This window comes from Bufo bufo, chromosome 1 (assembly GCF_905171765.1).
Source record: "Bufo bufo chromosome 1, aBufBuf1.1, whole genome shotgun sequence".
Taxonomy (NCBI): domain Eukaryota; kingdom Metazoa; phylum Chordata; class Amphibia; order Anura; family Bufonidae; genus Bufo; species Bufo bufo.
This window is the reverse complement of record NC_053389.1, coordinates 200,405,794-200,549,972: the sequence shown is the minus strand read 5'-3', so window position 1 is coordinate 200,549,972 and position 144,179 is coordinate 200,405,794. Positions and strand designations below refer to the sequence as shown.

Genomic DNA, 144,179 nt, shown 5'->3' with positions numbered 1-144,179 from the left:
AGACCTGCGAGAGGATGGATGATGGTGCAGATAGGCAGTGGCCAACTCACTATATAGGATGTCTCTATAGTAGTTCAGTTTGTCCTCCCTCCCAGCGGGTGTAAAAAAGGCCCCTATTTTGGGAGGGTCCAACAAGGTAGAGAGCCAGAAGTCATTCCTCTGCCAAATTGTGACAATTTGGCTGTCACTACGCAAGCAAGTGTGCATGCATCAGTCCATTTGTGCAAGTGACTCGGAGGGACTCCCTGCCTCCATCTCCACTGGATACTGCCACAGGGTGTCTGGGTCCTCTGCCCTTATCTTCCTCATCGCCCTGTAGCTCCTCTGGCTGCTCCTGCTCCTCCTCTCCTGTCACCTGTGTGTAAAAGCCACCCATTTTGCTACACATTGCTTGTGCTCCAATGTCCTCCTCCTCCAGTTCAGCCCCCACAGGGCTCATGTGGCCGTGATATCTAGGCGCCACGTCTCCAGTCCCCTGACCAGCCAGATTTACCAGCATCTTTTCCAGGCCATGAAGCAGTGGAATGACATTATTCATTCCGTAGTCCTGGCGACTGACAAATAACGTGGCCTCCTCAAAGGGCCTGAGCAAACGGCATGCATGAGCTCCCACTGGCTGACATCGAAGTTACACAGAGGAGTACTCTTGTCCACTTGGATCATCAATAAATCGTTTATGGCCTTTCTCTGTTTGTATAGTCGGTCCAACATATGGAGGGTGGAATTCCAACGGGTAGAAACGTTGCATATCAGCCTATGTTGGGGGATGCCGTTCTGCCGCTGCAGCTCAAGGAGAGTGTACAAGAGTGTACGAGTGGCTGAAGTGCATGCAAAGTTTCCTGGCCATTTTTAGGATGTCTTGCAGAAGGGTGGAAGACTTCAGAAACTGCTTGACAACCAGATTGAAGACGTGTGCCATGCAAGGGTCATGGCTCAGCCCTCCTTGACGCAGTGCCGACACCATGTTCTTCCTTTTGTCGGTCACCATGGTTCAGATTTTCGTGGAGAAAGCCAGGATTCGATTTCTTGATGAACACGGAGCAGTTTCTCCCTGTGTGACTCCGTTCGCCCAGGCAAACGAGGTGCAGAACAGCGTGACACCGCCGTGCCCTGCACATGTGGTATGTTGGAGGGGCACTTTGGTTTGTCCCTGCAGTGGAGGCTGAGGATGAGGAGGCACAGGCGGACATTTTCGCAGGACCAATGGCGTGACAACGTGGAGGCGGAAGCAGCGTCACCTGGCCAAGTTGCTGGTGTGGCTGTGCAGGAACCACATTCACCCAGTGGGCCGTAAAGGATATGTATTGTCCCTGACCGTAGTTACAGCTTCACACGTCGGTGCTGCTGTGCACTTTGGCAGACACCAACAGGCTCAAGGACTGGCCCACCTTCTGTTCTACTTGTGTGTGCAGGGCTGATACTGCCTTTTTGGCAAAGAAATGACTGCTTGGGACTCTCCACCTCAGCTCGGCACAAGCCATCAGTTCTCTGAAAGGTGCAGAGTCCACCACTTGGAAAGGGAGGGAATGCAGCACCAGCAACTTGGACAGAAGCACATTCAACTCCCTTCGGCTGAGGTGGTGGAGCCTTGACTGCCTGAAACCGGGTACGTGCCACTGGGTGATGCAGCAGTTGCTGTGACAGGCTGAACCACCACATTAGAGCCACGGTTCTCCCAGGCCACTTTATGGTGACGCTGCATATGTTGACGGAGGGCCGTGGTGCCAACATTGGCACCCTGGCCACGCTTCACCTTCTGCCCACAGATTCTAGATATGGCCATGTTTATCTCCTCTGGTGGCTTAACAAAAAACTGCCACACCGCCAAGTAGGTTATTTTACCCCCAACACTACGCACTGACTGACTGCTACCGCTGCTGCTTCCGTGAACCCCTGCACCACTACTTTCCAGGCAGGTAGGCTCCTGCGAAGTGGGTGGTCTACCCCGGGCATGTTTGGCTACCGACCTCCCACTGCTGCCACCCTGCTGACTCTCAGCCACGCTAGTGACTTGCTGGCTCCCCTGCTGCCTCACGGGCAAGCTGCCACCCTCTTCTCCTAATGATGATGAAGCCCCTAATTCACCCGGGTCCCAAGTGCGATCAGCTATATCATTATCATATAACTGCACCGCTGAATGGAAAATAGGCCCTTATTTTTTCCATTTATACACAAAAGGCTTTAGAACTTATAACTGCACCGCTGAATGCCAAATATATTTTTCTTTTTTCCACTTATACACTCCACAAAGGGGCTTTAGAACATATAACTGCACCGCTGAACGGAAAATATATTTTTCTTTTTTCCCCTTATACACTGCACAAAAGGGCTTTAGAACATATAACTGCACCGCTGAACGGCAAATAGGCCCTTATTTTTTTCCACTTATACACGACACAAAAGGCTTTAGAACATATAACTGCACCGCTGAACGGCAAATATATATTTCTTTTTTTCACTTATAAACACCACAAAAGGCTTTAGAACATATAACTGCACCGCTGAACGGCAAATATGTTTTTCTTTTGCCTCTATAATACACAACAAAAAGGGCTTTAGAACATATAACTTCACCGCTGAACGCCAAATAATTTTTTTTTTGTGCCACTACTACATGCCAAAAAGGGCTGTAATTTTCACACTTCACCACACAACAGCTAATAAGCCCTTTTTTCCCACTAATACAAGCCAAAAAATGCTTTAGAACATACCGCACAAGAGCAAATAAGACATAGAAATATTTTCTTGTAATAAACCCTGTTAATGGCTGTATTAAACAGCACTTGCACCCCAATAACAAGAACGGTTTGCTGGAATTACATTGCTGTATAATGGCAATTTGGATCCCTAGTCAGTGCAGTAATTGTTCCTATTACCCAGGCTGCAACTTCCCCTACTGAACCCTGTTCTACATAAATGCTGTAGAATGATTTATCCCTATCCTTTCCCTACACCTTGAATAATCTTTCCCTGAACTTGTAAATCTTTTTTTAGCACAATGAAGTCCTTCCTAATACTGTCCCTAGCGCCTTCTAATGTCTCTCCCTGCACTAAGTACACTAGAAAATGGCAGAATCCAAGATGGCTGAGGCTATTTAGAGGGCTGTGACATCACAGGGCTGGCTGGCTGCTGATTGGCTGCATGCATGGCATTATGGGTGATCCCGCGTTCCCAGAGTTCCTTGCTCCATGTCCTCACACGTGCAGCAGCCATTTCAGTAAAAAATTCAATTCGTGAAGCGTGAGGAAATTCAGATTCGGTGCAAATCGAATTTTTACTGAAATTCGGATCGAATTCCACTTCGTCAACTTCGATTCGCTCATCTCTCTCTATAAGGTCTGGGTGAAGGCCCCTTTACACTGCTCAATAGTCAGTCATTTTAAAGATGCCATCAATTACCCGATGAACAAGTGAAATGCTTGATCGTTGATTGTTGGTGCGGTCACCTAAATTATTGTTTGCAGGCAGCAGATCATACTATCTAAACAGCCTCTGCTGCCCACAAACAATAGTTCTGTATGGGGAGAGCGATGGCTAATGTCTATGGCCAACTTAAGGATAACATAAATAATTATGTCCACTAAAGCTTATTTGCCTCAAATCAAATTAATTGCTATTACCAAAGTGGACTTTAGAAGCCTATGAACTTTAGAAGCCTATCATATGGTTGGGGCAGCATTCTTAAGGCTATGGGCGCCATTACTCAACACCACATAGTTGATCTTTGAACACCTTTGGCCTGGACCCTTTGGCCAATATTCTTGACACACACTTCCTTCCTGTGGGGGGGAAGGGGGGGGGGTGCTTCATTGCAGCAGATTACAATCTCCAGGAAGTGATGGAGTACAGTCTCTTCTCAAACAGACCCGGGAGTGACATGCATACAGAGCTTTATACATCTTTATCCAGTGTATATAGTGTTTAGTATGACCACCCTGTCTTATTAGGCTTCCAGCATTACAATAGAGTTGTCATTAAAGGGTTGGCTACTACTGTATCTATTACTGGCTACAAATGCGCTGGGAATAGCACATACATGCAACTAGTAAAAAACATGACTAGGGTACTTTCGATTCGCCCCTTTTAGGTTTCCAAACAATTCCGGCACAATACCATCATTATCCGAACCACGATTGGGAAACGACAGATGATAAATCAGACGGAATATACCTGGTTACTTCTTAGGAACCAGCCCCAAAAGGGACACCCTCAATCTGGCATCAGCCATCACCCGCAACCACAGCGCTATATCCTTATGATCCCAGCAAATGCCTGCCCCCCGTTTAACCAGTACGCCTCCCCAATCGCGTCAAGATAGCAAACCACATTCTCTGGTGCTTTTCCGCGTTGATGCTGGCAAGGATCACAAAGGCCTGCCACCAATTAGAAAACGTCAGAGGGATCAACCGGTACCACTGCTTTTCCTTATCCTCCTTCTTCTTATCCTTCTTATCCTAATTAAAACACTCCAAGCAGAGTAAGGAAAAATATCCACATACCCCCCCTTCCAAATTTCATCCTTCACCTCCTGCTTCAAATGAGCCCCCAACGGCCCTTCAAAGCAAATGTAAACCTCACCTTTCATTGCGTCATCCAAACACAGCATTCCTGTTTCCTTTTCCTTCTCCTTCCCCCCGTCCTTATCACCCCCTGGCACCTGCGACACTGTAGCAGTCCCACTGCTACACAAAGCACTTGCACCCATTCACAGAGCTCTCCGTCCTCTCTTCTCAGTTTCCGCCCAGAGCTGTGCCAGCATCATTTCCACATCACAAATCTTCAAGTAAGGGCCAACAAAGGCCCTGTATAGGAAACTGTAAGCCAACAGGGCAGCAGCGCTGACAGGGCTGCTGCTGCTAGTGCATCCTAACAAAATGGCCTCCTTTTCCGCCTTCCAGCCCCCTTTTGAACCCCCTTCTTCCCTCCAACTGGCTAAACTGCCCCCCCTCCCCCCCCGGCTGAGATTAACCCCTTGTCTTACTTGCTGGTGCACTTTCCTGCTTCCTGGTGCTGTGCTCATAAAATAGCCCCCCAGTCATCAGCAGCGATCTCCATTCACTTATACTAGGGTAAGCCAGAGGAACTTGTGCTTGCGCAGACCATTGCCATCCAGTGTAAGTGAATGGAGGCCACTGATGGACAGGATCCTCCATCAGTGGACATTTCTGGAGCAAGGTTCTGGAAAGCAGGTGAGCGCACCTGCAACTAAAAGCAACTAATTAGGCATAATAAACCACTGAGCATCAGCGCTGATGGTTTAATAATGCCTATTGCTATCTGCATGTATACTCTGTTCCCAGCACATGTGCAGCTAGAAACAGATAGTGGCAAACCCCTTTAAATCTCACTCATAATAATAATGAGATGCCTCTATTCCATTTGGCTGACTCACCCTCAAATGAGATGACTCGGCTGACTCTGTCCCAATCTATACACCAAAGCTGACAAGTTAGAAACAGAAAACAAGAATCATCTTGTGGGGGGTATAGTTGCCAGCATGATAACAGTACTATTACATTATTTATATGGATAGTCACATAAACGTAAAAAACAACTATTTTGTAGAAAATATTTTTACAATAAAACTTGACTTAAAACTAGATGTAGTATAATGTAGTATATCAGAGTTGAGGATTTCATTTTTTGATACTTTATTCATTGGCAGGTGCGAAATACCCTTCAGATTTGTCCACATTTGTACATTGAACGGCATCAGGCAGGAGCTGGACAGTCTTGCAAACAAGGTAACCCTCATTTCCATAAAATGATGTATGTTGGGGGAACCTCTGACCCATTTACATATTCATAAGGAGATTAAAGTAACCACAGGGGACACAAATGTAATCACTTTTTGTGCCTCACTTGAGACATCTGACTCCATAATCGCCTATTATACAATCTCAACAAGATAGAATTTCCCAAGGTGCAAGGAATCAATAATGCGTGGACGTGTCCATTAAAAGAGATGTCCACTTAAAACCATTCCAAATCAGCAATTATCTAAACATAATAAACAATTTCAACGCACACAATGTAGATTTAGTGACAGTCCTGCTGCTATTACTGAATCTTTATAACGACTCACATACATTTGCCCTTTAAAGGGCATTGCCCCCAAAATCAAAAATTCACCAATACATTCAGCCAATTCTGTTTCATAGTTTCTTAATAATGTCTATGTTCGGAAAGCTTGCTAACAAGTAACATAGTTGTCATTCCAAGTCCTGAATGGGATTGTCACCTATCTCTCCTCAACCCCTGAAGACTAGAGCAAATATGATCACTAATGCAGTCATATGGGAGAAGAGGGATGCACCATTGAGTAACTAGATAAAAAACTATGTGTGATCCCAGGAAAGATGAGTAACATGCACAATGCCTTGTAGGGCTAGCTCAGCTGAATGTAATGATACTTTTCACTTAGCGATCCATTCAGGGTCGGACCTGGGTTTCTAGGGCCCACCAGAGAAAATTATTTTCAGGGCCCAACCCCCATACCATCAAAAAAGTCTAATAGGTTTTGATTTAAAGAAATAGACCCTAGTGGCCCAGAGGCAGCTCGAAATGTTTTTTTTTCTCTGTACCTTTGGGGCCCACTATGGTATCAGAGCCTGGGCCCACTGGAGGATCCTCTGGTACTCTGGTGGGCCAGTTCAATACTGGATCCATTGTTCATTCTGGGGAAAAAGTACTTTTAATCCACATGCAAATGAGCAGATGAGTGCCCAGAGGGCAGGCCCTTGCCACTCTATGCACCCTTGCTCCTCTTGCTTCTTTTGAAAGCCCCTCCCTCTTCTTCTAGGTTGACAGGGCCAGGTTCCTTCATAGTCATCTCGCCTCACCTCTCAATCAACAAGGAGCGGGAAGGGCTGGCAGAGGAAGCAGAAGGAGCAAGGGTGCCCAGAGCGGATTGGGCCCACCCTCGGTGCACTTAGCTGTTTATTTGTATATTGATTAAAAGTACTTTTTCTCAAGAGTGAAGCAAGGGATTGTTAAATGAAATGAAAGGTATCAACACAGAACCCTGGGACCTTGCTTACCATCAGAATAAAGGAGAACTGCACTCCGGCAAGCCATATAGCCCCTTGTCTTATATGGGGCTAAGCTGCAGTACTAGACACAGTCGCAAGTATGTATGAGTCACTATTTTTGAGTTTCAGGGCCACTGCCCCTTTCTTTCTGATAATTGGCGGGTCCCAGGGGTTGGACCACCACTGATCAAACATTCCTGGAAAATCCCTTTCATGTCGTAAAGTAAATTTGGGAAACATAGGTATTCATATTGTAAGGTGTAAATAATGGAGCATCTGGCTGAACATCACCATAGGGTCCTTTTACAATGATGTGACTTTACATGATCTGCATTTTTAGGACCTTTATGGTAACCATCATCTAATGAAGTTGTGACAGGGCATCATTATTATTGTATAATGACAGCAATATTTCTGATGCATTCATTGAGCATCGGCCCACCTCCACCCCCCACAGCCCCCACAGGACCACAAGCATTTGCATGGTTTACCCTGTCATCACCCCATGCTCTGCACTGAGTGAAATGTATAAAATGTATATCTCCCGGTCCTTCTTGCTACAGATTACACTAAGCTGTCTGTAATGTATGCAAAATAAGATTCCATTTGCTGGAGGAAATATTTAAATGATCTGTAACATGGGAGTAACTGGGTAAGGAAAGCGTTCTGGTGTGGAGATTATTCACTGTGAAGGGATAAAGATATGGAGTTCCTCGTGCTCTTACCTGAAGTGTATATAATACGAGAAATCTAATAATAGGACTTATATGGAAAATGTGCCCAGAGCATTAGTAATCATGGAGACCCATAGCTAAACATATTAACATCCCAAATCTCTCTCCTGCTCTGATGGTTTGCTACAATGTTTCAGAGCAGATACAATGGGGGTAATCAAAACTGGTTGGTCTGGTTGTAAGGGGCAACTAATCTGGTTTTCCTTTACACCCGTTTTAATAAGTCTCGCCCAATCTATCAAGTTGGAGTCAATGCTAAACATTTAGGAAAGGAAAACAAGCTGACCCAGATGCCTCCATTTGAGAGAGAAAAGATAGGCTATGTTGAAATCCAACAAGCTCAATCCTCGTTTTCCCCTCAGCTTTGGTGGGACTGAGCTGCAGTAAGATTAATGTGACTGAGAATACCACTAGTGGAGTTATAGAGGTAGACTGTGCAACTGCTATGGGGGCCTTGGAGAGAAGGGGAATAGCTCTGGTTAGTTCCAAATCCTTTGCTTTTGGGTATTGAGAACCATGTTCCTTCATAGTCATCTCACCTGACCATGTCAATCAAGAAGACTAAAGGGCTGGCAGAGGAAGCAGGAGGAGCATGGGTTCACATAGTGTCTTGGGCTAACCCAAGGTGCACTTAAAGGGGTATTTAAATCTGTTAATGATTTGACAGTGATCATTTTTGTAAATATATTTGAATATATTTAAAATATAAAATTCATCCCCACTTGCCTCATTGTTGTCCTTCGGTCTCCCCTGGTTTTGGCCACCGATCTTCTCCGGAATCCCAGTGGCTGCGCTTGCGCAGAAGACTCCTTCTTTTCTCCTGGCCCGGCCGCTCGCTGTCCTGAACGCGCACACCTCCTCTCCGCGCATGCGCGATCGTGACTTCTTCCTGGCCAGAATAGTACAGAACGCACACACCGGCTCTGTACTATACTGGCAAGGAAAAAGTCACCAAGGCGCATGCGCGGCGGCGTGCGCAGTCAGTCCACCGCGCGGCGCGGCCCGGGAGAAGACTTCAATCAAGATGAAGCCTGCCCCCAGCCAGAATCCAGGAAGTGAACGGCGCGCTGGCAGCAGGTAAGTATGAAAATGCTAAGTGGGATAACCCCTTTAACTGTTAATTTGCATATGGATTAAATGTAATTTTTCTACAGAATGAAGCAAAGGATCTCTAAGTAAAATGTATCCTTACAGTTAGCTGAGCTGGCCTTACAAAGCATGATGCCTGATTTAACAGTGAATTTCCTGCTGACAGAATTCCAATAACATTGATGGACAGTCCTGGAGACAGGCCAATGATATATGATCAGTAAGATTAGTGGGGGTTGGCACCCTGGGACCTTGCTTTTCATCAGAATGAATAGGCAACTGCAGTCCAGCAATCTATACAGCACCTTGGCTTTGATGGGGCTAAGCTGCAGTACCAGGCAGAGTCTTAAGTAGGCATGAGTCACCATGTTTGAGTTTGAGAGGCACTGCCTCTTTTTTCTGATTATTGGCAGTACAGAATGCTCCTCTGGGGAGGGACCATGTTGGTGGCTGTGGCGAAAATAATCTCGCCACTGGGTTTTGGAGGGGCCTGGTTGCCAGCCTCTTGGCCCAGGATTATGGGCCCTCTCATCAGCCTATGCTAAATTTAAACCCCATGGCGATTTGACTGTGTTTGTGGCATCTGAGCGCTCAGATCCAAGCCATATGGGGATATGTGGGGTTTTGAGGTGTGTGACAGAACCATCTGTCTGTGGAATTGTATTGTATGTTATGTGAGGGTACCCAGATAGCTCATTTTATTGTATTCATGTAGTCTGAGTGCCATTCACCTAATAATATGCACTCAGACTTGAGCTATCAGACATGTTAAATGTCTGTGTTTACTGTAAGGGTTGTGACATTGTATGTTTAAATGGTGATTTCTGTCCTGTTGTCCCCACATGTGTATTGGCGATTTCCCTTTGTCCTGAGAGATAATTGAATTACTTCTCGGGTGTCTCCAGGGCAGAGAGGAGGAAACCATGATGCATTGTGGGGATGTATTGTGTCTGTGTATCCTGAATTGCTGCATATCTGTCCTGTGTCACAGTCTTCCATCTGGTCCCCTAGGGGAGTGTCCACCAGATGGGGACCTGCATAAATACGGGCGGGTAGCCCTCAATAAAGAGTTCCTGTTTTACATTCAACATAGAGCCTCGTCTCATGTGTGTGGGGATTGCTATACTTGTATACTCCCCTGGCTATTACTCCTAGCTCTTGTAAGAGCTGTTCCTATTCCTGGTTCCTGTGGTGGTATCGGTGTCGAGTGGAGTGCTTGGAGTCCTCGGGAGGCACTGGGAGCATTTATCAACAGAGGTACCCGGTCGGGGTGCCAGGAGATCCGTTACAGTGGCAAACAAGGCAAGGGAGTATTGGCCCAAGATCCTTGGGAATCAGAAAACAAATATCAAGCCCCTCTGTCCTGGTTGTCAAAACTCAACATCGGTATGGTGGGCCCAGTTTAATCTTCACTATAAGACCCCCTGATTTTTCTAACCAGTACTTGATTGAGCCATTGTATTCCTGATGCTTCTCTGCTTCTTACAATTGGGCCTCTAGTCATCTTGCTTGGCCTCATCATCACACGTGCCATCATTCTGGGCACTGCAGAGACTTCTAGGTAGTTAATATATACTGATGCCCACTACTGGACTAAGGGTATATCCACTCATAAAGTGGCAGATCCTGGTGTGAATCCAGGAGCAGCTGGACTTGATCAGTGTAGGAGTTTATTGATGACACTTGGCTGCCATCAGAGTTTTTCTGTATCCACCCACGGAATTCTATCTGAGGTTAAGTTAAAATATCTAAGGCCAGCAGATTGAAGAAGAAATTTTAAGGCATCTGAACATTTACTTTTAATGATTTCTATTTCAGAGGTTATATAGACAATGCTGTGATCATGTGGTCTGGAGAGCAGCCATTGCATCAGTGCTACTGTGTCATCAGTGCAAGTAATTCAAGGGATATTCTTTATATAATGAAGAATGATACAAGTTTACAGTATAATTTCTGTACCAATTTCTCACAGATATCTCGATCTCTGCTTGTTGCCATTCAATACAAATTTCAGAGTATGTCCACGTGTGGATTTCCCGTGCAGATTGTGGTGCATATCCTGCATTTATTCCGTCTCCTGTTTATTCTCAATAGGAATCCGTGGAGTTATTTATGCAGAACATATTCCTCTGAAGCCAGCAGTTGGCTGAAGAGTATTAGGTGACCGTGCCCATGCCAGGGAGGAAGAAAACAAACCCCAGACCAGAAGATGGAGACACGTGAGCCAGCACAGATGACTAAACGGCGAGGAGCAGGTAAGCATGACTTTTACAGTAGGGGAGGCTGGTGCCCTGTTAGAAATGATGTGTTCCCAGACAACCCCTTTAACACCACCAATTGGTTCATTTACTTTGCAACAGAATTTTGTGTCAAAATTTTGTGCAAAATGCAGCATCTTAGACCAGACCCCTTTCCAGGCGAGCCACACACCCTTTCAGTCTAGCCACAGCCCTTGGAAAACTAGATGCATTGGATTTCTCAAAAACAGAATGCACCAAATTACGCCAACTTCTGTTGTATTGTACAAGGTCTAGGCAAAGTCTCTTTGGCCAAAGTATATTAGAAAGTTTTTTAGAACTTTTTTATTGATCTTTACTTACTTAAAACTGGAAAACCCCTTCAACCTGGGGATAGAACTCACCCTTCAACTTTGATACACCCCACAAGTTGAACACCCATTGGGTTGCACATTTCGTTAAAGGACTGCCCGTAATTTACACATCACTTAATACCAGTGTCGCGTCATGAACATTTACTACACAGTAAATGAGGGAGACAATAAAGCGTCTTTAGAAACCCTTAATGCGAAAGTCTCCAAGACAGGAGCCATTTCTTAGGAGAGCTAATAATAGGATGTTATATTTGCGGTTTGGCTGAGAAGGTTAATGGCATGGGAAATGTTATGGAACAGCACCAATAAAGATGGAAAGTGAACCTTGAAGTTCTGAGCTGCCTGAGAAGCTTACACCCTGCTAGTCTACGGACTGTGGGACTGAAGGTCGGCGCCTGAGGTTGCTTACAGTTACAGGGAACATAAGATTCACTGATAGTACCAATGTCAGGAGAATCCATGGACAATAAAAACAATAAGAGAGATGTATCAATTCATCCACCAATTTGCACTATTTTTGGCTTTATTCTGCCGTGATGACACGATGAGTTTATTTCCTCTGTTTCACTGTTTATTCTGCCTTACTTTGAAAACAATAAACAGAATTTGATATTCACTCTTTAACCTCTATACAGGAATCTGGTTTTTGCTACAGGCCGCTACCTCTTGGTATAGTCCCGGTTTAGGCTACTTTCACACTCGCGTTTTGTGCGGATCCGTCATGGACCTGCACAGACAGATCCGTTCAGATAATACAACCGTCTGCATCCGTTCAGAACGGATCCGTTTGTATTATCTTTAACATAGCCAAGACTTGAACACCATTGAAAGTCAATAAAGGACGGATCCGTTTTCTATTGCGCCAGATTGTGTGAGAGAAAACAGATCCGTCCCCATTGACTTACATTGTGTGTCAGAACGGGTCAGTTTGGCTTAGCTTCGTCAGGCGGACAGCAAAACGCTGCAGGCAGCATTTTCGTGTCCCCCTGATGAAGCGGAATGGTGACTGATCGGAGGCAAACTGAGCGGATCCTTTTCCATTCAGAATGCATCAGAATGCAAACTGATCCGTTTTGGACCGCTTGTGAGAGCCCTGAAACGGATCTCACAAACGGAAAGCCAAAACGCGAGTGTGAAGGTAGCCTTAGTTGGCAGTTGACCCACGAGGATCAGAGAAAATGGTGCAAAGGTAGTCAGGTAACAGGCTGAGGTCAGGGCAGGCGGAGTTTGTGCATAACCAAGAGACTAGTCTAAGGTCAGGGCAGGCGGCAATGGATCAATACGGGAAACAGGCTAAGGTCAAGACCGGAAGGAGAGTATCAGAGTCAGTAACACAGGCAGGAGTATGGTACATGGACAGATGGTCAGCATAGCACACCTTCACTGATAACTAGCGAGCTAGGAAATGTAAAGCTCATGCACACTCTTCTTAGGAAAGGTGCCTTAAATACCTATAGACAGCCAATCATAGGATGAGGAAGAATTAAGACATGCACTTTAAGAGGTGGAGAGCAAGCGCACACACACCATATGGAAGGGACCAGAAGTCCTTTGAACTGGAGCGCAGGTTGCAGTCTGCAGGAGACACTTTGGATGCTGGAGGTGGGGACCACTGCTGCTGGAGGAGGAAGATAAGTGGGACCAGACCATCGGGACAGCGAGGAGGCCGGCTGGTTGAGTAGTGCAGTGTCTGTGTCCGCAAGCGCAGTGTGCTCTCATTCACTGCTATGGGGAGAGTGCTTGGTGGTAGCCAGACCCGGGGAAACCCTGCTCTCCATTCTCAGTGTAGGTGCGGATCCCAGAGTTCGGACCCACACTTATCAGACAATGGGGGCATATCCTAGTGATATGCCCCCATTGTCCCAGATAGGAATACCTCTTTAATGTCAAGGAATTTGCTGGGAGGTATACTGTATTAACAGTTTGGAAGGGACATTTTTTACCATATCTGTTTGTGGGTTTGATCTTTTGGTCTCTAGAATGTAGAGTGACAGTCCCTATATGAAACTTGGGGCTCATCTCATCTGTCTGCATTTGATCCGCATTGTTTGCAGATCGGATGTGGACCCATTCACTTCAATGGGGCCGTGAAAGATGCGTACAGCAAACTGTGTGCTGTCCGTATCCACACATCCGGTCCGTGGCCCCTCAAAAAAGATAGAACATGTCCTATTCTTATTCGTTTGGGGACAAGGATAGGACATTTCTAGAGGAGTGTGGAAAAAAATGGCAACATGCAGTCAGCTGAGATCTGTGTTCTAGAGATCCAAGATTTGCGGACCGCAAAACAGATGGAGTCGTGTGCAGGAGGCCTTAAGAGAATCCATACTGCTCATCACACTGCTTTCCCTAAAATCAGCAGAGTAGAATTTTTAAAAACTTGACAGAAGAGGACAACTTGTGGTATTCAACTGTGTTTTTTTTTATTTTAGCAGAAAAAAAATCTAGTTTAAAAAAAATATATAAAAATCTTTTTTAACTAAGATAATTAGACCTACAAATAGTGTGGGGGGTGGGGGGTGTCTTGGAGTATGGAGGAATGCAGGGAGCCTCAGAGAAGACAGTTGCTCCCTCACAGTGGCTCCTATTATCCACTGTAAACATTTGCCTCTGGCACACATGTTCCTATATTCTGTAATGTCACTTGGCAGCGGCTGAGGACAGGACAAGCAGAAGGCTGCTCTCACCCAGGACACATGTTACATTGTTCCAGTCAACAGATGCCTGCAACAAGCTGTGTGACAGATGCCTTCACTGGGAGGGAGAGGACTCAGCCACTTGTGCCAGGGATGAAAGGGCGATCAGTCTATGAACATTCATACATTGCCAGTTCAAGCACTTACTGAAGCTACAGAAATGAGTGGGAAGACCACAGAGCGCCAAGCAAATGTTTTCATTGAAAGCAGAAGGCATTAAACATTTAACCGATAGATAGATAGATAGATAGATAGATAGATATGAGATAGATAGATATGAGATAGATAGATAGATAGATAGATAGATAGATAGATAGGAGATAGATAGAGAGATAACTGATAGTAGATAGATAGATAGATAACTGATAGTAGATAGATAGATAGATAGATAGATAACTGATAGATAGATAGATAGATAGGAGATAGATAGATAGATAGATAGGAGATAGATAGATAGATAACTGATAGTAGATAGATAGATAGATAGATAGATAACTGATAGTAGATAGATAGATAGATAGATAGATAGGAGATAGATAGAGAGATAACTGATAGTAGATAGATAGATAGATAGATAACTGATAGTAGATAGATGATTGATACATAGAGAGATACTGTAAATAGATCATAGGTAGTTATTAGATAGATAGATATGTAATACCCCAGACTAGTATTACCACCTCTGTGCGCCCTCTACTATCTCCTATGGTTGACCCAATATCATCTTATGCATTTATCTCCCGATCCTGCAAAATGTGTATTCATTTCCATGTAACTGTTATATGATATGTAATGTACCTGGTTCACCAGCAGATTTTGGCAATAATGGCAGAGCTAGTTTACCTAGGATGGAACCTTTTTGTCCATTCTAGCCCTCTCTTTAGAGGGAGGAGTTCAGCCAGTTAGAGTCAGTCTAGCCTTCCCCTTCTAGGGGAGAGCTTGTGTGGTCAGTCTGGCCTACCCCTCTACAAGAGAGGTTGTGGAGTAGGGAGCTCGTCCCTTCTAGGGGAGCCCTGCCTAGGCCAGCAGAGCACCATCAGCTCTGCTGGAACAAGAGAAAAGAGCAAAGACCCTAAGAGAAGCCAGGAGGAAAGGTTCCCTGGATAAGGATAAAGATAAAGATACAGATAAAGACAGAGTCAGACTGCAGAAAGTTAAGTACAGCAGAAAGGAAAAGTATCTATTTAATCCTGACAGCACAGCAGAGCTAATGAGTAGCAGATGTAGCAGTGCTGAGTGTGTTTGCCCACCAGAATTTATGCCAAAGCTGCTGATGACCAAGATAAAGTTGGAAGATTGCTTCTGATGCAAGTATATTCAAGTAAAGCTATTGTTTAACGTTATACCAAGTCTGGACTCATTCAACTACCCTTTTCACTGCAGTGGACCGCCATGCTTGGGGTTTCCAGTTTATCCAGGTAGGAGCACCGTGACACGTACTACACCACCAAGGGACATTAGGCCACCCTTACACCACTCTGGCATTCCTATCCTGGGTACCACCATTCCTACTAAAAGGGGGACCCTGTCCCTCGTTGCTGAAATGCAACTGGCCTCACGACAAAAACACTTTCCCTTTAAGAACCCCAAGTAGTGAACTTCCATCCCCGGCTCTCTGCAGATAGATAGATAATAGATGGATGATAGATAGATAGATAGATAGATAGATAGAATAAAAGATGGATGATAGATAGATAAATAATATAGTAGATAGAAAGATAAATAGATAGTAGATATGAGATAGCTAGATAGAGTAGTTTCCCATTGATACGTGATCAGTGTGTAGTTTATATTCCGGTGTACTCTAGGCGCTCTGCCTTCTTCCCACACACTATAAATGTACTGGATCCAGACAGGCACTTCAGCAGTCATTTTTTCGTCTAGGGTAACAAATTAGGTAGTAAGAGCCCCTCTAGATAGATTATCAGTATCTGATCAGTGGGGGTCCCACCCAGGACCCCCACAATCAAATGTTTGAGAAGACACTGGCACTCACAGTAGCACAGCGCCATAGGAGAGGTCATCAGTAAAAACATCTCAGGAAAAAACTTCTTTACCTTATCTCCTATCAATAGGATAGCAGATAAGCATTTAGGCAGTGGGGTCTCTCCGCTGGGACCTCCACCGAGAACAGGGTTCCCATGCACCCCTATGAATGGACCAGCTCCATTCATTTTCTATGTCAGACAGCTATAGTTCGCGATTTATTTCACTTAAATCTGAAACTTTTGTAATGTTCTATAACAATATTGAATAAAAATAGTTTTGACTTGATTGTTACATTGTTTGTGTTATTTTTGCAATTTCTGATTTGTTTCTTGATTCTTCTGAAACTCAGAAAGGGCCACCTGCAAACATTGCGGATTACTCACGATTTTTTCCACGTGAATTCCCGTGCAGAAAAACCGCAGCGTAGTACAGTACCAGCAAATCTCATGTACACTTTGTAGATAGTTTCTGCGTGATAATTGATCAGCCACGCAGATTTCCTTAGCATGTTTGCACTTTTAACTGCGGATTTCACCCTTTTTCAACGAATGGTGAGGCAAAACCGCGTCTAATCCACGCCAAAATTTGCAATTAGAAATTGCGAGTTTTGGTGCAGTGTGGGTGCAGAAACACACAGAAATTCATAGGGATCTTCTGAGTGTTGACCCGCATCCATGTGCAGGCACCCTTAGACCAGTTTTGGCCTGGTCGCACTATACTTTAACGGCTTTCTGCAGCCTGATGAGAATAGTTACTTGAGACCAGCGCTTGTATGTTTTATTACGGGTCTCACATTGGTTTACTTCTCAAGGCCGGGATCATCATGTTCAGGATATAAAGTGCTCACCAACCTCGAGTAGCCCCCCCAGAGAGTGAAAGGAGCATCAATGTCCATTCTCAACCTGCCCCTCCATTCATATGGGGGCTCCTAAGCTTGTAATCCTTTCATTATGAGCTCTGTTCCAGAAATGCCCGATTCATGGTTAAAGGGGTACTCCGGGATTGATGTAAAATCTTGGCCTCTCTTGTCCTGTGTAGAAAACATAGTTTGGTCACTACTTACCCATCAGTCATGTCGCCGATGCCGCTGTCTCCTCTGTGGTCACACTTGCTGTTGGCTCTTTGGTTCGGGCCTGTCCTGTTCAGCTGCAAATACTGTAGATGCAGCTGAACAGGAAGAGATGGGAACGCATCAGGTCCGGACTCGAGCAGATAACTTTGCATACCTCCCAACTTTTGAAAATTGCAAATGTGCGGCGCGCGTCGAGGCAGTTTTTTCCATAGTAGGCCACGCCTCTAACTCCGCCCAAAGCATAATTACTGACCCTGTGACAACTACGGCAGCTGGGGATCGGTGAGGTGAGTGTAAGTTCCTTTATTTTTTTACAGCATGTGGAGCCCCTGGGACAATTATTTCTTGCGCTTTAATATCCATTTAAATATTAGCACATAAATCATCAGATTATAGATATTTTAAGGTCCAAATTGCACAAAATAATGAATTTATGGTCTAATCTACAGGTAGAAACCATACAGACACTTTAATAGGGAGAAATTTTGAACATTTATTAATGCACATTTCTGCATTAATTCCCCAGGTAAAAAAAAGGGACATTTCAGGATCGAAGAGGGACAAAGGGACTTGGGTCAAAAAGAAGGACATTTAAGGATCGAAGAGGGACAAAGGGACTTGGGTCAAAAAGAGGGACATTTAAGGATCGAAGAGGGACAAAGGGACTTGGGTCAAACAGAGGGACATTTAAAAAACGAAGAGGGACAGAGGGACTTGGGTCAAAAAGAGGGACATTTAAGGATCGAAGAGGGACAAAGGGACTTGGGTCAAACAGAGGGACATTTAAAAAACGAAGAGGGACAAAGGGACTTGGGTCAAAAAGAGGGACACTGGGGAGGCATGAATTTGCAGCCCGTCTGAGCGCAGTGGAGATTGCGGCATCAGCGGGGTGACAGATGGGTAAGTACTGACCAAATTATCTTTTCTACACAGGACTGAAGATGCCAGGATTTTACGAAAAGCCTTTTGAACCACTTTAAGAAAATTAAGAAAGCAGTATTCTTATCGTGCAGTCCTGTGGAAAAGCACAGATGAGTTATGGGAAATGACAGACACAGCTCTGCTATATCTCTGCTTATGGAATAATTGATGTCATTACTATTTAAAGCACCGTCTCAATCAGTTACCTTTCCAGGTCCAGATAAAGATAAGAAAGCAGAAATCTTATCATTTCTTAAAAGAACAGAAACAGATTATATACAATGTCGCTAATATTTCAAGTGATGAGCACATTCGTGGAGGCTGATGGGGTTTATATACATATAAGGTAAACTATAAGACGGGCGGGTAAGCCTGGCACGCTTGGCCACCCCTCCATGCACACTGCTGGCCCTCCCTCCTTCCATAGTCTCCCTCTGTGCTCATTCTCCTTTCTCCTTAGGAATTTCAAGAATGTGATAAGAGATGCAGAAAACTAAAGCAACAAAATCCTCTGCACTCCAGGAGGGGGGAGGAATTAGAGAGCCAGTGAGGTATCAACAAGGACTCCACACCTGACCTAAAGTTCTTTAGTGGTATTGGGGGAGGCATTTGGAAGCGGTAAAGCCGGAATTCCTTATTACACTGCTTATTATCATACCTTGGAATCTTATAAACATATGGTTGGTAGAGGAGAACACGGAAATTAAAGGGGTATTCCCATTATACAGAATTTTAGCATCTGCACAGTACATGCCATAAAAGTCTGATAGCTGTGTGTCCCACTTCTGGGACTGTTAGTCTATGGCTACACGGCGACACTGGTCGAGCGACGCCTGTCAAAGCCAGAATCGCTGAGCAGCTGTGATCCCATAGAAACGAATGGGATCACTGCGTCAGTCGCAAGAAATCCAACACGGTTGGATTTCTTGTGACTGCCCCGGTGATCCCATTCATTTCTATGGGATCACCGCTGCGACAGGTGTCTACATGCACACCACGCGCTGTCCGTTTTTCATGGCCATTTTGCATCAGTGTGTGCATCTATTTTCTGGCTGTGGATCAGTTTTAAATGGCTGTAGTGTCCGTTAAAAACGACCATTAAAACGGTTGAATTTCATTAGGTTTTTAGTTAAAACCCCAACCCAATGCAGTCCCCTAAGTATATAGAGTATGCCCTTCCCCCCAGTGCTCCTTTAAAGGGTTTGTCCGAGATTCTTATATTGATGACCTATCCTCAGAATGGGTGGGGTCTGACTCCCTGCACCCCCACGATCCGCTGTTTGAAGAGGCCGCGTTGTCCGGTGAGCGCCATAACCTCTTCCATGGCCAGTGACTTCACATTTATCAGTCATGTTGCCTAAGCACAGGTTAGTTCAAGTGAATTGGGCTGCGCTGCAATACCAAGCACAGCCCCTGAGAGCGCTGTGTTTGGTTTCACTGCTCCAACGCATCTAAGATAACATATAAAGGGGTTCTCTGGAACTGAACAATTGGTGACCTAACCTTAGGATAGATCATTAATATCAGATTGGTGGGGGTCTGACACCTGGGCAACGATCAGGTGATTTGCAGTAGCTGTGGATGCTGGTAAAAGGTACCAGAACTTCCCAGCACCATCCATCATGTAGGGCTGCTTCCATTCGAGTCACTATGTTATGACTTCTGCAGCATTATTGTGCTTCAGTGAGTATGCTGCAATATACAGAACGCGTGACCCCTGGATCAGGCGACACGGGGTTCACTTGTAATTTGGAACTCTCAACTCAGATATACCATGATTATGGCTATTTCCACATTTGCTTCATTTAAAAAAAATTGCTGTAGCAATAAAAACTGATTGCAAAAGTCTGCATACCCTTTAACATAACCTAAATGAGGGCATTAAAACCAATTATGGAACAAATGGTTGTCTGATTTTCAAAGAGAATGATAACAACTCCCATTCTCTGGGCAGGCGACAGTACCCATCCATTAGCAGCTTCTTATACGTGTCACAATATTCCATTATCACAAGACACGGTATTCAATAAACCGTCCCATGTTTTCCCACAAATGTCTCTATTTAACCAATGTCTCTTCATGCCTTGTCACCAGCAGCTTCACAGAGCCAGACAATACGAGGCAACAAAATATTCAGCAGCCGCGGAGTTAATGAGCATAATTAAGATTTACTAATCTGCAGCTCCCTCTCCCACACAATCAAATATTAATGTGACAAGAAATTGCTAACGTTTCTGCACGGCTTCCCTGGCAGCTGAGCAAAATACTATGTGTGTCTTGTCTATGAAGCAGCCAGTGACACGTCAGAGGCGGTTATAAGAGATCTGTCGTAGATTATGGACAGTAAAAGCCAGTGCTCTCTGCTCTGCACTGAAGAAGGGCAATCACCCCGAAACAGCTGTCTGCAGATGAGGTGCTGGCTTATTTAATATCCAAGTCATGTCTCAAGGCTTATTTTAAGAGCTGAACGTTGACTTCTAGGATAGCTGCCTTACATCTGGTGGCATTAGAGGCAAAGCTCATTTGCATTTCTTCCCTCCCAGAATTCCAGAGGAGCATGTATGGCCTATAAGTCTCCTCACACTGATTAAGGTGCTCTCTCCCTAAGGAGAGTTAGTTCCCCCCTGAAAGGGACATTAATACAGCCTGGAGCACTACAGGGGGGAACCTAATAATACAGGAGGCAGTACAGGGGGGGGGGGGGGGGCATAATAATACAGGGAGCACTAAAGAGAAGTTATAACTGCAGGGGGACATTAGAACTATAGGTGGCACTGCGGGAGGGCATAAGAACTACAGTGAAGCTTTATAAATACTGGGGCTACTACAGGGGGAATTATAATTACTGGAACTCTTTCAGGGGGCATACTGGGGACAAGAGTGCCTTATAGAGGGACTTTGTAACTGCTAGGGGCTTTGTGGGGTTGCCTTATATAGGAGACTTGTTACTGATAGGGACACAGTGGGAGGACCTTATTTCTACTGGGGGCACTATGGTGGCATTATTACTACTGAGGGTACTGTGGGGGCATTATCATTAGGAGTAATATGGAGGGCATTGCTACTAATGGGTGCATTCCTGGGGAGAATGAAGGTTATTAGGGGTACTGTAGGAGCACTATTACTATTGAGAGCAGTCTAGGAGCAGTATTACTAGGGGGTAAACTATCCGTATGGCACAATTTTTACAGTATGCTTTGTGGGCATTAGGAAGCACAATGGAGACAGTATTGGGGATAGCAGTGGGATAACAATGTTGGGGTAACAGGAGGAGGATGAGGAAGATAAGATGTCTGTATGCCAAACTCTGCAGAGATAAGATGCAGCTGAAAGAGGTCATCATGGCGGTCTGGTCCAAATGGAGAAGATGAGGAAACGGAACATCTACATCAGAGGAGACATCTTAATAATAATTGAATATGTGCTTTACGTGACTAAATGTTACACTTATTTGAGCACTTTGGCATTGTTTGACATGGCTACTATACGAATTTATACAACTGTATGGAATTGGCATTTGGCCAACATATAGAGAATTTAATTGGGCGCCATAATTAAGGCACTGCATGATTTGGTTATTTGCACACTGTATGACAGTTCATATGGCGGGTCACCCACAGAAAGTATTGCACAGGGCACCAACCAATATAAGGCTGGCCCTGATCTGGATGTAGTCCATACCCAATGGCACGCATTATGCTTTGCCTGGTACACAGCATAGACTGCCACTATGGCACTAGAGGCTCTGCCCATCTGACTATGCTGACATCTAGGCTGGCTGTCATCTAGCTGTTAGATTAGGTACTGGATCTGCACAGGCAAGGAGGCGGATTGCTGACTCCTTCTGAAAGAGGAATCTGAAGTCATGGTGCCAGCGACACAGATCACCACAAAGGCCTTTAATACTCTACATTCCTCAAAATCAAGAGTAAATTCATCATTGCTCAAATGCAAAATTTTTCTATGGGAGGGAGGGGACATTGTTTGATTCACATCACTTGCAATCAATGTGATCGATAGTACCTAAGTGAGTTGATCAGATTTGTCTCACCCATGAATTTAAATGTCACAGGGTCAATTGGTCACATTTTTTTCCCAATAATTCTATATTTGACCAGATGGAAACTACATAGAGGAAGCATCTAAGGAAGTTCACAATCAGGCAAAAAAAAAGAAGAAGAAGTAATCATTGGGCAGACTAGATGGGCCAAATGGTTCTTATCTGCCGACACATTCTATCATTCACCTGTCCAAATCACATCAACATTCAGTTACCGTTCAATATTTCTTCTCTTCAGTCATGGAGAATTCAAAATAATTTGAGTTAACTGGGTTGTCTAGGATAAAGATGGCTGCTTTCTCCCAAAATCAGTGCCACATCTGTCTACAGCTTATCTATGGTATGGCAGCTCAGCTCCATTCAGTCGAGATTAGCTGTAATACCAGACGCTACCCATGGACAGAAGTGGTGCTGTTTTTGGAAGAAAACAGCCATCATTTTCAAATCCTGTATGATCCGCAATATAAACTGGTGAATGTGAACATAATGCAATACAGAATAGGCGGAATGGATACCATTAGGATCTACTGTACATGTGGTGGGATTGGGGTAAGCAATGGAGCTGGTATACACTCAAAGTGTCCCCTAATATCGAAAGGGCCATATCTATTGATATGCCGGCTCAATATACAGTTCTTGATTCACTTCAGCGTTTATTTGAGCCAAAAGACTAGCAAGCCCCCCTCACTTATTATATCATCAGAACCCAGATACTTGTATCATCATAATAGCATTGCCCCTTCTTATATGTCCTATTAATGCCATGAGGATCACCAGCCATTAGCCAGCAATGAGTGATGCTTGGAGCAGACTCCTTCTTGTGAACCCCTTTATCTTAATACACACTCTGCAGTTCTCAGTTTCTCATGCAGCACCTGCACATTTGGTTCTCCATAGATTGTGAGTAGGGTTGAGCGAACCAGAACTGTAACGTTCGGGTTCGTACCGAACTTTAGGATTTTTGGACCCCGGACCCGAACATTTTTGTAAAAGTTCGGGTTCGGTGTTCGCAGCTTTCTTGGCGCTTTTTGAAAGGCTGTACAGCAGCCAATCAACAAGCGTCATACTACTTGCCCCAAGAGGCCATCACAGCCATGCCTACTAATGGCATGGCTGTGATTGGCCAGAGCAGCATGTGACCCAGGCTCTATATAAGCTTGGGTCACGTAGCGCTGCACGTCACTCTGCTATTACAAGTGTAGGGAGAGGATGCTGCTGGACTTGTGATATCAGGGAGAGAATAGGAGAGAATCTAACTCAGCGATCTACAGACAAATAGTTGTGTGGGTGCAGGACACAATCGTTTTACCCTGCCCTGAGCTCATTGACCAAAAATACAAACTTTTAGAATTCTGTTAGTTAGGTGGGTGGCGGCGGCGGCGGACATTTTATGCATGCTCAGTGCACCAGCACTGCATCTGAGCTTTTTGGACATTGCAAATCACCATTTTTTGGGGGCAAACTACAACATCTGTATTAGTCAGTGTGCAATTTAAGCTAGAAATACACACATCATTTTCTGGGGTTTGAAAAACACACTTTTTTTTTCTCAAAAAACTGTATTTGCCAGATCTGCAAATGTTAAATTCAAGTTAAATATATACAGCATTCATATTCTGTTAGCAAAAAAAGACTTTTTGTGCAATCTACAACATCTGTATTAGTCAGTGTGCAATTTAAGCTAGAAATACAACCATCATTTTCTGGGGTTTGAAAAACACACTTTTTCCCCCCAAAAAACAGTATTTGCCAGATCTGCAAGTGTTAAATTCAAGTTTAATATATACAGCATTCATATTCTGTTAGCAAAAAAAGACTTTTTGGGCAATCTACAACATCTGTATTAGTCAGTGTGCAATTTAAGCTAGAAATACACCCATCATTTTCTGGGGTTTGAAAAAGACACTTTTTTTTCCAAAAAACAGTATTTGCCAGATCTGCAAGTGTTAAATTCAAGTTCAATATACAGTACAGACCAAAAGTTTGGACACACCTTCTCATTCAAAGAGTTTTCTTTATTTTCATGACTATGAAAATTGTAGATTCACACTGAAGGCATCAAAACTATGAATTAACACATGTGGAATTATATACATAACAAACAAGTGTGAAACAACTGAAAATATGTCATATTCTAGGTTCTTCAAAGTAGCCACCTTTTGCTTTGATTACTGCTTTGCACACTCTTGGCATTCTCTTGATGAGCTTCAAGAGGTAGTCCCCTGAAATGGTTTTCACTTCACAGGTGTGCCCTGTCAGGTTTAATAAGTGGGATTTCTTGCCTTATAAATGGGGTTGGGACCATCAGTGGCGTTGAGGAGAAGTCAGGTGGATACACAGCTGATAGTCCTACTGAATAGACTGTTAGAATTTGTATTATGGCAAGACAAAAGCAGCTAAGTAAAGAAAAATGAGTGGTCATCATTACTTTAAGAAATGAAGGTCAGTCAGTCAGCCGAAAAATTGGGAAAACTTTGAAAGTAAGGGCTATTTGACCATGAAGGAGAGTGATGGGGTGCTGTGCCAGATGACCTGGCCTCCACAGTCACCGGACCTGAACCCAATCAAGATGGTTTGGGGTGAGCTGGACCGCAGAGTGAAGGCAAAAGGGCCAACAAGTGCTAAGCATCTCTGGGAACTCCTTCAAGACTGTTGGAAGACCATTTCAGGGGACTACCTCTTGAAGCTCATCAAGAGAATGCCAAGAGTGTGCAAAGCAGTAATCAAAGCAAAAGGTGGCTACTTTGAAGAACCTAGAATATGACATATTTTCAGTTGTTTCACACTTGTTTGTTATGTATATAATTCCACATGTGTTAATTCATAGTTTTGATGCCTTCATAGTCATGAAAATAAAGAAAACTCTTTGAATGAGAAGGTGTGTCCAAACTTTTGGTCTGTACTGTATACAGCAGGGATCAGCAACCTTCGGCACTCCAGCTGTGGTGAAACTACAACTCCCAGCATGCAAACTTGCTTGGCTGCTCTTGGAACTCCCATATAAGTCAATAGAGCATGCTGGGAGTTGTAGTTTCATCACAGCTGGAGTGCCGGAGGTTGCTGATCTCTGGTATACAGCATTCATATTTTGTTAGCAAAAAAAGACTTTTTGTGCAATCTACATCTGTATTAGTCAGTGTGCAATTTAAGCTAGAAATACACCCATCATTTTCTGGGGTTTGAAAAACACATTTTTTTTTTCAAAAAACAGTATTTTCCAGATCTGCAAGTGTTAAATTCAAGTTTAATATATACAGCATTCATATTCTGTTAGCAAAAAAAGACTTTTTGGGCAATCTACAACATCTGTATTAGTCAGTGTGCAATTTAAGCTAGAAATACACCCATCATTTTCTGGGGTTTGAAAAAAACACTTACCGTATTTTTCGCCCTATAAGACGCACTTTCCCCCCCCCCCAAAAAGTGTGGGGGGGGGGGGGAATAGCAGTGCGTCTTATGGGGCGAATGCTGCTGATTTTGCCGTATTTTCAATGATACACCCGCCGCGATGCATCGCGGCGGGTGTATCAGCTGTGAGGGAGGAGGGGCTGGGGGCCAGCATCTGCTTTTATAATGACAGCAAGGCCCGTGCAGTGACTGTATTCTACTACACGGACCCCGCTCACTGTATAATCGTATCTGTAATAGTTAATTATGTATATACCGGTAATCGCATAATCAGCATTACTTACAACGACAAGCGCTCGGTAGGTAGCAGAGAGGAGGGAGGAGCAGCTCTGGGACTAGCCGGTTTCACGCACATCCCTTGCCTGGCGCATGTGCTGAATTTGGTGGTGCAGAGATTCCTTAAAAATTACCCCGACATGTCAGAGCTGCTGCATAAAGTGCGGGCCGTCTGTGCGCGCTTTCGGTGTTCTCACTGTCAGTGCTGCAGCGTAACTTCGGCACCCCGCTCACCGCCTCATATGCGACGTGCCCACAAGGTGGAACTCCACCTTGCACATGCTGGCCAGACTGTGCGAGCAGCAGCAGGCCATAGTGGAGTTTCATCTGCAGCACGCACGGGTGAGTTGCTCGGCGGAACAGCACCACTTCACCACCAATGACTGGGCCTCCATGCGAGACCTGTGTTTCTTGTGGCACAGGAGGAGGAGGAGGAGGAAGAGGGATCATTTCGTAGGGTTTCCGGCCGGTCATTCCCAAGTGGCTCCGAGGGTGGGTTCCTGCACCCACAAACCCAAGGTACACAATTGTCCAGCCAGGGCACAGTTCTGGAGGATGAGGAGGTGGAGGATGAGGAAGAGGAGATGCAGGAGGAGGAACCATGTACACAGCAGGGTGGCACCCAGACCAGCTCATGGCCATCACTGGTGCGCGGATGGGGGGATACAGACGATACACCTCCCACAGAGGACAGCTTTTCGTTGCCTCTGGGCAGCGTTGCACACATGAGCGATTACATGCTGCAGTGTCTCCGCAACGACCGCAGAGTTGCCCACATTCTAACTTGTGCTGATTCCTGTGTGGCCACGCTGCTGGATCCCCCTTATAAGGACAACGTACCGCCCTTAATTCTGTCACTGGTGCGTGGTCGTAAGATGCGCGAGTACAAGCGCACGCTGGTAGACGCGCTGCTGGTGGCATTCCCACCTGACAGCGGGGGCACAGTGGAAGAACAAGGCGAAGGCAGAGGACGAGGAAGAGGTCGCCAACGCAGCTGGGGCACCGCCAGCACCTCAGAAGGCAGGGTTAGCATGGCCAAAATGTGGAAAAGCTTTGTCAGCACGCCACAACAACCAGCACCACCAGCTGATATGGAACGTCTTAGCAGGAGGCAGCATTTCACCAACATGGTGGAGCAGTATGTGTGCACACGCCTACACGTACTGAATGACGGGTCTGCCCCCTTCAACTTCTGGGTCTCCAAATTGGGCACATGGCCTGAGCTTGCCCTTTACGCCTTGGAGGTGCTGGCCTGCCCTGCAGCCAGTGTATTATCTGAACGTGTGTATATCACGGCAGGGGGCGTCATCAAAGACAAGCGCAGCCGCCTGTCCACAGCCAACGTGGACAAGCTCACGTTCATTAAAATGAACCAGGCTTGGATCCCTCAGGACTTGTCCGTACCTTGTGCAGAATAGACATTTATACCACCATCAAACATACATTCTTGTACTCAAGTCAAGTGCAATGATTCTTTGTTTTCTTTTTTTTTGTCACAATATTTTGGGGGCTACCTACCCCAATATAAAATTAAAAATAAAACATTGTTGGCTACCTCCTCCTCCTCCATTGCTGCCTCCACCTACAACACCACATTCACCGCCTCCTCAACCTCCGACTCCATATCCACCTCCTTCTCTGAGTTGCAGGTTAATAATTTGTAATTTTTAGTTATTTTATTTTAAGTTATTTCCCTATCCACATTTGTTTGCAGAGCAGTTGCCATGCTCTTAAGCAGATTTTACTGTCTTTTACATCCCTCTAGCCTTTTCAAAGACTATTTTATAGCCATTTTAATGCAAAAAAGTGCCAATTTTAGTGCCCTAAATTGAAAAAATTCTTATTTTCAAATGTCGGGTGACATTTTACAATTTTTGGCGTATACAAACCACTGCTGAGCCTGGGTGACAGGGGCCTAAATCTCTCAAAATCCTCTGTTCTATTGCTGGGTGACATGAACCTCCTTTTGCCGTGAATAAACCCCTGCTGTGCCTGGGTGACAGGGGCCTAAATCTCTCAAAATCCTCTGTTCTATTGCTGGGTGACAAGATCCCCCTTTTGCCGTGAATAAACCCCTGCTGTGCCTGGGTGACAGGGGCCTAAATCTCTCAAAATCCTCTGTTCTATTGCTGGGTGACATGAACCTCCTTTTGCCGTGAATAAACCCCTGCTGTGCCTGGGTGACAGGGGCCTAAATCTCTCAAAATCCTCTGTTCTATTGCTGGGTGACAAGATCCCCCTTTTGCCGTGAATAAACCCCTGCTGTGCCTGGGTGACAGGGGCCTAAATCTCTCAAAATCATCTGTTGTATTGCTGGGTGACAAGAACCCCCTTTTGCCGTGAATGAACCCCTGCTGTGCCTGGATGACATGGGCCTTAGGCTGGGTTCACACTTGAGCGTTTTACAGCGCGTTCAAACGCGCTGTAAAACGCTCAACACATGAAAACCAATGCTTCCCTATGGCCCTGGTTCTCACTTGAGCGTTTTACAGCGCTGAAAAACGTGCTGTAAAACGCCCTACGCTCAAACAAGTACTTGAGCTTCTTTGGGGCGTTTTGACGCGCGTTTGTGGCCATAGGACATTGCAGTCAATCACACAAACGCGCGTCAAACGCGCGTTTACTATTGCAAAAAACGCTCGTCAAAAACGCGCGTTAAACGCGCATATCAAAGACGCTCAGGTCTGAACCCAGCCTAAATCTCTCAAAATCCTCTGTTCTATTGCTGGGTGACAAGATCCCCCTTTTGCCGTGAATGAACCCCTGCTGTGCCTGGGTGACAGGGGCCTAAATCTCTCAAAATACTCTGTTCTATTGCTGGGTGACATGAACCCCCTTTTGCCGTGAATGAACTCCTGCTCTGCATTGCTGACAGGGAACTAAATTTAGTGAAAACATCTGTTACTGATCGGAAGATGCGCGACTACAAGCGCACGCTGATGGCATTCTCACCTGCCAGCGGGGGCACAGTGGAAGCACAAGGCAAAGGCAGAGGAGGAGGAAGAGGTCGCCAATGCAGCTGGGGCACCGCCAGCACCTGAAAAGGCAAGGGTAGCATGGCCCAAATGTGGAAAAGCTTTGTCTGCCTTGGAGGTGCTGACCTGCCCTGCAGCCAGTGTATAGTGTGAACGTGTGTTTAGCATGGCGGAGAGCATTATCACAGGCCGCAGCCAATGTGGACAAGCTTACGTTTATTAAAATGAACCAGGCATGGATCCCACAGGACTTGCCCGTACCTTGTGCAGAATAGACATTTATACCGCCCTCAACCATCCATTTTTGTACTCAAGTGCACTTATTCTTTGTTTTATTTTGTTATATGTCCGAATATTTTGGGGGATACCCCAATTAAAAAATAAAACAAATCAGTGTTGGCTACCTATTCCTCCTTCACCGCCGCTTCCACCTACACCGCCACGTCAACCTACACCGCCACATCCACCCATACACCGCCTCCTCAACCTCCTACTCCTAGATCCAGATTGTTATTTTAAATTTTTCTGTATTTTATGTTATTTTGTCATTTCCCTATCCACATTTGTTTGCAGAACAGTTGCCATGCTCTTAAGCACATTTTGATGCCTTTTGCAGCCCTCTAGCCCTTTCCAGGACTATTTTAGAGCCACTTTAGTGCCCAAAAGTTCGGGTCCCCATTGACTTCAATGGGGTTCGGGGTCAAGTTCGGGTCCCGAACCCGAACTTTTTTTTCAAGTTCGGCCGAACTCGTCGAATCCGAACATCCAGGTGTCCGCTCAACTCTAATTGTGAGGGCTTCAAGGCTTCGGGTCCTCCAAAGATAAGTTGGTCTAAGTGATGACTGCAAACAAATCCTTTATTTCAATACACACTCTGCAGTTCTCTGTTTCTCATGCAGCACCTGCACATTTGGTTCTCCATAGATTGTGAGGTCTTCAAGGGATTGGGTGCAAACAAAAAAAAGGTTGTTCAAATCAGTCAGTCCCTTCACCCTGCTAGTAGAGGGGGTCCCAAGCAGGTGTCAATAGGAAGGTGTCCCTTTGTTTTAGTGATTGTCAGACAGCTACCAACTATATACAAATGGCAAATTACATTGATATACAATATACAGTACCTGTCACATTGAACATGGCGTTTGATCTGCAGGCAGCTTGTTATAGAGCAGGAGGAGCTGAGCAGATTGATATATGGTTTTACTGGAATTGATTCAGTATAATTTATATTTTATTCATTTAAACTTCTCATTCTGGGCAGTGAAGTCAAGGAGACGGTCCTATCAGTGATTGACAGCTATCTGTGTATACACAGTCTAAAGGCCCTATTACACGGGCAGATTATTAAGATGATTGCTAACGAGCGTTCGTATGAATATAATACTGCTGCAGATTACCTGATAAATGAGCAAACGGGCAATCAGGATCTTTTAAAATGTAACATGTTACATGTAATATGCAGATAGCTGTAATAGGCGCTCTGCTACTGGCAAACAATGAGACAGTATATGGACGAGCGATGCATTAGCGATCGCTTGTCCATATACTGAGGAGGAGATTGCTGCATATAATAGCAGTGGCCTTCTCCTCTAGCGAGCAGGCGATTGACGAGAGGGAAAGCTTCCGTCTGGACACGTCTGCTCTATCTGCCCATGTAATAGGGCCCATAGAGGGAAGGCTGTCAATCACTGATAGGACCGCCTCCGTGACTTCAAAGCCCAGAATGAGCAAGAATTTAAATGAATAAATTACAAGTTTTACTGAATCTATTCCTATAAAACTATATATCAATCTGCTCAGCTCCTCCTGCTCTATAACATGCTGCCTGTAGCTTGCATTTTAAAGGAACACTGCAGGCAAAACTGTGTGCCAGGAGCGCATTGACCATAGACTGCATCGGGAACATTCCCAGTGGGCCATCAAAGACACAAACCCCTCACCCCCCTGGACATAATGCTCTGACGCTCCCAGTATTAAAGGGAACCTGTCACCGGGATTTTGTGTATAGAGCTGAGGACATGGGTTGCTAGATGGCCGCTAGCACATCCGCAATACCCAGTCCCCATAGCTCTGTGTGCTTTTATTGTGTAAAAAAACTGATTTGATACATATGCAAATTAACCTGAGATGAGTCCTGCCCCTGACTCATCTCACGTACAGGACTCATCTCAGGTTAATTTGCATATGTATCAAATAGTTTTTTTTACACAATAAAAGCACACAGAGCTATGGGGACTGGGTATTGCGGATGTGCTAGCGGCCATCTAGCAGCCCATGTCCTCAGCTCTATACACAAAATCCCGGTGACAGGTTCCCTTTAAAGAGGACTTGTTATTACAAAATACAGTGCAGTCTGCAGGCGGCATCTTATAGAGCAGGAGGAGCTGAGCAGACGGATATATAGTTTTGTGGGATAAGAGTCAGTGAAACATTTATATCTCTGCTATTTTTAACTTAAAGGGGTTATCCTATTCTAACAGTGACCCCCACAATGCCCAGGCCCCTGCTATAGTTCATACTTATCCTGCTGCTCGGCACCTGCGTCACTCCAGATCCCTGCACGGCCGCCACTGCATCTCCCTTTCAAAACAACCGGCGACGGGTGGAGCAGCAGATAGCAGGCCGTGACAGTGACCAGCCTCCCTAGCATTACGGTCTGCCCTTGACTGTGTCACATCTACTACAGGGCCTAAGGAGGTGGAGCATGACACATAGATAAAAATACAATAAATGGTATGCCCCACCCCATCAGGCTCTGAACTAAGCATAGCACAATGTATACAATTGCCTCAAAGTGTTCCTTTAACTTGAGACATCTGTAGGGAGAAACAATTCTAAATGCTACTGATCATTTGCTGATGAGGGTACTTCTGCCCTCTTAGTGTGCCCTCTGGTCAGTCTTATAGGTTGGCCAGGCTGCTGGGTTGTAATAGTTAATGGGAAGAAGCATTATACCAAAAAACATAGTGACACATTCAATAACCACAAAATCATGTAATTATATTCTTATGCTGCATGGCACACGGGGCCTGGGGAATGAAAATTCTTACAGGGATTATTATTTTAATTTCTAAGGAATTTATGGGGTTTGCTTCATTTGAGCCCCCCCAACCCCATGTACTTTTTCCTTATTACATTCCATCTTATCCCTGACTTCCGTCTCAAAATTTTTAATTAGCCGCATAATCTGACCGTGATGTTTATTTTCATTGACTTGTGATATGACACTGGGGTTTAGGAAGAAATTCTCCAATTTATTCCTGGTTAATATAAATAACCGGCAGCCGAATGGGTGAAAATAATTGAGAAAATCACAAATGAAGCTCAAAAGAGGAACAACAATTCCACAGAAGCAAGAAGTTCACAGTACTACCTATTTAGGATTAGTCTGGTCAACGTGCAAACCCCTTGTAACATAGCACCCACCCAGAAGGGGTTGCCCAGCTTTTTGTAAGTGATGGCCTAGTCAACAACCTGTACCCATGCCGAAAAGCCATTCTGTGTAGCTCAGTCGCCCCAAGTTGGCACAACATTGTAGTGGACAGTACTAGTTACTGCAGCGCTTCTCCCGTTCACTTCATCCAGGCAGCACAGAACATCTAGTACCGCGCATCAATGCATGCACGTCAGGTATTATGTTATTTGGTGAATTTTCCAGCCAATCACAAATGCCACTGATCTGGACTGTTTGTGCCACTGTATGTTCAATGTGTCTTCAAGTTACAATGTCCAATGGAAAAAACATTGCAAGTTGAATATATTGCAACCTGAGACTATTGTAACTTAAAGGACCACTGTAAAAACAATAAATCCACATAAAAAGTAAGCGTAAATGTCACAATCCAGAGCTGCATTCATAATTCTGCTGGTCATCGACTGTAAACAGTTGAAGCTTCTTGCCAGATACACCATGCTAAACTGTTGACAGCATTCGTTAGAGCTTGGGCCGGGGAGAGAAGAACAAACATACATTTTGGAAGTTTGAGTAGTATGAATATAAACTTTTATTCTGCCATTTACTGCTCTTGCAAGTGCTGAGGAGACGGCGCTTCACTGTGATGTGTTCTCTTTATCGAGCTGCTTCACAACTTCTTCCCTCTGCTCCGAATATTAGCTATAGCATCCAACAGGGAAACCAATACTGCTGTCACTCAGAGCAGATGGGAGGAGATGTAAAGCAGCTCAATGCAGAGACCTGCGGGCACTTGACAGTGAAGATCATCCCCAGTACACTTAAAAAAGCAGAATAAAAGTTCACGTCCTCACTACTCCTGATAGAAAAATCTTCACAAAAGGTAAGTTTGTTTTGAAATACCTAGTGCTTTCAGCAGTTCAACGTGGTCAAATCTGCTGACAGATTCCTGTCCTATAATTTGGGAGGGCAGTTAGTGGTTTTGCTACATCAGATTCCTGTACACAATCTGGTATAAAGAGGACACTTCCTTGAATGTAAAGCACTAGAAGAAGCTCTGTGCAGACTTACGCCAGTAAGGAATTCTGGGGCATTTCAGGTCTGAAGAAATGGAGTGATCCAACAAAACAGTGTAAATAAATGATGAAAGCATTGCCTTACTGTCCAATTTCATGACAGTACGTGACATAAGACCACTCATGGAAATAGTTGTGTTCAACAATCTCCTAAAATACTACAACAAACATCATCCAAAAGTTATTGTACAGTGTGAAGTGCATGGTAGCGGTTTATTTCACTTGTTCCATTTAAATAAATATTCTAATATGCATTGTTCTGAGGAGGGTAGGGGAGATGGCAGTCGGTTAAAAGAACTTGCATAGATTTGCCCTGGGGCATTGTCTCAGAGTTTACGTACAATGTGCTCAGTGTTCTACTCACTGGTATTGAGAGAGTTTCCCCATGGGTTATTAATTGCCAAGAGGTAAAAATGAACTAAAATAGAGGTGGATATACCACATTGATGGGGTTATGCTGAACAAGCAGGACCAATGGAACTTTTGACAGAAGGATGCTCTATGCCACCAAAGGATAGAGAAATTAGTGGAGTGATATGCTAGGCATAACGTTTTCCCTAGGGTGTTCCTTTTTGGCTTTGGTCCCATCACATTAGCCAGTACCCTTTTGGCCTCCACCTGGAGGGTATATGTCGGTATACCACAAAAAAGTATGGAATAGGGTAGTAAACTATTCCGCACAATGGTGTCTACTAAAACAACGTATAAGTTGACTTTATGATGGAATCCAAAGGCTGATGGATGCCACTGCATGACATCCATTAGAGGCCATAAACATGGTGTGAACACAACGTAAAACAACTAGCATCTCTTTTGAAGGCTACTGTATGAACTCCATTGGTAATTAGTCCAAACAGTCCAAAGAACAACATAAACAACTGATGAACCCAAACCATACAGGCAAATCTTTTGGTATGAGCACCACCTGACCACAATAAAAGAAAAGAAATAATGAGATTGTACAAGTATTTTAGGGGTCTGACCAGTGTAATGACCATAGAGAAATACATTATATACATACAGGCCGGACAGAAGCAGGCCAAGACCAGTGTAACAGTTTAAAGTCCATTGAGATCTGTTGATCCCAAAGCATGCCAGAAAAAAAACTGCTTTAAACAGTAGGACAGTGGAAATCCTTTACATATTTTGGAAGTAAAAAAAAAAAGGTAAAAAAATTAGCAAAATTATATGCATAAAAACTGCAACAAATAAGGGTAACTGACTGAGGCCTGTAGTGAGCAATGCAGCAATGGCCAGCCACCATTTAAGGCAACACTAGGTAGGGTATTATACCCAATAACAGACCTTTGTAAGTGAACTTTTACATTTTCTTCAAATAAAAAAGGAAAAAGACCCCAAAACAGAATAATGCATCCCCAAAACTCTCATTGGGAATTTGTGGGATCTTGATGCGTAATCTCTTATATATTGAGTCCTTGCATTTTCTTTTTCTTCTGATGAAACTCTGTTTCAAGTGCACAAAGTAGTGAAAACATGAATCCACAGGCTGGAGATGTCAGTTGACTTCCCGGTCCCAATAAGATGGTGCTGTCCATAGAACAGGAGAGCCCCCGATCTCTGCTTGTTAACACTATGGAAATGTACAAAGGAATACGGCATTAGATGGCAAAGTCTTTGACGTTAAGCAAAAATATAGAAATAATATATGATAGTTGAAGCACTGACCTCTGCAACTGGGCCTCCTCCTCCTCCACGAGAACCCAGTAACCCACGTTGCTCATTTTGTTTCTCTGATTTTAACTCAACAGCAAGTTCAGCTGAAGCCGGATCCTGAGATCTGAAATAGAAAGTAGGCAGTAGAGCAATCTATTAGAGGCATGACTCCTCATAACATACTGTACAATTCAAAAAGTTGACCTGAGGATATTGAGAAGAGACAGACCCCTTACCATAGACATCAAAGACGGTAAACCACCGGTCTAAAAGGAATGCTGCTTCCGCACTTGTACGGTTTTAATGCTAATTGTTTGTATCAGCTGGCATCTAACAAAATCAAATGGGATGGACCTGGCTGACGGGATCCAGCAAGTCCGATTACATCATCTCCATCAGTGCAATAAATCTCCCCTGCTAAACTGACAGGTGCCTTTTAGAAGATTCCTAATTCCCTGTTCATGACAACAGAGACCACTGACCTTCTAAGCATCATTATTCAATATCTACGGAGATAGTGTTCGTGGATCTTCAACATGCACTTGTCCACTAGACCATGTGGAGCTATGAGGAAACACTTTAGTCGAACACAAAGCTCAGTTATAGTCCTTTTCACTTAGTCTGCAAAGTATGTCAATTGCTAGAGCGGCAGTTTGTGTTCTGAAGCTGTTTTTCCAGCTGTAACTGTACGTTCCTGATCAAAATGGGTGACGTGATAGCAGCAGCTCGCATATGAATACTTACATACTGGAAATCCCTGGATACCCCTTCTATTTTACACTGGCTGAACTAAATAGACCAACTGGCAAGATTAGAAGAGATGTCACAGTGGGAATAAAGCTCACATCAAGCTTTATGGTCTACCTGGACATCCCATAGAACATGACTTTACGATACATGCGTATCATCCATATCTCACTAATCGACTGATCACCCAGCTCCGGTTAATGTCCAGACCTCTCTAATAGCCTACGTGTGTTATCACGCTCCGGATTTGAATGTCGTATACAAAGTACACACCACACTACGAGCTCTACATTGGTAAACTCATAATAAAGGGCATCTGTCAGCAGATTTGTACCTATTAAACTGACGGACCTGTTACATGTGCACTTGGCAGCTGAAGGCATCTGTGTTGGTTCCATGTTCATATGTGCCCACATTGATAAGATTGTGCTGTGATAAATATGCACACGGACAAATTACTTGCGCTGCTGCTGGTCCCGAAGTAGTGTGGTAGGTCGTTCACACTGATATAAACAAGTCAAAAGGGTTTTGGAACCGCGCTGCTAGAGACTATGTCTCCCGATCACCAGTGAATGAAAAGGGTGTCAGCCCCTCTCCTCAATACCCGCCGGATCCAGTCCTCCCCAGACCTCTTTCACTACAGGGTTGAAAGGAAATAGGCAGAATAGTGAAGCACCCTTTACACTCTTTTTATAAAAGGTTTTATTCTACTCACAAAGGTTCGTAGACAAAAGGCATAAAAATCAGTATCAGTCGTCACATTCCTGCCCGACCCGGGTTTCGCTACCTTGCTTCTTCAAGGTAGCGAAACCCGGGTCGGGCAGGAATGTGACGACTGATACTGATTTTTATGCCTTTATGCCTTTTGTCTACGAACCTTTGTGAGTAGAATAAAACCTTTTATAAAAAGAGTGTAAAGGGTGCTTCACTATTCTGCCTATTTCCTTTCAACCCTGTAGTGAAAGAGGTCTGGGGAGGACTGGATCCGGCGGGTAATGAGGAGAGGGGCTGACACCCTTTTCATTCACTGGTGATCGGGAGACATAGTCTCTAGCAGCGCGGTTCCAAAACCCTTTTGACAGGATTTTCATATTGATGGCCTATCCTCAGGAGATTGGCCGGGTCCAACTCTGATCACCTGTTTGAGCACGGCGCTATTTATTGTATAGCGGCTGTGCTTGGTATTGCAGCTCAGCCCCATTCACTTGAATAGAACTGAGATGCGCCTTGGCCATGTGACCAAAGACCGTGATGTGACAGGGCATAGGAAGAGGTCTAAGTGCCCACGGAGCACCACAGGCTCTTCATACAACTGAGTGTCAGGGGTGCCAGAAGTCCGACCTCTGCTGATGTGATATTGATGACTTATCCTGAGGATAGGCCATCAGCATCAAAATCCTGGATAATACTGTAAATTTATTAGAAATGTAAAAACTATAACGATTATAGAGTCTAGACTGTGCCTTCCACTTCTCTGCTCTCAGGAAAGATCCAACCCATCTCTTTACTGGATACTTGTGTCAGACTAGTTGCTATGGATACACTGCCTAAGATAAAAAATAAATACACCGCAGCACTTCCAATAGGTGAAAATAGTGGGATCCTTTTATTCACCCATGCGTGCCATGCAACGTTTCGGTCCACTTGCTGGGACCATTTTCAAGCTGCAGTGTATTTATTTTTTATAGATTTATCACCTTGGTTAAGTGTAATACCGCTGGCACCCCTTGTTACTGACTATTTTATCAGGTGTTGGCACGGTCATTTTAGTGTTTGACCGTGACGCGGTTGCCGCGCAGACTCGTTGCTTGTGGCAACGTGTAGTTTGTTGTTTGCACGTGCACTTTCCTTTTATATGGTGTTTTTCCTGTTTTGGTTTACACGGGGTTAATTACTAGTGGTGTGGTGGGTGTGACCTCAGGCCTCCTTATATATTGGTGTGTTGGAGCCTGAGGTCATAGTTTGTTGGTTGTCAGTCTGTGTCAGTCAGCTTTGCTCCCTGGCTGAATGTGGTGTCTGTGTGAGTCACCCTTATTTATTATATTGTTTACCTTGCCCTGGCTGTGTGTCCCCTCCGGTGTGTCTCTGTTATTCCTCCCCCACCTGGTGAATGTTGTTTTGGTGTGGTCTGTGTTTGGAGGTTTATATGTTGGTGTGCCTGCTCCGAAAGGGGCTCGCTTTCCCGGAGGGGTTTAAGCAATAGCAAGACTGTGGGCTTCTTAGCCTGGAGCCGTCCTTTCCATCTCGGCTGCGGCAGGTAAGTGTGGATAGCATTTGTTTTGTTGCTGTGTTACTTACCTGCCGTATTGCTTATCCCATAGTCTTGCATCCTGCCAGCTACTGGGCCTCTGGGGACACCATTCATCCGTGGTGAAGGATGAATGGGTGGTCTCTGCCCTGTCATCAGGCCTAGGGCATAGCAGGGATATCTAGGGTTCTAGGTTGGTGAGCATGAGCCCCCTTACCTTCAGAGGCGGCTCATGCACTAGGAGTCTAGGGAAATTTCAGGGTTGCATTAGGAGGTGACCTGCTCCCTGTTCCCTGCTATCTGGCGTTGCAGCCACTGTTATTGCACGGTGGGGGGTTTTCCCCACTCCCCGCCGTGACATTATAATAAATATTGGCTCCGCAGTCGCGTTTCCTTCGGAAGAGGGTGCAGCATGCAGCGCCATTTGTTTTTGGTGTGCATGCGCGTTCTCCAGAGGGAGAGCGTTATGGGGGTTCACCGTTTACGGCGCGGTGAGTAGCTTTTCCCCCGCCATTCGGTTTATACCGTTGTCTGTGTTGGTGCCCCCTCGTCCCTCTCTATGTTCCTATCTCTGGTCGTCTGTTGGCAGCATTCCTTTGGTGTTCCGGCTGTGTGCTGTTTGGGGAGTGGCTGCTGGCAGCGACCAGGAGTGGGAGTCGGACGCGGTGTCCAGTATGTTCTTCTAACTGCTTAGGTGGCTGGCTGCCAGGGACCTAGGTGATGGTCCTGGCGTGCTGGCGGCAGTCTTGGAAGGACATGCTGACACTGACCTTGAATTCCCCACCCCCCCTCCCATTGTTTGTTGTGCCCCACCAACTTCCCCTTTTCGGTTGCAGCCACTGTCATTGCACGGGTGGGGGGTTTTCCCCACTCCCCGCCGTGACAGGTGTGCTGCCCTGAACTTTTGTCTCTCTCTACACTGCCTAAGAGCTACAACCTTCTATATGGGGTTGTCAAGCAGCATTATAGCAACCATCCACAGGGGTATTTCAATCTTCAATTTTGATGGCATAGTTATAGGATATGACACAAATGCCTGGTAGGTGTCAAACATAGTGACCCTCCCCTATCTGGAAAACAGGGGTCCCATGCCTCCCATTTGCTGATGCTGGCGCTTTCCCCATAGAAGCTATTGGGATCTATGGGAGTTACATAAGGAGTTGAGTCATGGTGCTCTTTCCATAGGTGAGGTTCTCAAATGTTGAACCCATACTTCCTGTGCATCTGCCAAAATGCTGAAGATGGGAAAAGCCCTTTAATTTAAAGGGGGTTTTCTGAGTTTTTTTAACTGATGACCTATCCTCTGGATAAGTCATCATTATCTGATCGGTGGGGGTCCGACACCAGGGACCTAGGCTGATCTGCTGTTTGAGAAGGCACCGGAGCTCACATTCGCACCGCGGCCTTCTCTTGGCTCACCAAGCACAGCTTTGTACCTTGTTGCTCAGCTCCATTCACTTATGGGGATGAGCTGGGCCTACCCCACGGGACCGTTGAACTTGACGTCACACGGCCTAGGCAAAGCTGCGAGAAGGCCACGGCACTACTGCGAGTGCTGGTGTATTCTCAAACAGCTGATCAGCTGGGTCCCGGCGTGTGACTCCCACTGATCATATACTGATGACCTATCGGGTAAAAAAATCTCGCAAAACCCTTTTAACTAGGCCTCTGGCCAGTAAACTACTGGGAGCTTGACAATATTCTGATGACACTTTTCTCTATAATTTACTGTCCTGTTAATCTGATTAATTATAATAATAATTTAGTGGGTGACCCTCTATTAAAAAAAAAAAAAACAATCATTAAGTGAACAGACTCTTAAAGGGGTTGCTCAGTTTGGATAATCCCTTGATATTACAAGGGTTCTCCTATTATTATAAGATTATCTATAATACTTCTTTGGCCCCCATTGAACAGCACTTATCTGTGGAAACCCCCACCATGTGCTTAATTTCCTGCAGTGTCCCCAGTTCCCATTTAAATTACTAACCTTTCTGTATAATCCATAGACTTTCCGGGTCCTCCAAAGTGAGAGATGCTATTTGTAGCAGCTCTCCATTCTAATTAAATAAGGGTCCTTACCACCGCCCACCCGAGAATTCCCTAAAAGGGTGTTTGATAATAACTCTGCTAAACCAGACAACTCCTTTAAAGGACACTAGACCACACAATTGGCAACTGTAAGCCAAAATCAGATGTTTGGCACAGCTTACTTTTTAGACTATAGCAGCGCAATATTAAAATCCGCTAAATCCTCCTCATTATTCTAGGCACGAAACTGCAAATGACTTATGTTACAAATTTAAAAAAGAAAAAGCTGTTGGAATTTCCCAAACAATAATAATAGTCGCCATATATTGCCCTCTGTACAGATTAGGTTTTCTTGACTTTTCTCTGTGGTCACTGCATTGTTTTAATGCCTGAACTCTTAGGCAGTTGAAATGTTGGGTCGCAGGCTCTATGAGTTTCCTGAAAGGATGTTTAAAGAAGCCAAACAAACAATATTCGACACAACTGAACTCTATGAGGAAGCAGAGAACACGGCAAGATTACGCTTTTCTTTTTATACACAGTGGAGGCAATGTGCTAATCTTGGATTAGTCATCGACTGGAAGCTTTCATTTAGTGGACTACCACGTAAAAAAGATTTCAAAAATAACTGATTTGGCAAGAATTAAAGGGTAAATCTATTCTCCTGCGTATGTTCCATGAGGATTTGTTTATGTCCGCTCTCTTGGCAACACATATTTTTGGCTCCGAGTAATGGAAACAGCTGTAATTCCACAGTTTCATGAAATGGCAGCAAAAACTTAAAAAATCTGACTGGCCATAGACATGAGATCTAACGGACCATCAGACACACAACTGAACGTACGTCGTCTGACTGCTCCTAGGCCAATACCATTCAGGCATTCCTAAAAATGCAGAAATAACAAAAAACCTGATGCAGCAAAAAGAGAGGAAAATGCTCCCCTTTTGAAACAGCTACATAGCCTTTTGTTCTTTTCTTGGATCCAGTCCCAGTGTTGGTTAAAAATACATGCAGCAAATAACCTGCAGGCGCTCTGTCTGTTCACCAACCGATACTGTAAATGGAGCAAACTCTCGCTGTGACTGCATGCTGTGAGAAAGGAGGAAGAGCAGAGAGGATTGAAGGCATCTCACTGGCTTCAGGGTGTTGAGTCCAGCACTAGCATCATCGCAACTACAGTCCACCCACTCCCCATAAATGCACAGCTTACACACAATTTCTCTGCAAAGCATCACAAATCTACAGCTGCCTAAGGAATGAACGGGTTTTGCTCAAATCCCTTTGCAGATAAAAAAATATGATACTTTCTGCACAAGACAAGGGAAACAGGAAGACATATTCTCTAAGGGGTCTGATTCCTTTATGTCAAGAACGAACTTAGATTTCCTGACTTTGAACTAACATTACTAAGCTGGAGCTGGTGAAACATTTTCGTCTGATAGTTAAGGGATATGTAAGGTCAGCATCCTCAGGCTATCTGAAAGTTAAAACCAGCAAAGCTTTGGGACCTTTGCAGATTAGGGTCCATTTCTGCATATTAAGCCATAACTCCATCTGAAATACAGAATTCCTGCTGTTACTGTATCTGTGGTGTTCAGTCCAGCCGTTCTAAGATTGGACAGGATGATGCACGGACTAGGTTCACATAGGAATTCGACTAGATCTTTCATCTGGGACATCACTTTATTTTTAAAGAAAATGAAAGGTACAAGGCACGTCTAGGAGCAGTAAAGATCTTGTAATATTTAAGGATTTGTCAGCTCTCTTGACATGTCTGCTTTAGTAAATAACACATATGGTGCATCTTTTTTAGCACTTTATCCCTGATATATCCTATAAGAAAACTCCAGCTCACAACTCCACAACTGTGATTGAGTGCACGGATTGGAACCAGGTAAGTCCTTCATGCGAATCAAGAGAAGAACTCAGCTACGACTAAGAACACACCTGTGTTCGAAACGCGTAAACTGCTGTCGGGGTGTAGGTTCTGTTTCTGAGAGTCATTTTTGCTACAACATGAAATAAAGCGCATTGAAGATTTTAAAGTGTTGGATTGTCTTTTCTTGATTTCCTGAGATATCCCCCTTTTCAATGGGCATGTCCCTACGTACTCCAAACAACAAAATAAAGCCTACTTAGGCTAATAACCTCCCTTGTCCCAGATATTAAAACTTAACTTTTACTATCTTTGTTAAGAATTACTAAGTATAAGTAAATGTGAGCTAGAGAAAAGGTTAAAACTATCTGATGACCTGTCAGTTCTAAAGCATGTATGTTGTAACTGCAGTGCACTCCCCGTGCCGTCACTTAGACTCTGTATTAGCAGATCAGTAATGCACCGTCCTATATATTACTATAGATAATTCTATGTAACAAACACTGTTTACTCTTGGACAGGCTCAGCTAATTATGTACTACACTGATTGCTGGAACTGACACGGACATCAAAGTCTAAAACACTAAATACTGTCCCCCAACATGTTTCGCCAGCTAATCTGGCTTCATCAGGGGTAATCATCATTTCTGGACAGCAGATAGTACTGTGTGCCCGATGAATCCGTAAGAGGAGTATAGTGGAGGCGGTCGCTACAGTGGATGAATCATGAATACATTGTCTGACAGCAAATATTGGGAATACTATAGCTAGGCCTATAAACATTAGGATAAATATATGGAGAAAAAGATAGGCACTGCAGAATAGTATCAGGGTGCTACAAATGTGCCAGTATAGAATACTATTTTGGATAATAAAATGTGTGTCTTTATCATGTGTTTTTGGAAAGGAGTGTTATAGATATCAGACTTTCTGATTGAAAGGTACAAGAAGTACCATAGAGAGGCACAAGCTATAAATTAGCCTTACCATTAGGTCCATGGTTGCCAAAAACTGTGATGTACTGGACACCGTTTTTGTCCACAATAATTTGGGAGTGTTCAGTTAGTGGGCAGCTGCCCGACCCCCGTGGGCCAGTAATTCCTGTCTCTATGTTGGACCTTGCTTTGACTATATAGAACAACAGGATAACCATAGCGGCACTCTTCTGGCTGGAAAAGCACTTGGGTGATTTTGTGTTTTGTACCAACCACTCTACAGAGACCATCTTTGATTACCCATGATTACCACATTTAATCTAACTGTATCTGCTGGTTGATTCCACTGATACACAGTGAATTGTGAACTTTATCTTTTCCCTCTTTGGCCTTAACTTCCTACTAAAAATGCATTGTCTGAACCTAGCTAGATAACTATCATCATTATGGGGATGGCTGGAACAATGAGCTCTGTTCAGTTGGTGACTGGAGCACAGCCAGGCTGGGGAGCACTGATGAAAATAAATTCATGTTATAGCAAATTACTACATCTGTACGTATATCAGATGAGAGTGCAGACTACCATCTATATCTAGGAAGTCACTGAGACCTGGAAAAATGTAACATTGGTCGGTGCCTTGAAGATCTAAACCATAGGTTTCCACCCTTTTGTGGGTTAACAGCCAGTGAAATGGGTTTGACCTTGGTTCTGACAGTACTAAGTGAACCCTGGTGCAAGTAGTGCATAGTAGTAGCATCTGAGGCTGCCAAGAACTGATCAGCCATATGCAGGGGGTCCAAAAGAAGCATGTGGCTACCAAGTAATTGGTTGCGGTGCGCTGATCAATGTGGTAGTGAGAGAAACTGTGCTTTTCAGGAAGTGCCTTGATTTCAGTTGTGTCCAGCATAAAGCCATAGAGGATTCCAAAAACAAGAAGCCCTGACCAATATTAAAGTGGCTCACACAATCCAATGTTCCAGGTACAGGCAGAAACCCCGCTCACAAGTGTCTACTCATGTAACCTTCTGATATGGCTCAATTAAATGTCAGTGAACACGGATATGTTGCTGTCCATATCATCCTCTATAATCCAGATGGACCAGTCTAACATGACAACTATGTGTAGCTGTTCTCAAGCATCGACCTTATCAAAAGCTCCTCACATTCCATGGTGTGTGGAAATCTGCACTCTTTCAACAGTTGTACTTCAATCTACATAGTCTTTGAAGTCTGGAGATTGTTTTCTGTAGTGAAGAGGCATGGTTAACCAAACTAGACATAAGCCAAGGTTATTTTCAGATTTCTTTCCAAGTCTCAGCCACAAATTCACTTTACAGCACCCAAGGGTGGAGGCCAGTATAAGAGTCATATTCTCCATAACACTGCAAATTAGATTTACTGCACAACTACTGAAACAGCAACCCAAACATTAGTTGGAATCTGTCCTATTAGGTGAACATAATGGCAACCCACAAGTATAGTCTACAAACTAATGGCCTCGATTCGCGGGTGTCATTCAATGTTCCAAATTCACTTAATGTCTAGCCTAGACAGGACAATTACCCTTTGCTTTGCTTAAGAGAAGGGAAATAATATCCCCTCTGGGCACCAACAAAATGAACTGCTTCAATTTTATGTTCTTAATGCTACATGATGGTGGGAGACCATGGGGCCTGCACTTTGATTAAAGGCCAACTGTGCTGTAAGGCTTGTCATTTACTTTAGATAGATATCACCCAGTGGGTATACCTCCTGCTCAACCCTTCTCTCATACACATGTTGTAATTCAGTCTGCCATCGGGTGAAAGTCGGGACACACCAATAAACATCTGACGGTCCAACCCAAATCGCCACATCCACCTTTTGCTTTGCTCACATCTCCATTGAGCCAACCCAGGCCATTCCCTGAGCCGACAAGATGCCGTGCAGCAGTGAAAAGCAGTGCAACATCCTAATGCCAGCGGCCCATTGTCATTCACCTTCGAACTTGTACCTAGAGTCCTGCACATTATACTTCTGCTTTTCTTTTTATGTACTCCAAATGCCCTATTTAAGAAAGTGGGCACCTCATTCGTGACCCTCAACTATGAGCCACAGAGTGACTACAAAGAGAAACTCTCTCTCTCTGGAGGACTTGGCACGTTCATGCATGACAAGGACAGTTCCTTAATTTAAATGGCAACTTTATTATTTAATTTCCCCTTCCTCTACTATTCACTCCTTTCTTTGGCTTCAAAAAGTGCATTAAAATGGTTTCTGTGACACAACCCTTAAAGGGATTCTGTCACCAATTTTATAGTATCCTAACTAAGGGCAACATAAACTAGTGACAGGTCTCCTTAGCAAAATGCTGGGTCACTTTCTATAACTGACCCAGCTGTTTTGCCAAAATCTTGCACTGAACATCTCCAGCACACGCCAATGAGTCCCCATATTCATGAGCCCATGGCTCTTTCCGCCCACCTGCTGCTGATTCATATGGAAAAAACTGTCAATCAGAGGTAAGTGGGCGGGGAAGCCGTGAGCTCATGAATATCAGGACTTGGTGGCATATGCTGGAGCGGTTAGAACCTAGCATCATAAAACTGGTGACAGATTCCCATTATAGGGGTATTCCCATCTCAGATAATAGGGGCATATTGCTAGGATATGCCCCCATTGTCTGATAGGTGTGGGTCCTGAGAAGGGATGGTGGTGGCTCGAGGCCACCACCAATCGATCTCCTTACAGAAGTGAATGGGAGCGCACCGTGCTTGCGCGGCCACTGCTCCCATTCATTTATATTGGGCCGAGGGAAATAGCCGAGCCAGCGCTCAGCTATTTTCAGTTGCCCCATAGAAATGAATGGAGGACGGCTGCACATGCACAGTGCGCCCTCCACAACTTTCAGGTATCCGTTCTAGTCGTAGGAGCGGGTCCCAGACAATGGGGGCGATATGCCCCCATTGTCTGAGATGGGAATACCCCTTTATGGTTAATTTGTAATATCTGTCCAGACAAGAATGTGTACAATCTATTTTGCATGAAGGGGTGGCAGTATTAATAACCTGCACTGCATTCATTCAACTGATCATAAGCCGTAGGTTACTACATATTCCTGCCATGTACTGGAGTCTAACATGTGATCCGCCTTTCAAAACAGGCAATTATTCTCCTTTAACCTCAAAAAAGTGTATAACCATTGGAATTGTGGCTGTTTTAAACAGAAGTGCCGGGGAATTTTTGCTTTAGGCGGGGTGATGCCACATCTTAAGTATTTTGTAGTTCATAAGGAGGAATTAGCTAAAGTTTATTAGAAACAGAATGTCTTTCCTATGGGAAAAATGCATTTATTTCTGTCCAACCTGAGGACGCACTTCAGAAACAGTAGAGCTGGCCGCAGCTATAAATCTAAAGCATTACACAACATCCCAATCACTGACTCCTGACTTTCTCAGGGGGTAACACAGAAGCACACAAGAAGAACGCAGCATGTCAAATCTTTTATTACCCCCTACCTTCTCCATGTCTTAGAAAGAATTCATTGAAATGTTTTAGAAGGTCCACCAGAGTGGGTAAGCAAAGGTGAGGTGCAGTGGTGTATGTATCTACGAGGAATACCAGAGGAACAGCCCAATCCAGAGCTCTCAAAAAAGATGCTCCACAATCGTTACACTTACTAATCAGATATGTCAGAAGAGGTGACCGCTCCTCTTAAAAGAGATCTGTCTCAATGTCCAGCTCTCAGTAACCACTTTGCACAACGCGTCGTAATACCAACGTGGAAGCCGCATGTCAGCTTTATATAACAACTGGCACTTTATATAACAACAGGCGGGATTGGTGAAAACTCTGATCCCAGTTGTTTAACCCTTCAGATGCTGCAGTTAAGAGTGACCGCAGCATCTAAGTGGTTCAACAGGAAGCACCTTGTCATCCGATGAGTTTAATGGCAGCCAGGGGCCTAAAGAAGACCCTCAGATCCTCCATCTGTGTCTGCTTTTCACTGATAGGCATAATATACTGCAGCACAGAAATAATGCAGTGTAAATGTGTTCAGATTTTCTTTGTTCAGTGTTCAGATATATTACACAAAATTCTAAAAAAGGTCTGCATAACTGGTATCCTTAGAACCGTAAAGACCAATACTACTGCATAATATTAACATGTTACGGTATTAATCCCCCAACGGAATGTTGCAAAAAAAAAAAAAGGACAAAAAACAATGGTGTTGCGCTTTTTGATACTTTCCTCTTAGTTAAAGGAGTATTCCAGGAAGATATTTAAAAAGGGCTCATGGACACGAACGTATGTATTTTGCGGTCCACAAAAAATACGGGTGACATCCATGTGCATTCCGTATTTTGCGGAACGGAACAGCTGGCCCTTCATAGAACTGTACTATCCTTGTCCGTAATGCGGACAATAGGACATGTTCTATTTTTTTGCGGAATGGAAATACGGACATACGGAAACGGAATGCACACAGAGTAACTTCCATTCTTTTTGCGGACCCATTGAAGTGAATGGTTCAGCATAGGGTCCGCAGAAAAAACAGAATGGACACAGAAAGAAAATACGTTCGTGTGCATGAGCCCTAAAAGGGATTTTAAAAAAACAGCTCACCAATTCCCTGCAGCTGCTACAGTCTCCAATCCCAATGCTCTCCGCTTCCAGGTCACAGTAGAGGTGACCCAGCCTTGTTTAATCAGTCACTGGCTGCAAACCCCAATCTGCCATGTTTAGTTTATAATATTGCTAATCAGTTATGGCATGGGGGAAATAGCGCCCTCTCAGTCACCAGTGTCTTATCGCAACTGCAAACTCTGCATTACAGTATGAGGAAGGGAAACAAAGCATGCAGGGTACGGGCAGAGGTACTCTTTAAGTTCTGCTTTCATAAAGGCACCGAGGTTGCATGATGTATAGGCACAGGATGCATGCCCATTACATGGTATCGTAGAGTGTGGGAAGAACAGCAGTTTATGCTTCAATAAGATGGACAGGAAAAAGATGTCACAGACGTGATTATATCATTTACAGTATATGATAGAGGAAAACAGATGCACACAGTTTAATTCTGGCAAATACATTGGCAGGGAGTCATCAAGCACAGCTGTCGACCGGCACAAAAATCTAATGGTGAAAGCTGCCAAATAGGAAGACAGGCATTTAAGCTATGTATGCTATCTGCTTGTAGTCCTGCAGGAACTCAACGGGCAATGTTTCAGTCGGTCTCATAAACTAAAAGAGAAGTCCACTCAAAAATGGATAAAACCTGTTTTAAGGGAAATATGTGTCACACATTATCTGTCTAAGCCAACGAACACTGGCTGAGGACGGTCAGACTATAGAGGCAGCTGCTGTAGGACCAATGGAGAAAGGGGTCTCAAGCTCAGGATGGATACCTCCTGGTTCCCATTGAGTGACGTGAGAGTAAAGAAAACCAAACATGTCTGTGGGCACAGCAGAGTTAGAATTAAAAGGTAAAGAGCTGATCATGCTACCTTTTAAGGGGTAGGAAGACTATGATGGCAAACAAAACACCAGACCTTCGTGCCCTGATGAAGGTCTGGATCTACGTTTGGATTTTTCCATGTGGCCCTCTCTACACCACGTATGGTCACTATGTGTAAACATGCCCTAATTAAGTTGAAAATTCATTGTGGTTTTGGACATAGAGCTCTGAATCACATGTATAGACGTAGAGTAACAATAAAAATCTGTCTGCTTGCTGCCACCACTAGGGGGAGCTTAGGAGCTTACATTCATACATGGCACTCAATAACAAGACATTAGACATTCACTTTAAAGGGGATCTGTCGCCAGCAACCTCTTTATCCAACTATTTGTATAGACACATAGCTATGGTTCACTTGATTAAACCGCTGTTTTTCTTTTGTTGATCCAAGGCTCCGTTCTTGAGTTATGCTCCTTTTCCTTAATATGCAAATTAGGCCGTTGGTGCAATGAGGGTGCCACCGTTGCTCCTGTTGCATGCATGCTCCGCTCCTTTCTTTATCCAGCACCTCCCTCGCTGCTTTACCACTGCCTGGCCCAGTCAATCAAAGCAGCCAGGGAGGGGTTTGGAGGAGCCTGGGTACAACAAGACCAATAGTGATGCCCTCTTTGCACCAAAAGCCTTAGTGCACTTTCACACTAGCGTTATTCTTTTCCAGCATTGAGTTTCATCCTAGGGGCTCAATACCGGAAAAAGACTGATCAGTATTACCCTAATGCATTCTGAATGGAGAGCATTCCGTTCAGTATGTATCAGGATGCATCAGTTCAGTCCCTCTTAAGTTTTTCGGCCGGAGAAAATACCGCAGCCAAAAATCCTGAACACTTGCCGGAATGCCGGATCCGGCATTAATTTCCATTGAAATGCATTAATGCCGGATCTGGCCGCAAGCATTCCGGCAAAATGGATCCGTTCTTTCCGTCCGCGCATGCGCAGACCATTAAATCTGTGAAAAAAATAAATACTGAATCCGTTTTTTCCGGATCACAACCGGAAAGATGGATCCGGTATTGCAATGCATTTGTGAGACGGATCCGCATCTGGATCCGTCTCACAAATGCATCCGTTTGCGTCCAGGTTGCAACGGAACTGCCTGCCGGAATCCTCTGCCGCAAGTGTGAAAGTACCCTTATTTGAATATTAATGAAAAGTAGGACAATGGAGGCTCTAATTAACAAAAGAAAAACTGTGTTTTAATCAGGTGAACCACAGCTATGTGTCTATGCACACAGCTGGATCGGGAGGTTGTTGTTTAACAACTCCCTTTAAGATATACTTTAGGTTTGCTGTCTCTTTAACATCTTCATTCCAGCATACCCCCAATTTACAAGAATACTCCATCCAACTGACTTACAGGGGTTGTTTTTCCGATCGTCCACAGGCTAACTTTCCTTTTTTCTGTAAGAAGTAAAAAAGAGCAACCACCAGTAGAAGGAGGAGTACACAGACAACCACAGCAATGATGGCCGTGCTGCTGCCGCCGCTTTGCTCTGCAAGAGAAAAGGTTATCAGGATCTACAGCTGCAAGACAAAGCAAATGGACCCTTTGGCATTGTCTGAATATCCACATTGATTACTAATAAAATGTGATCTAACTAAACTTTAAAAAATGCTACTAACCAAATAATCAATATTTCTTGATGGCATTTATGCCTAGCACCTGCTATTTTAACTCTTTAAGGGCATTATATGGATTTCACTATTTAAATGTCATTGTATCCACCACAGTCTACACATAACCAAGACTTCCTCTAATATACATACAGACATACCTTGGGCAGGCGCGGTGCTTGGGGCTACCATGCTTGCTGCAGAAAAAGAAGGGATACTTCATTAATTGTGAGGACTCTTAAGGAGATATAGTAACAACACACGTCAAGTTGGGGAATTGACTAGTAAAAGTTGTACCATCGTATACATAAACAACCGAGCCCCATTATTATGACCACCAGCTTATATCCAGATTAATCGTCGTGTGCAGAAGGGACAGCAGCTAGATGGGACGGGAGGAGTCAATAAGGTCCTGGTAGGTCAGTGATGGCGGACCTTTTACAGACCGAGTGCCCAAACTGTAATCCAAAACTCACATATTCATTGCAAAGTGCCAACACGGTAATTTACCCTGAATACTACAGTCCAGTATAGTATATCTTCCATGTACTTTAGCTATAATATCCTGCACTGCCTGTGCTGTTCATAGCATGTCTTACACTGATGGATGGCAGAAAGGTTTACGGCATATTGGTACACCATAGACGTTTTCCAGGGTGCAGGTGCCCACAGAGAGGGCTCTGAGTGCCGCCTCTTGCACCCGTGCCTTAGGTTCGACACCACTGTGGTAGGTTGTCCCAAGTCTCTGGAGCCATGCTGACTGCTGCGGGAGTGTGCATGGAGGTGGATCTATACAGCAAACACCATGATCAAGGTGGTCCTACAGATTCTCAGTTGGGTTCAAGTGTGGGGAATCAAGGAGCCAGGGTAGTACTTGGAAGTTTTGGTCATGCTCTTCCAACCAATGTGTGACATTTCTAGCCATGTTCAACAGATAATCCCAGCAGACGTTCTTGCTTCCAATATGTTATATTCTTTATTTCATCTTCAAAAATAACAAAATTACATGACGCGTTTCAGCCCATCCAGCCTTTCTCAGCTGCATGATACTAAATGGCAACATTTTATAGGTCCAGATCCAGATCGCCTGGTCATGACATCATCAATTCATTAAACAAACAGGAAATGACATAGATACATTGTCAGAGTGTTTCATCTTACTTCGATCCATATTCACCACTATGTGGTCTGTAAGAAAATACACTCTATATTTAAAAAAAAAACATAATAAAAAAACTATTAGAAACACATGACTTCATAATCCGTATTCAAACCCCTAGGCTGTAGGGTATCCAATGTATGGATCCAGAATGCTTCTCTCCTGAGAAACAACTTTTTTATATCTCCTCCCTTCTTGGCTGATGAACCTGCTCCATTTTCTGATATTTCAATTGTGCACTAGAATGTTAACAGTTCTGAAAATGAAAAGGTATCGGTAACAAAAGATTCTTTTTACGTATGGTGGACTTATGTTTACTGATGCGATCTTGACTGTCTGCATGGTCTCCTCTATGTACAACAAGCCACAAGGGCATTTTATAATCACATTTGCAGTATCACAGGTATAGTAACCCTTGATTTTATAAGGTTTTCCAGTGCGCGGATGGTAAAAAAACCTGGCCCTTCAATACCTTTGAGCACTGCATGCGGTGGAGGCAGGGGAATGTTCCAAATTTCGGATGTGTAAGAGTTTTCTGTATCTGTCCCCCTTTCATGCTCCCTATATCTGCACGTACTAGTTGATCCCTTAAATTTGGACTCCGCTTGTTGCAGATAAGGGGTGGATTTTTTAATTCCTACACTGTTGGATATGATTTACCTAATATAAGCCAGTGCCTGCGTATAATATTATCACAATTTGTAATGGTTTTTTAATATAGAGTGTATTTTCTTACAGACCGCAACACCACGTTGATAGTTTGAAGGACTTTTGTTTTCTTTGCGGTGAATATGGATCGAAGTAAGAGGAAATTTATCTATGTCATTTCCTGTTTGTTTAATGAATTGATGATGTCATGACCAGGCGATCTGGATCTGTACCTATAAAATGTCGCTAAGTGTCATTTAGTATCATGCAGTTGAGAAAGGCTGGACGGGCCGAAACGCGTCCTGTAATTTTGTTATTTTTGAAGATGAAATAAAGAATATAACATATATAACATATTGGAAGCAGGAGGAGATTTTGAGATCTCCAACAGCCTAATAGTGTAAATTAAATTAGTAGGAAATAAGGGAGGTGTAAACAATATAAACATACGCTATACAGTCATGGCCAAAAGCTTTGAGACTGACACAAAGTTTGCTGTTTCAGTGTTTTTAAATCTTTTTGTCAGATGCTTCTATGGTAAAAGTACAATTATAAGCATTTCATTATTTTTTTATTTTTTTTTACTTTTATTGACAAAACCATCAAGTTTATGCCAAAACTTCAGTGTTGACTCGCCTTCTACAAGACGTCTGCAGTTCGCTTTGGCATGCTGGATATCAGCTTCTGGTTCAAATCCTGGATGGAGATCTGAGAATGGATTGTTGGGAGAAATTGCTCCTGGAGGATGTTTTGATGCCATTCTTTATTCATAGCAGTGTAAGGCGAACCACACCCGTGGATGAGAAGCAACCCCACACATGACTGGTCACAGGTTGCTTTACTGTTGGTATGACACAGGACTCATGGTAGCACTCATATCTTCTTCTCCAGACAATCATTTTTCCAGATGTCCCAAACAGTCTTAAAGGGATTCTGTCATCAGGTTTGGGGCTATAGAGATACGGACATGCACGGCTAGATCGCCGCTAGCATGTGCGCAATATATGTGTCCTATAGGGCTGTGTGGTTTTAATTTCTTTAAAAAAGGATTTTATAGATATGCAAATGAGTGTTGAATGTGTCCAAGGGGCTGCACTAACCTTACTTGTGCCCAGCCACGCCCGCCTGTGAAGGAGCCCAGCACCGCCTATGTCTCCTCCTTTCATCAACGATAGATTGCCGTAATCTGGCGCATGTGCGAGCTCGCGCATGCGCAGTACCGGTATAGTGTTCCTTCCCTCTGCTGGCATCAGCCTCAGGGAAAGAACTGCGCATGCGCGAGCTCGCGCATCGCGAGATTACGGCAATCTATCGTTGATGAAAGGATGAGACATAGGCGGTGCTGGGCTCCTTCACAGGCGGGCGTGACTGGGCACAGCTGGGCACAAGTAAGGTTAGTGCAGCCCCTTGGACACATTCAACACTCATTTGCATATCTATAAAATCCTTTTTTAAAGAAATTAAAACCACACAGCCCTATAGGACACATATATTGCGGACATGCTAGCGGCGATCTAGCCGTGCATGTCCGTATTTCTATAGCCCAAAACCTGGTGACAGAATCCCTTTAAGGGGGGTTCATCAGAGGAAACAATTTTACCCCAGTCCTCTGCAGTCCAATTCCTGTACTTAATGTCAGTCCATCCTCTAAGCTTTTTTTGGAGAGAAGTGGCTTCTTTGCTGTCCTTTTTGACTTGGCCATACTCCAAAAGTATGCACTCCTGAGCAAGCTCTGCACTGGTGGTGACCCAATCATGGTAGCCGAATATCCATTAGGAGACGGTCTTGGCACCTGCTGGACATTCTTGGATGCCCTGAAGCCTTATTCACAGCAATTGGACCTTTCTCTCAAGTTCTTGATGACCTGGTAAATGGTCGATTTAGATGCAATCTTACAAGCAGCAATGTCCTTGCCTGTGAAGCTCTTTTTATGCAAAGCAATGATGACTGCACGTGTTTCCTTGGGGATAACCATGGTTAACAGAAGAAGACAATGATTTCAAGTGCCTCTTCTGAAGCAACCAGCCTGATCTTCTAATTCAATCAGCATGACAGATATCAGCTTCCTTGTCCTCATTAACCATTTTCTCCTGAGCTAACAAGAAGATCACTGAAATTATGTCAGCAGGTCATTTTGTGGCAGGGCTGAAATGCAGCGGAAATGGGGCTTTTGTGATTGGTAATTTACATGGCAAGGTATGACTTTGCAATTAAATGCAATTCATCTGATCGCTCTACTTAATTTAGATTTAATGCCAATTGCTACCATAAAACACCTGTGTTAGTCTGAAAAACGTCTGGCCAAGACTGTACAAGCAGACATAAAAAATTACAGAAGCTAAAATATAATCCATGTAGTCATGCCTTCCAACCTTGTGGGTTTTACCTTTACAGCAGTCAGACTTTCATTTTTCTTATACAGAGCTTCTAATTCCCTGCATAGACACAAATGATCAAATTCAGGATGCCTTTAGCCACCACTAGAGGGAGCTCACTGTACAATATTTCTACATTCAACTCAATAATTAACCTTTATGCAGTAAGTTCCCTCTAGCCAGGCAGACAGACAGAATTGTATCATTTAACTCAGAGGATCTGAGCTGTGTACCAGAAAAATGGAGCTCTGACCAGTATAAAGATGTATTATGATATTGATGAGGGCAGAATACTGAGCCTAAAATGATATGGTGCTGAAAGACAGACATACATTTTAAGACATAAAGGTAAAATAATATTGGGTTAACATCACAAATGTTTGTCATCAATTTTGAACATTCAACAAGAGATTGTTAACCCAGACTTACAGATGCTCAGCTTGAATTTTTTTTCTTTGGATCCAAGATGGTTTTTAGCAGTGCATGAAATATCATTAATAAGCTTGGAAGTGACCTTCACGGCAACCTCGCTTTTTATAGTCATGCCAGAAGCTGTCTGCGTTGGCTGAAAGGTAAATATAACAATCACTGTAAGCAGTCCATGGAATGAGGGAGGAATCGGACAACAATGACCATTGTTAGCACAGAATTAGTCAAGTGCAGATCACAAAACCCACTGGACATGTTAAGAAAAGACCACGGGACTTGGTGACCGCAAAGCTATGGTCATCATCGATCATGTATGTCCTGGTCATTGAGTCAGAGAGACATAACAATGGCAAGCAGAGTGAATTGTGCTCGGAACAAGAAAACTTCCATGGTGATGACTCAAGTCGGTTTTCCCAAAAATGAATATAGTACATTACCAATGTGGTCAGAAATAATAAGTCACGTGCAAGTGTGTAGTGCATCTCCAGTGATTGTACACTGTACCCATCCCAATGTAATGACCTGGACTGATCAAAATTATAGTCATAAAGACCGTGCTGTAATGTTCTATACACCTTCAACTGTGCATGCCGATATATTCTAAGCACCATTTTGGAATTAGTGGTATAAGTTAGAATAATTTGGTCGTCTTGGGTGCATATAAACAGAACAAGAAAGCTACAAATTACAGAAATAATAGGGCATGCCCATGTTTTCCTGGGCTCCATTGCAGCTAAAAAATGTGAAAAAGCCTAAACCGCACCCAATTTTTTCAAACTTCAAAGCGGGAAAAAGATGCCTCTTCAGACACTGACTTGCTAATAATTTTTTGCTAATATTTTACCTTTAGACTCCCCCTAAAGCAACATGAACGACATATCAAATACACAATAAAAGCATCTGAACGATGCATGACTGTAATTACGTTATGAGGAGAGCTAGACCGAACCATAGGCACTGCGTGGAGGAGGACCTCATGCCAAGATTTGGAGAGAAGGGAAGGGGACTGGCTAATTGGCTAGGAAGGGTAGAGTTAGGTGAGGTCATGGGGGAAAGAATATAAATAGAGTGGGAATAAGGTGACAGACTTGAGATACTAATCACCCACCCAGGGGTGCAAGATGACTGATAATGAGAGGAAGGATGCGCAGTTTGGGGCCTAGAAATTATTAGAAATTTGTACAGCGGGTGGATTTATTGGTCTTTGAGATTGGGATCAAAATAATGTTGCTGAAGTTGGGGCGGAGGGAACAACCAGGTTCTGGACTCTCCAGGCAGTCAATAATGGCTTTGGTCTGGCGCCCAATTTGAAAGCAGGCTAAGATGCAGGGTTGGCTTAGGAAAAGTAGGAGCAGGTAAAATTTGTGCGAGTTTTAAGGACTGCCAAAATATGTGGACCTTGAGGATGATCCCTGTCTTTTCAGGAGGTTGTTCTATAATGTGATTTTACATATGTATGTAATAGAGGACTTAGGGAAGGGAAAAGGGTCATGGAGAAGAGAGCAGTAAGGCTACTTTCACACCTGCGTTAGGTGCGGATCCGCACCTATAATGCAAGCGCTTTTATCCGTTCAGAACGGATCTGTTTGCATTGCCATGAACATTTTATATATTTTTTTTGTTCATGATAATGCAAACGGATCCGTTTTGACTTATACTGCACCATATTGTGTCTGTGAAAACGGATCCGTCCCCATTGACTTACATTGCAAGTCAGAACGGATCCGTTTGGCTCTGCATCGTCAGGCGGACATCAAAACGCTGCAAACAGCATTTTGGTGTCCGCCTCCATAGCAGAATGGAGGCTGAACGGAGTCAAACTGATGCATTCTGAACGGATCCTTATCCTTGGGGGCTGAAGTGATCCGTTTTGGGCCGCTTGTGAGAGCCTTTAAACGGATCTCACAAGCGGACCCAGAAACGCCAGTGTGAAAGTAGCCTAACTTATTTACTATTTTATTTAGAATTTTTCCATGGCATGACAAATTTAGATGCTGACCTTCAGCTCTGGTGGATGCCAGTTTATCTCAGGCTCTGGGTTTCCTGTTGCTGAACAAGATAATGTTAACAAGTGGCCTTCAGAAGGTACTTCAACTGATTCAATCTCAGGTCCAAGATCTGGGGGTCCTAGAAATAAGATAATAGTAATTATATTTGGTAACAATTGAGCATGTATATGCTTAGAGCCTCCATACCCTCTAGAGCAGGGATGCTCAACCTGCGGCCCTCCAGCTGTTCCAAAACTACAACTCCCAGCATGCCCTAATAGCTGTAGGCTGTCCAAGCATGCTTGGAGTTGTAGTTTTGCAACAGCTGGAGGGCCGCAGGTTGAGCATCCCTGCTCTAGACTATTGTTGGCTATACCCACCAATTTTTGTAGGCCGACCAACAATCTGATTCTAATGTGTATTGGCTGCTAATGACTCTCCCCTGACAGATGATGTTGGTGGAAAGAATTGGATGCACTGTTTTTAATGCCCAATCCTTCTATTCTCCTGGGAGATAAGCCACTGCCAAAGGTCTGGTAGTAGCTTATCCTTCTCCCCATTAAAAACTCAATCAATGTAGGGAGAGACAACATCTTTATGCACAATTCCTTTCCATGTAATGCTGTCATATAGTTAAAGATGTATTCCCATCTGGATACGCCTTAAATGTCCAATAGGTGCTGGTCCCACTTCTGGGACCTGTTTCTATATTGAGAATGGGCCCTGTCTCATGTCTTTCTGTCCAATCACTTCTATAGGATCTCCAAATATAGCGGCCCCGCTCTAGTCATAAGAGTAGGTCCCAGTGGTGATCTTGTGAATGAGCCATAAATGTCCAGATGGGAATATCCCTTTAAGTGTAGTGGAGGCAGATGATCTTAGCCTGAAGTGGTTGATAACTTTGAACAACAAGTTGTATTTATCAGTACAGCCATAAGATTTTCAGTCTAGTGTCCCTTTAATACGTTAAATTAGGGGTCATTGCGTATTAAAGGAGATGTAGGAGATTAGAGTCTGTGTTTTTTCCAAAAAGAGTGCCACTTTTATCCATTTGCTATGTCGCTGTATCTGGTGTTGCAACTCAGCCTCACATAAATGAATGGGGTTGAGCTGTAATACCAAACACAGCCATTGGACAATGGTGGCGCTATTATTCTAAATCTCATAGAACACCCCCCTTAAGTGCAGCTCCTAAGGAGTCGATTTGGGTTGGTCTACAAGTTTGCTCTTACCCTCTACAACAATTGTGACACTCTCCTCTTTGCGCAGTCCTGGTACTGTGGGCACTGTAGCTTCACAAGTATAAACCCCAGAATCAGTATATGTTAGGTTACGCAAGCGATGCCTGCTGCTGCTGGAGAGAACAATACCCCCCTGTAACAGAAGATTGGGAGGAATGAAGACAAGCTCATCAGCTACTGCAAGGTGAACAGATAAGACAGCTGCAGCCTTACCTTCTTCCAGACCAGGTCGGGTCTTTCTGAGCCATCTCCTAAGCAGTTAAGAGGAACATCCTCCCCAACAGAGTGGTGGACTTGTCCAGATGGGATGAGAGATAGAGGATTTAGGTCTGCAGGAGAAAAATGGAAGGCTGTGTTATAAAGGAGAAAAACCTTATCATGCAAAAAGTCCTGAAAATGAGGTTGTATATACGTACTGTATGCACTACCTAATGTAGGCAAAGGCACATTGGCCATAGACCCCATAGGGAAATTTCCCGGTGGGCCGATGCCCAGGGGGCCACTCAAGCCCTCTTGATGGCCGCAGGCCAGGTACATAATGATCTGATGCTAAACGGCTGCAGGTGCCCTCCTCATGACGGTGATACCATACTGTGGCTGGGCAGGCAGTATTTTATGCTGTCCTGTGGTATTTGGTTCTGCTGGGGCAGTATTCTCTGCTGCACTACAGTATTGCAAGCCCCGCCTACTTCGGTTGTCCCCGCCTACATGTTTTGGCGCATCATCCCTAAATTTGGACCCACCTACAACATGTGGCCACTTTTAGTTTTATTTCCAGGGCCACTTTAAGTTTCTAATCTGCCCCTGAACGTAGGTACAGTAAATGTAGACCACACTTAAAGTGTAATTGTTTTATTTGTATTTTTTTTTTCATAAAAGTGTAGGGAAAGGATTTTATGAAATTTTCAATATACTTAAAGAGGACCTTTCACTAGTTTAAAAACTAAAAACTAACTATATCAGTGGGCAGAGCGGCGCCCAGGGGTCCCCCTGCACTTACTAGTATGTCTGGGCGCCGCTCCGTTCGCCCGGTATAGGCTCTGGTGTCTGCAGCTCCCTCTGTTGTACTGGGCGGAGTTTTTGTATTAGGGTTGTCCCTTGCTGCAGCGCTGGCCAATCGTAGCGCACAGCTCATAGCCTGGGACTGTATGCAAACAGTTTGTTCCCATTAATTGTGCTACTTGTCAGTCGACCTATGTAAAAGCACCTTAAAGGGATTTTCCAACATATTTTTTTTATTTTATCAAAATGCAGGGAGCCTGATAAAATAATGAGATCGCTTAATCTTACTTAGGGCTCATTCAGACGGCCGTATGCTGTCCGCAAAAATACTGAATGCTATCCGTTTTTTTGCGGATCCGCAAAAAAACGGATCTGCAAAAAAACGGATAGCATTCAGTATTTTTGCGGACCCATAGACTTCAATGGGGCCATGTCCTGATTTTCACGGACAAGTATAGGACATGTTTCATTTTTTTTGCGGATCCGCAAAAAAACGGATAGCATTCAGTATTTTTGCGGACAGCATACGGCCGTCTGAATGAGCCCTTACTCTGATCCAGTGCTGCCCCTCCATCCCCAGGCTGCAGCCCGTTACATGCTATTTTGGCTGCAACCAAATACGAGGATACGGCGGCAGGGCTGGATCAGAGGGTGCACAAGAAGGTAAATTTAAGTGTTTTACATGGCTAAAATTACTTTAATAGTAGGGGGTCCTGGTTGGGAGACCACTCTCACATAGTTAAACTCAATTTTAAGAGGTTGGCTTAAGACTGAAACTTATTACACAGCTACAGCTCTGAATTCGGCTACCTCTGGCAGCCCCATAGAGTTAAATTAAGTGGTGGCATGCATGGTAAACTGACACTCCATTCACACAGGAGACTCCATAACCCTGTTTTCATGAATGGTGGGGGTCACAGTGGTTGGCCTTCGATAACAACAAACTTATCACCTATCCTGTAAGTGGGTAATAGGTTTCAATCTTGGGCCAACACCTGTAAAGGGGTCTTCCAGGAACTAAATATTAATAACCAATCTTCAGAATGGCACATCAGAATGGCACATCAAAATCCTATCACTGGGGGCCAACTCACGACCCCCACTGATCAGTTGCTTGAAGGGCCTGCAGCATTCAAATAGTATGCCAAACACAATCCGTTCATGGTATAGCAGCTGTACTTGGCATCAAAGCTCAATCCCATTCTCTTGAATGAGACAGGAAAGCCATATGAGCTTCTGGAAGGCTGTGTGAGCTTTTAGAAGGCCATGTGAGCTTCTAGAAGGCCATGTGAGCTTTTAGAAGGCCATGTGAGCTTCTGGAAGGCCATGTGATCCTCTGAAAGGCCATGTGACCAATGGATGTGATGTCACAAGCCATGGAAGAGGCTATAGCACTCACCTGAGTGCCATGGCCCCTTTCAACACCTCATCAGCAAAGGTGCCAGGAGAGGTACTACTACCCAAACTGATCTGATTCTCATGTGAAGCAGGAACACCCATTAAAGGAAATGTCCATTTTACAATAATTTTTTTAATTGTATTTAAAACTAAAAAGCAACTTGACGAATTGTCTTGATTAAATAGTGTCCTCCTGTTGTGTGTATATAGCCCCCATGTTTATAGCCGGCAAACAAACCGTTTGTAGTATGATCCTATGGTAATATTTAACCGGAAGGGCCCATTAAACAGGTGAACTTGTAAACTATATCGTAGACAGTTCGAGAAATGAATCTTATATGTTACAAAGGTCCCACTTACAATGAACATCGATTTCTATCTGCTTTTTCAGCATATCCACATCAGGGCTGTCAAAATCCAGAGCCTGGCACATGTAGGTCCCACTATCCTCTCTAGAGATGTTCTGGAAAATGTAAATCCCATCTGAACCAGAATTCAGTTCCTCTCCCTCACCGCCAGCCTGAAATATGGAAATGATGACAATGAGGAACAACAGAACTGGATGAGAAGTATCATATAAAAAACATAATAGAGGACATTAAAGGGGGGGGGGAATCAATAAAACATAACTGCCATCCTTCCGAAAGAGCGCCATTTTGTACTGTAGCTTTCAAGCGATCCGGGCTACATGGCAAATCTGCAAAGGATTGAGAATATAGGTGGCCAAAGGTAAATTTGACTGACCTCTATTGGAGGTTACTGTTGAGGCAAGGTGCCTCCTAGCCAGAGACAAAACAGCAGAAGGCCCCTAGCCATTTCTAGGTTACTTCTCATTCTCTGGACTGCAAAGTGGGACAAAGGAGTATCATGGAACTCGATCAAGGATCTCATTGTATTTCTCATGTATTTTTGTAGTTCCATCCCAAGCTTCTCTTTAAAGGAGCAGCCCAAGAGCCAAAATGGTGCAGCCATTATGCAGCGCCTTTACACACTCCCAAAGCTTTAACTTGCACTCACCTCCTTCTGCTTTTGGAACAAGTAAGTAGGGGCCGGGTTGCCGTCTCCCTCACAACGTAGAGTCACTTTGTCCCCTTCCTTAAGGGGCTGATCAGGTGACACGGTTAACTTCACATTTTCTGTATAATCTGGAAGTAAAAAGGAAAAGGGGGAGTAAAATGAAACAAAAATCCAAGAAGAAGGTGGATGATGGGTGTGATTAGTCTTACTTACAGTGGAGGGACAGTTTGAATTCCCTTGACTCCTTTTGACTTGTGGATTCCCCTGGTAGGGGGACCTCTGCCTTACAGGAAAATACTGCATCAGCGTCTGCTTTGGTGGGCTTCAGGTAAAGTGTGCTGGAGACCGTGAACAAACCCGATGCCTCGGTGGTTGTGCGGGAGGAGGCATATAAATCTGTAGGTGGTAGGGAGTCTTACGTTAAAAGGCTAGTCAGAATCTCTGGATGACAACCAAAATGTCCGCTATAAGGGGTTGTCACTCCTAAAAGGCAAATATGGCTACTACGGGCCTCTATTACATGGGCCAACAAGCCACATTCCCGATCATTGTCCCATGTAAACATTATGAGGACAGTCTGGATCTACAAATATCTGCACACATTAGATTGTTGGTATACCCTGCTGGACCCCTTTAAGTTATATGGGCAATTTAAAGGTAGTGTCCACTTTAGAAATTCCTTTTTTGTCATCTAATGATGAGCTTATCCCATTCCCTGCTGCTGGGATCCTGAGAAATCAGCTGGAAACTCCAGAGGAACCAGGGACAGGTATTTTAGTCCTCTACAGCGCCACTGCAGGAGAAACGAGGCATTGCAATTCCCACTGAAATCAATAGGCGGTCTGTGTAATGCCCAGTAGTGCCAGGTCCACCTCAGCTAGAGGTGCTCTTTGCTGGCAATGTGTCACCAAAATAGTTTTCTGCCGGTTTCTACTCTTTTTTTTTAACCTCTTTTTTTTTTTCTGATTGAGGATTTTTTATTCCATTTTCTGGACATGATTATGGGGACGGCCACCTTGGTTGAGCTGTTTTAAACAGCATTTAGAGATATGCTTTACAGCACCTCATTGACTTCTATGGGACAGTTTTCTAGGCGTGCTCTTTGACCTGGGCAGAGGTCAGGATTGAGTAGATAAGCTTTGACAATCACCTACTGTAAATGGTGGATACGGTGTTATCTATAGAGAGGTGATATCTGTTATTATAATCCTGTCTGTAATGATACGCAGATAACTGCACCTATTACTAGAATTAGTGGCCAGTTCAAAAAGTGCATGATTTTATTTTCAATATAGATAGTGACATGGAAAATTGAAAATAACATCAGCAAAAAATACCTTTAACATAAAAAATGATTTACACAATAGGTCATCGAAGGTTCATATAAATGACTCCACTTTACCTGATGTTTTCTCAACTCCAGCATTCAGAGGAACTTGGTTTCTGTACCACTGGATAGTAGGTGCAGGGTAGGAATTTCTACTGATGCAAGTCCCAACCTTGGGTATAAAAGTGAGAAAAAAGGAATAAAAATATCACCGCGTCCTGTAGAGACAACAGCCCAAAGAACTTACAATCAGAACGAGAGTATTCCATTACCTCTGCTGCTAAAGGTTCTGTGATGGATAATACTTGGGAACTGACAGATAGTTCCAGGGACGAAGGTGACACTAAAGATACAGGGAATGTTATTGTAATATGTATTATTATACTTTATTATATTACATCACATTATTTTACATATTACGGTGTCTTACACCACATCATTTCATATTATATCATACACGATTATCCTACATCATATCGTGTAATGATCAGATAATTTTATATTTGATATTACACAATTATTTCATATACTACATCAGTTGATATTATATTATACATTACAGTATACCATATTCTATTCCATCATTTTATGTTACATTACACACAATTATGTGATATATTATACTACATAATTTGATATTATATTATGTTATACTATATTCTATCAGATAATTTTATATTACATTATACACTATTATTTTGTATATTATACTGTTACTTGATATCATAATATAGACTATTATGCTACATTACACTATAATATACATATATTATACTGTATTAGTATTATTATTAGATGCGACTTACCGTATATAGTACAATACACTGCTCCAGTTGCTGCAGAAATATACTACAGAGCCCATTGAGCAAGATCAGTCACGGTGGCAACCCTCCCCCCCCAACCACTGCCAGCTTCTGTAGACTGAGGGGTGCTAGTATCTGCCTGACATCCACTCATCTTATGAAAACAAAGATACCACCTACAACTCCCCCTTCCCCCACCAAAAAAACGACATGGTCGATATATGTGAAAGTGTAGGACTGAAACATCTGATGGTCACAGCTACTATCCCCCATGTCTGCCACCACCACTGCATGGCTTCAGAGGAAACTAAAGGTCTGGCAGGCAAGTATCAGATCTGTGTTTCTGTCCACAGCGCATAGTAGGGGGGTCTCTCCCCATAAACATCAGGTTGTTAGAGGATCTGCCTCATTCCCCAACCAAAAATCTAAGGTCTATATTGGCCAGCAATAGTATATGAGGGATGACGACGAGTGCTAACCAGTAATATGTATGAATTATTTACAAGTACCAGATGTTAGTACTCACCAAAAACCTTCAGCTGAGTGCTGCCCTCACCAGTCCCTTCACTCCCTCCATTCACTCTGCAAGTAAATTCATTTTCATCCTTTACATGGATGTCATTTATGACCAGACTGTTGTCACTCCTGATCGCCGCTCTGCTGCTGAACACCGTGTCCGGGTCTACTGTTGTCTTCCCACCATTGAAGGTTGCGATGCGAGTCCTTTGTCCCTCCTGGTCTGTCTGTGGGTCAGAGGTGTGGATAAAGGTACATGAAGCAATTGTTGATAAGCGATTTTTAAAGGGGAAATCACATGACCTTTTGACAAGTCATAGATGTCTGAGACGGCTCTGATCAAGTCTGATCTCAGACCACCACTGATTTCCACAATGAGAGGACTCTACAGAGTGCTTTGACATGGCTTATCCATTCAACTCAACTTTGATTGATTTGAATGGATATTTTCACTTACACACATTTCTGAGCAGTGCCAAAGGGGTCGGAGGTCCCTATAGAACTTTTCACACTGGAAATCAGTGGTGGCCCAAGATCACAGATACCACCTGACTCTTGGGCATATCATAATGTCAATCTGCATAAAGTTCCCTTCAAGGTTTCTTTTTACAACCACCTTCACATGATTGTTCAATAATCAGAAACAACGTGTCGTCCCGTTCACATGGATGAAGAATTTTTTAAGTTTGCTCATTTTGGTTCAAATCTTACCCATTGCTATTATGTGTAAATGAAGATGAATGCTAGAAATGTCACAGAAAGTTTCTTTTTGCTTTGTGGTTATTGATACTGCTCAAAAGGAGGTAGTGACACATTTATTCTAATTTATACTAGAAAAAAAAATCATTGTTTGCCAGAGCCTATCACTCTGTGTAAAAAGGGATGTGCAGCCAACAAACAATGAAACTATGTGGGGATGAAAGATCGTAGTGGCTTTTGTTCATCCCCAATGATCAGGACTGTAAATGGGCCCTAAAACTAGTGCAAAAGACGTCAGTCTTTGTAAGTCGGCCCCAAAGCTTTGTCCAGATAAACCTGTGAGCATCAAAAAATCTCATTTCAGTCCCCAATTTTCAGCTGAATCATCCATTATATTGCAAACCTCCTGGTTGCCAGAACAATGGTCTGCTGACACTAGGAGTCCCAGGACAATGCAACTCTGATATATGTGGTTCCAGGACAGATTAAGCAGCGGCATGTTGAGCACTTACAAAACATGGCTTGTCGAGATGCAGGTGCCCTGTGTCCTGTCCATTCTTATTCAACCTAAGCTCACACAATGATACTGAAATCCAGCTACTATAATACTGGAAGGGCCAATCCCTTTCTATGTAGCAGGTCCCCTGGTGATCAGCAGATTGTGTGGGATCCCCAGATTAGCTATAGTATTTTCCTCACTGAAATCAATTGTACATTGCCAAGACTGCAGTGGTCGTCCAGGGCAAGAGGTAGCCCATGCAGCAGTACCTGACCAGTGAAAGACCATAACGTCCATGTACTCCAGTAGGGAAACATCATCTCCCTTTAACTGGGTCACCTAGATTGTACTACCGATTTCCTTTTGCTGGGTTCCCTGAAGATTGCTATTATTGGCAGGGAAATCACAAGACTGAATGCTGGCTGTCACCTGACTGATTGGTTGGATTTTGCCAATAAAATCAATGCGCAGTCTGATGATTTCACTAGGGCCTTCAGAGGAAGAGCCGCCCTTTGCAGCAGTATTGCTTTCTGTTATGGCTTAGCGTTTATTCACACATCATGGACAAGATGCAAGACTTAGCAGCAGCAAACTGGACTGGATGTGTGAACAGACTCTAAAGACCCCATTCTATGATCTTATCATACCCCAGCGGCACATATGTGGATAACCCCTTTAACATTAAAAAAAAAAATCACATGTTCTTTATGGTATATTCACATGTAGCAGATTTGTAGCAGGCATTTCTGCAAATGAAAATCAGTTTTATTAATCTGAATGTTTTAGTTTTTTTTGGGTGGATTTCTGCAGGCTCAATTCAAATGGATAGACCGCGTGCAGAAATTTCTGTAATAAATCTACCACATGTGAATTTTTTGTCTTCTTCTGCTAAGAAAACGGCAAGACAACCTATAAAGCCACCATTATAGATGTCAAAGAGGTTGTGAGCCAGGTTTCCTATAGTCTTGAAAGGCAGATCTCCTCTGGTGTAAGAGCATAAACAGGGTGACAGCCCTGGGGGAGATAAAAAAGTCACCTAATAGGTTGTCACACAGATTTCTCAGAAATGTATTTAGTTAGGCAACATCCGAATAGAGTTTCTCACAATTTGATGGATGATTCAAGTTCTTATATTGGGGGAATTTGAACGGGAGATGTCTTCGTAGATGCACACACCACTTGACAGTTATCATTGTCTACTTACATAGGACCACTCCACGCTGTACTTCGGGGATCCGCTGAACTTCGGCTTACACATGAAGATTGCCTCATCACCGACCTGAACCTCAACCTTTGGTGGGACGGTAACAGTCACTGCACAGAGACAGCCTGTGAGACAGAAGAAACATGGTTGTCAGCCACATCATCCACAATGGAGCTGCTCAAGTTACGAGAAGTGCCCTACAGCACTGTATGGCTACTGGGACCCCTCTCATGCCAGTGGCAGACAATACCGGGGGCCAATGGCACTAAGGATAACATTTCATCACTGGAACCAGAGTTGGAAGCATATGAATGGCAGCTGCAAACAGGCAAAGAACCACATCACTGGCACTTTGCCAAGGAACATATGTAAGATACTTGGCACCACCTTCAATATCACTGCCACTTAGAACAGCCACAAGCCATATACAGCATTTGATAGTCCATAAATTCTTATAGGACCTGTTTTTGGCACAAACTGAGGAAAGACCAATTATGAGACTCATGATTAAAAACAGAAAAGTGGCCTCACACCATGTTTTGTGAATCTCATTGTAAAATCTGCGAATAGACTGCACCATGTGAATACAGGAGGCTTATATATTCTTCATGACCATCCAATAATACAGAATAGTTATAATTAATGGCAGACCTGTGACATCTGATATCTGTTAGACCCTTGTTTGTCTAGTGCCATACGTACATGGCAGTCACTTATCTTTCCTGCTATAGTGTAATAATATAAATGGCGGAGATAATGTTGGGTGCACCATCAATCATTCAGTTTTATCCCAGATTACTGGTGATATTTCATTCATGGTCCTAGTTCCTACTATCAGTGTGCGAAAAAAGGGCTGCCCCGTATTTCTTCTGTCTAACAGAGGACACAGACCACCATCCGGCATTCACTTGAAGTTCTTTACATATTTCTGCATATTAGTCATGTTTACGATGGGATTATGAAGGTCAGTAGATGCATATCTCAGTCTTAACAGATCTACCAGATTTGATGGACTGGCTCTTTGGAAAATTTGCCCAACCTCTGGTTTCCAAGACATTTAATATCACCCACGGGGACATACATATGTCTCCAAGACTTTACTTGGTCTATGAGTATGCAAGCTTTATGATTCCACCTCCTGAATGCTTCGGAAGTTTTGACTCATATCCATTGTTCAACGATGTGGCACTGCATGGCACACGTCATGCTTCCCCTCATCAAACCATAGTCCTTTGTCTTTAATTCCTGGCATACATACAATATGATAGTCAGTTCCTGTCCTTATTATCTGCATATACAGAACTCCCCCTACCCCCATAAAAAATATACAGCTCTATCTTAAAGGGAACCTCTTATTTGGAAAATCCCTGTCCATATGACTTTTTAGGGTACATGGGCATCATAGAGGAGGTTCTCTTGCTCAGGGCCCATTCTTGAGCTCTCGTCCTGGAGGAGTCCACATTACCCTGTATGTAATACATGTCTGCCCTTTCAACTGAGTGGGTGCCATGTAATGATATATTTATCCTGAGGTGGGCGCTACAGAGGAAATCTAAGGTTGTTCTACTGGGGAGAAGCAGATGGGATTAAAGGGCATTTTTCAGCAGATTTGTACCTATGAAACTTGCTGACCTGTGGCTTATACATTTGACAGCTAAATCCTTTGTGTTGGTCCCATGTTCATGTTGATGTATGCAAATAAGTCTCTAGGAGCAACGGCGGCGTTATCGTTACACTTGGAGGCTCCGCTCTCTCTACAACTGCCAAGCCCTCTGCACTTTGATTGACTTTGGAGAAATCAAGAAGTCAGGACCAGGTGTGATGATGTTTTCACTGCCCCGTCAATCAAAGTGCAGAGGGTGTGGCGGTTGCAGAGAGAGCAGAGGCTCTAGGTGTAACAGCAACGCCCCCATTGCTCCTAGAGACTAATTTGCATATATTAAAACGTAACTTTTCTCAGCAATGCGGGCATATATGAATATGGAACCAACACAGATGCCTTCAGCTGCTAAGTGCACATGTAACAGGTCAGCCAGGTGCAAATCTGCTGACAGATGTCCTTTAAGTTTCCATACTGAATGTCACCCAGAGAAAGTTATATGTTCCGTTAGCAGGAAATGCTATCTAACGGAGTTGTGGAAGCCGCTGCCAATACCTACAGCAAGGGGAAATGTAATACTACATGGCAGTCCTTCAGAGGAATAGAGGGACATGTATTACAATACACGTGTGAGAGTCTCTCTCTAAACATGACAACTCCCTCTATGATGTCCCATAGGCACGGTATAGGCAATCCCAATCAAAATGAGTATAAAAAGCATTTCCAGTACATTATTATATCTAACATTGTAAGAAATCTTCAAAATACGTCAGAAAATACAGACGTAGCAGAGCTGAATTTGTCTTTTGGGGCTGCATTGTTTTTGCATTAAGTATCATTGTTGGGTTAAGATCATAAAGTAGGTTAGCAGCAGTCCTATGTAAAACAACAGATCTCCCAATGAGTTATGACAAACCCAGCCCTGCTATATTTCTATGCTTCTTCACTGCATTAAGGTCCGTGTCTCTTGCAGTTTCCCAGCGCGATGTTCCATTTTTATGCATCCTATTAGAATGCATTCCCATACAGTAGTGGAGAATGAAGCCTGTATGATCATGACGGACATTTCCCCGCTCGGAGGCTCCTCTTACCCCCTCCTGATGACTATTAACACCGTAGAGGTCATGTGAGCACGTGTGAGAAAGTGATCGTCATGTCAAGGAAGGAATTCGTTCTTTAAATAGCTAGGCCAAGGTAGATCAAAAGCTGCACTTGGGTCCAGTCACTGACAGCAGGCACTGGTCTTGAAAAAGCTGCATACTCAGTAAGCTTTTGACAAAACTTAGATTGCAGTTATGTAACATCTATTTCTCCCTGTTTTCAGTCCTTCAATGGGATATCAGTGAGGAATTTCAGACCAGTATCCACCCCTATGGCATGTTACACCGCCATTTCTGATAATCTGGCGCAGCGTGTGATTGATCTAAGCAATTATTATGAAAATGGCATTGGGGGTCTATATCCAGTCCTCATAGCCAGCCCCAGCATTAGTGAGAAAGAGTCTGTTTTTGTCTCATAAACACCACCACTCGTGTCTAGTTGTGTTGGTAATGCAGCTCTGCCTAATACTGCAGTACCCCACACAGACCACCGTCAAGGGTGGCGCCATTACTGAAAAACAAGCAGACCTTTTTTCTAATCACATACAACCCAAGTTAATGATCCAGCTCTGACATTATTTCAGACTGGCATCATACAGAGACTTCTCTGTAAACAGGTTAGATGTCCCCTATATTATTGTGGACCTACAGAAACATCTGCACGGACCAAGAATCAGCAACCTTCAGCACTCCAACTCCCAGAATCCTGCTTTCACTTCTACAGGAGTTACAGCTGAGTGTGCATGGTGGGAGTTGTAGTTTCACAGCAGCTGCCATGGACTATATGAGTGACTACATACACTGCTCAAAAAAATAAAAGGAACACAAAAATAACACATCCTAGATCTGAGTTAATTAAATATTCTTCTGAAATACTTTGTTCTTTACATAGTTGAATGTGCTGACAACAAAATCAAACAAAAATTAAAAAATGGAAATCAAATTTTTCAACCCATGGAGGTCTGGATTTGGAGTCACACTCAAAACTAAAGTGGAAAAACACACTACAGGCTGATCCAACTTTGATGTAATGTCCCTAAAACAAGTCAAAATGAGGCTCAGTAGTGTGTGTGGCCTCCACGTGCCTGTATGACCTCCCTACAATGCCTGTGCATGCTCCTGATGAGGTGGCGGACGGTCTCCTGAGGGATCTCCTCCCAGACCTGGACTAAAGCATCTGCCAACTCCTGGACAGTCTGTGGTGCAACGTGACGAAGGTGGATAGAGCGAGACATGATGTCCCAGATGTGCTCAATTGGATTCAGGTCTGGGGAACGGGCGGGCCAGTCCATAGCATCAATGCCTTCGTCTTGCAGGAACTGCTGACACACTCCAGCCACATGAGGTCTAGCATTGTCTTGCATTAGGAGGAACCCAGGGCCAACCGCACCAGCATATGGTCTCACAAGGGGTCTGAGGATCTCATCTCGGTACCTAATGGCAGTCAGGCTACCTCTGGCGAGCACATGGAGGGCTGTGCGGCCCTCCAAAGAAATGCCACCCCACACCATTACTGACCCAATGCCAAACCGGTCATGCTGGAGGATGTTGCAGGCAGCAGAACGTTCTCCACGGCGTCTCCAGACTCTGTCACGTCTGTCACATGTGCTCAGTGTGAACCTGCTTTCATCTGTGAAGAGCACAGGGCGCCAGTGGCCAATTTGCCAATCTTGGTGTTCTCTGGCAAATGCCAAACGTCCTGTACGGTGTTGGGCTGTAAGCACAACCCCCACCTGTGTAAGTCGGGCCCTCATATCACCCTCATGGAGTCTGTTTCTGACCGTTTGAGCAGACACATGCACATTTGTGGCCTGCTGGAGGTCATTTTGCAGGGCTCTGGCAGTGCTCCTCCTGTTCCTCCTTGCACAAAGGCGGAGGTAGCGGTCCTGCTGCTGGGTTGTTGCCCTCCTACGGCCTCCTCCACGTCTCCTGATGTACTGGCCTGTCTCCTGGTAGCGCCTCCATGCTCTGGACACTACGCTGACAGACACAGCAAACCTTCTTGCCACAGCTCGCATTGATGTGCCATCCTGGATAAGCTGCACTACCTGAGCCACTTGTGTGGGTTGTAGACTCCGTCTCATGCTACCACTAGAGTGAAAGCACCGCCAGCATTCAAAAGTGACCAAAACATCAGCCAGGAAGCATAGGAACTGAGAAGTGGTCTGTTGTCACCACCTGCAGAACCACTCCTTTATTGGGGGTGTCTTGCTAATTGCCTAAAATTTCCACTTGTTGTCTATCCCATTTGCACAACAGCATGTGAAATTGATTGTCACTCAGTGTTGCTTCCTAAGTGGACAGTTTGATTTCACAGAAGTGTGATTGACTTGGAGTTACATTGTGTTCTTTAAGTGTTCCCTTTATTTTTTTGAGCAGTGTATATGCAGCCACCTTTCTACAGGCCGGATATTGAATGGAGACAGATTCGAAGACCCTCTGATGACTCCGTAATGTGTCAGATTGGCCACCACAGTCCCTGGTTTATGTTCTGCGTGACAGGCTAAACACACATGAACGGTCTCACGGTCCTACCCGACGCGGCTATTTCTAACTCTAAATAGTTCACTATTTCTGGGGCTGTGGGAAACAGATCCACGGGTCTTTCCTACTGTATAAAAAAGTATTCACACACGTTGTGCTGCATTATTTTTATCCTTTCTTCTATTCTCGGAGAAATAAAGACATTATTTATTGAAGGGGCAAATATGGAATGCAATCTTTCCCTTTTTTGTACATTATTGAAGCGTTGCACATAGAGCAAATATTAAAATAGTGCCCTTTTCAGGAGCTGCTTGACACTATCACATTCCTAATTTCCTATGACAGGAGGTCCTGGAGCCCCAATGCACCATTATTCATCATTGGCTGCAGCAAGTGGAGATCAATTCCAGTCTCTACGGGCCCCACTTATTCTATGGTATCTTCATATCAAAAATGCACATGTAGGAAGGTGTCTAGACAGGACGCCCCTACCCCATTTTGAACTATCCAGTTACAGACAGTGGGGTACATACAAGTGTTTCCATAACATGGACAGTCTACCATGAAGCTACCCCTAGCTACATTAGCTGAGGAGTATCCAAAAGTTCAGTGACCAGCTTATCATTAGAGCACCCTATTACCAAAAATAGGTGTCCAAAACTTCTTCAAAGAAACTGTGTCACAGGGACCGGACACTTTAATTAGAACTTGCTATAATAGTATATTAACAATAGACTGGAAGGTACAATTTCCTACTAAACAGGCTACCAAAGAGCCAGTCAAGAGACGGACAACACTGTGGTGAATATTATAAGCCACATTTCCCTGCAAGCATGACTCCTTACAAACTGGAAAAGTCCAGGGGTCAAGGAGATGGGGTCTTGTTGTCCTGATCCACTACAGGTTGCCATCCAGAAGGCATGATTGCAACCTATAGTTTGGCTCTAAGGGTGGGTTCACATCACACTGTATGCCTCTGTGTAATGTATACGTTAGGAAAAAAAAGGATACAAAAATGCAGCAGACCATGTTCTTGTATTCTGCAGAGTCCGATAAAAAAAGTATACTTTTTTTTACAGTCCATTCACACGTTTGTAGTGTATTGCGGATCCGCAATATACCTGGCGGGCACCCCCATAGAACTGCCTATTCTTGTCTGCAATTGCGGACAAGAATAGGACATGTTTTATTTTTCACTGTGTGCTGTCCGCATCCATTCCTGCCCTATAGAGAATGAATGGGTCCGCACCCGTTCCGCAATTTGCGGAACGGATGCGGACCCATTCTGCGGACGTGTGAATGGACCAGGGTGGATAAAAATCAATGATTTAAAAAATAAATAAAAAATCTGTTTTTTTTTTAATTTAAATCTGATTATTTTTTTATATAAAATGCTTTTTGAGGAAAATATATTACCATCCAAAGGTTATTCCATCATGAAATAAAGATTAGTTTTTTAATTATGTAGAATAAGGATGCATATGTTAAATTTTTTTGGTAAATAAATTCCATTAATCCATTCACAATGTCATGCTCTTCCAGGGGTTTTTATAAGATTATTGGGCAGTTTCTCTGCCTACAAGATATTATCACAGATGCTTGGTTTACTTTTGCAGTTCTCAAAACTGAATTTGACTCAGCAGAGATCACATGCCTCTTCTTCACAGCAAAAATGTTATAACATGAACAGAGTTGAGAAAAAGACCTTAATCCTAACTTCTACAAACCTATGAATGCAGAATCAACCTAATCAAACTAATATGAAAAGTTGTTATTCTAAAAATCTTCATCTATTTGCATATTATAAGTTATACCAGCAAGAATTAGTCTTTACTATGATTTAAATCAAGCCTTACTGACTAGTGATTTAAATCGTGATTTAAATCAGATTGATTTAAATTAAATCCACCCTGGAATGGACCCTTAGGGCTCTTTGACACTTGCGTTGTCCGGATCCGTCGTGTACTCCATTTGCCGGAAGTGCCCGCCGGATCCGTAACACCGCAAGTGAACTGAAAGCATTTGAAGACGGATTCGTCTTCAAAATGCGTTCAGTGTTACTATGGCAGCCAGGACGCTATTAAAGTCCTGGTTGCCATAGTAGTAGTGGGGAGCGGGGGAGCAGTATACTTACCGTCCGTGCGGCTCCCGGGGCGCTCCAGAATGACGTCAGAGCGCCCCATGCGCATGGATGACGTGATCCATGCGATCACGTCACCCATGCGCGTGGGGCGCCCTGACGTCATTCTGGAGCGCCCCGGGAGCCGCACGGACGGTAAGTATACTGCTCCCCCGCTCCCCACTACACTTTACCATGGCAAACAGGACTTTAGCGTCCTGGCAGCCATGGTTACCATTCAGAAAAAGCTAAACGTCGGATCCGGTAATGCGCCGAAACGACGTTTAGCTTAAGGCCGGATCCGGATTAATGCCTTTCAATGGGCATTAATTCCGGATCCGGCCTTGCGGCAAGTGTTCAGGATTTTTGGCCGGAGCAAAAAGCGCAGCATGCCGCGGTATTTTCTCCGGCCAAAAAACGTTCCGGTCCTGAACTGAAGACATCCTGATGCATCCTGAACGGATTTCTCTCCATTCAGAATGCATTGGGATAATCCTGATCAGGATTTTTCCGGCAAAGAGCCCCGACAACGGAACTCTATGCCGGAAAAGAACAACGCAAGTGTGAAAGAGCCCTTACACTGGTAAAAAAAAAAGTATACTTTTTTTTTTTAACAATGGAACTCTATGGTGAACGGATGTCCCTGTATGGCATCAGTCTTTTTTGTATACGTTAAATAGATGGCAAAAACAGGATGCGAAACCACCCTAAAATGGCATTGTGTCTTGATGACTGGCCCCTTCAATTAAAGTACAACATACAATCACGCTTCACGCACACTTAAATATACAATTTTCTCCCTTCTGTCAGCCGCCGTTCACTGGCTACAAATTCTATCTTCTGCTACTGTCATTAATTAGAAGCCAAGTAATTACATAGATGCTCTTCCATACAGGATCCAGGTTTATTACCAACCACTGTCAGATAGGGGTAGGTGAACAGGACCCAAACAGAAGATTATATCTAATGGTGGCATTGTGAGAATGATCTGAAGCAATCCTAAATCATTCTCATACCATAGTTACATGGAGTAATCCGAAATCATTCTCATACCATAGTTACATGGAGTAATTCAAAATCATTCTCATACTATAGTTACATGGAGTAATCCCAAATCATTCTCATACCATAGTTACATGGAGTAATCCCAAATCATTCTCATACCATAGTTACATGGAGTAATCCCAAATCATTCTCATACCATAGTTACATGGAATAATCCCAAATCATTCTCATACCATAGTTACATGGAGAAATCCCAAATCATTCTCATACCATAGTTACATGGAGTAATCCCAAATCATTCTCATACCATAGTTACATGGAGTAATCCGAAATCATTCTCATACCTTAGTTACATGGAGTAATTCGAAATTATTCTCATACCATAGTTACATGGAGTAATCCAAAATCATTCTCATACCATAGTTACATGGAGTAATTCTAAATCATTCTCATACCATAGTTACATGGAGTAATCCCAAATCATTCTCATACCATAGTTACATGGAGTAATCCGAAATCATTCTCATACCTTAGTTACATGGAGTAATTCGAAATTATTCTCATACCATAGTTACATGGAGTAATCCAAAATCATTCTCATACCATAGTTACATGGAGTAATCCGAAATCATTCTCATACCATAGTTACATGGAGTAATCCGAAATCATTCTCATACCATAGTTACATGGAGAAATCCGAAATCATTCTCATACCATAGTTACATGGAATAATCCCAAATCATTCTCATACCAGTTACATGGAATAACCCGAAATCATTCTCATACCATAGTTACATTAAATAATCCCAAATCATTCTATACCACAGCTACATGAGGTCATCCTAAATCCTACTCATACCATACTTACATGAGGGTAATCTCAAATCATACTCATACCATAGTTCAGGGATCAGCAACCTTCGGCACTCCAGCTGCTGTGAAACTACCACTTCCAGCATGCAAACTTTCCTGGCTGTTCTTGTAACTCCCATGGAAGTGAAAGGAGGATTCTGGGAGTTGTAGTTTCAGAACAGCTGGAGTGCTGGAGGTTCCTGATCCCTGCCATAGTTACTTACATCCAGTAATGGCAAATCAACCTCTCAGATCACACTTACATGAGGGTAATCTCAAACCATTCTTAAACCGTAGTTACATCAAGTAACTCCAAATCATTCTCATACCATAGTTACATCCGATAATGGAAAATCATTCTCATACCATAGTTACATGTGGTCATCCACATCAAGTTACCTTACAATACATGTCTTAGAATTCTCCTGGTTGGAGTAAAGTCGGCCATACACATTAGACAGAAGAAGGTTGATGGTCGAAGAACAGATGAATGAAAGAACAGTCATTTCTCAGATGTTTTAGGAACCCCAGACCCTTCAGCCCCAGATCATGGGGTCTATCAATAACAAGGGTATCAAAAGCCCAAGTGATAAAATGAGGAGAATACAACGCATGACAACAAAGCAAACTCTTAAAGCAGGAGGCCAGGCTGGTGTCATTGCGGTTGTCCATGCATCACAATATATTAGTAACTAGCAGAAGGAACCGACTTCGCTCGGGTATATTTCATCTATTTCAATTAATGTTTCTGTGTGTCGTTAAAAGATATCGACAGTATCCCCCATAACAGCGACCTCTACAGCACCCCGCCCCTTTAACAGTGAATTCCACAGCCCCTCACCCCTTAACACTGACCCCCCCACTTTAAAATGGGACCTCCACAGCAGCCCATTCCCTTAACTTTGACCTTCACAGAAAGCCGCCCCTTTAACAGTGAGTTTCACCGCACTCCCTTGACAGTGACCTTCTCAGGGGCCCGTCCCCTTAACAGTGACCTCCACAGTACCCTGCTGCCTTAACAGTGACCTCCACAGTACCCTGCTGCCTTAACAGTGACCTCCACAGCAGTTGCCCCTTTAACAGTGGCCCCTGCCCCCTTAACAGTGACCTCCACAGCAGCTGCCCCTTTAATAGTGGCCCCTGCCTTCTTAACAGTGACCTCCACAGCAGTTGCCCCTTTAACAGTGGCCCCTGCCCCCTTAACAGTGACCTTCACAGCAGCTGCCCCTTTCATAGTGGCCCCTGCCCCCTTAACAGTGACCTCCACAGCGCCCTGCCCCTTTAACCACTTAAGGACCACAGGTTTATACCCCCCTAAAGACCAGGCCCTTTTTTACAAATCGGCACTACACTACTTTCACCGTTTATTGCTCGGTCATGCAACTTACCACCCAAATGAATTTTACCTCCTTTTCTTCTCACTAATAGAGCTTTCATTTGGTGGTATTTCATTGCTGCTGACATTTTTACTTTTTTTGTTATTAATCGAAATTTAACGATTTTTTTTGCAAAAAAATGACATTTTTCACTTTCACTTGTAAAATTTTGCAAAAAAAACGACATCCATATATAAATTTTGCTCTAAATTTATTGTTCTACATGTCTTTGATAAAAAAAAAATGTTTGGGTAAAAAAAAAATGGTTTGGGTAAAAGTTATAGCGTTTACAAACTATGGTACAAAAATGTGAATTTCCGCTTTTTGAAGCAGCTCTGACTTTCTGAGCACCTGTCATGTTTCCTGAGGTTCTACAATGGCCAGACAGTACAAACACCCCACAAATGACCCCATTTCGGAAAGTACACACCCTAAGGTATTTGCTGATGGGCATAGTGAGTTCATAGAACTTTTTATTTTTTGTCACAAGTTAGCGGAAAATGATGATTTTTTATTTTTTTTCTTACAAAGTCTCATATTCCACTAACTTGTGACAAAAAATAAAAACTTCTATGAACTCACTATGCCCATCACGAAATACCTTGGGGTCTCTTCTTTCCAAAATGGGGTCACTTGTGGGGTAGTTATACTGCCCTGGCATTCTAGGGGCCCAAATGTGTGGTAAGGAGTTTGAAATCAAATTCTGTAAAAAATGACCTGTGAAATCCGAAAGGTGCTCTTTGGAATGTGGGCCCCTTTGCCCACCTAGGCTGCAAAAAAGTGTCACACATCTGGTATCTCTGTATTCAGGAGAAGTTGAGGAATGTGTTTTGGGGTGTCTTTTTACATATACCCATGCTGGGTGACAGAAATATCTTGGTCAAATGCCAACTTTGTATAAAAAAATGGGAAAAGTTGTCTTTTGCCAAGATATTTCTCTCACCCAGCATGGGTATATGTAAAATGACACCCCAAAACACATTCCCCACCTTCTCCTGAGTACGGCAATACCAGATGTGTGACACTTTTTTGCAGCCTAGGTGGGCAAAGGGGCCCATATTCCAAAGAGCACCTTTCGGATTTCACAGGTCATTTTTTACAGAATTTGATTTCAAACTCCTTACCACACATTCGGGCCCCTAGAATGCCAGGGCAGTATAACTACCCCACAAGTGAGCCCATTTTGGAAAGAAGACACCCCAAGGTATTCCGTGAGGGGCATGGCAAGTTCCTAGAATTTTTTATTTTTTGTCACAAGTTAGTGGAAAATGATGATTTTTTTTTTTTTTTTTTTTTCATACAAAGTCTCATATTCCACTAACTTGTGACAAAAAATAAAAACTTCCATGAACTCACTATGCCCATCAGCGAATACCTTGGGGTCTCTTCTTTCCAAAATGGGGTCACTTGTGGGGTAGTTAGACTGCCCTGGCATTCTAGGGGCCCGAATGTGTGGTAAGGAGTTTGAAATCAAATTCTGTAAAAAATGACCTGTGAAATCCGAAAGGTGCTCTTTGGAATATGGGCCCCTTTGCCCACCTAGGCTGCAAAAAAGTGTCACACATCTGGTATCTCTGTATTCAGGAGAAGTTGAGGAATGTGTTTTGGGGTGTCTTTTCACATATACCCATGCTGGGTGAGATAAATATCTTGGTCAAATGCCAACTTTGTATAAAAAAATGGGAAAAGTTGTCTTTTGCCAAGATATTTCTCTCACCCAGCAGGGGTATATGTAAAATGACACCCCAAAACACATTCCCCACCTTCTCCTGAGTACGGAGATACCAGATGTGTGACACTTTTTTGCAGCCTAGGTGGGCAAAGGGGCCCATATTCCAAAGAGCACCTTTCGGATTTCACAGGTCATTTTTTACAGAATTTGATTTCAAACTCCTTACCACACATTTGGGCCCCTAGAATGCCAGGGCAGTATAACTACCCCACAAGTGACCCCATTTTGGAAAGAAGAGACCCCAAGGTATTCGCTGATGGGCATAGTGAGTTCATGGAAGTTTTTATTTTTTGTCACAAGTTAGTGGAATATGAGACTTTGTATGAAAAAAAAAAAAAAATAATAAATCAGCATTTTCCACTAACTTGTGACAAAAAATAAAAAATTCTAGGAACTCGCCATGCCCCTCACGGAATACCTTGGGGTGTCTTCTTTCCAAAATGGGGTCACTTGTGGGGTAGTTATACTGCCCTGGCATTTTCCAGGGGCCCTAATGTGTGGTAAGTAGGTAAATGACCTGTGAAATCCTAAAGGTGCTCTTTGGAATATGGGCCCCTTTGCCCACCTAGGCTGCAAAAAAGTGTCACACATGTGGTATCGCCGTATTCAGGAGAAGTTGGGGAATGTGTTTTGGGGTGTCATTTTACATATACCCTTGCTGGGTGAGAGAAATATCTTGGCAAAAGACAACTTTTCCCATTTTTTTATACAAAGTTGGCATTTGACCAAGATATTTCTCTCACCCAGCATGGGTATATGTAAAATGACACCCCAAAACACATTCCCCAACTTCTCCTGAGTACGGCGATACCAGATGTGTGACACTTTTTTGCAGCCTAGATGCGCAAAGGTGCCCAAATTCCTTTTAGGAGGGCATTTTTAGACATTTAGATACCAGACTTCTTCTCACGCTTTGGGGCCCCTAGAATGCCAGGGCAGTATAAATACCCCACATGTGACCCCATTTTGGAAAGAAGACACCCCAAGGTATTCAATGAGGGGCATGGCGAGTTCATAGAATTTTTTTTTTTTTGGCACAAGTTAGCGGAAATTGATATTTTTAATTTTTTTCTCACAAAGTCTCCCGTTCCGCTAACTTGGGACAAAAATTTCAATCTTTCATGGACTCAATATGCCCCTCACGGAATACCTGGGGGTGTCTTCTTTCCGAAATGGGGTCACATGTGGGGTATTTATACTGCCCTGGCATTCTAGGGGCCCTAAAGCGTGAGAAGAAGTCTGGAATATAAATGTCTAAAAAATTTTACGCATTTGGTTTCCGTGAGGGGTATGGTGAGTTCATGTGAGATTTTATTTTTTGACACAAGTTAGTGGAATATGAGACTTTGTAAGAAAAAAAAAAAATAATAATTCCGCTAACTTGGGCCAAAAAAATGTCTGAATGGAGCCTTACAGAGGGGTGATCAATGACAGGGGGGGTGATCAATGACAGGGGGGGTGATCAATGACAGGGGGTTGATCAATGACAGGGGGGTGATCAGGGAGTCTATATGGGGTGATCACCACAGTCATTGATCACGCCCGTGTAAGGCTTCTTTCAGACGTCCGTATGCGTTTTGCGGATCCGATCCATCTATCAGTGCATCCGTAAAAATCATGCGGACATCTGAATGGAGCTTTACAGGGGGGTAATCAATGACAGGGGGGTGATCAGGGAGTCTATATGGGGTGATCACCACAGTCATTGATCATGCCCCTGTAAGGCTTCATTCAGACGTCCGGATGCGTTTTGCGGATCCGATCCATCTATCAGTGGATCCGTAAAAATCATGCAGACGTCTGAATGGAGCTTTACAGGGGGGTAATCAATGACAGGGGGGTAATCAATGACAGGGGGGTGATCAGGGAGTCTATATGGGGTGATCACCACAGTCATTGATCATGCCCCTGTAAGGCTTCATTCAGACGTCCGGATGCGTTTTGCGGATCCGATCCATCTATCAGTGGATCCGTAAAAATCATGCGGACGTCTGAATGGAGCTTTACAGGGGGGTAATTAATGACAGGGGGGTAATCAATGACAGGGGGGTGATCAGGGAGTCTATATGGGGTGATCACCACAGTCATTGATCACGCCCCTGTAAGGCTTCATTCAGACGTCCGGATGCGTTTTGCGGATCCGATCCATCTATCAGTGGATCCGTAAAAATCATGCAGACGTCTGAATGGAGCTTTACAGGGGGGTAATCAATGACAGGGGGGTAATCAATGACAGGGGGGTGATCAGGGAGTCTATATGGGGTGATCACCACAGTCATTGATCACGCCCCTGTAAGGCTTCATTCAGACGTCCGGATGCGTTTTGCGGATCCGATCCATCTATCAGTGCATCCGTAAAAATCATGCGGACATCTGAATGGAGCTTTACAGGGGGGTAATCAATGACAGGGGGGTGATCACCACAGTCATTGATCATGCCCCTGTAAGGCTTCATTCAGACGTCCGGATGCGTTTTGCGGATCCGATCCATCTATCAGTGCATCCGTAAAAATCATGCGGACATCTGAATGGAGCTTTACAGGGGGTTGATCAATGACAGGGGTGTAATCAATGACAGGGGGGTGATCAGGGAGTCTATATGGGGTGATCACCACAGTCATTGATCATGCCCCTGTAAGGCTCCATTCAGACGTCCGTATGCGTTTTGCGGATCCGATCCATCTATCAGTGGATCCGTAAAAATCATGCGGACGTCTGAATGGAGCTTTACAGGGGGGTAATCAATGACAGGGGGGTGATCAGGGAGTCTATATGGGGTGATCACCACAGTCATTGATCATGCCCCTGTAAGGCTTCATTCAGACGTCCGGATGCGTTTTGCGGATCCGATCCATCTATCAGTGGATCCGTAAAAATCATGCGGACGTCTGAATGGAGCTTTACAGGGGGGTGATCAATGACAGGGGGGTAATCAATGACAGGGGGGTGATCAGGGAGTCTATATGGGGTGATCAGGGGCTAATAAGGGGTTAATAAGTGACGGGGGTGGGGTGTAGTGTAGTGTAGTGGTGCTTGGTGCTACTTTACTGAGCTACCTGTGTCCTCTGGTGGTCGATCCAAACAAAGGGGACCACCAGAGGACCAGGTAGCAGGTATATTAGACGCTGTTATCAAAACAGCGTCTAATATACCTGTTAGGGGTTAAAAAAAACACATCTCCAGCCTGCCAGCGAACGATCGCCGCTGGCAGGCTGGAGATCAACTCTCTTACCTTCCGTTCCTGTGAGCGCGCGCGCCTGTGTGCGCGCGTTCACAGGAAATCTCGGCTCACGCGAGATGACGCCTATTGGCGTTAGTGTGACCTGGGAGCGCCGCAGAAATGACGCCTTTCGGCGTTAGCGTGACGGTAAGTGGTTAAGGCTAGGGCTACACGACGACATATGTCGCAATAGATTTTGTCGCATCAATGTCGAGCAACTATTTTCATAATGATAGGCTATGGTGTCGCACTGCGACATGTGACATACTGCGACACGACAGTTGCAAAAAATCCAAGATGGATTTTTCTGTGACTGTCACGTCACAGTCGCAGCATTTCGCAGTGCGACACCATAGCCTATCATTATAAAAATAGTTGTGCGACATCAATGTCGCAGTGTAGTTGTGCCCTATGTGTCGCGCGACACATGTCGTGTAGCCCTAGCCTAAAGCTGACCTACAGCAGTGAAGAAAAATGGCTGGGTTGTTATGGAAAGCTGTGTGTATGTGGAGACTAAGGGCCTGCGAGCTTCTATTGGCTGATAAGGGACATGTGACCGTGTGTATGGCAGTTGGGATATGAAGAGAAAGACCTGCAGGCTTGTATTGGCTAATGGGGGTCATTTTTTAGGAATATCTCAGGAACGGTATATCCTAGAGAGCTGAGACCCCACAAGATTTCTTTCCAGGTAGCAAGGCATATGTACACTAAGTTCCGTTGAAATTGATGGTTGCGTTTTTGAGTGATTGCGGAACATACATACATACGTCCTTCTTTATATAGATACATTACCAGCTTGTGCTCTGAGTCACCGTTTGCTCCAATCAATGCTGTATTATCTTGTCTTTCTATTGATTACACTGCAGTACACATAGCTATTTATACCTAGTTCATATAGGACACCCATGGTGCCCCCCCCCCATCATTGACTGATTGTTTGCAGGGACCTTTTGCTGGAATTCCATCCTGCGTTTTTTCAGGACCGCGCGACTTTCCGCTAATTTATCCTCTGTCTCGAATCATCCAGCTGTACAAGTACCGATAGAACACCGTATTTGCCAAATTTCCTCTTCCCACTACAACTCCTGTGGGAGAAAGCGCACCAATAGTGAAGTACTGTGAGTGCTCCTCACACGCACTTTCACCTGTAAGGCTAGGTCTACACGACGCGACAATGTAGAATGGATTTTCTGCGACTGTCGCGTCGCAGTATGTTGCATGTTGCAGTGAGACACCATAGACTGCCATTATAAGAATTGTCGCAACAAAATGTCGCGCGACAAATGTCGTCGTGTAGACCTAGCCTAACAGGTGAAAGTGCGTGTGAGGAGCACTCACAGTACTTCACTATTGGTGCGCTTTCTCCCACAGGAGTTGTAGTGGGAAGAGGAAATTTGGCAAATACGGTGTTCTATCGGTACTTGTACAGCTGGATGATTCGAGACAGAGAGGATAATTTAGCGGAAAGTCGCGTGGTCACGAAAAAACGCATACTGACATTGTGAATAAAACCCACTTCACTTCTGGGACCTGCAGCGGTAAAACCATTGCGATTGCGTATTGGAACTTTTTATAATGGTTGGAATTCCAACCTGTCTACTGCCAATAAATAGGCAAATGGCATAACTCCATGATCCATCTCTAGGACTTCTCTTCTGCTGCACCCACTCCGTGGAATTATCTGCTTGTACCATTAAACTTACATCCACCCCGTTATTACAGCTGCATCCTTAACTAATGGCTCGTGCAAGAAAGCACCTCCAATAAGGGTAGGTTCACACCGCCACTAAGGTAATCCGCCGCCGTATCCCCGTTCACTTTAATGGACTCCACCAGGTTTCTGCATTAAATGCAGCAGTGTTCTTCCATAAGGAAAATGAAGGAAAGCCAACGTCTCCCTGCCGGATCCCATTAAAGTACATGGTGATCTGGCGATGTATGGCTATGCCAAATCCACTGGTCTGTCCCTCTGCCAGAGACGTGAACCTAACCTAACCCCCGCTGTGCTTAATTTTATACCGGGGTTGGCACAGATACTGGCATGGTGTTTAGTCTGTGCAGTGCTGCCCACTTGATTGTTCCCGTATTTGCCATTGTAGTCCGCCCCTCTGCCAGAAGAGCCTACTGGATTTACCGAATGGATGACTTAATTCTGCCCATACAGCCAGCTCAAGAACAGAAGACCAGGCACCCCCCCTTCTTGGGATCATGGGGTCTTAGACCTCCATCGATCAGACATTGTTGGCATATCAAAGTTTACTGATCCTCTTAGTTAGCGGGTGACAATATATGTGTCTGGCAAGACTGACAAATACCAGTACATGGTAAGGGTAGTAGAGGGGTCCCCGAGATAATCAGATCCATAAAAATGTAAGCAAACAATTTGGAGGGGCTCTCCTGTGCGTCTCATGCCCCTCCAGTGTTGCCCTGCAGTGGCATTCCTGTAAGGTGTAGTAGGCCTCTGCAGGCAGACAGGCTTTGGCCTCTACACAACAAGGGCATTAGCTACTTAATAAAGAAGCAGGAATTTTGGGATTACGGCTAAGTAGTGCGGTGCGGAACGCTTTGCAGGGTTTATTAACCTCTTGGCGGCGGTGGTTTTTAAGGGGCGGTGGTGAAGTACGGCAGGTGGTTGAGCTGTGCCGTCTCTCAAACAGAAAGCATGAAGATAAGATAAAGGAAGCGTATGGTGCGGACAGCCTCCCTCAAACACATGGATGCTGGGCTCGATCGAGCGTGCATGTGTTCTCAATGGGGACAGGGGAGTATGCTGCCACCAGACTCCTGTGGAGGCTTATGCTTTGAGAACAAAAGGGTCAAGCATTGGAATTCAACATGTCCAACCCCTGATTATGTCAGGCTTGTTGGCACACCCCACGTCTTTTGTCTTGTGTATATGGGCACCTCTAGAATGGGGCTTCCATAGACGGACAGCCATATTTATCTGCCTAGTTTACGAATGCAATAACCAGACCCCATCAGTAGACGGTCTGCAAGGTCCTACAGACACCAGACTAAGGCCTCAAGCACACGGACGTTGTTTTGGTCCGCATCCGAGCTGCAGTTTTGGCGGCTCGGATGCGGACGCATTCACTTCAATGGGGCCACAAAAGATGCGGACAGCACTCCGTGTGATGTCCGCATCCGTGGCTCCGTTCCGCGGCACCGCTAAAAAAATATAACATGTCCTATTCTTGTCCGCGCTTTGCGAACAAGAATAGGCAGTTATGTTAAAGGCTGTCCGTGTCATTCTGCAAATTGTGGAACGCACACGGACACCATCCGTGTTTTGCGGATCTGCGATTTGCGGACCGCGAAACACACAACGGTCGTGTGCCTGTGGCCTAATGGTGAGATCTGCTGTATAGTATATGGTACATTTCTTCAGATGTCCATGATGGAGCTTTCCTGGGATAATGCCTCCCTGCCACACAGTGTCACCTTCTCGGTATTGATATCTCCTGAGGGTCCCATCTGACCGGCCTGGGGTGTTGTATTATTTGCCAGAAGAGACTTCACCTTACAGACGCAGATAACATGTCTTTAAAAAAGATGAATGCCTCATACACCTGGAAAAAACCGGAGCAGCTGTGTCCACATTAGATGGCGTGTATCACGCTGGGCTCGTTACTACGGCCATTAATCTCAGAGACTGTTCTCACCATGTTCAGTGCGTTCGCCCAGTGCACACGCCATGAAGTCTCCAACATACTGTGTGCCAGGATGATCTAGCGATAGAAAGCATACAGATGGACGCCAAAAGGACACTCTTCTGGCATAATCCGCTGCGTACCCTGGGCATACGCCCAGGACAGTGTATGTTCTTCACACATCAGTGCTTTTCCATGGACCATGGTCCGTGGTGACACCACAGAAGCATGCCCTATTTGTGTCCCAGATCCGTCAAGCACGTTGCAGTCTATGGGTCCGTGAAACACAACATGGATGCTATCCGTGTTTGCTCCATGGTTTTCACGGATCCTTGCTAGAATATGCTTTGGAAACCACAGTGTCTGTGAAATACGGGATGACACATGGAGGGCAAAAAACGGACATACAGGCCAAACACAAATGATTCCACTGCGGCTTCCGAGGGGTCCGTGCAGTAACCGCGCCATGAATGGACCTGTACATTCTTTACCTACTGGCAAAACCCCTCAGCGGCATAAACTGTGGAGCGGCCTCCCATAAAAAAAATGGGAAACGGTTTTTACACAGATTTGGCTCGGCACCGAATCCTCACTGAAACCTGTGCCCAAAAACCTACGTCTGAACAGACATCTTGTCCAAAACACTGGGGGAGATACCAGCCATTTTTTTTTAGGTCATTCACAGAGAGAGAAACTTTATGACGTTCGTCTGCACGTCTAGCTAAAGGGGAACCCCTTCTATCAACTTGGATTTCTAAAGGTATGGTTTCCTGATGCACTTGTGGAAGCCAAAGCCAGGAGTGAAAAAGAAAGGAGAAGTCGTGTCTGTCCTTTATACCGTCTCTCCATTTATCATTCACTTCTGATTGTGGCTTCCAAAACTGCACCAGAAAGCCTGAATGTGTGGTCGTACCCTAGGGCTCCATTCACACCTGCGTTCGGTGCGGATCCGTCTTGTATCTGCACAGAGACGGATCCGCACCGATAATGCAAACGCTTGTATCTGTTCAGAACGGATCCGTTTGCATTATTCTTTAAAAAAAAAGTCTAAGTCAAAACGGATCCGTCCTGACTTACAATGTAAGTCAATGGGGACGGATCCGTTTTTCACTGACACAATATGGTGCAGTTGAAAATGGATCCGTCCCCCATTGACTTTCAATGTAAGTCAGGACGGATCCGTTTTGACTTAGACTTTTTTTTGAAAGAATAATGCAAACGGATCCGTTCTGAACGGAAACAAGCGTTTGCATTATCGGTGCGGATCCGCATCGTCAGGCGGACACCAAAATGCTGCAAGCAGCGTATTGGTGTCCGCCTCCAGAGCGGAACGCAGCCAAACTGATGCATTCTGAACGGATCCTTTTCCATTCAGAATGCATTGGGGATAAACTGATCCGTTTTGGGCCGCTTGTATGAGCCCTGAAACGGATCTCACAGGCGGACCCAGAAACGCCAGTGTGAAAGTAGCTCTAGTCGGAGGTCCCATGCAAATAATCACCAATTACCAGTTTCACATTTCCAGTACTAAAATCATTGATCCAGGGGCAAACTATCTCCCCCAAAAATGCCTCTTATCCGTAAGTAGTCCCACAGAGCGAAAGGACAAAGTCAGCTCGTCTATATCTGCATATATAGTAAGCAGAGCGCGCTGTCAGCGGGAGAAGGTGTGAGGGTCTATCTAGGGGTCTGCTGCCTCTCCACCAGCAATCATGGGTCTTTGTTATCGTGGACTGTGGGAATCTCTGCAAACTGGGGGAGGGGAAGGTGCGGAGTGTCAAAAACCAAGATATTGGTATCCACTGCAAAGTAGGGGGCAAAAATGCGGGACTACGGTGTCTCTGCCTTGGGGAAAGCGGAATTTCGTGCAGTCCTCTCCCTGGATGGAGGAAGGGAAGAGAAATGAGGATTGAAGATTAACAGGTGCAGAGAGATCAGGCTGCAAAACCCAACCGAGAGGGGTAGAGAGCGGGGAGGAGGGGCTGCCAATGTAATGGGGGGCACCGTCAGATGGAGAACATTGACAGGGAAGTGCACTGGAGCAGAGGGAGTGAAGGTAATGAGGGGGCACCTATAGAGATGGAGGGGGAGGGGCAGATGAGAAATCACAGTAGGAGGCCAGGGGGTCCACACGGAGGAAGCTCTAGATGTAGCAGCATCACGGTGACTTCATATTGTGCTATCTATGGTTTCATACACAAAAGTCAGCGAGTTACTACCATACACAAACAATGCAATGCTAAATGACAAATTCAGCTCTGCTGCATCCGTACTAGTATGAATGAACCGAGGATAGGCGCCCATGTAGAAAGACGTGGAAGAGGGCATAAAAGAAGAGGGCATGCAGAGGGTTACACAGGAGGGGCACGGAATTGGAAAGAATAAGCGCAGGGAAGAAAGGGGGGGGGCAGGATCCTCGGAGTCACCACACAATAAGACTGTCTCATAGGCGGTCACATGGGCTATTGTCGAATTCTAAACCCTTCACCAAAGCCTGAGAGAGAGGGGGGTGAGGGGAGCCGAGAAAGAAAGAGAAGATAGATTGCTTGTTAAAGTGGGCAGAGAGGGGGAAAAAACACTAGATTCAAAAAAAAAGAAGAAATTTAAGGGGTTAAAACAAACTGTGTAAAATTCACACAGGAAGCAAGGTCATGCCTCGTTGTGGTCACAGAATCCAAAATTCCAATCATGTGATATTTTTTATTTTATGGAATTATTATTTTTGTAGTGATTCAGAAGCAATCTTACACTCGGCTGTCTCCGCCACTCATGCACATGGCTGCAGATCCGTTACATGGCGACTAGATTCCCATGCAGTAGCAGCATCATACCGCATACAGTACACGTCACCATATAGGCCCATGCGTGTGGTCTGCACACGGAGGGGCATTTTCTCCCGCACAGCAGCCCTCCATGACACTGGTGACTTCTGGACCAGCCATATGCCACTGTGAAGGGGACATGCAGACAGCGGTGTCGTTTATGCAGATTTCGCTGGGTTTCGGCACCAAATCCGCACCAAAATCCATGCGTTACTTATTATTATTTATTATTAAAGCGCCATTCATTCCATAGCACTGTACATATGAATATGGATGTTTTCGTGGATTTTTACGCAGATTTGCGCCAGATGAAATCTGCCCTGCAAATCCGCACAGAAAGTTCACATGCTGCCGATTTCAAAGTCCATAGCGCACATCATTTCCATAATGAAAAATTTCTTTGAAAATCTCATCTACTGTATGAATAATATCCAGACCCCCATGATTTTACTGAACCCGCCTGAGATCCGAATTCCAGGTGAGTAGAACCACTGTAGTCATTGTCATCCGTGGTCGCTGTTATAGTCCTCTCTTGTGTCATACGTGTATAACCAGCTCAGGCCTCATTCACATTTTCGTTTTCCACTGACGCGTGCTGTCTGCATTTTCCACGGACAGCACACGTACCCATTGATTTAAATGTGTCTGTTCACATTTCAGTGTTTTTTTACTGACTGTGGGTCGGTAAAAAAAATCACAGGGACCTGCACTACTTTGATCTGTGATGCGGATCAATAAGGCTCATTGAAGTCTATGGGTCTGTGAAAATCACGCATCCGTGTTGTGTCTGTGTTGCGTCCGTTTTTTACTGAAGACTAATAGGAGATTCTTTGGAAATTAATTTTCAGCCGAGCAACGTCACTGAATTACACAACGACACATGGATGGTAAAAACGGACACACGGACCAACCACGGATCCTTCACGGAAGAAACATGTACGCTTTTTTTCACGGGCGTTACATTGACACGGAAATGTGAACAAGGCCTAAGGCCAAACACACACAGAGGGGAAGATTTATCAAAACTGGTGATCGTAGCAACCAATCAGATTCAACCTTTCATTTTCCAAAGGAGCTCTAAAAAAAATGAAAGGAGGAATCTGATTGGTTGCTATGGGCAAAACCCCTGTGAGGTAGAAGCCAATTTTTCCCACTTTAGGAGAAAAAAATTCCTTCCCGACTCCAATCAGGCACTCAGACTAAGGGCTCATGCACACGACAGTGTGCTGGCCGAGCCGGTGGGGCAGCCGTGCACCAACCATGGGGCAGCCGCATGCGGATCGCGGACCCATGCACTACCTTTTTGCGGTCGGAGGCACGTAGAGTAAACCCACGGAAGCACTCACGTAGTGCTTCCGATCCGTGCCTCCGTTCCGCATCTCCCTGATTGCGGACCCATTCAAGTGAATGGGTCTGTGATCCATGATGCGGAATGCACATGGCCGGTGCCCGTGCATTGCGGACAGCAATTTGCCTGAGCCCTAACTCCCTGGATCAACAACCCCCCTCTAGTAGCTATAGCCTGTAGTATTATTACACTCCAGAAATACATCCAGGCCCCTTTAATACACTTCTTTATTATAATATATATATATATATATATATATATATATATACACATATACTTACATATATTGTAAGCCATGGTCTCTGCTCCTTCTGTAACATGCTTATCGTACTTGTTTTTTATTATGCATGTATACCTCTTTTCATAAGTACAATACCATGAAACGAATGTCGCTTTAATAATAAATTGTATATATACACCGGTATATATATATATACTTAATTATTTCATTTATTTTATATATTTTCTTTTTATATCATTTTTGTAAAGCATAAAAAGCAAAAATAAAAAAATTAAAAAGCCGGCGATGCACAATGTCTGATTAGAAACCAAAAGAATTGGGTCATTTCTAGAAACGAGGGCAGACAAAATATGCCTTTCCTTCCAATAAACTCCCATTTTTCACCTGGGAAATTAGTGGTGGTAAGTAGAGTCTGAGTGATGCATGCGCTGCTGGATTTCCAGAGGCAGGCGCTGGGGGTATGGAGGCATATTTTTCGAAAATTACTGTGAAGAAAAAAATCACCGTGAGCGGTTTGCAAAATGAGAGGTGTCATTTAATTGGTTGCTATGGCAACATCTGTTTTTTTTTTCCCCCTGCATTTACAATCATTTTCAAAAATGCCCCCCTTGTGTGCGCAGATTGCTGAATGCTCATATCTTCAGTTCATGGCGCTCGGGCCTGAACTCCTCCGTCTCTGCAGAGCACTGGCAATCCGTCAATTATTACCGGTCTAGCGCCATAAGGCATAACACCTACAGGGTCTTAGTAAATGGCACTGGGGAATGGTCCTTATAGAGATGAATTCAAACTGCTGTTTTTTACCCGTAAAAAGGGTCAGAATAAACCCTGGCGTGTTTTTTTTAAATATTTTCTGGCTTCTTTGCGTTTTTTGCATACAGTGACCCAGATTTAATAATGTGTCTGCACCATAAATCTGCCTAAAAAGTGGTGCAAATTGGTGGCATTTTTTTCTGACATGCTTAAAACGGGAAGGGGCTTAGGCTTCGCTCACATCTCTCCGTTACGAGATTCCTGCACAGAGCAAACTGCTGGATCCTCTACTTCACCGCCAGTGAGGTCCGGAGGTGATCTGGCCGCTTTACGGCAAAAATGCAGAGTTTCGACCACAATTCTTCCATAAAAATCTGTCTCAAAGTAAGCCGACCAATGGTTGGAATAGAGTTGGTAAAGTGCCCGTCCCTGCAGCACATGTATCATCCAGCCCGAGCCCCTGTGATAGGTCCGGCGCAGGTCTAGATGGCCTAAGTACAGTATATGCCACCTTTACCATTAGGAAATCTGGGTCAGTGTGTCTTATCACTAGTGTTTTCTTCAAGGTTTTTTTTCCTATAGAGAGGAAGATCTGAAAGACCCTAAGGCCCCTTTCACACGGGCGAGAATTCCGCGTGGGTGCAATGCGTGAGGTGAACGCATTAACAACCGCACTGAATCCGGACCCATTCACTTCAATAGGGCTGTGCACATGAGCAGTGATTTTCACTCATCACTTGTGCGTTGCCTGAAAATCGCAGCAAGCTCTATAGTGTGCGTTTTTCACGCAACGCAAACCCCATAGAAGTGAATGGGGCTGCGTGAAAACCGCAAGCATCTGCAAGCAAGTGCGGATGCGGTGCGATTTTCACGCATGGTTGCTAGGAGACGATCGGGATGGGGACCCGATCTTTATTATAATCCCTTATAACATGGTTATAAGGGAAAATAATAGCATTCTTAATACAGAATGCTAAGTAAAATGTCCATTGAGGGGTTAAAAATAATAAACAAATTTAACTCACCCCATCCACTTGATCGCGTAGCCGATCTCCTCTTATTTCTACTTTCTTCAGGACCTGAATAAAGGACCTTTGATGACGTCACTGCGCTTATCACATGGTCCCTCGCCATGGTGATGGACCATGTGATGAGCGCAGTGATGTCATCAAAGGTCTTTTAGCCAGGTCCTGAAGAAAGTAGAAAGAAGAGGAGATCCGCTACGCGATCAAGTGGATGGGGTGAGTTAAATTTATTTATTATTTTTTACCACTCAATGAACATTTTACGAAGAATTCTGTATTAAGAATGCTATTATTTTCATAACATGGTTATAAGGGAAAATAATAAAATCTACACAACACCTAACCCAAACCCGAACTTCTGTGAGGAAATCCGGGTTCGGGTCTGGGTACCAAACATGCCGATTTTTCTCACAGGCATGCAAAACGCATTAAAACGCTTTGCACTTGCACGGAAAAATCACACATTTTCCCGCAACGAAGCCTGCATCCTGTCCGGCCCTCACACGCGATTGTCATCTCCGTAAAAAAAACTCCTTTCACTGTTATTGTGAGTATACATGCTGGGAGTTGTAGTTTCACAACAGCTGGAGTTCCAAAAATTCACTTTAAAAAAAAAAACGTGTGAAAGCAATCTAAAATCTGTCTGGCATAGAACATGTAAAAAAAAAATTAAAAAATTCAGTCTGCAAAAACCAGATACCCAGGATCCATTTTTCTTTTCTCATTCCCGTCAATAGGGGATATTCTCATCCCCAAATAAAGATAGAAATAGGACCGTCATCAAGATTTGGGGATTTGGCACACTGGCCTGTGTGTGCAGCCTCATAGAAATAAATGGGTCAGAGCGCTATCTGTGAAATACACCATTGTGCGCAGGAGCCCTAAAACAAAAACTCTTAGTTGTCCATAGAAACCAATCCAATAGGAAAAGAAAGCTGTGCTGTGATTGGTTGCTATGGGCAACAGAGAGAGTTAAAAAAAAAAAAAAAAAGTTTCCTAAATCTGCACCTATAATAATATTTCCTCCTAAATTATATCCTCTGCAATCCTACTTCCATCCAGTGTAAGACCCCATTCACATGGGGCGATACAAAGGGCAATAATCCTGAGCAAACTGTTCACGTCCGATTCATGGGGATGATTGATCCTTTACTACTGACTGCGATCGTTCATCCCTTATACAGCTTCATTGTCTGCTGCCTGGTCACACAAGGCAATGAGCTGGCGATGACTTTATGTCATGCATGATAGGGTAACGGACAAACAAGTGTCTTGGGTTAAGTGTTTGGCGGCACATTTGCATGGGTCAGTTATCGGGAAGGAGCGTTTGGGTCTTCCTAGAACACTAGCTAATGAATAAAAATCCAGAACTGTAGTAAAGACTGACACCCTGGCAAACCACAGAAGAGCCAGTTCATTGGTCTACTCCCAGTGTTGACGGAGACTCAGGGATTTCTATGTGACTGCTTACTGATTTTTGAGGGGGAGGGGGATGCTTGATGTAGATGTGAGTGAAGCCTAGTCATGCAGTCACACGTTCCTGGCTTCCATCGCCAAGTATTGCATTGTACCCTGAATGACGTCTTCTTGTCATCGCAGTGAGGTGGCGTGTCCTCCATGGACATGTGAACATGGCAGCCAACCCCTGACGTGTTGTTCATAGTGATATCACCAGTGCAGCAGCTGACAATGTGGCGGTCACCTGTCCACGAAGGCCAAGTCCTCCCAATGTCAATGGTCCCTCCCTAAGGGGGTGGGAAAACCCCTCTTGAAAGAAAGCAATAACATTGAAAACTCTGTGACAACCCTAGGAGAGATGTCATGGTGGCCATACTGGTTGTCACTCAGTTTCTCAGCGTAGGTTGATTGTAGGTGCAGTAAACTAGAACAGCGCCACCTACTGTCCAGTTTATCATGGAAATATTAAGGACATGGTTCCCATATGTCATCTATAGAAAGAGGAGACCTCAGAAGTCTATTTCCCTGTGATCTATGAATATTCAGCCTCCAGCCAAAGGTCCGGGGGTCACCATTCATCCCCCCAGACGACGCTGCAGGTTTACCACACAAACAGTCCCTGATTCATTGACAGGCAAACACAATGTCCTAAAGTCCACAATGCCACTAAGCCCTGGTCAAACAGACCCTAAAAGGAGCACTCCTCTCCGAGCAGAGGTCAATATGGAGGACTGAGACAGCCACAGGGCTAAGGGGGAGGGGGATGATCATAAAAAGAGATGATAATAAGGTGAATATTGAGGAGGGGTCTGAGAAGGAGGCACGGGTCGCCTTTCAGCTGTAGGAAAGGATTCTGTGTGATACAAAAAAAACTTGAGTCGCCCTCTTCAAATGTTCAGTTCACTGCTGACTGAAATACCCTGGTCAAGGCAAACCTGGCACGCCCCCACCCAGGGTATATGCCCACCAGCCTACCCCTCCCCAATGTTATAGTGACATATTTGCCAAATCGCCCGATAATGACACGGGAGGACTGATCTGGGATAGGCACCCACGGAAATGCTTCAAAGGTCGATCCGTGCTGGGAGGCCCCCCGGTCTCCCACCAATGTAACCCAATGTCCACCAATACTGGAACAGATTCCATACAGGAGGGTCCTCAATCCCATTAGTTAATCTTCTGTTATAACCCCGCATCTGTGGAGTATCCAGAGTTAGGGCTCATTCAGACGGCCGTATGCTGTCCGCAAAAATACTGAATGCTATCAGTTTTTTTGCGGATCCGCAAAAAAAACGGATAGCATTCAGTATTCTTGCGGACCCATAGACTTCAATGGGGCCATCTCCTGATTTTCACGGACAAGTATAGGACATGTTTCATTTGTTTTGCGGAACCGTGGAATAGAAAAGGGCCCCATAGAAGTGAATGGGTCAGTATCTAATCCGCAAAAAAAACGGATCCGCATTTTTGCGGATAGCATACGGCCGTCTGAATGAGCCCTTAAAGTGAAGCTCCGCTCTCATGAGCTATTTACAAGGTCACGGACTAGGAGAAGAGGTGCCCATACCTGTTTTAATCTGATTGGACCACTGCCGTTCCGGCTGTCCAGATCGTAAAGACAAGCAATTAAACTGAATTCACCTGTTTTGTAGGACAGAAATTTAGATGTCATATGTTCAGGCTCGGCCCACAGGGTACAGGTGAATGCCCCCGGTGGGCCCCTGAGCAAGGTGCACCCCTAGTCTCCTACCCCCTGCACAAGTGGCACATAACACAGTAGACGTACATATGTACAATGTACAGCACCTCAACCTGCCTATGTTCATATAAAAAACGTGAAGATTATTAAAGAAACTCCCCAGTTTATTATTATAGACACGATCAGAGCTGAGATGACTTCTAGGTAGAGAGGAAAGCCACCAGTGTCCTCTTCTCTCCAGGACCTACCTTCTCAGAGGTGCTGCAGGGACCTCCATATTCAATCATCTGGTAGCATCCTGCTGCTGTGTGAGCAGGTAATATTTGAATGTATCCTTATGATGGGCCCCCGAAATACATTTTACTGGTGGGCCCTAGGTACCCCAGTCCAACACTGCATATGGCCTACAAGTCTCATCATGCCCTGTGCGGAATTCTGACCACAGACAAAGCTCGCCCCTTACCAAATAGCTTGCGTTTACGGACAGCCTTCCAACTACCTTTATGGCAGCCTGTATTCCGTCTATGGGGCTGACACAGGCCGGCCTAAAACAGCCTATTATCAGAGTGCCCCTCATTCCAACAATACAAGGCTGTGGATTTGCCAAATAAGCAGTTGTCTTATATACAACCATGAAGTTCTTACTAACGGTCAACCTTTACATTTATCCCATGTGGTTAACCCCCCTCCAGGGGGCACCATCAAGCCACTATGTCAGAGCCAGGGTAGTTAGATGCAGGGCTAGGGCAACTGATGAATTTTTCCCCAAGGTAAGGCCTGTCGAAGGTCTCCATGGACAGCACATGCATCCATGCGTGTTTGCACATCAGTGCTTTTCCATGGACCGCGGGGACACCACAAAAGCATGGCCTATATTTGTCCGAGATTATGGATCCCTCACGCACATTATAGTCTACAGGTCCTTCAAAACCATGGACACAACACAGATGATGTCCGTGGTTTTCACGGATGGTTGCTAGGAGATTCTCTGGAAATGAATATTTAGCCTAGTGATGTCCATGGAATACGCATGACACACGGAAGCCAAAAAACACGGATCCTCCACGGACACCTTCATAGATGAACTACTGACCATCTTTTCACGGATGTCATCACAGACACGAACGTTGAAGGAGGCCTAAGGCTCATGCACACGGCAAATCGCAGATACCGGCTGAGTGCATGCCGCCATTTTTTTTTTATTCCTTCAGAAATGTCCTATCTTTGTCCGCAAAACAAAGAAGAATAGGACGCTTTATTTTTATGCGGGGCCGCGGAACAGACTTACGGATGTGGACAGCACGCGGTGTGCTAGTCCCATTGAGATGAACGGGTCCACAGCCGATCTGCAAAAAACGCGGATCGGAGGCAGACCAAAACTACAGCCGTGTGCCTGAGCCCTAAAGGAAGGCATAGCTAACACACCTGGAAAACCCCTCTGCGCAATAGGTGACGGGACGCCCTGGTGCCAGGCTGCTCTCTATGATTCACCTAAGACTGCAGCCCGGAGAGAGCGCAGGTCACACCTGTGTGTGTGTGTGCCTGTGGGCGGGGGCCATGTGCATCCCTTTGTGGTTGCAGGGGGGCTCGGTGTGCTTTTGTGGTGGGGAAGGGGGATGTTTTGCCATGTCTGGAATGTGGGAATTTGCTGTGAAATAACAGAGTACACAGAGCCTGCCCCAACCTGTTCACTGCGCACCCACCAGGTCGAAATAGTCTGCAACAACCCGGGCTTTCTATGAGATGCTCTGCAGGTATAGTCACCTACAGCAGCATAAACCGCGAGCATTCAGTGCCCCCAATACGGAAAAAAAAGGGCACCCAGGTAATGAGATGACTAGTCTTCCAGCAATGTTATACATTGGGTGCCCGTTTTTTTATACTTCTGTAAATAGGTCCATTTTCGACCTGTTTAAGGGCGCCATTATTCCCTATCCAAACCAATTCACGCGAACAACTGCCACGAGATATTGGGCGCAGACAGAAAAGGGGGCAGTTGCCCATAGCGACCGGCCAGCGTCCACTATTAATACTGACCATGTATTACTATACAGCGGAAAAGTGCCGTCGTATAGTGAACAGACCAGTGCCATATGGTGCCAGTCTGCCTCTATCCGGCAGTGTTCCTGATCGCTTTCACAACTGGCGCTCTTCTGGTTGAAGGGGTTAAAGGGGCAGATAGCACAAGTTACAAGAACAAGACATTACACTTCGTGCCCTAATTATGCCGCGTTAGCTAGTGCGTTGGCGTCTAACATATGACAGTGCCGCCTCACAATCATAATATTCAACGCTTCATTACCGTATTTAACCGTTATGAGGAGTCTAAGACGTCTTAAAGGGACAACGCCCGCATGTGGTGTGCTGGATCTCCCTGTTATCAGCCGATATAGCGACATTAGTGAGAGGAAATCACTGCTTTACCGCCATCTCTAGTGCTGAGAACACGCATACATGGGTGTGGGCGGTATTATCGTCTCGCGCCACTGATAGAAAGTGCCAGTTTTATGCCATTTGAGGTTTCTGAAGGATATCTGGCAAAAGCGCTGGCACCACCATAGAAGGTTTGACTGCGGCAGGGAATGGACGTCAGTGAGCCTCTGGAAAAGCTGGGTAATGACCGATATGAACAGCACTACGGATGGCGCTCACCCAGCTCTGCCAGTCTTCTGCTCTATTCAGTGTGCACCCCCCTATGTCCATTGCAGGAAAGGTGGGTGACAAGTTCAGCTGAAATATGGGACATCACCCAGCTTTTCCAGATACAGATACGTCTGAATGGAAACGTTCAGCCACTTAAGAAGAACACTCGAGGGCTTATAATAACTAGAGCTCCAAGGGAAGGATCTTCAAGAGTGCCTGATGAGGGTGATTGCCACCACAAGCCCAGAATTCAGCGCAGGCTAGAGAAGCTTCTGTGAGGAAGCAAAGACAAAGCTGAAACGTTTCCACAGTAATATGGATGCAGCAGAGCTGAGTTTGTCAGCCAAGATAAAAAGTTTGCCACATGTAGCGGCACTGAGTTTCTCAGGTACAACAGACTTTTCCATGTGTTATAGGGCTGTGATTCTCAGATGTAGCAGTGCTGGGTAACTGAAATTCAGAAAATCAAAACCTGGTACACCTATTCACACTGGCGTTTCTGGGTCCGCCTGTGAGATCCGTTTCAGGGATCTCACAAGCAGCCCAAAACGGATCAGTTCAGCCCCAATGCATTCTGAATGGCAAAGGATCCGCTCAGAATGCATCAGTTTGCCTCCGATCCGTCTCCATTCCGCTTGACGATGCAGAGTCAAATGGATCCGTCCTGACACACAATGTAACTCAATGGGGACGGATCCGTTTTCACTGACACAATATGACGCAATTGAAAACGGATCCGTCCCCCATTGACTTTCAACGTAAGTCAGGACGGATCCGTTTTGACTTAAAGAATAATAAGATGTAGATATGTTGAGTTTGTCATCGGATACAACTGATAGCAATAGCCTGATGTGGTTTCCCTTAGAACAGCAGTAAGATGGCGACATTATCTTACAGAAGAGATCTCCGGACACATCCTCTCTTAGTAACTACTTGCATTCCCCATGCAATGACAATTCTGCAGCATCTTTTCACATGTGTTGTACCGCTCCTCTATTATTCCAACTAGAAGTTTATGAATACATTGCCAACTAGGAGTATGCACAGCACTGATCAGACCGTGTCAGGCGGTGCCGGGACTCACCCACTAATCATTATTTCTAGCAGGAATAACAGAGAAATGCAACAACATAAAGTCATACAAATCGACGCTCTGGCATTGGTATTACATGGGGAATCCAAGTCAGGAGCGGTGACAGGCCCTTCTAATAATGGCCAAGCAGGTTAAATAGGAGAATTAGCTCTGCTACATCTGTACACCTCCAGAGGACTTGGCTTCATGAGAATGGAGGTGTCTGGCATCATACACAGAGGCTGGAGGCAATGGAGAATGGATGGAGATAATAAAAGCGGGTCTCCACTAGTCACAGCTCAGCGTACAGAGACCGTGACGGTGCAATATACTGGAGAGGTGTGTGCCAGCCATATACTCCAGACATACCCACCGCCAGTCATACCCCAAGCTGGTGACAAGCCGGTATAACATGTACAGAAGCGAAACTGGATAAACAGATAGATAGGAGATAGATAGATAGATAGATAGATAGATAGATAGATAGATAGATAGATAGATAGATAGATAGATAGATAGGAGAGAGATATTAGATAGATGAGAGAGAGAGAGAGAGAGATAATAAATAGATATAAGATAGACAGACAGACAGACAGATAGATAGATAGATAGATAGATAGATAGGAGATAAATATGAGATAGATAGATAGATAGATAGATAGATAGATAGATAGATAGATAGATAGATAGATAGATAGGAGATAGATAGGAGATAGATAGGAGATAAATAGGAGAGAGATATTAGATAGATGAGAGAGAGAGAGAGAGATAATAAATAGATATAAGATAGATAGATAGATAGATAGATAGATAGATAGATATATAGATAGATAGATAGATAGACAGACAGACAGACAGACAGACAGATAGATAGATAGATAGATGATAAATATGAGATAGATAGATAGATAGATAGATAGATAGATGATAAATATGAGATAGATAGATAGATAGATAGATAGATAGATAGATAGATAGATAGATAGATATGAGATGATAGATAGATAGATAGATAGATAGATAGATAGATAGGAGATAAATATGAGATAGATAGGAGAGAGAGAGAGATAATAGATAGATGATAGATATGAGATAATAGAGAGATGAGGCTGGCAGGTGATACGGATATACATGCACTTCACCCTCCAGGGCAGGTGGCAGCCATGTGGGCAGCCTCTCACCTGGCAGCAGGGCTAGGAGCAGCAGCACGTCCATCAGGCTCCGGGGCAGCACACGGCTCGGGGAGAAGGCAGCAGCAGCAGCAGCAGGTGTCGGTCCCGGGTGTTGTCTCCAGCCCCTGTCCCGGCTGTCTGGTGCAGGGAGGTCTCTCTATGGCTGCACCGGCCCCTGGGAGAGAATAAGAGGGACAGACGCCTCCTTCAGGAGCAGAGACCTCCCTGCTGCATGATAACCGCCGGCAGATTAGAATGAGGCCGCTCCGCCCATATGTAATGTGCTAGAGGGACCCCCTCCTGAAGGATGTATACATGGAGCTGCCATGTACCACCTATCAGATCATATTGTTACATCGTGCCAGCTATATTAGGAGGGCACCTAATGGAGGAGGGTCCATATGGAGCCCCTGTAGCTGCTTCTCTTACGCCCACCTGTGTGACCACAATCACCCAGTGTATTAGGTGGTGTCATTATGAGGTGGGGTATGGAGGTGTCCTGGGTGGGCTTACAGATAACTATATTTATCCCCAGTGGTCCGAGACCTTGAGGAAAAGGAATTAATACTAGTAACCCTGGTGACTGCCAACATCATAAAAGAGTTAAAGTCAGCATCCCTGGTGGTGCAGGGTACATAAGAGGTTAAATCCAGTATCTCTGCTGGTATCGGATAGTTTAAGGGTTAACAGCAGCATCACTGTTGGTCAAGGATAATGAAGGGGTTCATTCCAGCATCCCTGGTGATCTAGAACGATGACAGGGTTCATGCCAGCATCCCTGGTGGTATAGAGCACTGATGGGGTACTCTCATCTGCGATACAAAGCATATGCCATAAATGTCCGATAGTTGCCGGTTCGACCTCTAGGACCCGCTCCTTTGTCTTGAATGGGGATCCGTCACACCCGGCTGTCAGCACACTCTGTTTTTTTCGGAAGTGACTGGAGAGAGCCCAAGTGTGAGACCCCCATCTATCAGACATTTGGGGCATATCCTGTGAATGTATCCCTGATGACCTACCTAGGAACAGTGCATGCCCCGCCAGCAGCTTAGGCCACATCTCCACTTAGGCAATCCGGTAGTCCGGCAGAGGAACAGACTGCTGGCGTTACTGTACTCGGCATAGCCACCGGATCCCCATTGATTATATCAGGATCTGATGGGGATCCGGGGGTTATCCAGCATAAAGGGCAGCTTTCTGCCAGACAAATACCATTGTGGATCCTACGGTGCGTGGCATATTCACAATCACTGGTGGTCTGTTCCTCTGCCAGAACTGACTACCGGATTACCTTAGAGGAAATGTGAATGTGGGAATCTTGTTTATACCAGTATCTCTGGAGATCAGGGAGAGCGAAAGAGGCGATTAAAGAATTTCTGGTGGTCTGGGTTAATAAATGGGTCAGTGCCAACATCCCTAGCGGTCTAGGCTCCATTACCCTCCTAGTTTCTTCACCCCTATAGGTTGGGGCGCTCTGAGTGTGCTTCCATGAGTTTCCATTTGGATGATGTGTTGTACATAGGCATGTGACCACAGTAGCCATTGGGGTTCTCCTGCCTGGCTGTGTTTTGGGGTGGCCTTACTGTAGGTGGGTCTTTGGGGTGCAAGGCAATGTGGTACTGTAGCAACGCGGGTGTTGGTGCACACAGTTCTTTGTACTTTACTGAAGCAGTTGGATAGGGGGCTCACACAGGCGCTATTAAAGAAGTTGTGTCAGGAAAAATATTCAGGGAGAGAGCTGCAGCAGAAAGGACACGCTACCTGCCAGGCTGAAGATAACCTAAAAGAGTAACCGGAGCAGTGAATGTGAAGATCATTGGACCCATGTGAGGTACACGGCTGGTTCTAGCTTTATTAGAAAGGTATTGTCATGTACTATAGGATGTCTGATATTCATTTGTTACATCAATCATTTAAATGTAAGCACAGTCTTTACATGTGACCTATACAATCCTCTCCAAGGCTGTGGGAAGGGTAGGCAGTATACTAATCTCCTCTGACACCCCCCCCCCCCCCCTCTGCCGTCAGACTGTACAATCTCTCCAGTCTGTCCTAAGGGGTGTACTTTCTCTACCTTTAGATCTATATATCCACAGTACCCTCAGCGGGGTGGAGTCTCTTCAAACAGATGGCTAGTTTGTCCTCTAATATAGTGGGGTCCTGAAGCTTACCATTCCAACCACAATGCAGTGAAGTCCAAAACAGGCAGTCATGTGTTACCTTCACTGGCTTAGATTGTCCAGCACTCTCTATGTATGGTCGTATACTCTCTGTTATACCGGCAGTTCTTTTCCTCAGGGGATGGCAAATATACTGTCGCTTTGTTAGTTGCTCTTAGCTCTTAGGGCTTGTGTTTTGCCTGCTCAGCTCTGTTTTCTGCTGCTCACAAGCGAGACAGGACTAGACTGCTTCCCTCTAGAGGAAGGAGGTGGAACCAGCCTGCACCTAGTAGTTATTACTTGTGGGCTGGCTAGCCGGTGAACTTCCTACTCTTCACACAGCCTTAGGCCTCATGCACACAAACGTTCCGTTTTTTGCGGTCCGCAATTTGCGGAACGGAATGGGCGGCCCATTGTAGAAATGCCTACTCTTGTCCGCAAAACGGACAAAAATAGGACATGTTCTATTTTTTTTTGCGGGGCCACGGAGCGGAGCAACGGATGCGGACAGCACACGGAGTGCTGTCCGCATCTTTTGTGGCCCCATTGAAGTGAATGGGTCCGCATCCGAGCCGCCAAAACAGCGGCTCAGATGCGGACCCAAACAACGGCCGTGTGCATGAGGCCTTAGAGGTGTACGGTGCATGATAACATTACATTAACCCCTTATGCAGTAGACTGCTGGCACACTGCACATAGTGATGTCACAGCTGCAGCCAGCAACTGGCATTGGCAGGCAGGTGCCACATGCCACACCATAATGGTGCGATGACCATATTTCTACTCACTGGGGCTAATATTCACTTCATTGCCTTAGCTGTAATGCCCTGGCCTAGGTACAGTTAGCGTCCAGCACGCCGACCATCCCTTCTCTTCCTGCCCAGGTACTCCCTGCCAATAATCCCAGACCCAAGCTACGGTACTGACGGCATGGCCGGGAGCTATATGGGGCATGAGCGGAGAATATCATTATACCCTGATGATATAACACGGAGAAATACATCTGAGAAGTAGTCAGGGTGCCACAGCAGATATGATTCAGTGCCATCTCTCAGACCAAGCGGTGTCATGAAATAAATATAACCTGGGTGATGTAAAATCCTCCGGGCACTGAATGCAAATGAGCTTCATCGTAGCTGCATAAATGATATGTTACATACCATCCGCCAGGAATTCTGATAATGGAGACGCTTCACTTACAGCATTTTCAACTCGTTTCCATTGTTCTTAAAGCGGTATTACCATCTGAGACATTGATGGCATATTCATAAAAACGGGGGTCCCCTAACCCCATAGCATTAGGTCCGACAGCTGCATATTATTTTCAAGTCTATGGGGGTTACAAAATCTGCAACTACCATGTGCCATTTACAAGACGGGAGTCTTCTTGTGGGGTAGAGGGGACCCCTCATGCAGCAGGACCCATTGCCATGTTTAGTCCCCTATAGCTACACCCGTGAGACATACCACATGCCGGTGTAAAGTAGGGGCCAGATGTGCCAGAGCTTAACGTGACCTGTGGCTTTTCCCCAGTGAGTCCACACCTCAAAGTAAGGGTCCATTCACACGTCCGCAAAATGGGTCAGCATCCGTTCTGCAATTTTGCGGAACAGGTGCGGACCCATTCATTTTCAATGGGGCCGGAATGTGCTGTCCGCATCCGCACTTCCGTTCCGCAAAAAAATAGAACATGTCCTATTCTTGTCTGCAATTGCGGACAAGAAAATACATTTTCTGAGAGAGTGCCGGTGATGTGCGGTCCGCAAAATGCGGAACGCACATTGCCGGTGTCCGTGTTTTGCAGATCCGAAAAACACATACGGACGTGTAAATGGACCCTAATGTAGAAACTGCACTGGGTTTTCTTCTCTATAAGGCCTCTTGCACACGAACGTATGGTTTTGCGTTCCATTTTAAAAGGATCCGTTTTTCTTTTTTTTTGTTTCAGTAGTGTTTCCGTTCCGCTTCCGTTCCATTTTGCTGTTCCGTTTTTCCGTTTGGTTTCTGTTTGTGATCCATTTTTTGCGGATCGCAAACGGAAACGGAAGCATACAATAATGTTTAAACAGTAAGTACATAAAAAAATTGGGCTGGGCATAAAATTTTCAATTGATGGTTCCGCAAAAACGGAACGGAAACTGAAAAAAAATAAACTTTGTGTGCAAGAGGCCTAAAGTAGGACCGTCCATAGGGAGGCACCAATACTTTACAGTTACAAACAGGGTTAAGCAGGTACAGTAAAAGTTCATCTGCAGCCACTCCTCAGTCTGGATGTGATTGCCTCGCCTGGCAGAACAACCTTCTCATGCACTAGTTCAGTTCCTCATTCACTTCAAGATTTCCTACTGCTTGCTGTCAGTGAATGAACACAATAAAGTCTCATTCACACATCAGTATTTTGGTCAGTGATTTCCATCAGTGATTGTGAGCCAAAACCAGGGTTGGAGCCTCCACAGACATGAGGTATAAGGGAAAGATTTGCACCAGTTCTGTGTTTAGAGCTGGACCTGGTTTTGGCTCACAATCACTGAAGGAAATCACTGACCAAAACACTTATGTGTGAATGAGGCTTAATAGTGTACACCAGTGGTGCCCAACCATTTTTCGTCTGAGGGCCTCACTAGACTTGGTATAAATTTTGCGGGCCGGAACCAGGTAGCTTTGCCAGAAAGAAATGCAAACGCTATGAGGGGGCACGTGTGAGCATTACTACTGTGAAGAGGGCACATATCTGGCATAACTACTGTGAGGGGGCACATATCTGGGCATAACTACTGTGAGGAAGGCACATATCAAGGTATAACTACTGTGAGGAGGGCACCTATCAGGGTATAACTACTGTGAGCTGTGAGGAGGGTACATCTCAGGACATAACTACTGTGAGGGGGCATGAGTGAGCATTACTACTGTGAAGAGGGCACATATCTGGCATAACTACTGTGAGGGGGCCCATATCTGGGCATAACTACTGTGAGGGGGCACATATCAGGGCATAACTACTGTGAGGAGGGCACATATCAGGGCATAACTACTGTGAGGAGGGCACATATCAGGGCATAACTTCTGTGAAGAGGGCACATATCTGGGCATAACTACTGGGAGGGGGCACATATCTGGGCATAACTACTGTGAGGGGGCACATATCTGGGCATAACTACTGTGAGAGGGCATGTGTGAGCATTACATCTGTGAAGAGGGCACATATCTTGGCATTATTACTGTGAGGGGGCATGTGATGTATACATGTGTGTAATGTATGTAGTGCAGTATGTGATGATCACACACTGCACTACATACATTACACACACGTATACATCACATACTGCGCTGTCACCTTCTTCTGCAGTTCTACCTTGATGTCTGGTCTTTAGGCTTCAGTCAGATCCTCCACCGCCATGCTTGAGCCGTGTGCCCGACACTACCAGGAGCTGGCCCCTCCTCCTTTCATCTCCCGCCGGCTTCTCCTACAGCAGGACGCTCTATCGCTCCAGTGCCCACCCAATCTTAACAATCAGGGGCGTAGCTAGAAATGACTGGGCCCCATAGCAAAAAAAATTATGAGCCCCCCCCCCTTCCGGATCTCCCACCCACACATACCTATTGGACCTCCCATCCCTTCCAGAGCTCCCACCCAAACACCCCTCCAGGACCTCCCACCCCAACATCCCCCTAAGTGTCGTCCACAGATCCCCCCCTAAGTGTCGCCCACAGATCCCCCCCTTCAGTGTCATCCACAGATCCCCCCTTCAGCGTCGTCCACAGATCCCCCCCTTCAGTGTCGTCCACAGATCCCCCCTTCAGTGTCGTCCACAGATCCCCCCCTTCAGTGTCCTCCACAGATCCCCCCTTCAGTGTCATCCACAGATCCCCCCCTTCAGTGTCGTCCACAAATCCCCCCCTTCAGTGTCCTCCACAGATCCCCCCCTTCAGTATCCTCCACAGATCCCCCCCTTCAGTATCCTCCACAGATCCCCCCTTCAGTGTCCTCCACAGATATACCCCTCAGTGTCATCCACAAATATACCCCTCAGTGTCATCCACAGATATACCCCTCAGTGTCCTCCACAGATATACCCCTCAGTGTCATCCACAGATATACCCCTCAGTGTCCTCCACAGATATACCCCTCAGTGTCCTCCACAGATATACCCCTCAGTGTCATCCACAGATATACCCCTCAGTGTCATCCACAGATATACCCCTGTGTCATCCACAGATATACCCCTCAGTGTCATCCATAGATATACCCTCAGTGTCCTCCACAGATATCCCCCTCAGTGTCATCCACAGATATACCCCTCAGTGTCATCCACAGATATACCCCTCAGTGTCATCCACAGATATACCCCTCAGTGTCATCCACAGATATACCCCTCAGTGTCATCCACAGATATACCCCTCAGTGTCATCCACAGATCCCCCCCCCTCAGTGTCATCCACAGATCCCCCCCTCAGTGTCATCCACAGATATACCCCTCAGTGTCATCCACAGATATACCCCTCAGTGTCATCCACAGATCCCCCCTCAGTGTCATCCACAGATATACCCCTCAGTGTCATCCACAGATCCCCCCTCAGTGTCATCCACAGATCCCCCCCTCAGTGTCATCCATAGATATACCCCTCAGTGTCATCCACAGATATACCCCTAAGTGTCATCCACAGATATACCCCTCAGTGTCATCCACAGATCTCCTCCCCACCCAGAGCCGCTTCCTAGCTAATTTATTCACTGCACTTGCCTCTGTGAAATTGAAGGGAAGCGCCGTAATCTCGCACAGGCGCACTGCCAGAGGCCAGGAAGACGGTGCATGCGCACTTCGATGCATCTGTCTGTGCGAGATTACGGCGCTTCTCTTCAATTTCACAGAGGCAAGTGAATTATCAAATCGATGAATTAAAAAATGAATTATCAAATCGAAATATTAAAGGGAGTCTGTCCGCAGATTTGACCCCTAAAAGTGTTAACAACAAAGCAGTTCAAACATCTGCATGTTTGCTGAGATCATGTAGCATACCTGAGGAAATTAGGCATAACCGATGCTATATGCTAATGACCCCTAAAGTGCCCTCTGGGCGTTCACTCTTCAGTGGAGTGCCCTAGCTTATCGGCAGCGCCCCTCCTAAACCCCTCTAATCTTGATTGACGTCTCCTGCATCATCCGACGTCCTTCCGATGAGACAAGATAGGCTAGTCCATAGAAAAATGTTCTTCAAAATGTGACTCACTCTACAGTGTGAATCTAGAACCTGGTGAATCTAGAACCTGGTGACTCGGATTCTACCATCTCTATTTACAATATATCAGTTTAGGGAAGCTAGAAGCTGAAGGACAGGAGAGAAATGGCAAAGCCACTGTGTTAGGCCTCCTGCACACGAACGTAGGCGTCCCGTTGCCGTATTTCGGACTGCATTTGCCGACCCATTCACTTCATTGGGTCCGCAAATTCCGGAGATGCTGAATGGTGCGGAACGGAAGCACGGAACGGAAACACTACGGAAACACTACGGAGTGCTTCCGTGGAATTTCGTCCCGTACTTCCGTTCCGCAAAAAGATAGAACATGTCCTATCTTTTTGCGGAACGGCCAGATCGCGGACCCATTAAAGTGAATGGGTCCGCGATCCGCTGCGGCTGCCCCACGGTGGGTGTTCGTGCATTACGGCCCGCAGCACGGCCACGAGGCGCACACGTTCGTGTGCAGGAGGCCTTAAGCTCACAGAGGATTTCCCAGACTGATACATTGTAACAAACTTGTAACAAGCTGGTTAGGTCTGGGGAGCTTTTTTTCTTGCTGCAATCCAGAAGAGATGAAAGTAAATGTCTTGAGACTTTTGTAGAATTTTTTTTTTAGCCACAATTAGTCCTCCTAACCCAAATCTCTGGGGTTCTCCCGCTGAGCCCAGAATGCACCTTCATGAGCAGAGCTTCAGACTGCAGAGGAAGTACTCCCTCTGCTGCAAAGTTCAGGATATAACAGGGGAAGCATTTTAACCCATTCACCCCGGAAGTTTTTTTTGTTTTTGTGTTTTCTTTTTCATTCCCTGCCTTTCCAGGGCCATATTTTTTTTATTTTTCCATTCACATAGCTGTAGGAGTACTTGCTTTTTTTTGACGGACAAGTTGTACTTTCTAATTGTACCATTTAATATTGCATACAATGTAGTGGGAAGCTGGAAAAAAAATCCCCAAAGGGATGGAATTGGAAAAAAAACATAATTCCGCCACAGTGGTCAATATGCGGTAAAACTGACTTGTGCCCTTCATTCTCCGGGTCAGTACAAGAATGGCGATACCACATTTGTATAGTGTTTCTTGCTTTTTAATATTGAAAAAATAAATCTTGAAAAAAATGTATTTTTTTCTTTTCACCATATTCTAACCCCTATAATTTTTCTGTAGTTATGTGCACGGAGCTGTGTGGGCTCATTTTTTTGGCGGATGATCTGTACTTTTCATTGATACCATTTTAGAGCTCATGCAAACGAACGTATTTTATTTCAGTGTCCGTTCCGTTTTGTTTTTTTTGCTTCAATGGGTCCTCAAAAAAAAAGCTGTGCATTCCGTTTCCGTATGTCCGTATTTCCGTTACGCAAAAAAATAGAACATGTCCTATTATTGTCCGCCTTTATTTACTCGTAAGGGTCGTTACCTATCATAGAGGTGGGGAATGGGACAGCTATTGAGCCCTTTCTAGGTGGAAGGAGCCTGACATTGAACTGCTGTCCTAAAACTGTGTCCTAGTTGTTACCTGTAGCCACCACTAGTGGGAGCTCACTGTATGCAGATTAATACAGCTCCTATTGAACTCAAATGCCGTTAGCTCCCCCTATAGGTGGCTGCATGCATCTAGAATAACAGAAAAACAGAACTCCCCAGTGCAGATAAACCTGGCACAATGTACGTTAAAACCTTGTAATAGAATCAAACTTTTTTTTTTTTTTTACCTCCAAGCCTGGGAACATAGAAGGAGCAAAATCCCCATAATGATGCCAGGCTTTGCCATGTGGCATGGAAGGGTCTGTATTCTCCATACGTTCTTGCTCCATAATAGCAAAGGATCAACCAGAAGTGAGCCTGTTCTCTCCAAGGGCTTCCTAGTAGTTGTATGTGTTCCCACATTTGTATCTACGCCCGTGACCTCCTGAGTGCTCGGCTGTGAAAAGACAATATATTTCTTCCTCCACCTCACTAATTCTCATCTTTTACATTGTTTATATATGTAGAACATGAATGCAATGAAGACAATGATTAAATCAGGCCAGACTGAAGGAGTAAGGGCAGGACGAGAACATTGGAATGGATCAAGGTCATGGCGAGTGATTTATCTTTCTGGTACAAGGTAGAAAGTCTCCAGATCATTTCAGGAGGAGAGGAGTATTATCAGGGACATTCCAGAGAGACGTCCACCGTGGCATTCAGACTACAGGCCAAGGATAATACACAGATGTTTACAGCATGGTAGAGGGTCAACTATCTAGAGTAAGTGGGGTCACATAACTATAAATAAGAAGAAGAACATAAATGAAATAATCAGAGATATGAAGAATGTCCAAGGTTTTATCAACAGCAGAGAAGATATAAGGGGCTTATCTACACAGCATGTGTCAGCCCTGGCTAGCATATATCCCATGAAAACTACCCCTTATTTTATAGTCCTCATCCAGCCGTCCTAGAATAATAATAAAATAATAATAGGGACTACAAACTTGGTGGCTAATCGATGGCATAGGCTGTCAATATCATATCGGTGGGAGTCTGCTCCTCGGCATCCACTGCCAGTCTGCGTCCTGCTTGCTGAACGTCATTGTTGGTGCAGCGCCATACTTGTGATAGTGTCTGTGCCTGGTAATACAGTCAGAGCTGCTCAGTCACATTCAAAGGAATTGAAATGAGCTGTGATACCAGCACAGCCACTATAAAAACCACGGCACGGTCCCTGGTAAATGAGGCAGCTTCTTCAGTCCGCTGATCAGTGAGGTGGAAAGAGTAAACCCCACCAATTTAAAGGGAACCTGTCACCGGGATTTAGTGTATAGCGCTGAGGACATGGGCTGCTAGATGGCCGCTAGCACATCCGCAATACGCAGTCCCCATAGCTCTGTGTGCTTTTATTGTGTAAATGAACTTTAGATGAGGTCCTGTCTCCTCCATGCTGGAGAGATGAGTCCAGCGTTCTCTGACTCTGAGCCCAGCCACCCCCACTGTGAAGGAGCCCGGCACGCCCCTCATCCTCCGAATTTCCTCCTTGCTCCCCGACCACACAAAGCTAGAGCGCCGTAATCTCGCGATGCGCGAGATAGTGCATGCGCAGTTCGTTCCCTGAGGCAGATGCCAGCACAGGGAAGGAACACTATACCGACACTGCGCATGTTCTAGCTCGCGCATTGCGAGATTGCGGCGCTCTAGCTTTGTGACGTCGGGGAGCAAGGAGGAGATTCGGAGGATGCGGGGCGGTGCTGGGCTCCTTCACAGTGGGCGTGGCTGGACTCCGGAAACGTTAGTAACAGCTCCTTGAGCTTCTTACTTGCCTCATTCACATATATATATAAAATCGTTGTTGTTTTTTTGACACAATAAAAGCACACAGAGCTATGGGGACTGGGTATTGCGGATGTGCTAGCGCCCATCTAGCAGCCCATGTCCTCAGCTCTATACCCAAAATCCCGGTGACAGGTTCCCTTTAATATTCTCCTAAGAATAGGCCAACATTCTTCTGCATTTCTCTATTGTCCTGTGTTGGTCTATAAGGGCAATCAAAGACCAGAAATATTTTCTACTGATGGGGGCATAATATATACCTATCAGGCCCCATAGCAAAACTTAGAATAGGCATCCACACCACCATGACCATCTTCTGCAGCAAGAATAGGAGAAGCTTATGATTATGTTTCCTGATGCACAGGGATAATGCACATAGTAATGTCACAATGTATGTGGATAACGTACACGATGAAGTCACAGCAAAGTCATAATGTTCACATGATGTCAGTGCAGCAATAAGGCTCACAGTGGATATCACAAGGTGATATACAGAAATGAACCAGTGAAGTCACGGCACAAAAATAATGCATAACATAATGCGCTCTTCCATTGTCCATATACACAACAAACTGCACATATGTCTGAGTAGACATAGGCCCCCTAGTTATTGGGGATCACCTGCTACCCTGGTAGTTACACTCATGTCTGCTGAGTCCGCCCGATCTCCTCCACTCAGATGCCGTGGTCATAATTGACCACGGTGGCTCAGTGGTTAGCACTGCTGCCTTGCAGCGCTGGGGTCCGAGGATCAATGTTTACGTAGGTTTCCTCCCACACTCCAAAGACATACTGATATGAAACTTAGATTGCGAGCTCCATTGGAGACAGCAAGCAATGAGAATGTCCGTAAAGTGCCGCAGAATACGTCAGCGCTATATAAGTGAGTAAAATAGATAGACCGCTGCATCTGAGGCGTTATTGCCAATCTGCAGCTTCAAATAGCAGAAACCTGGCGCCTGTTCCACTGCAGAGCAGGAGCCATCTTTAAAGACCCTATCGCTGACGTATACAGTCATGTGGCGGATGGGAAGTGATTAAAGAATTTTCCCTTCTCTTCCTGTTCAGCTGCATAATTGCAAGGCCTCGTCCACACTTCCGTGTCAGTATGACATACAGTACAGACCAAAAGTTTGGACACACCTTCTCATTCAAAGAGTTTTCTTTATTTTCATGACTATGGGGACTACCTCTTGAAGCTCATCAAGAGAATGCCAAGAGTGTGCAAAGCAGTAATCAAAGCAAAAGGTGGCTACTTTGAAGAACCTAGAATATGACATATTTTCAGTTGTTTCACACTGTTTGTTATGTATATAATTCCACATGTGTTAATTCATAGTTTTGATGCCTTCATAGTCATGAAAATAAAGAAAACTCTTTGAATGAGAAGGTGTGTCCAAACTTTTGGTCTGTACTGTACATCAATTAAAATGTCCTTATATAATCTGTGAAGATGTCCGTGAAGGATTCGTGGTTGGTTCATTTGTCAGATTTTCCTCTCCATGTGTCATCCGTAATCCATGGACATTGCACAGATGAAAATTAATTCAGGAGAGTGAGTAAAAAACGGACCCACCAAGGATGCCATCCGTGTTGATTTTCACGGACATATAGACTTCAATGGACGTGTGCAGTCCGGGACACGGGTGAAAGTAGTGATCGCACACCGACCGCAGAAAATCACTGAAATGTGGACAAAAATAATAAAGTAAAGTGGATCAGTATGCTGTCCGTAAAAAAAAAGCAGGAGTATGCATCTGTGAAAAACGTTAGTGTGGACGAGACCTAAAGCCTGCGGCGCAGACAGTGGCATCGGCGAGTGATGAAGGGGTAAGTACTAACTAAATTGTCTTTCTTGCACAGGTTAAAAAAACATTAGTTTAAAAAGCCCAGTGACCTCCTTTAAAGGAAGTCAGCACAATTGACAATATTTAAGGCCTTTACTTAGAGGAGCGTGTAGGCAACTCTTATGCTTCAAGTTCAGATCTTTGGGGTCATTTATCAAACTGGTGTAAAGTAGAACTGCTTTGTTGCCCATAGCAACCCATCAGATTCCACCTTTCATTTTGGACAGCTCCTTTGGAAAATTGAAAGTGTTCCAAGTGTTATATGTTTAAAAATCACAGACATAAATTATGGAAAATTATGGGAATATCATAGACAGTGCAATGAAAATGTCCTAACAGTCATCATAGAGAAGGAAGAACAAATGCCAACGATACTTGTATATGGATGTATCTTATGTCTTATCAGCAATGCCTATATTGCTTATATATCATGGATCAGATTCAGATCCGATTCAAGGTTAGAAAGAGACACCTAGTGTGATTCTTAGTGATTGCATCATTATGCTACAGCAGGTAAAGGAGCACATGTCCGTCCCATATGTCCTATGCTAGAAACCCCACCGCTCACAAGAACGAGGGTCTTGTACCTCTTGGAGTCCACCGAAATGAATGGAGAGTCAAGAGCAAGCATGTTAACCTACCACTCCATTCGTCTCTATGGGAGTTCTGGAAATAGCGCTGTGCTAAGATGAATAGAGGATAGTATCATCAATATCAGAACGGCAGGGGTCCTTAAAGGCTGGGATACAGCCAAAATGTTGCTGCTTGATTTTATGCACACTTCTGTAAAGTCTGTCCAAATAAAGGATTCACTGGAGATGCTGCCCGCTATCTTTCTTCATTGCTATCCTCAGGATAGGTCATCAATATCAGATTGGCGGGGGTCCAACACCCGTACCCCCGCCGATCAGCTGTATGTAGAGGAGTGCTTCCTCCTCTTCAACTGTTTACCTTCTCGTCGTCACCTCTGCAGCGGTGAACAGGTGTAATTACACCCAAGCCGTCCCATCATTTCAATGGGAAGATCGTTCCCATACACTTGTATAGGAGCCATCCGTCCCATTGAAATGAATGGGACGCTTGGTGCAATTACACCTGTTTCACCGCTGCAGATGGGCGACGGCGAGAAGGTAAACATTGAATAGGAGGAAGCGCTGGCACGGAGCGCGCCTCCTCAACATACAGCTGATGGGCGGGGTACCGGTCTTGGACCCCCGCCAATCTGATATTGATGACCTATAGGTCATCTATATTAAAAGTCGCCGGAGAACCACTTTAAGCTCTCAGAGGCCAAAAACCCATAAACTATGGCGAATCAAGTTTTTTTTTTCTAATTCCACCCCATTTTATAATAGTTTTTTCACAGGCTATTACTAAATCGTATGCAATATTAAATCACACCATTAGAAAGTGCAACTTGTCCCACAAAAACAAGCCCCTGTACGGCTATGTGAATGGAAAAACATAAAAAGTTATGGCTCTGGCAAGGCAGAGAATAAAAAAATTAAAAAGAAAAAGCTGAAAATTGCAGGGTCAGGAAGGGGTTAAAGGGGTTTTACCAGGTCATCAGTATCTGATCGTGGGGGTCTTCAAGAAGGCACTGCACTCACAGTAGCTCTGCTTTTCCTAGCTGTGTAACATCACATTCAACGGTCACGTGGCCCAGGCGCAACGCAGCCCCATAGAAGTGAATGGGCTGGGGCTGGGATACCGCTATACATTGTACGCATTGTTCTTGGTTAGCAGAGAGAAGACCGTGGCGCTAACTGCGAGAATTCCCAAACAAGCTGATCGATCCAGAGGATAGGTCATCAGTTAAAAAACGCTATGAAAGCACCTTTAAAAGGGAACCTGTCACCTCCCAAAAACATCCCAAGCGGCAGCAGTACCTTAGAGTAGACAGTAGCATCAGGGCCGGTGCAAGGATTTTTGTCAACACAAGCGAATCTACATTTTGGCGCCCCCCCCCCCCCCCCATCATTTCACATTTCTGCCCCTCATGATTCATGTCCATTTCTTGCCCCCTCCCCCCCATCATTTCACAATTCTGCCCAGGCTCGGACTGGCCCACAGGGGTACAGGGGAATCCCCCGGTGGGCCCCTGAGCAAGGTGGGCCCCTAGTCTCCCACCCCATGCACAAGTGGCACATAATACAGTAGACTTACTGCACTACACACATATATACAATGTACAGCACCTCAACCATCCTACACTGCGTGCAGAATTATTAGGCAAATGAGTATTTTGACCACATCATCCTCTTTATGCATGTTGTCTTACTCCAAGCTGTATAGGCTCGAAAGCCTACTACCAATTAAGCATATTAGGTGATGTGCATCTCTGTAATGAGAAGGGGTGTGGTCTAATGACATCAACACCCTATATCAGGTGTGCATAATTATTAGGTAACTTCCTTTCCTTTGGCAAAATGGGTCAAAAGAAGGACTTGACAGGCTCAGAAAAGTCAAAAATAGGGAGATATCTTGCAGAGGGATGCAGCACTCTTAAAATTGCAAAGCTTCTGAAGCGTGATCATCGAACAATCAAGCGGTTCATTCAAAATAGTCAACAGGGTCGCAAGAAGCGTGTGGAAAAACCAAGGCGCAAAATAACTGCCCATGAACTGAGAAAAGTCAAGTGTGCAGCTGCCAAGATGCCACTTGCCACCAGTTTGGCCATATTTCAGAGCTGCAACATCACTGGAGTGCCCAAAAGCACAAGGTGTGCAATACTCAGAGACATGGCCAAGGTAAGAAAGGCTGAAAGACGACCACCACTGAACAAGACACACAAGCTGAAACGTCAAGACTGGGCCAAGAAATATCTCAAGACTGATTTTTCTAAGGTTTTATGGACTGATGAAATGAGAGTGAGTCTTGATGGGCCAGATGGATGGGCCCGTGGCTGGATTGGTAAAGGGCAGAGAGCTCCAGTCCGACTTAGACGCCAGCAAGGTGGAGGTGGAGTACTGGTTTGGCCTGGTATCATCAAAGATGAGCTTGTGGGGCCTTTTCGGGTTGAGGATGGAGTCAAGCTCAACTCCCAGTCCTACTGCCAGTTTCTGGAAGACACCTTCTTCAAGCAGTGGTACAGGAAGAAGTCTGCATCCTTCAAGAAAAACATGATTTTCATGCAGGACAATGCTCCATCACACGCGTCCAAGTACTCCACAGCGTGGCTGGCAAGAAAGGGTATAAAAGAAGAAAATCTAATGACATGGCCTCCTTGTTCACCTGATCTGAACCCCATTGAGAACCTGTGGTCCATCATCAAATGTGAGATTTACAAGGAGGGAAAACAGTACACCTCTCTGAACAGTGTCTGGGAGGCTGTGGTTGCTGCTGCACACAATGTTGATGGTGAACAGATCAAAACACTGACAGAATCCATGGATGGCAGGCTTTTGAGTGTCCTTGCAAAGAAAGGTGGCTATATTGGTCACTGATTTGTTTTTGTTTTGTTTTTGAATGTCAGAAATGTATATTTGTGAATGTTGAGATGTTATATTGGTTTCACTGATAAAAATAAATAATTGAAATGGGTATATATTTGTTTTTTGTTAAGTTGCCTAATAATTATGCACAGTAATAGTCACCTGCACACACAGATATCCCCCTAAAATAGCTAAAACTAAAAACAAACTAAAAACTACTTCCAAAAATATTCAGCTTTGATATTAATGAGTTTTTTGGGTTCATTGAGAACATGGTTGTTGTTCAATAATAAAATTAATCCTCAAAAATACAACTTGCCTAATAATTCTGCACTCCCTGTATGTTCATATAAAAAACTTGTTAAAATATGTATTATATTTGAATGCATCTGTCCGGTGGGCCCCGAAAATAAATTTTACTGGTGGGCCCTAGGTTCCCCAGTCCGACACTGTTTCTGCCCCTCATGATTCATGTCCATTTCTTGCCCCCCCCCCCCCATCATTTCACATTTCTGCCCCTCATGATTCATGTCCATTTCTTGCCCCCCCCCATCATTTCACATTTCTGCCCCTCATGATTCATGTCCATTTCTTGCCCCCCATCATTTCACATTTCTGCCCCTCATGATTCATGTCCATTTCTTGCCCCCCCCATCATTTCACATTTCTGCCCCTCATGATTCATGTCCATTTCTTGCCCCCCATCATTTCACATTTCTGCCCCTCATGATTCATGTCCATTTCTTGCCCCCCCCCCATCATTTCACATTTCTGCCCCTCATGATTCATATCCATTTCTTGCCCCCCATCATTTTACATTTCTGCTCCTCATGATTCATGTCCATTTCTTGCCCCCCCGCCATCATTTCACATTTCTGCCCCTCATGATTCATGTCCATTTCTTGCCCCCCCCCCCCATCATTTCACATTTCTGCCCCTCATGATTCATGTCCATTTCTTGCCCCCCATCATTTCACATTTCTGCCCCTCATGATTCATGTCCATTTCTTGCCCCCCCCCCCTCATTTCACATTTCTGCTCCTCATGATTCATGTCCATTTCTTGCCCCCCCCCCCATTATTTCACATTTCTGCCCCTCATGATTCATATCCATTTCTTCCCCCCCCCCCCATCATTTCACATTTCTGCCCCTCATGATTCATGTCCATTTCTTGCCCCCCCCCCCATCATTTCACATTTCTGCCCCTCATGATTCATGTCCATTTCTTGCCCCCCATCATTTCACATTTCTGCCCCTCATGATTCATGTCCATTTCTTGCCCCCCCCCCCATCATTTCACATTTCTGCTTCTCATGATTCATGTCCATTTCTTGCCCCCCCCCCATCATTTCACATTTCTGCCCCTCATGATTCATATCCATTTCTTGCCCCCCCCCACCATCATTTTACATTTCTGCTCCTCATGATTCATGTCCATTTCTTGCCCCCCCCATCATTTCACATTTCTGCCCCTCATGATTCATGTCCATTTCTTGCCCCCCCATCATTTCACATTTCTGCCCCTCATGATTCATATCCATTTCTTGCCCCCCCCCCATCATTTCACATTTCTGCCCCTCATGATTCATGTCCATTTCTTGCCCCCCCCCATCATTTCACATTTCTGCCCCTCATGATTCATGTCCCTTTCCCCCCCCCCCATCATTTCACATTTCTGCCCCTCATGATTCATGTCCATTTCTTGCCCCCCCCCATGTGCCAATATCATAGTGCCATCCTCTCCCCCTGTCCCCTAATGCGCCAGTATCAAGTGCCTCTCTCCTCCCCCTCTATGTGCCAGTTCATGGCACCAAATAGCCCCCCCCTCCTCCGCGGGCAGTAAAGTAACACGTCCGGTATTTAAAAAAAACAAGAAACACTTTTATACTTACCTCCATATCAGCGATGCGATGCAGGCCTCTTCATCTTCCTGTGTTCCCAGCAGCCTCTAGTGTTGAAGATTTGGTGCTCGTGTTCTTATTTAGCCTGTCTTTCAGAAAAGTTTATGATAGGATTCGAGCCCATGACCTTCTGTATCAGAGGCAAAGCACTTACCCACACAGCTATGAGAGTTGTATAGCCAGTTACTTAAAATATATATATATATAAGACTTCTACTGTAGATAACTTTGATACCTAGTGTACAACCATACAAATGACAGTTGCCCCAACACACCCAGCTCTGCTACATCCATACACAGTGTGCTGGGGTGGCTGTCATGTGTATGTACACTAGGTATCAAAGTTACCTACAGTAGAAGTCTTATATATCTTGTTTCAAGTCAGCAGCAGTACCTGAGAGTAGCAGGACACCGGCAGCAGTACCTGAGAGTAGCAGGACACCCGCAGCAGTACCTGAGAGTAGCCAGCAGTGTGTTTGTAACAATCATTTTCTTCCTGCAGGCAGATGAAGCAAAAGCTGTAAAACGTTCATTTATCCCCTGCAGGCGCGCTTCTCTAGTCAGGCTTGAAGTCGGCTTCAAGTCACGGTAACCAGGCCCCCTTCCCTGCCCCTTCGCTGTGATTAACAGCGCTTATGCACAACAGTTCGGCTGGCTTTGCCAAACTGCCGGCTGTCAATCACAGCGAAGAGGCAGGGAAGGGGGCGTGGTTACCGTGACTTGAAGCCGACTTCAAGCCTGACTAGAGAAGCGCGCCTGCAGGGGATAAAAGAACGTTTTTACAGCTTTTGCTTCATCTGCCTGCAGGAAGAAAATGATTGTTACAAACACGCTGCTGGCTACTCTCAGATACTGCTGCCAGGTGTTCTGTCAGAAAACCTTAAATCATCAGATTCCCTTACCCCACGTGACTTCCGGGGGTGTGCGCCTCCGCATGGGTAAGGTAAAATTACAGTGAGCGTTGACTAGGAACGCGCGCACGGACTCCGCGCGTGCACCCAGGGGTAAGGAGATCGAACGGTCTTTTTTCTTGTTAAATCTCCTTACCTTCACACTGCGCACACGCAGATTGTAAAATCTCCTTACCCTCACTACACAGCGCGCTTCAGATTTATTGCTGGCTGGCTTCAATTCAGCGCTGTGTCCGTGCGCGCGTCCATGAGTCAACTCTCACTGTAATTTTAACTTACCCATGCCCTGGTACTGCACTTGCGTGGAGGCGCCGTGCTGTGGTACTGTGCTTGCGCGGAGGCGCACACCCCCGGAAGTCACGTGGGGTAAGGGAATCTGACGATTTAAGGTTTTCTGACAGAACACCGGCTTGGGATGTTTTTTGGAGGTGACAGGTTCCCTTTAATGGTTCATGGTGTTAGGGTAAATTCATATGGAGTTTTTGGAGGAGGTTTTGAGGCAGATTTGCCTGCAGGTTTTTCAGTAAAGGTTAGAAGTGGATTTGAAAGGAATAAGAAATATAAAGGAAGGACTTAAACTTCTTCTTCCTGCTGCATAGACTTCTGGCTTTGGCTGAAAAAGCTGAAGGCCAATCTGCCTCAAAACCTCCTCCAAAAAAACTACCTTAAGAAAGCAGATGTGGATTTGCGGTCTACTGAACTTATTTGACTTGGGGCTGCTCCTAAGGGTGTTATTTAAATGTTCCCCTTGGTCTTCACCATTTAACTCCTATAAAGGAATCTGGACTCTGCTGCAGGAGAACAATCTATGTATTCTCGGCTTGCCCGAACGGTCTGAGGGTCAAAACCCGTGGGAATTTATAGAATGATGGCTGAGGGGCCCCAGCCAGACTGCTGCCACAGGACAACCTCCTAGGCCAGCGCTTCCTCAACTAATCAGCAATAAGGACTTGGATATAGCACTCCAAGCGGCCAGGGAAAAACAGGGAGTTAAAGGGGTTGTCTCACTTCAGCAAATGGCATTTATCATAAATATAAAGTTGATACAATTTACTTACTAATGTATTATTACCCATATTGCTTCCTTTGCTGGCTTGGTTCCTTCTTCCCTTACATTATACACTCCTTGTATCCATGGATTATGACCACCCTGCAGTCCAGCAGCGGTGGCCGTGCTTGTACACAATAGGAAAAAGTGCCGGCCTCTCTTGTGTGGGGAGATTGATGGCTACTTTGGTCCTACCTCTCTCACGTAAACATTCTGCTGTTATATGTTGCAGTTAACTTGAACAATGTTGCGATTTGCCCCTTTATCCTGTTACTGTATGCTCCATGATATGGGGTTTAGAGTCTGGTGTTAATAGTTACGGTATATGTTTCTTAAATCTTACGTTACTGCTGTATATCTTGATAATGTGTTTCAGGCTGTCAATATAAAATATTGCAGGAATCCAGAGCAGGGCCCGCGGTTGGTGCCCTTTGTAGAACACTTGGTTAGGGTGCTCACACTATCCTCATACTTTTTTGACACAATACAAGTCTTTGTTCAAGGAGTTTCATTGACCTGAGAAAGTGAAAACAGAATGTTTGAAATCTTTGCTAATTTATTGAAAACGAAAAACTAAAATCTTGCATTGATATAAGTATTCAGACCCTTTGCTGGGGACTTATGCCGTTTTTACATTATGTTTTTGTCTTACATTTAAAGTATACAAAAAATGTATACGTTAAACAGATGCCTCTGACGGATAGTGGCATCCGACTCCATAGAGCTCCATTGTAAAAAAAAGAAAAAGTATACGTTAACGTGTACCGTATATGCCGGCGTATAAGACGACTTTCTAACACTAAAAATTATTTTCAAAAGTCGGGGGTCGTCTTATACGCCGGGTATACTCAGATCCGATGGTATATTCTAACCCCCAGGCGTTCCCATGGGGACGCTTGCCTGGGGGTTAGAATACACAGGGACCCGCCGCTCAGAGGAGTACATTTATTAACTGTAATCTGTAACTTTAACTTTAAATGTGCGCTCATCTCTTTACTAGGGTACCTTACTCTCAGCTCCGCTAACAGGCAGTGCGGGCGGCGCTCACTCACTGACGTTACGTGCCTGCTCCTCCCACTAGGCGGCGCAGGCGCGTGACGTCAGTAAGTGAGCGCCGCCCGCACTTCCTGTTAGCGGAGCTGAGAGTAAGGTACCCTAGTAAAGAGATGAGCGCTCATTTAAAGTTAAAGTTACAGATTACAGTTAATAAATGTATACCACTTTGAGCGTCGGGGAGGGGGATCTGTGGATGGCACTGTCATGGGGGGGTGGGGGGGGATCTGTGGATGGCACTGTTATGGGGATGGAGATCTGTGGATGGAACTGTCATGGGGGGATCTGTGGATGACACTGTTATGGGGAGGGGGATCTGTGGATGGCACTGTCATGGGGGGGGATCTGTGGATGACACTGTAATGGGGAGAGGGATCTGTGGATGGCACTGTCATGGGGGGGGGATCTGTGGATGACACTGTTATGGGGAGGGAGATATGTAGATGGCACTGTTTAAGGGGGATCTGTGGATGGCACTGTTATGGGGAGGGGGAATCTGTGGATGACACTGTCATGGGGTGGATCTGTGGATGAAACATATAGCATAAGATGCTATATAGTGTCATCCATAGATCCCCCCATAAGCAGTGTCATCCACTGATCCCCCTCCCCATAGCAGTGTCATCCACTGATCCTCCTCCCCATATCAGTGCCATCCACAGATCCCAGTCAGTTCCCTGGACTGGAGAAGATCGTCTTGAAGACAGGGAGGGCTGGGCATTCAGGGGTAGTCTTATACGGCAAGTATAGCCCAAACCCTATATTTTAAATGGAAAAGTTGGGGGTCGTCTTATACGCCCAGTCGGCTTATACGCCGGCATATACGGTACATTATTTTTAACTGGACTCTGCAGGATGGAAAAGCGTAGTGTGCTATACTTTTATATGCTTTCTTTTCTAAATTTATATGTTGAATGTAGGGCAAAAACATGACATGGAGCCAGGCTTGGTTTAAACACCTTTAGCAGTGATTACAGCTTCCGATCTTCTCAGGTATGATGCCACAAGGTTTGCATATCTGGATTTAGGGATTTTCTGCTATTCTTTTCTGCAGATCCTCTCAAACCGTTGGTGGACAGACATTTTCAGGCCTCTCCAGAGATATTTGCAGTGTCCCACTACCCTTGTGGGTACTGCAAAGTTGTTGTATTATGCTTTGCACTTCTTATATAGTGCTGCAATGTGTCTTTATGCATAATCCCTGCTTACAGGTGTATTTAGAGTGCATTACACTGAGCCTACCACTAGGGGGAGATAACACCTCCCATATATATAGTCCAGCTCAGGCAGTGTGTGTAGGAGTGTGTTCAGTCTGGGTGTGTCAGTCTCAGGTTCCAGACCAGTTGTGTCCAGTGCAGTCTAGCAGTGTGTAGTGTGTGCAGTCTGCAGCCTTGATCTCTCAGTCAGTTTTCAGCCCAAAGCTGAAGTGGGCCACATACTCAGCAGTATATTAACTTAGAAAATACTAAAGAAAGAGACCCCCAAAGGGTTACAGCCATCTCTACTAGTGCCTTAGGACCTTTGGATTCAAAAGTGAAGGATTCACCAGCCTCCGGCAACTTCACTAACCTGCATAGGGAAACCAGGACCAGCCCTGAAGTCCTCTACCAGTAAGGCTACAAACTTACATCATTTAAAAGCTAGAGAGACATTACACCTGTCAGCAGAGGACCTGTAGCAGTGTTACCTCTATACCAAGAGACTGTTTAATACTTTGGATGTACTGTTATCCAGAGTTATCTTCAGTAAAGTTCCACCCTGGATTTCATCCTTCTTGTCTGTCTCAAGTTCCTTAATTAACACCACAGTATATGGTTGTACCTCTATACAAAAGGTACTGGCGTCACGACTACAAGTGACCTTGCCATAGGCACATTAATACAGACCATCAAGGGCACCTCGAACCACCATCTGGCCAGTGTCCCTTACACCAGAGTGTGCCCCAGAGAGTTCTTGTGCCATTCTCCTCTTCACTTATGCGAGCCTGCCCAGGGACGACATAACCGGGAGTAACCAGAACTGTATTTACCTCGGCTCACCTATTGCTCACACCGTGACCTCACATATAATTCCCCTGTTAGGTGTGGCATACCGCATATTCAATTGGGTTAAAGTCAGGGCTCTGGCTGGGCCACTCAAGGACATTCACAGAACTGTCACTAAGCCACTCCTGTGGTGTCTTGGCTGTTTGCTTAGAGTCAGTTTTGTTGAAAGGTAAACCTTCAGCCCAGTCTGAGGTCCAGAGCACTCTGGATCAGGTTTTCATTAGGAATATTTCTGTACTTTTCTCCATTCAGCTTTCGCTCAACTCTGACCAGTCTCCCTGTCCCAGCCGCTGGTTCACGTTCTGAAAGCTTGTTCTGTGTCTAAATTCTGACCTAAATTCCATTTGTCATTTACCAGTGTCTGTTCCATAGATCTGTATGTATTATGTGGCCTGCTCTTGTCTTGTTCAGGCTATGTTTGCCTTGGTCTTGCGTGTACTCTGCCAGCCTAGTCTCCGCCTGGTTATGTCTGTGTGGTTTTCCTGTGCCTCCGATGAGTTGCACTGGAGTCTCTGACCACTGTGTGTCAGCTGCCAACTATACCAGGACAATTCCAAGAGATAGTGGCCTGGTGGCTCCCCTGCAGCGAAGTCAAAATCCCTGTATAGGGGTAAAGGGAAAAAAACAGGAGATTGCCAGGACAACGCCCTCAGGATTAGCCCAATGTCAAACTGGTTAGTTGGCACAGTGGTTCCACAACCATTGTTCATAACAGCTGTGCTGTTTTTGTGTCAGAAAAACAGCATAGTTTGCTGTACTACACTCTTCCGTGCTCCCGTGCACTGCAATAGTAGTTACTGAAACAGTAGAGTGTCGGCCAGGTCTGTTGCTTCCCTGCCACCTGGTGGTCAGCGATTAGTCCCATCATATCTTAGTAACAGCAAGATGGGATAAACCCCTTCAAGGGGTTGTCCAAGTTAGGGGTGGGCGATATAGACGATATGCAATATAAACTATATAATTCTGGCCAACGATAGAGATTTCGTTTATATCACCATATCGCCATATTGCAGATCGCATTAGAACTTGGCATGCGCCGCTCTCGGCACTCACCATGTTCTCCTGAGCCGGCACAGTGGCGAAGGAGGGAGTCCCTCCCTTTCCACTGTGTGCGGCTGCCGCTGACCACCAATGAGAACAGACTAGGAGGAGGAGGGGAGGGACTGTGGCCACTGCACCACCAATGAGCAAAGAGAGGACGAGCAGGGGAGGGAATGAATACAAACGTAGCCTGCATATGCCGGCCATATCCCATACCCGGCCTCTATTACTGCGCACCGTGATCTGCCGCAATTAACCTCTCAGGTCCTGGGGGGTTAATTGCGGCGGATCACAGCGCGCAGTAATAGAGGCCAGGTATGGGATATGGCCGGCACATGCAGACTACGTTTGTATTCGGGCATGTTAACTATATTCATTGGTGGCGCAGTGGCCACAGCCCCTCCCTTCTACTCCCCCTCTTCGAAGTATTATATTAATTGCGGCCGCCCCCTCCACACGATTAAATCATTGGTGGCAGTGGCCCCAGGGTGGCAGCTTCTGATCGGAGCCCCAGCAGTTTACCTGCTCGCCGTTGCATCTGCAGTGGTGAGCAGGTGTAATTACACCCAAGCCGTCCCATTCATTTCAATGGTACGGATCGCTTCTATACACTTGGTGAAACAAGTGATGTACCTGCATTGAAAAGCCTCCGATAATACTGTATGGCCATACAGAAGAAAATCTCTACAGTAAAGGATTAACTATTCTTATCGTCGAAAGCTGCACCAAAGGAAATTGCGGAACAGAGTGGCAACTCCTGCGATCTTTGGAACTCCTGCGAAATTTAAACCAGCTTGCTGTATGGAGCGACTGAATAAGCCGGCAAATATTTAAAGCTCCATTGAAGCAATAGGGAGACAGCAGACGCTAGACGGTAAGCCAAACATCGATTTAAAGTTTTTCTCCAATCCAAAGCTCATATCGAGCTTAAAAGGATCAGCTATAAGAGACTTTTCACATTATCAGGATTCCTGTGGACACTTTATGAACATATTGCGCTCCCAGTGAATACACCTACAACATTTTCAGTGACATTCAGTTTCCCAAATTGGGATAGAGCTCTAGAAGATAATACCCCCTCTTTCCCAAATAACAGCATATACTTGAAGTTTCTTGGTGTGATATATATTATTGAATTTATCGACACTATTGAGTCATATGAATATAGTGTTGATCATATCTACCACAATATGTGACTGTAATGTTGTATATTATTGCTACATTGTTCTTATAAATTTTATTACTTGTATTTTATGGGGATATAATAAATATTTTCTGCACATGTCAATTTGGTTGCCAAGTGTATGAGTGCTCGCTCATTACTCTATTACTACATTTGCCTTTTAAGAGAGGGTGGGGTGATTCCCTCTATATGAGCTTGCAGCACCATACCTTAACTACTTGCTAGTGAGCCACCACAACCTACCACTATACTTCATTTTCTTTCAGTAATAGTAAGAGTAAAGAAATATGTGGTCCCTTTATTGTTGTTATTATTATTATTATTATTATTATTATTATAATATTAACCACTTGCCGCACACCTAACGCCGAAAGGCGTCATTGCGGCGGCTCTCCCAGGCTACGCTAACGCCGATTGGCGTCATCTCGCGTGAGCCGAGATTTCCTGTGAACGCGCGCACACAGGCGCGCGCGTTCACAGGATCGGAAGGTAAGCGAGTGGATCTCCAGCCTGCCAGCGGCGATCGTTCGCTGGCAGGCTGGAGATGTGATTTTTTTAACCCCTAACAGGTATATTAGACGCTGTTTTGATAACAGCGTCTAATATACCTGCTACCTGGTCCTCTGGTGGTCCCTTTTGTTTGGATCGACCACCAGAGGACACAGGCAGCTCAGTAATATGTAGCACCAAGCACCACTACACTACCCCCCCCTGTCACTTATTCACTCTTGATCACCCCTGATCACCCCATATAGACTCCCTGATCACCCCCCTGTCATTGATCACCCCCCTGTCATTGATCATTGTCATTTGCGGATCCACTGATACATGGATCGGATCCGCAAAACACATACGGACGTCTGAATGGAGCCTTACAGGGGAGTGATCAATGACGGGGGTGATCACCCCATATAGACTCCCTGATCACCCCCCTGTCATTGATCACCCCCCTGTAAGGCTGCATTCAGATGTCCGTATGTTTTTTACGGATACATGGATCGGATCCGCAAAACACATACAGACGTCTGAATGGAGCCTTACAGGGGGGTGATCACCCCATATATACTCCCTGATCACCCCCCTGTCATTGATCACCCCCTTGTAAGGCTCCATTCAGACGTCCGTTTGTATTTTTACGGATCCACGGATACATGGATCGGATCCCCAAAACACATACGGACATCTGAATGGAGCCTTATAGGGGGGTGATCAATGACAGGGGGGTGATCACCCCATATAGACTCCCTGATCACCCCCCTGTCATTGATCACCCCCCTGTAAGGCTGCATTCAGATGTCCGTATGATTTTTACGGATCCACGGATACATGGATCGGATCCGCAAAACACATACGGACATCCGAATGGAGCCTTATAGGGGGTGATCACCCCATATAGACTCCCTGATCACCCCCCTGTAAGGCTGCATTCAGATGTCCGTATGATTTTTACGGATCCACGGATACATGGATCGGATCCGCAAAACACATACGGACATCTGAATGGAGCCTTATAGGAGGGTGATCAATGACAGGGGGGTGATCACCCCATATAGACTCCCTGATCACCCCCCTGTCATTGATCACCCCCCTGTCATTGATCACCCCCCTGTCATAGATCACCCCCCTGTAAGGCTGCATTCAGATATCCGTATGTTTTTTACGGATCCACGGATACATGGATTGGATCCGCAAAACACATACGGACATCTGAATGGAGCCTTATAGGGGGGTGATCAATGACAGGGGGGTGATCACCCCATATAGACTCCCTGATCACCCCCCTGTCATTGATCACCCCCCTGTAAGGCTCCATTCAGACATTTCTTTGGCCCAAGTTAGCGGAAATTTTTTTTTTTTTTCTTACAAAGTCTCATATTCCACTAACTTGTGTCAAAAAATAAAATCTCACATGAACTCACCATACCCCTCACGGAATCCAAATGCGTAAAAATTTTTAGACATTTATATTCCAGACTTCTTCTCACGCTTTAGGGCCCCTAGAATGCCAGGGCAGTATAAATACCCCACATGTGACCCCATTTCGGAAAGAAGACACCCCAAGGTATTCGCTGAGGGGAATATTGAGTCCATGAAAGATTGAAATTTTTTGTCCCAAGTTAGCGGAAAGGGAGACTTTGTGAGAAAAAAATAAATAAAATCTATTTCCGCTAACTTGTGCCAAAAAATAAAAATTTCTATGAACTCGCCATGCCCCTCATTGAATACCTTGGGGTGTCTTCTTTCCAAAATGGTGTCACATGTGGGGTATTTATACTGCCCTGGCATTTTAGGGGCCCTAAAGCGTGAGAAGAAGTCTGGGATCCAAATGTCTAAAAATGCCCTCATAAAAGGAATGTGGGCCCCTTTGCGCATCTAGGCTGCAAAAAAGTGTCACACATCTGGTATCGCCGTACTCAGGAGAAGTTGGGAAATGTGTTTTGGGGTGTCATTTTACATATACCCAAGCTGGGTGAGATAAATATCTTGGTCAAATGCCAACTTTCTATAAAAAATGGGAAAAGTTGTCTTTTTCCGAGATACTTATCTCACCCAGCATGGGTATATGTAAAAATACACCCCAAAACACATTGCCCAACTTCTCCTGAATACGGCGATACCACATGTGTGACACTTTTTTGCAGCCTAGGTGGGCAAAGGGACCCACATTCCAAAGAGCACCTTTCGGATTTCACAGGTCATTTACCTACTTACCACACATTAGGGCCCCTAGAATGCCAGGACAGTATAACTACCCCACAAGTGACCCCATTTTGGAAAGAAGACACCCCAAGGTATTCCGTGAGGGGCATGGCGAGTTCCTCGAATTTTTTATCTTTTGTCACAAGTTAGCGGAAAATGATGATTTTTTCTTTATTTTTTTCTTACAAAGTCTCATATTCCACTAACTTGTGACAAAAAATAAAAACTTCCATGAACTCACTATGCCCATCACGAAATACCTGGGGGTGTCTTCTTTCCAAAATGGGGTCACTTGTGGGGTAGTTATACTGCCCTGGCATTTTAGGGGCCCAAATGCGTGCAAAGTAGTTTGAAATCAAAATCTGTAAAAAATGACCAGTGAAATCCGAAAGGTGCTCTTTGGAATGTGGGCCCCTTTGCCCACCTAGGCTGCAAAAAAGTGTCACACATCTGGTATCCCCGTACTCAGGAGAAGTTGGGCAATGTGTTTTGGGGTGTCATTTTACATATACCCATGCTGGGTGAGAGAAATATCTTGGCAAAACACAACTTTTCCCATTTTTGTTTTATACAAAGTTGGCATTTGACCAAGATATTTATCTCACCCAGCATGGGTATATGTAAAATGACACCCCAAAACACATTGCCCAACTTCTCCTGAGTACAGAGATACCACATGTGTGACACTTTTTTGCAGCCTAGGTGGGCAAAGGGGCCCACATTCCAAAGAGTACCTTTCGGATTTCACAGGTCATTTTTTACAGATTTTGATTTCAAACTACTTCGCACGCATTTGGGCCCCTAAAATGCCAGGGCAGTATAACTACCCCACAAGTGACCCCATTTTGGAAATAAGACACCCCAAGGTATTTCATGATGGGCATAGTGAGTTCATGGAAGTTTTTATTTTTTGTCACAAGTTAGTGGAATATGAGACTTTGTAAGAAAAAAAAAAAATCATAATTTTCCGCTAACTTGTGACAAAAATAAAAAGTTCTATGAACTCACTATGCCCATCAGCGAATACCTTAGGGTGTCTACTTTCCGAAATGGGGTCATTTGTGGGGTTTTTCTACTGTCTGGGCATTGTAGGACCTCAGGAAACATGACAGGTGCTCAGAAAGTCAGAGCTGCTTCAAAAAGCGGAAATTCACATTTTTGTACCATAGTTTGTAAACGCTATAACTTTTACCCAAACCATTTTTTTTTTTTTACCCAAACATTTTTTTTTTATCAAAGACATGTAGAACAATAAATTTAGAGAGAAATTTATATATGGATGTCGTTTGTTTTGAAAAATTTTACAACTGAAAGTGAAAAATGTCATTTTTTTGCAAAAAAATTGTTAAATTTCGATTAATAACAAAAAAAGTAAAAATGACAGCAGCAATGAAATACCACCAAATGAAAGCTCTATTAGTGAGAAGAAAAGGAGGTAAAATTCATTTGGGTGGTAAGTTGCATGACCGCTAAAGTTGTGGAGTGCCGATTTGTAAAAAAGGGCCTGGTCTTTAGGGGGGTATAAACCTGTGGTCCTTAAGTGGTTAATATCTGGTAGTGTGTATATTTAATATATAAATTATGATATAATTTTTTTTTATTAACATCTCCAGCCTATATTGATACCTCAAGTAGACTCCACTGGTAGATATTGTATGTGGGTTTGGTGACATCAATAGAATATACATTTTTTATTTACTCTGTGCTTTTTTTTTTGCTAAATTATTATTATTATTATATTATTAAGTGATAGGTTTGATACCATTTTGGGATACGTGGGATCTTATCCTTATTATTAAATTTTTTGTGGAAACAAGGTGACCAAAAAAAGAACAATTTTGGCATTGGTGATTTTTGTTACTGGTGTTATGTGTAAAATGGGAAAACAGTTTATTTTTAATGTTTGCTTTTTAATATTAAAAAAAACTCTTTTTTTTACGTGTTTTTTAGTCCCCTCAGGGATTACTATGCCCTGTAATACTCCTTTATGACAGGACATAGTTATTCCCACAGTCAGACTAAGGCTACTTTCACACTTGCGTTCGGGGTTCCGCTTGTGAGCTCCGTTTAAAGGCTCTCACAAGCGGCCCCGAATGGATCCGTACAGCCCCAATGCATTCTGAGTGGATGCGGATCCGCTCAGAATGCATCAGTTTGGCACCGTTTGGCCTCCGTTCCGCTCAGCAGGCGGACACCCGAACGCAGCTTGCAGCGTTTTTTGTGTCCGCCTGGCCGTGCGGAGCCAAACGGATCCGTCCAGACTTACAATGCAAGTCAATGGGGACGGATCCGTTTGACGTTGACACAATATGGTGCAATTTCAAATGGATCCATCCCCCATTGACTTTCAATGTAAAGTCAGGAGTCCCCTATTAATATACCATCAGATCGGAGTTTTCTCAAATCCGATGGTATATTTTAACTTGAAGTGTCCCCATCACTGCAATAGCGTCTTGGCTGCCATGGTAACCGATCAGAGCCCCAGCGATTAAACTGGGACTCCGATCGGAACTCTCCGCTGCCACCAATGATTGGGGGGGGGTAATTTTAATTAGGGGGGGGAAGAGGGGAGGCCGCACTGGTCACATTTAATACTGGGAATCTGCACTGGCCACCAATGAATATAGAGGGAGGGGGGCCACACTGGTCACATTTAATACTGGGGAGGGAGGGCCGCACTGGCCACCAATGAATATAGAGGGAGGGGGGCCGCACTGGTCACATTTAATACTGGGGAGGGAGGGAGGGGGGCCGCACTGGCCACCAATGAATATAGAGGGAGAGGGGCCGCACTGGTCACATTTAATACTGGGGAGGGAGGGAGGGCCGCACTGGCCACCAATGAATATAGAGGGAGGGGGGGCCGCACTGGTCACATTTAATACAGGGGAGGGAGGGGGTCTGCCCCCTCCTGCCTGGCAGCACCTGATCTCTTACAGGGGGCTATGATTCGCACAATAATTGTGCGGATCACAGCCCCCTGTAAGAGATCGGGTGCTGCCAGGCAGCAGGGGGCAGTCATGTACACAGTTCTTTTAGTATATTCTAACTTGAAGCGTCCCCATCACCATGGGAACGCCTCTGTGTTAGAATACACTGTCGGATCTGAGTTTTCACGAAGTGAAAAATCAGATCTGTAAAAACCAGTTATGCAGACGGATCCGTTCTGAACGGATGCAAGCATTTGCATTATTGGAGCGGATCCGTCTGTGCAGACACCAGACGGATCCGCTCCAAACGCAAGTGTGAAAGTAGCTTAACACATCCTACTAGAGGTAGGATGAGTTAGCTACCGGGACATGTCAGGCCCTGGGTCCTTCAGAAGGCCCCTGGCTGTCATGACAAGTACTCAACACCCCACGATTGTGTTTGCGGGGTACCAATTGGAGGACAACTGATCAGATGCTACAGTTGCTATTGACCTTTATGACCTTTCTCTATTAGCCAGAATTAAGATGTTTTATTCTTGTCATATTTATGTCCAGTTGTAAGGGAAAGAGTTAAATAATATACTTGATGGCCTTAATGGCATACAGTTGACGATGTGCATATTCAGTCAGATCTACAACCATGCATATGCAACGCCCGTATGTGCGACTAGAGTCCTTTTAAGATGTGGTAATTGTAATTTTTCGTGACGCCAGTTGCATTTCAGCAACGAGGGACTAAGTCCCCCTATGTAGAAGGTGATGGTGGAACCCAGGTGAAGGAATGCCAGAGTTGTGTAAGGGTGGTCTATAATGTCCCTTTAGGTGTTGTGGCTGTGCACTTGTCATGGTGCTCCTACCTGGATATCCGGTAACCCCAGGCGTCGCCGGACGAAGCAGAGCAAATAGGGTGAATAGGTGGTGGAAAGGATGATGAAAGAGATTAAGTCAAGACTTTGTATATAGTTCAACTGCAGCTTTACTTTGCATAAACGTTTCTTCAAACGGTATACAGACTTGGTCTTGGTTTCCAGCTAGCTTTAGCATGAAAATGGCAGGCAAACACTCTCGGCTCTGCTACATCTGCTACTCTTTGGCTCTGCTGTGCTGACAGGATTAAATAGGAACTTTTCCTTTTGCTTTCTGCTGCAACTTCTCTCTTTGTCTGACTCTATGGCAAGGCACAGGGTAACTTCTTCCTGGCTAATGAGACTTCTAGAGGTGGTGTCTCTGCTCCAGCAGAACTGGAGGTGTTCTGGCTGGTGTGGGCAGCACACGTCCAGGAGGGACGCAGCACTGCAGACCTGCTCCTTTAGCTAGCTCTTAACTACTAAACTGGAACTAACTGGTCCCCACCCATCCTGCAGGACCTGGGACTCGCTCCCACTCCTCCAGAAAGGGGGGGGGGGGGGGTTGGGTTCGAATGGACTGGAAGGTTCCATTCTATTCTATCTACTGCTCTGCCATATTCATTGCCACCTGCTGGTAAACCAGGCACATTACATTTGAACATACACAGATGAAAAACAGGAAATGCACAATATATGGGACCTGGAATAAATGTATATCATGACATAGAGATTGCATACCCAGATAGAAACAGGGCATAGGTGTGGTAATGCCACTCGGGGCATTACATTCCCCTTTACTTAAGAGGCAAGTCGTCCTCGGCTTGTGCTTAGGAGGTACTTCAAGGCTACCAAATAAAATGAAAGGTGCTGCATTAAACTATGTACTGTTACTAATTGATAAAACAACGGCTACCAAAAGGTCTCTGCCCATATGAGTAGGTTATACATTCACTGTTTTCCCTCTCGTTATAAACCAGAGAACCAAAAGGTGTGCAAAAAGCGCACATTACTGGCTTTCTTTTGAATATTGTGGCCACTAATACAAAAGAAAGCATGGGGGTGTCTTCACTCTGTAATCCCACCATTATGCAATAAAACACCCGCAAATAGAAGGGTGGCCTAATCCTGTACTCCCTTCGAGCACCAAGGTCTAATCATGCTTTACGCTTTGTCACCTTGATATATGTACAGGTAGCTACAAAATTTCCTTAAGGCTGTGCACAAGGCCTTAGGATATAAATAACCTTGGCAAAGCACAAGGTACCAATTAGGAGGATGAGATACCAGTTTTCTCCCAAAACTCCCTTGAGGGTTAATTACTACCTCTAAACACACATATAAACAGCGGGTTACCCTTGGCATTGTTAGACCTGCTAAGCAATACAGTGCTAACTATCTGAAGAACAGTATAAAGTCCATATAAAAACTGCATCAGAGATCACATTGCGGCACCTGAAAAAGAAATACACACAATGGGCTAAAGTGCTTAAACGTTGCTGAAAAGGTAAAAAGTTAGTGCAAAAATATGACAGTAGAAATCACAAACAGCTCAGGTATATGTTTGAGGGAAGGAGTGGTTCAGAGTCCGGCACAGGGATGTCGAGGGCGAGGTCTGCAGGTAAACGGCCCTGTCTTCCAAACATGAGGTAGTAAGGGGTGTACCCGGTGGAACAATGAGTGGTGTTATTGTACAAGGTACACTAATTCAGGGAGAAGTGAAGGCCACTCGGCCCTCTTGTGAGGTGGCACAGCCTTGAGCATTTTGATCAGTGTCTGATTCATCTTTTCGCACAGTCCATTTCCCTGTGCGTGATATGCGGTGGTCCTCAGTTTTTTGCAGTTGTACAGTGCACAAAGTTCATAGAACAACTGAGACTCGAATGCGGATCCTTGATCAGTGAGTATCTTGCCAGGACACCCATATGACAGAATGAAGCTCTTCAAAATGGCAGCTGCTGTAGTTTTAACAGTTAAGTCCTTTACAGGTACAGCCACAATGAACTTGGTGTTGTGGTCTATGATTGTCATAGCATAAGTGTAGTGTACGGGAGCTGTAATGCCCGTCACTACAGAAGGGTCACTTGTGTGCTGTCGTTTCCCCTTATTTATGGGGAGGTTGGTATAAGTCATCTTCCTAAAATATAATGTAATGCTATGTACTTCCCTGTTACTGTAAAATGTGCATGTACAGGCCTGCTAGGGGTGTCATTCCAGCTCTTAGTCACTAGAGGGAGCTAGGGAGCCCTAGTTTATATAAGGCCCAGTCAGGGTAAGGAGGGGCAGTCTAGAGTCTAGAGTCTAGAGTGAGTTGATTTAGACTGTGTTAGAGATCAGACTATGTCTGAGTCAAGTCCAGGCCTGAAGCCTGCAAGCCAGGAGAGGGTATTGCAGTCCCTGTAACCGGGTTCCAGATCCAAGGAGAAGGTTCCCCTCCTGAGTTCATATATGCAGAAGCAGGAACACCACAGTTAACCAGCCTGAGGAAACTGAGAGAGACAGAGGCAAGTCCAGCAAAGCAAGAGGTACTAAAGATAACAGAGGAGGTACTTGATCATTATAAAACCAAGTATATAAGCCAGAGCTAGGGCATCGGGCCTTGGAGAAGAGTTTCTATGTTCCAGGATCAGTCAGGAATAGAGTGCAAGCCGCCTGTACTGCAAGTCCTGTGTTTAACACTCTGAAGTCACCTTGCTATATATTGCCTGCATCAAATGTACTGCAACCAACTGTCTGCAAAGGAACTGCGCTTCCATCTGCGTCCATGTATGATGACTACTAAAGTTTGCGTTCTGTTTTAACATCAGGTGGTTCCTCAGTTATTCCTGCTATCAGCAAACGGCGTGCCACCGTTTAATTGGCACTGGCGTCACGAACATTACTTATCATCACCTGCCCTTGCAGAGAGTCAGCTGTCTCAGGTTAGTGTCACAATTGCACTACAACACCCAGGAACATTTCTACACCTAACTTGAGTACGCTGCACCTCTCTTTTGGCATCACGAACAGGATACGCACGCTTTCTAGTGCAAGAAGCGTGAACTTTGTGCCTTATACAGTTGCCCTGTGACCAAAGTGACAAATTGCCTGTTTTATTAAAGTGGACTTTGTGGACTGAAAAACATACCAAAAGTGTCCCTAAAACCTCCAAAAAGCACTGTGCAGTGTTGTGCTATCAAGAGGAAGGAAATCGCCACATTGGAGTGTGGTTTTATGGACTTTTTACCATCCTGCTTGCTGTCAGTGAATAGACAGCGTTTCTTACTAAAAGATGGCCGCTGAGCTTGCTGAATTTACTGCTGCGTCATCTTCTTCCCGAAAATGCGGGAAAAATTGGCGCCTTTTTACTGAAAAAGCGGGAAAAGGTTCAAGGTCAGGCGCCACCGCCTGTCTGGACATTTGCATGTCTGCCAGCATGGACTCCGCCTTCCACATACTAGAATACCTGGGGGGCGACCTCCCAGTGCAATGGGAGGATCTGGCTGAACTTATTGGCGCCACCCTGTCGCTCTCCAGAGAAGGATCGAGCATGTTGGAGAGTGAGGACTGCTTTGCTGCGACGTCCGCGCCTGAGTTACCAAAAATGACGGATATCGGTGTAGAGCCAGAGGACGCTCCACCGGCCTACTCTCCGGGAAAGAAACAGAGCCCTGCTATGGCTCTTGGAGAGACTTTTTTCAGCCCTCTTTCAAGTGGTCCGCGTTAATGGCAGAGATTCGGGAGGCCGCTATAAAGAGGAATACCAAAACTAAAATATATTATGAAGAGCTAACCAAGTCGATTCACGAGCGGCACAGGAATACCCAACCCCGCCTGGAAAGGAGGAAGGGGTTGGTGGTGTCCTTTGACAAGACCCGTGGCTACGGGTTTATACAAGACTACCTAACTGGCAGAGACTTACTGTATACGTTAACAGGAGATCTGTCAAGAGGGATTACCTCCCTTCATATCAGCATAGCCTCCGCGAAGGAGAGGAGGTGGAGTTCACCCCTGCCGAGAGTCTGCGAGGCCCATATGCAACTGCCGTGACCCGTCCCAAGAGGGAACCGGAGGACTGGGAGGCAGAAGAGGACTATTCTGGCTGCGAGCGGGAACCTAAACGCTCTCCAGAACAACCAGCCCATCACGCGTTCCTCTTTCATTGGTCCTAATGTATTCTGGCAGCCAACCGTATTGGAGAAATGGGTGAGTCCCTATCCGTCCCCCGAGCTGCCTCGCCGGGAGAAGACCATCCAAGACCTGGAAAATCTCAAAGGACTCCGCGTTACCCTGGAGAATATCCGGAAGGGTAGGAGACCAGATGCGCCACCGGAGCCTGCAGCGGCCGCGTTCGACGCATCCTGCGCTATACCTGCGCCGGCGGCGCCAGCAGAGGACAGCGATTCGGAGACTGAAAGTATAGGGGACCAGATCGTCCGGCTGGAGGAAAAGTTGCGGGAGCTGCGCAAGATTGCCACCGCCAGGATCCAGACGCCGCCTAAGGAGGACGAGGTAAGGGTGCCTGTCACCACCCGTAAACCACCTTCTGCTAACATTGCTCCGTCAAGGTCCCAAAGAAGACCTGCTAATCCCGTGATTTGCTGCACAGAGCCCACCGGACCGCTTGCGGCGGCAGTATCAAGTCCACCGCAACCTACAATCATTATGCCTGGACCGGTACGGTCCACCAGTGTATTTACCCCTAGGCCTATGGGGCCAATTCCTATTAGGGGTCCCTTCACTTTGCAGCTGCCCCCTGACACTGTGATGTGGGCACATCCTCCTGTAGAGGACTACTACAGGCCATATTTGCCAGCAGAGCCGGGTGATTATGACAGGCCCTTTTGAATTAGCCTGCTGGGCCTTTGATTTATTTTGCCAAGAGATGGTTTTGAAAATGTAACTCTTCCAGGACAGGAGTCCTATGTTTCTGGTCCTTTGTTGCTGCTGCCAGTTTATCCACGGCTCAGTGGTAGGTGTCACCCACTGAAATAATAAAGTCAGCAAAGCCAAGTTTGTTTCCAGGACCTCCTGCCTGCTTCTGCTATCACACACCCAGTTGTGCCTGTTCCGTTGTTGCACCTTTTACCCTTAACCCCCTTTTCAGGTTGATCAGGGGTATTACAGCACTTGTTTTTAGCTGTCATTTTTATTGTGCAACGGAATTCCAAGGATATGTGCCCAGTGATAGACTCAAAAGTACCTGAGCCTCTGAGATCTTTGTTTTTAAGGAAATGTGCCCAGAGATGGACTCCACCGCACGAGAGCCTCTGTGAATTATACAAAGTAACCTGGGTACGGACTCATATTTGTTCTTTGAGCCTCCAAGAACTTTTATACTGTTTTATCTTTCATTCTGTTCTATTAAGGACAATTTGCACATATGGACTATCCTGGTAATAATGTTACGCTGTGCCAGGTCAGCGCCCCAGTTCCATTCACTATCCTGAGAGAAGAGAACGACGCCCCTTGTCACCACACTTCACCTTTGCCAATTGGACCTGATATGAATTACGTATATGTATGCCTGCATGTGTCTTTTTCTATTTCAGGTGAAAATTCTGGTTGGGCGGGCCCTGATGGAGTACGAGGTCGTACTCAGCTTAAAGCAGCGGGGTATGTAGTGTACGGGAGCTGTAATGCCCGTCACTACAGAAGGGTCACTTGTGTGCTGTCGTTTCCCCTTATTTATGGGGAGGTTGGTATAAGTCATCTTCCTAAAATATAATGTAATGCTATGTACTTCCCTGTTACTGTAAAATGTGCATGTACAGGCCTGCTAGGGGTGTCATTCCAGCTCTTAGTCACTAGAGGGAGCTAGGGAGCCCTAGTTTATATAAGGCCCAGTCAGGGTAAGGAGGGGCAGTCTAGAGTCTAGAGTCTAGAGTGAGTTGATTTAGACTGTGTTAGAGATCAGACTATGTCTGAGTCAAGTCCAGGCCTGAAGCCTGCAAGCCAGGAGAGGGTATTGCAGTCCCTGTAACCGGGTTCCAGATCCAAGGAGAAGGTTCCCCTCCTGAGTTCATATATGCAGAAGCAGGAACACCACAGTTAACCAGCCTGAGGAAACTGAGAGAGACAGAGGCAAGTCCAGCAAAGCAAGAGGTACTAAAGATAACAGAGGAGGTACTTGATCATTATAAAACCAAGTATATAAGCCAGAGCTAGGGCATCGGGCCTTGGAGAAGAGTTTCTATGTTCCAGGATCAGTCAGGAATAGAGTGCAAGCCGCCTGTACTGCAAGTCCTGTGTTTAACACTCTGAAGTCACCTTGCTATATATTGCCTGCATCAAATGTACTGCAACCAACTGTCTGAAAAGGAACTGCGCTTCCATCTGCGTCCATGTATGATGACATCTAAAGTTTGCGTTCTGTTTTAACATCACGTGGTTCCTCAGTTATTCCTGCTATCAGCAAACGGCGTGCCACCGTTTAATTGGCACTGGCGTCACGAACATTACTTATCATCACCTGCCCTTGCAGAGAGTCAGCTGTCTCAGGTTAGTGTCACAATTGCACTACAACACCCAGGAACATTTCTACACCTAACTTGAGTACGCTGCATAAGTGTATCCAGATCTGCTGGGTTCCAGTTTCACGTGGTCAATAGCCACGATTTCTAGAGGACGATTTCTATGGGATGAAGGGGGGCTTGCTGATCATGTCTTTCTCCTCTGGCCACAGCACAGGTGGGACACTCCCGGCACCAGGCTTAAATATCACTTCTCATGCCAGTCCGCCTGATGGTGGCTTCCATTTTTTGGGTTCCATAATGACCAGACCTGTTATGGTACATGTCCATTACCATCTTACCATCTCTTCGGGGCACCACTATCTGATGGAGGCGCTCACAGGTGACTGGATGAAGCGTTCTCCTGAGGAGTAGATCTCTCTGTAGAAAGAGCATTTTCCGTTGTCGCCAGAGGTGAACTAATTCCGAATCTGCTCTCAGCTGCCGAATTCTCTCCGGTACACGCCCACTGGAAAAATAATCCAACAGTTCTCTGATGACTCTACTCTCTGCTTGTCGTTAGAGCCAAAGCTCTTTCTCAACTGGAGGTGAGGGACCACAGGTATTTGGAGAACTAGTGGCTTTGAAGATCCGATGCTTAGTGTGTAGAGCTTCCTGTCCGGCAAATCGGGAGTAGAATGTTGGCATCTCAACATCTTCCCACTGATCATCTTTAGAAATTAGTTCCTTTTGAGCAGGTAGTCTGGTCAATGCGTCGGTATTGTCATTAGTTTTTCCAGTCCAGTACTTGATGTTAAAGTTGAAGTTCGGCAGTCTAGAGGCCCATCTTTGCTTTAGAGCTCCCAGGCGCGCAGTTTTCAAGTGAGCCAGTGTGTCATGCCCTGCTCAGACGATGTGCGGAGGTCTGCCAGATTAGCAGCACGTGTCTAGTCATTTGTTTTGTTTTGGAGTCGTGCTGGATCCGCCTCCCTTCAGGTGCTCTGGGTGGGGTCGTTGGTTTAAATTACCCTCACTCCCAGGGTTCCGTGCGGGTTATAGCTTCTGTCAGGCTGTGGAAGCAAGGAAGGAAGGATTGGCTGTTCCTGCTCTGATAAGATAAGTTGGTTTCTGATTTCTTTGATTTGCTGTCTAGGCTGTTTGAGTGACGTCTGTCCCCTCCTGGTTCTGTGGGAGCAGGCTGCCCCTTTTCCCCTTTCACCATCTCAGGGATTCTAGGGTATTTTCAGCCCAGGCACGAGGACACATTATTCCCACCATAAGGGTCTGAATGTGGGCTTAGCAGTATAGGGAGAGCTGTTAGGGATTTGCTAGGAGTTGACCTTATCCCCAGCTTCTCGCCTAAAAACTGGTTTGTTTAGTTATCTGTTTATCTGATATCCTGTCCGCCGTGACATTATAAGGCTACTTTCACACCTGCGTTCGGGTGTCCGCTTGTGGGCTACGTTTGAAGGGGCTCACAAGCGGCCCCGAACGCAGCCGTCCAGCCCTAATGCATTCTCAGTGGACGCGGATCCGCTGAGAATGCATCAGTCTGCCAGCGTTCAGCCTCCGCTCTGCTCAGCGAGCGGACACCTGAACGCTGCTTGCAGCGTTCGGGTGTCCGCCTGGCCGTGCGGAGGCAAACGGATCCGTCCAGACTTACAATGTAAGTCAATGGGGACGGATCCGCTTGAAGATGACACTATATGGCTCAATCTTCAAACGGATCCGCCCCCATTGACTTTCAATGTAAAGTCTGGACGGATCCGTTCAGGCTACTTTCACACTTAGAAATTTTTCTAAGTTATAATGCAGACAGATCCGTTCTGAACGGATACAAACGTCTGCATTATAGGAGCGGATCCGTCTGATGAAACATCAGATGGACCCGCTCCGAATGCTAGTGTAAAAGTAGTCTAACCCGCCAAAACTGTGACTGCCATTTCTCAGTGGTTTTGTAATGGCGTCAATTGATGCGCTAGTTGACCGCATGCAGGGATTATCTCTAGAGGTTGCGGATCTGCGTAGTTCGGTCACACGGTGTCAGAATACTCTGGCATCTGGTGCAGGTCAAATTTGTGTGGAGCCTAAAGTCGCTCTTCCTGAGAGATTTGCAGGGGGTGCGGATGACTTTATCCGCTTTAAAGAGTCATGCAAGTTGTATTTTCGTCTGCGTCCATCTTCGTCAGGTTATGAAAGTCAGAGGGTGTGTATAATCATTTCTCTGCTTAAAGGGGGTGCACAATCCTGGGCCTTTTCTCTGCCGCCCGGTTCTCTGGCCTTCCGGTCGGTGGAAGAATCTTTCAAAGCCCTGGGATTAATTTACGATGACCCAGATCGGGTCTCGATGGCGGAATCTAAATTGCTTAATTTATTTCAGGGTGAACATACTGCAGAGGTTTACTGCGTTGAGTTTAGGAGATGGGCTACCGAGTCAGAGTGGAATGACCCCGTGTTACGTAGTCAGTTTTGTCAGGGGTTATCTGAGAGATTGAAAGATGCCCTTGCTTTTCATGAGTACCCAGATTCTTTGGAGAATGCTATGTCTTTGGCAGTACGGTTAGATAGACGTATTAGAGAGAGGTGTAAGGCTCCCTCTGCGCAAGGGATCCCTTCTGTGAGTGGTTTCGTCTCTACTGCTTCCCAGGGTGATGTTACAGGTAACTCTGGGGTAGGGGAGGAACCCATGCAGCTGGGTCAGGTATCTTTCCGTTCTGGTAGTAGAGACTTTAGGAAATTGCATAAACTATGTTACTACTGTGGGAAAAGTGGTCATTTTATTTTTGCTTGTCCTTTTGTTAAACCGCATGTTGATAAGAAAGAGAAAAAAAAAAACGTCCTGACTCTTGGTAGCGTGAAAGGAGTGGTGGAGCAAGCAGGTATGCAAGCTCCCTGTAATACTCGTTTTCTCCTTCCAGCTATGGTGGCGCTAGACTCAAGAATTTTTTTTGTTGAAGTATTCATTGACTGTGGTGCTGGGGTAAACCTTATTGACTTTCTTTTTCTTCAAAATCTGGGTCTAAGTACTTGCACTTTAGAAAGAGAGATTCCGGTTTTTGCAATTGATTCTTCCCCTCTTTCTCAAAGGAGTCTCACTCATATTGCTCAGTTAAAGGTGGGTGATTCACATGTGGAGATTATGTCTTGTTTTGTCATGAAGGATTTGCCCGCTCCTATTGTCTTAGGGTTACCATGGTTGACAAAACATAACCCAATTATAGATTGGCAAGCAAGACAAATCATTGGTTGGAGTGAATTTTGTTCGGATAATTGTCTTGGCACATCTATCTCTGGTGTGCCTACTACGGCTTTACCTCAGTATCTCTCAGATTTTGCGGATGTCTTTTCGGAGGGGGGCTCAGGAATTGCCCCCTCATCGTGACTATGATTGTCCAGTTAATCTCATCCCAGGGGCTAAGTTGCCAAATTCTCGGCTTTATAATCTTTCTCAACCCGAAAGAGAGGTCATGCGGAAGTATATCGCCGAGAGTTTGGCAAAAGGTCATATTAGGCCATCTTAGTCTCCGGTGGCAGTAGCAGGCCTTTTTTTTTCTGGCGGAACACCCCGGAACGGCGTTCCGCCACCTATTTTCTGCCGACTCGCCCCCCTTTAGTTACTGTAGGGCCGTTTCTTGGGCCGGGCAGCCGCCCGGGGCGCTGTCAGAAGGGGGGCGCCGGCAGGGTACAGCAGGAGATGAGCGCCGCGCTTCCATTGTGGAAGCGCTCACTCATCTCCAAAGTCATCTCATCTGTATCGCCGTCCTCAAGACGGCAATACAAATGTCTGTAATGCGGCAGGGCAGGGAGAGGTGTGTCCCCTCCCTGTTCCTCTGATAGGCTGCCAACACTAGGCCAGCAGCCTATCAGAGGCCGGTGCAGGTGGCGCGATGATGTCATCGCGCCGCCTGAGCCAGCGAGGGACACAGGCCGGAAAAGGCCTGCATCGCATCGCATCCTGGAGGAGGTAAGTAGGTATAAGTTTATTATTATTTTTTTTATATGTAAAAATGACAATCCTGGCACATAAGGGGGGCTGCTGGGCTGGCACAGACATAAGGGGGGCTGCTGGCACATAAGGGGGGATACTGGCTACTGGCACATAAGGGGGGCTGCTGGCACATAAGGGGGGCTACTGGCTACTGGCACATAAGGGGGGCTTCTGGCCCAGACATAAGGGGGGCTTCTGGCCCAGACATAAGGGGGGCTGCTGGCCCAGACATAAGGGGGGCTGCTGGCACAGACATAAGGGGGGCTGCTGGCACAGACATAAGGGGGGCTGCTGGCATAGACATAAGGGGGCTGCTGGCACATAAGGGGGGCTACTGGCTACTGGCACATAAGGGGGGCTACTGGCACATAAGGGGGGCTTCTGGCACAGACATAAGGGGGCTGCTGGCACAGACATAAGGGGGGCTGCTGGCACAGACATAAGGGGGGCTGCTGGCACAGACATAAGGGGGCTGCTGGCACAGACATAAGGGGGGCTACTGGCACAGACATAAGGGGGGCTACTGGCACATAAGGGGGGCTGCTGGTACAGACATAAGGGGGGCTTCTGGGCTGGAACAGACATAAGGGGGGCTGCTGGCACATAAGGGGGGCTACTGGCTACTGGCACATAAGGGGGGCTACTGGCACATAAGGGAGGCTACTGGCACATAAGGGGGGCTACTGGCACATAAGGGATAAGGGGGGCTACTGGCACATAAGGGGGCTACTGGCACATGAAAGGGGGGCTACTGGCACATGATAGGGGGGCTACTGGCACATGATAGGGGGGCTACTGGCACATGATAGGGGGGCTACTGGCACTTGATAGGGGGGCTACTGGCACTTGATAGGGGGGCTACTGGCACATGATAGGGGGGCACTCAGGCTACTGGCACATGATGGTGGGGGGCTCTTATTACTGGCACATGATTGGGGGGCATCTATGGGGGCACATTTTACTGGCACATGATATGTGGGCACATCTTACTGGTACATGATTGGGGGGCATCTATTGGGGCACTTATTACTGGCACATTATTGGGTGGCACTATAGGGACATCTACAGAGGCTAAAAAGAAGGGGTATTTTATATGGGGGCTCTGTATAGGGGCATTTTATACTGGGAGGGAAGGAAGGGGCCAGACCAGGCTGCACTGCCCATGTGTGGACTAGGGCGGCGGCGGCCGCGGGCACTGGCAGCCTGGCTGTCATGACCGTCACTGGCAATTTTGCTTGCATCCCTGTTCTCTAAAGGGGCGGTTTTAGGGGGCGGTCCTAGGGGTGGGTAGGGGCATGGCCAGGGGAGGGGGGTGAGTTCCACCACCTTTTCTCTGAGAAAAAAAGCCCTGGGCAGTAGGTTTATTCTTTGTAAAGAAAAAGGATGGATCGCTGAGACCTTGTTTGGATTTCAGGAATTGAACTGTATTACGGTCCGGGATCCGTATCCCCTTCCTTTGATCTCCGACCTTTTTGATCAGATTGTTGGAGCCAAGGTGTTCTCCAAGTTGGATTTGAGAGGGGCCTACAATCTGATCAGAATCAAGGAAGGGGATGAGTGGAAAACGGCCTTCAATACTCATTTTGAGAATCTGGTTATGCCTTTTGGGTTGACGAACGCGCCAGCAGTATTTCAGCGATTAGTCAATGACATTTTCCATCATTTGGTGGGGAGGTTCGTGGTAGCTTACTTGGATGACATTTTAATTTACTCTCCTGATCTGAAGACCCATCAGGATCATGTGAGACAGGTTTTGACGATCCTTCGGGAGAATACATTATATGCCAAATTGGAGAAATGTGTGTTTTCTGTGCAGGAGCTTCCGTTTTTGGGATATCTGCTTTCTGTCTCTGGTTTTCGTATGGACCCCGAAAAGGTCCGGGCGACCGACCAGAGAATCAGAAAGCTTTGATGCGTTTTTTGGGGTTTACTAATTATTATAGAAATTTATTTTGAATTATTCTACCATTGTAAGACCTCTGACTGATATGACTAAGAAGGGCGCCGACGTCTCTGTCTGGTGGGATGAGGCATTGCAGGCCTGTCTGGAGTGTTTTGCGTCTGCTCCCATTCTGGTGCAGCCCGATGTGTCTCAGCCATTCGTGGTGGAGGTTGATGCAACAGAAGTGGGGGTTGGAGCGGTGCTGTCGCAGGGTTCATCTCCTGGCAAGTGGGTCCTGTGTGCTTTTTTTTTCTAAGAAGCTCTCGGTCGCTGAGAAGAATTATGATGTGGGAGATAGAGAGTTGCTGGCCATCAAGTTGGCCTTTGAGGAATGGCGTCACTGGTTGGAGGGCGCGTCTCACCCCGTTACAGTATATACGGATCATAAGAACTTGGCTTACCTGCAATCTGCCAAGCGTCTGAACCCTAGACAGGCCAGATGGTCACTGTTTTTTACCAGGTTCAATTTTGTGGTTACTTTTCGCCCGGGGGTTAAAAACGTCAATGGCGGATGCTTTGTCTCGCAGTTTTCCT

General features: G+C 45.1%; 1 protein-coding gene and 1 long non-coding RNA gene across 2 annotated transcripts; one reads left to right on the top strand and one right to left on the bottom strand.

The window, feature by feature from the left end:
* Positions 1 to 34,313: 34,313 nt before the first annotated feature.
* Positions 34,314 to 99,808, bottom strand: BCAM (basal cell adhesion molecule (Lutheran blood group)). The gene is made up of 16 exons (XM_040434269.1): positions 99,655 to 99,808; positions 66,275 to 66,399; positions 63,883 to 64,099; positions 62,826 to 62,896; positions 62,629 to 62,725; positions 61,440 to 61,622; positions 61,227 to 61,354; positions 60,570 to 60,729; positions 58,023 to 58,138; positions 57,801 to 57,942; positions 56,580 to 56,707; positions 54,581 to 54,716; positions 50,131 to 50,166; positions 49,713 to 49,848; positions 35,032 to 35,143; positions 34,314 to 34,936 (listed from the first exon to the last, which is right to left on the bottom strand). The coding sequence occupies exons 1-16, from the start codon at positions 99,686 to 99,688 to the stop codon at positions 34,931 to 34,933; spliced, it is 1,827 nt and encodes a 608-aa protein (XP_040290203.1). The 5' UTR covers positions 99,689 to 99,808; the 3' UTR covers positions 34,314 to 34,930.
* Positions 99,809 to 111,110: 11,302 nt separating this feature from the next.
* LOC120986913 lies at positions 111,111 to 126,985 on the top strand. The gene is made up of 3 exons (XR_005775842.1): positions 111,111 to 111,232; positions 120,022 to 120,024; positions 126,952 to 126,985. It is a non-coding gene; the product is annotated as an uncharacterized LOC120986913 (long non-coding RNA).
* The last annotated feature ends 17,194 nt before the right edge of the window (positions 126,986 to 144,179 follow it).

What these genes read in the sequence shown, in the direction of transcription:
- BCAM (XM_040434269.1), bottom strand. Translation starts at nt 99,688, where the DNA reads ATGGACGTGCTGCTGCTCCTAGCCCTGCTGCCAG. An exon ending in CCGACCTGGTCTGGAAGAAG is followed by an intron (nt 57,943 to 58,022) that starts GTAAGGCTGCAG and finishes CTTCTGTTACAG; the next exon opens with GGGGGTATTGTTCTCTCCAG. An exon ending in GGCATCCACCAGAGCTGAAG is followed by an intron (nt 54,717 to 56,579) that starts GTCAGCATCTAA and finishes TTTACCTTTCAG; the next exon opens with CCAACGCAGACAGCTTCTGG.